Here is a 139050-nt window from a genome sequence, read left to right as displayed (position 1 = left end):
TGAGCAAGAACAGTCAGGGCTGGGGTAGTAGGAGACCATGGCAGATCCAGATGAAGAGAGGCCACTGATCCACTCATCTATCTTTCTACACAGTCCTTAGAGACTCCAACCTGCAGGCCCCAATGTCAGGGCAACACCTCTACCTTCAGAACTGATATCTCTCTCTGAGAAGGCATTCCCCCATGCTCTGAAGGAAACTTTCTTCTTGGGACATAGGGAAATGAGGTGACTGTGGGATGTGGGCTGGTGGGTGTGTGGAGCTGTGTCTGGCCAGGGCACTTGGGCAAGCAGAGAACAGAATTCAACAATATACATGGGCATGAGCAAGGCACAATGGCAAAAAGTTAGGGGAGCTAGAGACCTGCAAGGGAGACTACAGCACCTTTGACTTAAGAGCTCATGCCCTTGAATCCTCTCATTTCATCTCACCTTAACCTTCTTGGCTACAGCTGCTTGACCAGGCATCTCCAGCCCTCTCGGACCAGATGGGTGGAAGGAGCAACTGTGTTATTAAGGGATGCATGTGTGCGTTAGCACCTGGGGCTGTAACAGCCCCATGTTCAATGGGTTCCTCCTCAATGGAGCCCAAGGGAGAAATGCCAATAAACAAACCAGATCCTGTAGGAGGCAGAGGCCGGGGTAGGGGCTGGTGGGCAAAGGAGGGCTGTCTGATTGCTGTGTGTACCAGAGATGTCCAGAAAGTCATCAGTGAGGAAGAGAGAGTGGGAGAGGGTAAAAGGTGAGCAAGAAACTGCAAAACTGGCTGTGTGTCTTTGTTCATTCTCTTTATTGCTTTGTTAGAAACAAACTAATGACTTGGTGCCCCCTCTCCCTACCCACCCCACTGGCTGCCTAGTCCCCAGCTCGAGTGGGACAAAGCTACTGAGGGTGCCCAGGAAGGTGCCAGATGGGCTGCCCTGGCTGTATTGCCTTCTTTCACTCCTCCACCCTCCCTTTTTCACTCACCAATATGGCATCGATCTGTCTCGGTGAGAATTCCCATTTATATTTCAGCCTTGCCTGCGACACCGTCCCCAGGCCCCTGCAGCTCTGACGCGTGCTCGCCCGCTCTGCTTTGCTCAGCCCCTCCTTCCCCTCCTCCTCCTCCTCCTCAGCCCCTGCCTTGCCTCTCACACAGTCCTCCCCTTCTCCCCCGACTGTCTCTGCATGCCGCCGTCTGCCGTCTGCTCGCTCAGCCACTCCATCTTCCCCTGACGTGGCTCGGCCCCTCTCCCTCTGCTCCCAATTAGCAGGGCTGCCAGGTTTAGCGGGCCGCTGGCACTGGGGGCCTTTGAGTTTTGCAAGCCTCTTGCAGGAATAGCAGCTTGTGCAACCTCCTGTTGCAGTGGCTCACCCTCCGCACCCAAAACCATCCTCCAGTGGTGTCTGCCTGTCCTTCCACTCCGTCAGTGAGCTCCTGTTGCGACTGGGGAATGTTGCTCAGGGATTCAAATGAGGCTGGGAAGCAGGTGCTGCCCTCATTGGAAAAGAAAATATAGTAGAGAGAGAGAGGGAGGAGAAGATGAAAGGAGCAGGGAGATGGGAGCCAAATGTTCTTGCTACTGTCAGGGAAAACGATCTTGGTTCTGGAAAGGGCTGGGATCCTCCCATCCTGCCTCTCTCTTCACTGGGATCAGAGCAGTGAACGGAACAGGCAGGCAGAGCCCTGAGATAAAGGAGATAAAGGGGATGTGCCATCTGAGTGCAGGGCTGATGACACACGGCCAAAGGGGAAGGGGAGGCACTGACTGGGAAGGGCACAGAGATCCCCCAAGCCCCAGCACACGGGGAGCAAGGGAAGGCACCTCTGACACACACCGGCTGTCCCGGCTGTCCCTCCCTGGTAGCATTGCCACCCCACAGCACACAGAGAGACAGCAGCCCTGCCCTGTCCCTTCTCACACCGAGGCACTGCTCCCACCCCTCTCTGCACCGCAGGAGTGAGGAACCATCTGAGGAGCCCCTGGGCAAGGCAGATGATGCATCAGGAGACTGCAGGAGTCCCTTGCTGCCTGCAGAACAGATGGGGCTCTTGCTGGCATAAGGGAGGGTGACAACAGAGCAAAAGGGAGGACACTGGGGCCCAAAACCTTTGGACAGCCTGCAGGAACCATGCATGTCAGTGTCTTCTTTCTGGTTCTGCCCCTACCTGCTGTCCCATCCTCAAAGCAGCCACTGAAGCAGAGGAGATTGGAGGCTGCAGCATTTCTAAGTCACTCTCTCTTTCTCCTGTCCCAAAGCATGGTGCTCCCTCCCTCTCCCACTGCCAGGCTCAGCACGGCAGCCCTGCTCATCCGCACAGCCAGCATTTAGAAAATGCCACAGCTGAAATTATCCTGTCCTCGGGTCCCTCCGCGGGAGGGCTGATGTCATTGTGCCTGCCAGCAGCCAAGCAGAGAAGCCAAGCAGCCATCCTCCCCGGGCACTCCTTCCTCCTTCTTCCCTGCTCCAGCCCTCCTCCCTCTGCCATTCACATCTAGCACAGCTCCTTGCTCTATTCAGCCTTCCTGCTGCGAGCTCTCGAGGAGCCTTACAAGTCCCCCGTTGCTGCTATTCTCCCAGATCTCCCTTGAAGCACCTGCAGGACAATTTAACGTTTCCCTCCCTCTCCACCCCACATTAAGACACCCTCATGGCTGCACGCTGGGGGCTGTGCAGGGCAGCAGTTCTGGGAGCTACGTGTTAGAGAGGCTGAACTCTCTAACACAGATGCAGAGTTCACCCTGCATCCTCACCCCAACTCCCTGGCACTTCAGCAAGGAGCGTGTCTGAGAAATGCAGAGAGAATTAGTGAGATTAAAGTTGGAGAGTAGGTGACTGTCACACCTGGTGTCTCATACTGGGGCACTGGAGTGGGTGGGATTTCTCCAGCTCAGTCTTCAATTAAAGCTTGCTCTGGCTGCAATCCCTGTGTTCTTGCTGCCTGTCTGGGCTGGGACCCTTTGGGTGCCCCCAAAAGCCTGTATCCCTAACCACCATGAAGGAGGCATACTTAATGCTCTTGGTAATTAATGAGTCCTGCACCTGCAGGAACAGTGATGCAAAGAACTGAAGGGGTTTCCTTGAGGAACATCAAGAGAAGAAGTGCAGTGGGAGCAAACTGGGAAAAATGTAGCAGAGGGATCTGAAAGGGGTGAAAATGTAGGTAAAGAGGAAGGCAGACACTGAGGAGCAGTGGCACAGCAAGGTTCTGGGAGTGAAAGGAGCAGAGGATGAGGCAAGGGGTAAGAGTGGAAGAAAAAGGGCCAAAATAACAACACAAGTGAGGCAACTCCAAGGCCGTACACTTGGTGCTGTGCAGCCACAGGTGACAGAGCAGAGTCTGCATGCCAAAGTGTCTGATCCCAGAATGGAAGTTAAAAAAAATGGATTTTCATGGTATTGTGGGATGTTCTGCCATCATTTTGCATTTAGATAGATTTGGGGAAGGAAACACCACCAAGCCAGGCAGATACCTCCAGCAACTCTTCTCCCTTAGATCAGTGAACAAGACTGAGAAGAGATGAACACAGGGATTCAAAGAAAGCTTCTGAGAAAGTCTTAGCCTGCTCCCAGCAATTCAACCTCCAGCACTGGGTGGTCCTTTCCCTTCTCTTGTCCTCCCCTGCTTGAAGAGTTTCCAAGCCGAGCATTGCTGCTTCCAGGTCTCCCCGAGGAGCATCTCTGAATGTTGCAGGCAGTAACCCGGAGAGCAGTTACTTTCTGATTAAAGAGATGAGGCTCCATTAGTGGAGAGAGGGAGCAGAATGTGAACGAGAGAGGGAGCCTGCCATTGGCAGAGTCCCCAGCCAGTGCTTTAGGCTGTCCCCATTTTTGGTGCCATTCATCAATTTAACCCAATAATGTGCTGTGGTTTTAAGTGACTCCAGCACTAGAAACTCTGACAGGCATGAGATTTATGGGGTGATGTGCAACAAAGCTGCTCTCTCTGCCAAGTCACGCATTGTGCTCTTTTCCTGTCTTTCTTTCCCAGCCTTTGTGGAGCTGGCAAGCTGGGGCCTCACCAGCTCCTCCAACTGGAGGAGACAGGAGAAAAGACCAGCGTTCCTGCACTGAACTGAAGGAAAAGAAAGATCCTGCATGAAAAATGATCAATATGGGACATAAGGGGGTCAGAAAGACATGAAGCAGACTTAGGATGGTTTTCAGGAGAAATCCAGAGCATTTAGGCTTTCTATCCCTGCTCTCAAGCCCCCCTCCCTGTTACCTCTACCTATCCACAAGAATGGGCTTTACGCTGAGGTACTGTAGCCCCTTTGGATCTCTTCAGTAGGCTCAGATCTATTATTTTCTCCTCCTTTATTCATAATATGAGGCTCACCAGTGCTGTCAGGAGCCTATTGGGAAGAGACCAAGATTTTTTTTATTTTTTTTTTTTTGTGATAACTGGCAAACTGCCCAGCTCTGGGGCTCCCAGAGTGGCTAAGGCCAGGGGTGCTGAACAAAGTGCAGCAACAGCAGGGGAATTGCTGCAGTCCCCTCTCAGATTTCTCAGCCAAATGGCAACCCGAGGAGCACTCCAAGCCACGCCAGAGGCTCTCACTTTGACAGCATCCTGAGTGGGTGCTCAGTGGGGCCATGAGGCTTGGGAAAAGACAAGAGGGATGTGATGGAGGTGGGGAGGAAGAATAGAAGTAATGGAAGGGAAGAAGGGTCCTGGGAAAAGAAGCAAGCATGAGAGGAGTATTTTGTATCAGTAGGGCATGAACCAGAAAGTGTGCACTTCTTGAGTGCTTTGCTTCCCTGATGCTCTTCTACTCATGCACTTTGTGCTTATCCCCTTAGATCCCATTGCTGTTGGATTTAGCAGCGGCCCTATTAGCCTCATGCTAGGTAACCAGTTTGTGGTGAAGATAAGAAGAGAGAAGCCCTCAACCACCTCTGGCAGAGCAGCTGTCACAGTGCATTGGCTTCCAGCCCCTTGCCAGCTGCCCCCAGCACCGTCTGTCCGTGCGAGTTAAGGGCCTTCTCCTGAGCTGCTGAGAACTGCCACAGCTCGCCTGTATCATTCACAGCATCCATGAGCACAGAGCTGCTGTCCGGACATCATATGCCCTGCAGGTCCCTGGGCACTCAGCTGGTACGGAAGAAAAGCAGCGTGTATTTGCACGCACACACAAGTGTGCAATGGCAGCCTGGCCCAGTGCCTTGCAGGCACAAACCCAAGCTGCCAGCTGGTTTTCAAGACACTTGCACTGAGGAAATGGGTACACAGGGTGGGTAAACGTGTGCACACACACACACACACACGCTGTACACACACAGCCTGCACACGTGGGCGATGAGGTCTGTATGTGTAGGTGCACGTGGCACAAAGCAGTGTATGCACACACAGTGCACAAGCATGTGTAGGCACATCACAAAGTGTCTCCCTTACCCTTCTTATCCTCAGGCTGGAAATAGAATTTGTTCTCTGTTGTATGACCCTGCATCACCCCACTACCACATCATGGATTTTGTCCCCCATTCACTCAACTTTATGAAATGACTGAAACTGATTTGGTCTTCTCACACCAAAACCTCCTGTCACCTGCACATGGCTTCTCCATTTACCTTATGTTCTCCTCCAACCCTGTCCTCTCGCCCTCAGCTAGGTATAAATCCATGGATGCCAAGGCCCAGCTCCCCAGACCTGTAGTGGGATTGCTCACCCTGTGTCGAACAAGTCTTGCTCCTGAATTCCTCTAAAAGGGCCAGAAATCCTTGTATGCTCCACTCCTCCCCAACCAATCTCTCACATTTTTCATGGGGACTGGCTGCTTCTCTTTGCTTTGAAGGCATCATTAGCATTACAAGAAGGGCTGTCACTTCACACCAGCCAGGTGAAAAACAAAATCATTGCAATTAGGAATTTATTAGAAAAAGTACCCATAGAGTGATGGGGAAGCAGTGGGCTGCACTTACTGCCCTGCTTTCCTTCCCTTGCCTCTCTTCTCCTTCCCTCCTTCTTCCATTTGTCTCTCTGCTTTTTTCTCTTTTCCTTCCCAGTCTGTTTGCCTCCCTGTCATGGCACTACCTGCACATTACCTGGGTCCTGTACAGCTCTGTGGATGAATGCTGCTGTCAGATCCAGCCTCCCCCAGCTCCACACACGCAGGCTCCTGCTTCCTCCCCATCCCCTGCTAAACAGAGCTGTCAGGAGACCATTTATCCATAATGGCCCTCTGTGAGAAATAAGGAGAAGGAAACGAAAATGAAGATGGTCCTGATGAGGTAGAAATACCAGCTCTATACCACGGTGGGTGATGGCTGTTGGTTGTAGAGGCATGACAGTAAGAGTGGATGAAACACAGGGAAGGCCCAAGGGTTGATATGCTGTACTAATTCTTGACTTCCTTTGCCAGGGAATCCTTTTCCCACCCTGGGTTGGTCCAGATGCATTACAGCATGGGGAATCTGTTGCCCCACTGGGATTTCGCAGTTGTTCCTGCACAACAAGCAGTAGCACAACTGCTCACACGATTTCACAGTGGTGATAAAGCTGGCGCTCATGCCCTCCTCCCCTGGAAGGGCCCATGGGGACAAAGGAAACAATCTTTTAGGCTGAATTTGAGCTTTAGTGCTCCAGAACACTTCTGGCAGCAGCTGTGGCCGCTGCTCTGCAATGCAGCCTTGTCCTGTACTGAGCCCACGTGCACTGGGACCACATCATCTGCACCTACCTGATGTGGCAGGGCAGGAAGGCAGAGCCATGGCACACTACAGACAGGGCTCCCTGGCTTCACAAATACAGGAGGAGAATAGCAGGGTATGCTGCAACCTGTGTTTTATCCCAGTCTGGATGAAGCCTGTGCAGGAGCACAGCTGAGTCTCGCAGAGGAGGAAGCCTGGAGCCTGCAGCAAAGGCTGGTGATGCACGAAGAACATGTTTGCAGATGGAAGGGGTCCTATTCCTGCCTTCACACTAAACCTTTATGTCCTGTAAGCTGGACACACCACAAGTGACTTTATTTAGTGCAAGTGGGGCTGTGAGTATGATCCCCTAAGTATAACTATAACAAAGAGCTAGGCATGACCTAGCAAAATTACGTGGGAGCACAACTTCTCTCTAGGGTTAACAGACCCTCCTTTGTGTCCTTCACACTCCTCAGCCCCCCTTCATCTACCAGCAGGGACCAGCTCTCTTTTCAACATCTCCATCCCTTCCTTGCACGGCTCCCTGCCTTCTCACCCTCCCTGGCTGCCCAGACCATGTTTTTCACATGAAGCAAGCTGTGCTCTGGCACCCTCCCCTCCCTGCTGCCCTGCCCTGGATAGCCATTCATTACAGGCTGAGGACACCGGCCCCCAGAGCACAGGAGTGCTTCCTCCTCCTGAAATATTGACACAACCCTTTGCCTTTCCATGCCCATTAACTCCCCTCTCCCTGCATCTCCTCATGCTGGCTGTTTGTCAATCCTCTCTTCATCTGGCCTTCCTTTTCAGAAATTCTTTTTCATCTCTCGGAAGCTTTTTATTTTTCCTTTTCTTCCCGGGGAGGGGAGCTAGGCGAGATGGCGTGCAGGGAGGAGGGCACTGCCCCAGCCTCTGCTAGAAATACAAAGGCAGATTGTGCATTGCACGGCTCTTAATTGGCTGCATTCTGGCATTTCAGGGCCCGTCCTTGCTGACAAAACAGAGAAGAGCAGTTCCATTGCAGCAGAAAACATTGCAAGGAAAGAGATTCCTGTTCAGTGGGGGAGAGACAAGGTTGGACACAATTTGTCCAGAGTGACTCCAACCAAAGTGAGCCCCCCTCTCCTCCTGCTGCACTGGAGCCAGATGTTTGCCTTCCTGGGGCTTTCCCCTCCACCCCATGCATCTGATGAGGCTCCCAGCAGGCATCGTCATTAAATGTCAATGCGGGATGAAGATGAGAGCTGTTAATTGGCTTGCTTGTTGTATAAACAGCCTGGTGGGGCTGTTTGGGCAGTGCGTCTTGAGTGCCCAGCAGTAGATTTTGGGTGAAGGTTTTTGGGGAGCGGGTCTGCGAGGCCCTGTGTGAGATACATCACTAGAGGGAGTCAAAGACCTGCCTTGTGCTGCAGCTCGGTGCAACCCAGGAGCCTCCAGTGAGGGACAGGACTGCTCAGTTGCTGGTGTAGGGTGCATGGTACCCCCATGGTGGGCACAGAGCTGTGGTGATAAGGCTCCCCTCACTCACATGGATCCCGTTTGGTCTGCTATCCCAAATTCCAGCCAGGAATTCACTGTAGGAGAGAAGAGGTGAAATACCTTCAGTTTTTTGACCCTTCCCTTTCACCCTACCTGGTGGGTACTCTATCCATGACCTCAGACCTGGCAGCTCCTCCATCCACCACGCCGCTTCCCCAAACATTTGAGCAAACACGTTTCAAGGAGGTAGGAAACAAAACACTTCTTTTTGAGTCAGCTGAAACAGAAAAATGACCATCGTGAGGTGCGAGGAGTGCTTGCCAGCTAGGACAAGGAGGAGACACTCTGTGGGGTATGGTCTCCCGAGGAACGTGAAATACGCCAAGGTGGGAGGGGGATTTGTGGGGGTGGAAGGGGATGCCTCAGGAAGAGTTAGCAGTGATCTGTGGAAGAAAAGAAAAAAAAAAAAAAGGTTCAAAAAAGCAAGTGGGACTTCACGCCTCGTAGGACCGAGGCTGGGGTGTTTATATCAGCTCGACTCGCCTGGATTTTTATTCCGGCGGTGAACGTGTTCTGAAAACAAACAGAGCATCGAGGAGGAAACTTGTGGAGCGAATGTGACTGCTTTTTTGGTTGCTAAGCCATCTGTTCTGCTCCGGCAGCTCGCGGAGGGCCCTGCCACCCCTTCTGTGTCTGCACGCGCGTGTTTCTGCGTGGGCGCCTGGCGCTGGCTGGCGTGGCGAGAGGGAGTAGCGGGGCGGAGGGGGGGATGGATGGATGTACACTGGGGAAGCCGGTCGTTTGGAGCAAATTTGCTTGGGGAAGGGAGGAGGGAAGTTGGCTGTGGCAGTGTGTGCAAACAGAAGCGGCGGAGGGCAAGGCTGGGAGGGTGTCTGTGGGGCTGTGCTTTTCTGTGGGGTGTGTGCATGCGTGTTGGGAGCTAGGATTGCAGGATTGGGGTGTGGGTGTGATCAGTGCAAAGCACCACATCCCCACAGCTCTGCAGACGTCTGTCTGTGCACACCAAGGAGGAGTACTGCTGTGGACAGCTGTCCTCACACCCTTTCATGCCCCAGTCTCATCCGTCCTTGCCAGACGAGGCAGGTTTCCATAGCAGCTGACAACATCCCTGTCTCACCTCTCAGGGGAACAGGCCACAGCAGCTAAAAAAAAAGATAGGTTGTAGGGAAGAAACTACAGGGAACACAGCTGGAATTCGTGTGGTAGCCTTCTGAGGCTGGTGGTGGTCACCTCGGAGCTCAGAGCATCCAGGTACTGTTCAGAGGGAGAGCTGCCAGTGTCATTTTGCTGAACATCATTCCTGTCTACTCAAAGCAGCATAATTTAGGGAACAGACTTGAATGGTACCAGTAAGAGGGATAGTACTACTCTGTGCAACAGCTGGTGTACTCTGACAAAATGGTGGTCCGTTCTGGGGATAATATTACCCTTTTTTTAAGCATCCTTTTCTTAGGACAGGATTCTGGATGTTAGATCCACCCCTAAATAATCACAATCCCACCCCCCTTCAGATTTGTGCTACTGGAGGGAAAACACAAATATCTGTAGTGTCTAGTGATGATACATCAGTGCTCAAGTCTGGGCTACCATTCACCTCAGTGGTCAGAGATGGAAAAATGTGAGTGAAAACCTTCAGAAGCAAGGTGTTTGGCCAGGAGTCCATGCAGGACAGCAGGCAATTGGGCGCAATCAAAAGCAGCCAGGGTAACAACAGCATCAGGAGCATCTCCCACAACCCTTGTTGCAATGGTCCCTAAGTAAATAATTGGGGACACAAAGGAACTGACCCCAAAGTAAATAACTTGGGGACACAAAGGACTGACCACCAAGTCCTGCTTTCAGCTTGGAGATACCGTTGGACAGCTGCATCACAAACATCTGGGCAGGGAACTGCAGCCCACATGGCAAACAGAGCTGGCAGTGGGTCAGAGGCGACCCTCATTAGAAAGTTATCAGTGTTTTTCATTTTCATGTATCAGAACGGAGGAAGGAGACCCTTGAGAGAGCATTTGTACCAGCTGTGAGCTGCGTCAGTCTTGGGAATGCAGGCAGAAAAATAGGAGATTGCACAAATCAATACTGTTAATGGGGAGACTTATTGACTTCAGCACCTGAGATAGGGACGTAAAAATAGATTTAGGAGAAAGCAGTGGGAAAAGAAAATAAGTGGGTTCTGCCGAGAAAAAGAGAAGAGAGAAAAGCAAAAGAGGAAGAGTTTGGAAGAAGGAAAGCCATGAGAAATGGAGGGAGGCAAAGCATGTGTGTGTGATGGGTACTTTGTTTAAATGGAAATGTGTAATCTCCCCATGTATAGGCAGTGTTTGAGAGAACCTGATAGGGATTTATTAGAAAATAAAAATGGCCTAATTGAAAGTGAGTGGAGACAATTTGTATTTATAATAAGAGAAATCATCAAATAATAGAATTGTTTAAAATCTATTAGTTTGCTCCACACAGTGAGAAGAAAGTGTTGATTATCTTGCTATAGAACATATTAACAGGAGAGCCCAGCCTGCTGGTCCCCTATGCAGATTAAAGACATAATTTCTTGAAGCAATTTATTTTCCGGTGGGAAGAAGAGGGGAAAAAATGGAAAAATATGATAAAAGGTGCAATCAAGGCTTGGATTCTTAATTTGAAGACCTGCCTCTTATCTGCCTTCCTTCAGTCATTAGAAAAAATTATTCATTCCTTGGTTGGGTTTAAAGGTGCAGGAACAGACAGGGAGGCTGGGGAAAGAGAAGATATCGTAAGGAGTTCTGCTGCTCGTCTCTTGAGGTTTAAGTTATTGACAGCAGTTGCTTCAAATTCGAGGCAAATCAACAACAGGTTGTGAGGGGCAGCAGCAGAGAGATCTTGCAGCTCGGCGTGGAGGTGCAGTCTATCTAATCCTTCACGAGGACAAGAGGAACGTGTTGCTAAACTGGAGATTAATTTGGTGCTGAATAATTCATTCATTCATTCAGTTTATGTCTCTGTTAATCTGATCCTTATAAACCACAGCGAGGTGAGAAAGAAATGTCTCTAGTATTCACACTTAGAGTCCCTTACAATCAATGGGAATTTAGACGACTAAATAGAAACTTGGCAATTAACGATATGTTTGGATCTGGAGATGGCCGTTGGAATATGATTTCTCTGGCATGCCCACTGAAAAGGTCCTGCAGGTTGGTGTTTATTCCTGTTCTACATTTTTCTCAAAGAAAGGTCTAGATCCCGTCTTGCATATTTTCTGCTGACTTCATTGTGAACCACCTAAATCCATCCGCTATAGTCACAGGGATTTGACAGGGCTCCTCAACACTTCCAGCCTACTCCATCCTCGTGTCATCTGCTTCCACTCTTCTTATTTTTGTAACCAGACATCTCTCACCCCACAGACAAAACTTCGATCTCAAAACTGAACCAGAATTGAGAAACTGAATTAAGGTTACAGAGGAAAGAGAGAACAGAGTTGCAGTTGTGGTGGGACTGGCACTGGATGTCCAAAAGAGAGTTACAGCAGCCAAGAGATCCATGCTAAGAGCACTTCTGTGGTCTTGGCCACAGTAGAGGTTCTCCTTCTCAGCCTGTTTTCTGAAGTAGCTTTAGTTTTTGTCTTAAGAGACAGCCTAGATGTGCCATGGAATTGGTTCTGTAATGGGCCTGCCAAAGCGTTGTGTGCCTAATTGACACATCTTTGTGAGATAATGACTATTTTTGTATTTCCTTTGGATATATATTTACATAGTAATACCTTTCTAAGAGGCTTTTTCTGTTTGTGAATTTTTGTAAATCCTGATGTCCATAATTCAAGCTTTCAGTCAATTTTTTCCTTTTCTGCACCTATGATGTTTTCACTGTTTTTGGCATACCTTTTGTCACTAACACTTGTTGATTTATGTCCTTCCTTTCAGTTTCATTCTTTTACCTTTGCTCAGCATACAGACAATGTGATAAGGTCACTTTGCAGTGAAGAAACTTATTTTTCCTTTCATGATGCTTCAAGGGACATTTTCCTCAATATATCCTTTTATGATCTATCCCAGGCAGAGAGTGTGTCCCCACCTTCTAGAAAACACAAACAGTTCTTTTCCCACTTTATAGCTTAGCCAAAAACCTTCAAAAGTCATAAGTATCTTTCAAATATGGGTCACTCAAGCATATCCATGTGGATCCTACCTCTGATTCATCACCTTTAACTAAGTTTGTTAATGGGACTTGTTGCTATCACAAGCCCTGCTCATGTAGTATTTTATTGCACCCCAATCTGTGAGATTGCTCTTTTTTGGTTCCTGAAAAAATTGCTCTTTTTTTTTTTTTTTTTTTTTTTTGTGGAACAGTCCTGCTCTTGTTGGTTCCTGACAACTAGCATGCATCTCTTTCCAGCCATTACAAATGCATGTTTGCCACTTTTACCTGTCCAGTGAGGACAGAATCAACTGAAATTGCGAGCATACAAGAGGAAAGAAAACTGCATGACCAGAAACACATTGATACTTGGTTTACTGCAGATGGGTATTTATTAGAAAAACAAACATACATGAGTATGCAACACAGTACTCCCTCCAAATCCTTTTTCCATTATGAAGCACATGCCCACAGACATGTTCCCCAGCACTTCCCCAGCAAGGTGACGTGATGCCTGTAGTGTACTGTGCAGTGGGTGCAGTGCAGCGTACCCCTGACCAGCTCCCTCAAGTACCATCATGGCCCCTCTACCAACCCAGCAGCCCTCACCCCCTCACATCTCACCTCACCTTCCTTCCCTCAAGTGGCACCTGTAGTTTAATAGCCCTTCAACTCTTGTGACTGGGTGCTGCATTTCTTGGCCTTGTTTCCCAAGTTAGAAGTCCTCATGTTGATTAGTGTGACTGACCAGACTTGGTTCCCATCACTGCCTCACTTTCTTACCATCCCTTATTGCATTAGAAAAGGTCCTTGACCAGATACCTTTAAAGCAGCAAACACTCTACTTCTACATACCCTTACACTTCCCTTTTCTCTCAAGCTCTGCAGGTGGGAAGGGAAAAGAAGAGGGAACTTGATAGCAAAACCATATCAAAATGGCTGTGGGCAAAGGCACATGGGTCTGCAGCAGCTTGGCTCCCAGCCTATGTGATTTCTTGGTTATGTACATGCATTGGTGCTCATGGTTACCCAGACAAAAGGGGAACCCAGACATAATCTTCCTCCTGCCTCTGATGTTCAACATCATCTCCACAGAACAAATTGCACTGCTCCCAAAATCACTCCTTTTTTTTTTTTTTTAAACAGCCCTTTGGGGTTACATCTATTCTGTACACATCCAGGACAGTCTGGGCACTATTCTCAGACTGTCTACACTGCAATTGTTAGCCCACTCCCCTGCATGGCTCTGGCTTGTGCAAATCAGCAACTTGCTACATGAGGTTCACGCCTAGTTTGAGGGAAAGCCCATGCCAAGGGTCATTCATAAGGCACTTCAGTTCTGCTAGAGGGGAGGAGAGTTTAACCACATAATCATGAGCTGTTTCAGGGCACTTGGATTCAGCAATGAGCACAGTGAGCCTACAGCACTTTGACCAACACTTAGAGGATCAGCTCCATGTTCTGACCTGGTCACAAACATCCAGAACAAATCCTTCATGCTCTATCTCTGTTCACCCCTTGCAGAGGAGCCAACCAACCTGCTTTTGGGTGTTCAGTAGTGCAAGCTAGTGGAGAGATGGCAAGGATGGCTTTGACAACACCTCAAGACCAAATCTTGGCAGGGGATTCCACTGACCTCTGCAATGCAGCCAGGAGACAACACCAGAGTGTATTTCTTTTGTTCTTTGCTCCACTTCTTGCTTCACATATGTTTCTTGGAGGCAGAAGAAGGTAAGCCTTGCCCTCTGTCCTTTGCTAGGCACACGTGTGGGTGTGGGGCTGTGTGCGTGGTGTGGACAGACTTTCCTCAAGAGGCAAAAATGCTTGGAAAGGAGCTGAGAGAAAGATGTCAGCGACAGATTTGTTGAGGGGTGGGGGGCTGAAGAAAACCTGATATAACTGGGAACAGCAGCCAGGCTGGGCTGGGGAGACAGAAGAAGGGATGGTAGGGACTGGGGCTAGGGATCAGGCAGAGAGCAGTCCGTGTATCTCAGTTAATGCTCTCTGGCAGAGTAGCAATGCTAATGGATATTAAAAGTGTCAGCTTCAAGATTTAGCAAAATGGTACCTCTCCTGATGCATCTCATCCTGGCACACAGAGCCCAAAGCAGAGAGGGAATTAGGGCCAGCAGACTGTTTGTGCTGAGTACGGGGCTACTTTCCTCTTGTCAGGGAGCTTGTTCCCGTGACTCCACGTCTCACCGTGACAGTCCTGTGCAGTGCTGTGTGCTAACAACATGCCTGTTTCTAGCTGGGAAGCCATGTGCTAACGCTCACGCACATCTGTTCTCCTCCTCTGTGCCCAGTGGTTACCCTTGAGAGGGAAAAAATGGGAGACAGGTCCATCCCTCGAGGGGGAAGAGGAAAGTTGGGTATGGAGCCATCTTCCCATGCCCCATGGAGTGGAGTGAGGTGGAGATGTGGCAGGGGTGGTTGGTTGCTGGCTGGAGCCCTGTGGGTTGGATTTTTCCACCTCAATCTGATCTGCCCTTCCCTTGTGCCTGTGATGTTGTTTTTTTTTATTTTTATTTTTATTTTTTTTTTATTTTTATTTGTTTGTTTGTTTGTGGTTTTTTTTTGGCACAATAATGGTGACAACTGATTTCTGGTTTGGGTGCTGGGTGACACAACTTGGGTGCCATACCCAGACCTCATGTCAAAGTAAAACCCAACTGAGTTTTGTCCTACTGCTAAGCAGCCACAGCCTGGCTCAACAGAGCTGGACTCCATCTCCCTCTCCAGTTTTTCTTGGCCACGTTATGATTTGATCCATCTTTTCACCGAGTGGCTGGCTGCCTCACTGCCAGCCCTGCAGACGGATGGTCTTGTTACCCAGCCAGCTAGGGAGCACTGCCCCTGGGGCTCTGGCTGCTCAAGTTGTCAGTGACCCAAGACATGTGGTTTCCCTTGCAAACTCACTCACAACTGAAGATCAAACCTTTAAGCACCTCCCTGGCTTTCTCTGGGCTGGAAAGGAGCAGCGTACACAGAAATGCCTTATGCCTTCCTTGTGCTAATGCCCACTGTGCCGGAGGTGCCCACTTAAATTACACTCCAAATTACTAAATTACTGACACTGACAAATATTCCCTTACTTTAACCTGTCTCACTTCCAGTCAGTCTTATATTTTGGGTTGTGGGGTCTGGAGAGGCAGGGAGGCTGGCTCTGACTCTGTGTCAAGGTGAGGTTACGGGGACTTCTGGGGCATGCATCTTGATGTAGATAACCCAGATAATGTGGCAGGATGGTTCCCCAGTGGCAGCCAGCCAGTTCCTTCTCTCCTACGCTCCCTGCCTACCCCCTCATGGTAGTGAAGGGGAAGCAAGGCTGGCCAGGACACAGCCCACCCAGCACAATCCCCCTAGGTATGGAGTAGTCATGGAAAGAGGGAGTGGGCAAAACCTTAAAAGAATGAAAATGCAAGGAAGAAATGGAAAATGTTATTTCCAGTAGCCCCAACAAGAATAACATTGACATTGACATTGACATTGACATTGACATTGACATTGACATTGACATTGCATGCAAGCTCTGCGCTGCTACAGCAATTACTTCACCCCAAAAAGCTTCTGGTTCAGTAGATGAGGCAGCCCGTGAAGAACTGAAAGGGTTACTGCAGTATAATATCCCATTTTACAGAGGCAACATAATGAAAATGAAAAGATGAAATAGGTAATATCTGGCAACATTGGAGGCCTGAGGCTCAGCTTCCAGGGAGCAAATTCATCGCCTTAAAATTCAAGATGCAGTCTTGGCCTTCAGGTACTTAAGGGGTAAGGGTATGAAAAATCTTCCTTGTTTTCAAGTGTTTCTGAAGGAGTTCTTGTATGCTAGTTCCTCCTGGGAGTCAAAACCTCTCTTGAAGACAGCCTGGTGTCTTCTTGCCTCTAGTCTATGATCCGATGAGCGGACGATCACTGGTCAGGCTAAAATGATCAGGCAACGAGGGAGCCTACAGCAACATCTCTAAATAAACACGAACACAGACTGCCCTGGTGCATCTCCCTGTGGACCTGCCTGCTTTCTCCTCACTTATTCATTCATTTTTCATTCATTTATCCTCTTCTCCAGTCCTTATTTTGCCTGTGCTCCTTCCTCCTTCCTATCCTGGATTTCCATGTCTAAACAGGTTCCCCAGCCCTTGAACACCTCCCCAGAGGCCACGACAGTGCCTGAGGTGAAGAATCCCTGATCCCAAACACACCAGAGAGTAAGACAAGAACAGATTTACTAATCAGGCTTCTCCCCAGATGCTCAAGCCCTGCCACCACCTCTTGTCTCCCTGATGCATAGGGATGATATGTGCTGGACTTGCTCCTTGCTCAGACAGAAACCTCAGAACTGGTCACCACTGATGGGAGGCTGGCCTCCTGAATAAGGTGAGAGCAAACAGCTTTGCAATGTGAATTGAGGGTTCCTTCTCACATCCATCCCTGTATCTAATCTAGTTTTCTTCTCTCTAGGCATTATAGCCTGAAATGGGGGCGAGATAGGGGCTCTGCAACAGTAGAAAAACAGCTTTGCCAAGTGTCTATCCCCCAAAAGGCATTTGACCTCCTCACCTCCTCCAGGGCAAGAGATTTAGCAAATTGAAGTCTCTCAAATGGTTTGCAGAGGAAAAGCACATCCAGTAGAGCAAATCCCAGCTTTCTGATTACAAACTGGCTTTTTATTTATTTATTTTTTTAGATAACTCTTAATGCACTTGTCCCCTCCAAATGCACCTGCACAGCCCTGCACTGCTCTGACCACAAACTACAAACCCAGTTCAGACCCAGTGCCTGTCTTCTCACAGCCCCAGTCCCTCTGTACCCTCTCTCCCCATATCAGATGCCCATCCACACCCTCCTCATTCTGAACCCTTCCCTTTCCCAAGCCATTCGCAGCTCTTCCCCTCCAGCAACCCTGCTCCCAGTCTTCCTTCACAGCCTTCCTTCACGTTCATTTTCAAATTTTCAAAAAATCTCAAATTTGTCATTTGCCTTGTCTCTTCCCAAGCCTTCTACTCACATACTTCTGACCCACCTCCTCAGAAACCCACTTTCTTGCTTCTTCTTCCTCGGGAGCAATTCTGCCCTTTCTCCTCCACTACTGACGTATTCTCACTTATAAATAATGCTTATCACATCCTGAAAGGAGCAGAGGAAGAAGCCAACATATCTACGGGACTTGGTGGCCACAAGGGGAAAGCCCCCCTTTCTAATCTGCCGTAAAATATTTTACCAAAGCCTTATGAGTACCACTACAGGTAGGGGAAGAGCAACTGGAGCAAGAAGGACATACTGAAAGCATGTCTGATGAGGCGAGATGCTGAGCTGGTTTGAGCATTCTGGTCGCAGCAGCATGCAAAATCCCATTATGGCTTTAGTATGGTGAGTTTAATACACTGAACCCTTCATTGCTTCAGCTGCCCCTGCCAGGCATCTCTGAAATTCGTACCAACAGGTTTTCAATCTTTTAGCAATCCCCAGCTCACAGAAGCAGCCTGCCTGCACTGGGGAGGGGAGAGGATATATGCAGCAGCTCCCAAACCTGACTACAGGACAGAGGGTTTGCTAGGGGTTTTCTAACCAGGCTGGATGACTTAGAATCTCCTAGCAGCATTCTGAACTATTTCTAGCACATTCTGAGTTGTTGGTCTTTTTTTTTATTATTATTATTTCTTAATTAAAAAGAAAATAAAAGAAAAAATATTTTTCTGTATGTTATTACAAAGGATTGAGCAGAGCTGCAACTGGCACAGAGATATTTTGATCAGGTGCTGGGAACACAGGAGAGCAAGCATTTAAGGGAAGAAAAGTCTAAGAACACACTTTACAACAGGAGTTGAGGCATCTAATGGAAGGATTGCGTGGAAACAATGCAGATTCTCACTGTTTTGCTCTAAGCATCATGATACTTAACATAAAGCCCCATCACCTGGAGCTGGGGGAATCAAATGACATTTTCAATTCTCACATCAAATACAAAAAAAATAAAAATAAAGGAAGGAAAGAAGCAAGTTGCTTTCTCTTCTCCAGAGGGGCAAAATAGCCTCAAAATGTAAAACAAAGCAAGGGTCCCTTGGATATTCAAATGAGTTTTTTTTTTTTTTTTTTTTTTTCCAGCCCAGTTTTATGTTTGAAGAGCATGGTGATATTTTGGTCTAGTTTAGGGTAGAGAAGCCCTTTTCCACTGCCTCCCTTGAACTTCCTCCAGTCCCTTGGTATATGAAGCACACTATCCCCTGCTGAATGCCTTGTGGAGAGGAGGCCAAGCAGTACATTAGCTCCAGGATATTGAAATCACAGCTCCACAGCACAGTCCAGGGCTGCAGCAAGGAAAACAATAGCCAGATACTTGCAGAACAGAGCCCCCTTACAGGATGATAATGGCTTCAGGCTTGCAAGCCCTCCCTTCCGTTCCTCCCCTGATACCTTGCTGTTTATTCTGGGTCTATTATTGGCTCTCATTTTGTATTTTCCCAATCCTGTATAAGCTCAAGCACAATCACATGAAAGGAAAGGGATGTCTCTGGTGCAAATTCAGAGGGTTTTCTCCCACCCTGCTATCAAAATCACAGGATCTTATCCATGCAGAAAGTGCAAACGTGGCCCTCGCTGTGCAGCGCTGCCTCTGTCCTCTCTCTCCTGAGGGCCATTCCTGGGAACCCTGGGGGAATTTGGGATGTTTTTCCCAGTCAGAAGGCAGCAGGCAGCAGACAAATCACTGTTATCTGCGCCTCTTCCTTCTCAGGGAGGGCCGTGTGTCTTTTTCATTTAGGTAATAACAGGCTTTTGGCAGAGCCTCCAGCACAAACCCAAGCTGCAGGTGAGCAGCGGGAGCTGGAGAGCTTGGCTCAGGTTTTAGCAACTGTCTTTGCACGGATAATAGGGGGTTTTCCCCAGAGCTCTGCCAAGGCAGGCTCTGAGCTCCCAGAGCAGAGCCTGGCCAGGAAGCAGGGAGAGCAGGAGGAGCAGCACTGCTGGTCAGGAGAGAGGAAAGGGAGGTTGGTGAAGGTGGGAGAGCAGCGGCACCTTTATGGAGAGGACCCAGCTGAAGGAGGCACCATGGGGAGAAGTCAGAGGCAGAAGTGAGGTGGAAGGATCAGAGCAGGGAGAAAGTCATTCTGAGGGATGCTGGGAAAGAGCAAAACCGAGAAACATCAAAACTCTGGTGATGGCAGAAAGTCCAAAAAGTAGCATTTCCCAAGGACTCAAAATACTGGCTATCTGTATATTTTATGCCACGGTGGGTGAAGGGTCAAAGACAAGCTCCAGGAACATCCTGACTGTTACGTGACTTTTCAAACAGGTGCGAAAATTTATATTTTTCTCCTTTTTTTATTTTCGGTCCTGTGTTGCATTAGAAAATAAATGAGCCCATGTGCACACACCCACACCTACACAGGCAGAACAAGCTCAGGCTCAGTCATAGGTTAAGTTTGCTAATTTATCAGTGAATTTCAAGGTGCCTTTCCCCAGATAGACAATTTTTACAAAGATATATATATTTTTTCTTCTTAAAAAAGGTTTGAATAAAATTTTGAAGAGGTTCCTGTGCCTGCTACCCTTGGTTATACCTTTTGGACCTTTTGCATCTGTGAACCCCAAAGTAGGCTCTGATTTAGCTGTGAATGTGACTCTGGTCTGATGGGGTTTTGCTGTCAGTCAAGTCAGGAGCTTGCTGACTAGCAATAAATATTCATAGAACTGATTAGACATTAATTGCACAAATCACCACCTCTTCAGCCATCCCCAGGAACCTTGCTTCCACCCACCATGGTTAAAGGAGCAGCAGAAAATGTTTTCCTTGTGTAGGTGCCCTAAGGTCAGCCTAGGAGCTCAGAAGGAAGGACTGCTACATGTCTCACCTTGCAGTGTGGCTTAACACAGCCACCGCAGTCCTTCCCCAAATTCTGCTCCAGGTTGTGTTCCCACCCCCCCCATCCCACTGCACACAACCTCCCTGCAGTTAGCCCAACAGCATCAAGCACAAACTGATGTCTGTACACAGGCTCACACACACAGAAATATGATAACCTGGGACAGGCCACATTCATCTTCATCGCAGGGAGGCAGCGGGATTGGAAATGGCACGAAGAGATGAGAGCGCTGCGCACCCCTGTCTCAGGCACTTAGAGCAGAGCCGCTGCAGATGTGATAGCGGTGACAGTCCAAGAAATCTTGGACAGGTCTTGACCCTGATTTGCCTCCAGCCCCCCAGGCTGGCCCCCTGTCAGGAGGGAGGCAGAAATGAGGCAGAGTAAGGCCCAGCAGAAAGGTCGTGGTGCTGTCATCGAGAGCCATGCTGCCCTTTGTGCTCTGCACCTCCTGTGTGAAATGCATATTCAAGCAAAGTTTTAGGAGGGAGGAAGAACAGCAGTGTGTTACCTTATTCCTCAGGTAACCAGTGGCATTACCACCACCAATCGTAAGGGATGGGGGACGGGAAGAACTGCTCCTGTTGCCCTCCATAAATCTGACTGCATCATTCAAATACGGCAATGATGTGCCTCTTTCCATACAAATGACTGATCCCAGAGGGTATAAGTCTGGCTGCCATCCCCCTGATGCTCTTGTAAGAGCCTTTTCTTTCTCCAGGTTTGTGGTATGAGCTGGAAGACCTGTCAATCCGTCTTGGTTGCAACCTCTGCATTGCTGCAGCAGGATGAGGTGTGGGGCTCACACGGCGTATCACAGCCACAGAGGGAACTGAAAGGCTGCAGTTCTACTCCAAAACCCCTTTTTAGCTAGCAGAAAAGAGCCACTTGATTTTTCCCTTCATGTTAAAGGGTGTGTGACACACAGCTGAGCAGCTCCAGGCCAGCCAGGAGTGGTCAGTATGCCAGATGGATGCTCCAGCTCTGCCACTGCCCACCACCCCAGCCACCTCTCCTGCAGACCCTTGCTGTCCAACAGGCCTCCGTTTGCTCGTGAGCTCTTATCAGCAAGGGCAATCATCCCTTGGGAAAAGACAGGTTTGACCCATAAGCTTTGATGTGCTCTCAGTCCTGAATTCAGCCCGGTCTGCCTTCCACACTCCACCTCTGAAATGTTTTCTCTAGCCTTTGCTAGATATAAGCAGTGCTGAATGAGTCTGCTGGCTCCCTCACAGCTGCTCCATCTCTGCTGCTTGCAAGCAATTTCTAGAAAGCCTTTTTAAAATGTATTAGCCTTCCAAAAAGGAGCTGATAAACAGGGACGGGAGGAAGGGAAGAAGGGGGAGGAGGCAGGATGCAGTGATGTGGTCTAGTCCACACATCCATGATATTCTCTTCCCAGGCCTTTTGTGAAAACAGACGTTTATTATGAAAACAAATTGGTGTGCACAGGAGTCCTTGGGCACACAGAGAGTAAACACCAGTCTTTCTGCATGCATGTCTGTGTGACCCGCGTGTGCTGCCTATGAGCAGAAAAAGGAACACATCAACCAGATAGCAATCTGACAGGTTTAGTACCTGAAGGTCTGTGTGTGTGTGTGTTTGTGTGTACGCACTTGTGTGTAGTGCCCTCTGAGAAGGAAATCTGTGATGGTGACCAGCAGCAACTCATTGCCCGGTGGTGCTATTCCAGTTATACAAGTTGTTCCCATCACGGGTTTGCAACAGCTCCAAGCGTGGCTGCCAAGGCACACTGATACAAGTGGATTGCCAAATTTTATAGATCTGGCCTGAGGGACCCTGGCCAATTTTTGTCGTTTTGCTCGCTCCTCATGCAGACACATTGGTATTCAGCTGGCATGAGGTATGGGAGAGCACTCGGCGAGCGTACATGTTGCATTGCTGGTGGCCAACACCAAGTACCACTGTGTTCACTCAAACTTATGGCCTCTGTTTCTCTTCCTCAGCCTCTGAAGAGAGGAAACACGGTCCATTTTCACCTCACCCTTGTGGTTATTTTGATGGGTGGAAATGACACAACTGACCTCCTCCGTGTTCTGTTTTGCTTCTCACATGTTATCCTCCCTCACCCCATTAAAAATAATTACCCTTTGCAGTGTGGGCATCTGGGGGAAGGAGGGACAGGAAGGGGCACAGGCAACCTGAAGAGAATTGCAGGAATTTGGGAAAAGGAATTGCTTGGGAAGTTTCTGCTGTCAAAGGAATGATCCAGGTAAGCTCTCGGAAGAGCTTAGCCTGGATTCCCTCTCCCAAAACCAGACTGTGGGCAGAAGAGCTACATTTGGGTGCCTTTTGGCACACAGAGCACACAGAGAGCCTGAGAGGCACTAAAATAGACATTTCTCACCCAAATCCTAGGCTCTGGGGCATCCTGTACATTTCTTTTCTACGTGCTGGAGACGTTGCTAGCATGAGGGGCCAGATTCTGACTTCTCCGCCCACCTCTGGACGTGACCTTTCCTCCTGCACTGCACCCAGAGCAAGAGCGGATGTGTGTGTGCAGATGTTCTGCATGGCAGTGGGCAAAAAACTCACTCCGTATCACGTCAGTGACAAAGAGATTCAGCACAGGAGACATTTGCAGGCGCGAGCAGAAGAAAACCTTCACGTTCCTTCTCCAGGGTGCGCGCGTGCTTCAACTCCGAGACACACTCCCTGCCTCCCGAAATTAATTCAACGTTCCTGTGGCTCGGGCAAAAATAACTGGAATGAATAATCAGGCGGTGCAGGCCCTGCTGCGGATTTCCTGGTGGATAGAGCCCTCTGCAGGAAGAGAAAAGGCAGAGACCTGAGCCCCGGTATTTACCAGGAGAGCCCTAAAATATAAGGGATAAAATAGCAGTAGCTTATCGAGGCCTTTAACCCCGCAAGTGTAATTTCCCGTAGCAGCTTTCTAGCACTTGCATCCATGGCATTCCCAGCTCGCAGAGTGTTTCCATTCCCCTTTTTCACCTTTCCTCCTGTCCCATTTATTTCTCCCAAGAGCTGCCCGCCTGTGCCAGCGCTCAGCCCTCCTGCATCTTGGGTGCACTGCAGAGCTGCGGCGGTGCTCGGGCTGCTTTGCTGCACACAGGAACACGACATGTCTTATCTCACATCCTCTGCTTTTATCATGAAAACGATCGCGCTGCCCTGAGGTTTCGGCTTGTTTCAGACACTTTTATTTCTTCACACAAGAGACAAAAGCACCAGGCGCCAGGTGAAACCAGTCTGTGAAGGTGGGAATGCCTCTGTGCGTGCTTGCCTCTGTGTGTGTGGTGCGTACGCACCTCTGATTTGTCATGCCTGCTGGCTGCAGACCTTTCAGATGCACGGTCTGGGCGTCTGGGGTGGTGCCAGGAAGCAAAGTTTGCTGAGAAGCCATCAGCCAGGAGGAGAGCTAGTGTTTGGGGTTCTTCCCTAGGGGGACCCGTGGTGGTCCCTGAGTATTAAAATAGAGAGACAAAGACCCAGAGCTGCTTCCCTGGCCCAGCAGCCTCTGTGCACTCAGTGCACACCTTATCTCCCCATCTAACAACAATTACTTCCTAAAACCTGTGTTTCAGCTGCAGAGCAGGGGCTTTCCAGGATTACAGCCCTCATGGCTATAAAAAGAGGCAAGGAGGGCTCTCTTCTGAACAGAGGGTTTCTTATCTTCCCTTGTCCTCTGATTTCATCCTGGAGTTCCTAACTATCAGTGACACCTTCACTATAACCACTGCATTTCTGTTCAAGGAAGAGAAACCAATGGAGCTTTTCTACTCTGCAACTGGCTGGACCATGCTTTGCTGGCCTGAGAGCACCCACATGGTTCCTCAGAAAAATAACCAGGCCTCATTTGATAGCTGGAGGGGTTGCCTGTGGGCTGGAGACGTGCTGGAGACATTCTCTTCTCCCCTCAAATCCTGTCCTTCATGCCTGGAGCTATACGGAAGAACCCAAAGGCTAGACACTGTGGAGCCTTTGTGTTATGACATGGGAAATGCTCTGCCCACAGCTCTGACAGTCCTCAGCGGGTTGCACCCAGTGCCTCTGCCTTCAGGTTGGAAAAGGAAGAAGCAAATCTGCAACGTTGTCCTGTCAGTCATCTTCCTACCATGTGGGAGGCAGAGGGAGCCAGTACTTCTGAATTTCTTCACTGGAAGTGCCCCGCATGAGAGGGAGGCTGCCCAACAAATACATTTTCCTGCTGCCAGTGACCAGGTCAGGGCTCAGTTTTTGTTGGCAATCTTCTTCTTTCGGGCGGAGACCAGATCATAGAAAGGATCCTGTGTTATGCTGGTCCTGGAAATAGGAGGAAATGAGAGCAACAGCAAGAGATTTAATGCTGGAGGATAGCTCAGACAACCTATCTGAACCTGTCCAGAGAGCTCATCAAAAAGTAGGACCAGAAATTTGCAAGTAGGGAAAAATTTAGCTATGGTTAGGTATTCTCCATAAGGGGGCCTCAAAACCGCTCAACATCAAGCAGTTGTTAGGCTGCAAATGTTTCTCCCCACTCTCTTTTTTTAGGCTGAATTCCCTGGTAGCCAAATAAATTGTGTGGCTGTTTGTCCCAGGGCTGGACAAAGACAGGCTCGGGCTTCCACTTCTGGTCTCCTCACCTTATTGCCTCAATCCACTCATCACGTTCTGCTGGTGTGGCTGCTGAGATCTTGTAGGACTGGTGCTTGCCTTCAACCACCTTCCCATCTCCATCTGTTTTGCAGGCTTTGATCTTCTGGCCTTTGCAGTTGGGATTGAAGAGCTCGAAGCAGTTCTGTCAGAAAGGGAACAGAATTGCAGGAGAGGACAAGGGGAAGCAAGGAAGCCTTGCTGCTTTCAGCCATGGGTGACAGGGCCAGAGAGCTTTCAAAAGGGACGAGAGCATTCTGTCTTTGAAATGCAATAGTCTCACTTTCCCTGCCCCAAGAATCCCCTTATATTAGATCTCCAAACCATGCCTCTGAGGTAAACACATGCATCCTATGAAGGGCTGGACACTAAAACAGCTTTCATGGAGAGGTGGAGTATCAACAGAGAAAAAAAAAAAGCCCCTTCCTGGGCACGTCCCCTATCCCCACAGCACTACCCACCTCCCCAGAGCCAGAGCATGCCCCCAGCCACCTTGGCCATCACCAGTGCGTGCACCCTCTCTTCCCACTGACCACCCGAGGGCCTGCCTTGGCAGAGTACCAAGCAGTGGAGACTTACTGGCTTTTTGGGGTCATCCACCTTCCGGACTGATAGGTTCTCCAGGGGGATAATGCCCAGAGGCTCTTTGTCCTGCAGGCAAGGAAACATGAATTAACACCCAACACGTTCCCCACATCTCTGCCACTATACACAGCCTCTCTGATTCCCCAGACATGTGTGTCTTTGTGGAGGTGACAAGAGCACAGTGTGCCTAGGAAGACCCCAGGTATTTATGCTATGGGGAGCTTAGTTAACAACAGATCATGGCAATAGCTTCAGCGTCCAGCCTTTCCCATCATCCAGCCCAGAGCAAATGAAACAGGGTGGGAGAGAAGGGAGGTTTGAGCTCAGTCTGGGAGCATGGGGTTGAAGGGCAGAGTTGCCCCCTACACTCTGCTCTTCCCTGGCCCCTCGGGAGCTTGTAACCACCCAGGACACCGTTTCCCAACCCAGAGTTAAGCCTTTACCGTGGTGTATTCAAAGTAGTACAGGCAGTTATCGGTCAGAATGAACCAGCGGCGCTTCCAGGTTTTCACACGTCCTCCTAAAGGCAGTGAGGTTCAAAAGCCATTAGTCCCACGCTTTTCCATCCTCCTCCCAACCCTGCTCTATACACACACACACACACACAGAGGCAGCCTGTCCCAGCTCTCCCCGTAGATCAGCCCCAAGGGGGAAACCATGGTGCTCCCCACCGAGGTGATGCCATATGGAGGATACACATAACAAACAGGGAGCCAATTTTGCTGTGATGGGGCTGGGAAAGGGAAGGGATGAGGGATATCTTTCTGGGTCCACTTTTGGAGCAGAAAGACCCTGTAGGAGAGGGGCTGGGAGGAGAGAGCAGGCTCAGCAGCAGATTTCAACAGCAGGTGTCAGCCTCACCCTACCGCAGCAGTGGAAGGACAGTGGAGATGCTGGGTTTTGGGATGCTGAGTGGGCTCCCGAGGGAGATTTGTGATGGGAGGCACAAGGGCAGGGAACTCAGAGGAGCTACAGGAAGCCTGTCCCGTCCCTTACCTAGTTTCAGGAGCCATCCCTCGCGGCTAGGGTTGAAGAAAGTATGTGTCAGATCATTCCCATCATCTTCTGGTATGGAGAACGGCTCGTTCTTTATGCTCTCAAACAGATTCTGCCCCGGAGCATTGGAGGGAGGGAAAGAGAGAAAGAAAGAAAGACACACTTCTGACAAAGCTTGTACACAACCATCCCAGGCCCATCACTCTACACAGGGGCAGGTGGGTGAAGGGGGAGGAGAGTACTGGGGGACGGTGAGTAATGGGGATACAACAGCCCTCAATGTACACCTCAGAGGGCCTCAAAGGTGATTGCAAATTTTCTGCATCCTGTGTCAAAAAAAAAAAAAAAAAAAAAAAACAAACAAACAAACAAACAAAAAACATAGACCCATTTTGGAAACTAGAAAACCGCGTACCTGTATCAAAAACAGGCTGCAGTGACTGACCTCAGCATGTCATGCGAGGACTGCTGTCAGTGGCAACGAGGTAATACTGAGGAAGTGTAGGGGTGGGAGGTGGGTGACACAGACTGCAGCCCCATTTGGGCTCTGGGTTGGTGGTGCACCATCCAATGATCAAATGCTCTGCCGAGAGCTTATATGCAGAGACCAACACGCATATCTGTGTGACCGCAAGGAGACATATTTCGCAGAACCATGGCATTTGGCATTGATGATTACACAAAATGTGACTTTCATAACAGCAGAATGACAGAGAGGCAGGTTGCTAGCTTTCAAAGGGTACAAAGATGTTGCTCACATCGTTGGCATTTGTCATCACTTATTACCCAAGTCATGAAAAAAATTAAAACTACAGCTCCCCCAGATTGCATGAAATAAATGACATCCTGGAGAAAAACCTAAAGCCTTTATCCCAAGGGGATGCTACTCAACAAATCTGAAGATGGGGTGTAGGCAGCCTCCCTGATGCAAAGCACAAGTTATTCCGCCCAGGTTGGCTGAGTGAAACCAGACAAATGTCATAAGCCTGCTGAGTTCCACCTTGCCTCAAAGGGCAGGTCCTGTGCCTGCACAGTCCCTGGAAACTGGTAGCTCCAGCTTTTCTAATAGGTGCTTCTCCTGTCTCTGTCTCCCCTTCCGCATCTTCATGCTCTGTGATCAGAAATGCTGTGGACTTGCTAAGAGCTTTATAGATGCTGGAAGAGACCCCGACACTCAGCTGGGGCTTGTTGGTGCTACTTGCACGAAGATATACCCTGCTGTGAGAGAATTCAGGCCCCGACTGGTGGGAATACTGGAGAAAGCTGCAGGTATTCATTTAGGTATGAACAAGGGGAAGGGATACATACTCTGGGCTACTTTAACGTTGCCACACAAGCACACATCCTCAAGAAACAGACAATTCCTAGGAAGCTAGGGCTTTCTAAGCTGGCTAAAGCAGATGGGTGTCCAGCTAGCTCTCAAAAAGGCGGGTGCCCCGTTCAGACAGCCCCAGACCTACACAGCACACAGACACCCGCTGCTCTGCCCCCGACTTCCTCCCACAGAGGTGGTGTTGCACTCCCGGGGCTGCTCACAGATGTCTTTTATAGGTTGTCTTTGTCTCGCACTCCCTGAGCACTTGCCTGCACACCACATGCACTGGGTGTATATTTAGGCCATCTCTTACACACTTGCTCTGTCTTTGTGTGTGTTTCTCTCAGTATGTCCTCCTCTGGCTCACAGTTACAATATCTGTTCCTCTCACACAGACACACTTAAAAACACAAACTTGCTTAAACCCATACTGCTATTCACTGAATGTCTCCAGCCCTGTCTCTTTTGTTCCATGTCCTCGCGAACAAGCATGTGTACAGCCTCTCTCCAAAGATGTTTCCATGTTTTCCAGATTTGTTTTTGTACCTATTGCCCTTTTTCCTTGAGCAGCCCTCCCCCTTACAGTGCAGAAGGTCAATAGACCTGCATTACACTGAGACCTCTGGACCTTTGATTCTCAGTGTACCCCAAGCCAGAGAGAAAACAGGACTGATGGAATATGGGAGGCCAGAGCGTTTCTTACCTTTAAGAGATCTTCTGGCAGGTCTGCTCCATTGTCAATGCCTCGGTTGATGGATACAAATCTTTCAAAGGGAGGTTTATCTTTCACATTGGGATTGTGCAGACTAGTGTTAAGCATGATGATAGAGAAGGAGAGTATATAACAGGTATCTGTCAATGAGAAAGGAAAAAGAGGACTGATGGCTTTTATCTTAGATGGCAAATCAATCCCCCCTCTAACAGGTAGCCTGGTTTCCTGTTTCTGGTGAACAGCTTCATCCCCTCAGCTGTAGGAGGAATAGAGAGGTTTCTCCTATGCTAGGAGAAGGACAGAGAGGGCTAGTGGAGAGCTGATCTATGATGGCAAGCTGGATAGATCTGTTCAGGTAACAGCTCTGCTAGCTGGAAAGTTTCTATAGACACGTCTGTATGTGCTATCCTTGTTGTGATGAGGTGCACTTCACATGGGGCTGGGAGCACTCCCAAGCTGCGAGCACTTCTCAAGCCTAATCCCTGTTGGGATGGGATGGAGCACAGTAGCAAAATGAGGACTGAAGACCCTCAGCCTACCGAAAAGCTTCACAGGAACTGGTCTGCCTCCTTTAACTTAAGATAAGAGAATATGAAAGACGGCATCTACACTTCCAAGTGATGCTCTCTGTGCATTGTGAATGCACAGAATGAAGGCTCCTCTCTCTAGGAAACAGTGGATCTCAGCTTTACAAGCCTTCTTCTCCCCATACCTACCTGTGGACTGGAATACTCCTGGGTTACACTTGCAGTACCAGTTGGCAAAGGCCTCCATCATGCGATCAATCTTCTGTGCTTCCCCAGGCAGACGGAAGCTCCATAGGAACTGTCTGTCAGGAGTAGCATGTCAGAGGGTTAGATGGTCTGCAAGGGACTTTTATCCCTTCCCTCAGCCCATGAGACACCACAAAAATACAGGAAGGCATCCCATCACACCACAGAAACAACACAGCACAGGAAGAAGGAGATCTGTTTCTCTCTCTACATATTCCTTGGGTTCACCAGCCTTAAACTCCCTAAAAGGAGGAAGCTGAACTGAACATACTGTAAACATCCTTTTCCCTAGGGAGTGCTCTGCTAGCCTGTAAGAGAATGAGTTGCTCTAAGACAGAATTCCCTTTGTCACTGGCATAATGGACACTGTGGACTGATATATTTCCTGGTACAAAAAATAATAATCCCCCCATCCATTGAAGCTACATATGACCCACCTCGCTTTCCCCATCTTCTCTGTAAATGGCTAGAACCTTCTACAGGCCATGAAAGAGGTCTTCCAAGGAAAGTTATGTTAACACCTCACAGGGAAACAGGCTTAGAACCAACACACAAAGTAGGGCCTTGGGAAAGCCCCATCTCATCCCAGTGTGGCTTTCATCACCTTCCTGTGTGGTAAGACCCAGTGGGTGAGCAGGTTCCTGCTCCATCTGCTACGTCCTACATGTTCACTCACCTTAGCGCCTGCACCAGGTTGAGGTTGGCAAACTGGTGACATGCCACAAAAGCTTGGAGGATCTGAATGTTTGTGGGGTCCCTGGGAGAGGACAGAGGGAAAAGATTAGAAGAGAGCTTTGGCCTTGCTCAGTTTGGATGCCCCGTGGTGTGACGACATGCACCTGGCTCCCTCCCAGCTTCCCCATCCCCTCTACCCAACAAGGAGCCAAGATGCATGGGCACCAGTCTTGTCTGGGAAGACTGACTCCAGTACAGATGGAAGGACAGGTAGCCCATACAGCCAGCCTTAGCCACACTCCAAAGGACATCCTCCAAGGTGTCCTGCCCACCCAGCCCACTACGGTGTGAGATCACATTCAGTCTCAGCATCTGTCTGTGGTCTCCCAGGGGTCATCTAAAAGGATGGCTGAGAGGGGCCCAGGCAGGACATAGCCTCCAACGGGCCTCCTCATCTTGGCTGGGTAGCTCACCTCCCACCCAGGTAATCCCCAATGGCTGTCTTGTTCAGGCCTTCACCCTTGTGGAGGAATTTGGCAATCTCCTGCAGGTCTGAGGACAATAGCTGTTGCTCAATCAGGTACTGGATCCCCTGGGGGAGGAGAAGCAAGACAGCAAAGTCAAACAGATTTTTGGGCTGGCACAAAAGTAGGACTTCAATATCCTGATATCAGCCTTCACTAGTTTTGATGATTTTGTCTCCTCTGCTAGTCCCCAGCCCCTCCATGAGAGGCCATCTCCCCACCCTTATTCCATCCATCTTTGTCTACTGCAGTGGGTCAGTCTCACACCCAGCTCATCTATAGACTTGGAGAAATATTTCACTGAATGGGAAACTAAAGCAAACAAAAAAGGGCAGTGTAGGCCAAAAGTCCAAAGAGTCAGGTAGATTTAAGGCACTCAAAAGTGTTCATTTTAATATTTTCAATCAAAGTATCTTAGTGTTCTGTCCCTAATTGCCATTTTTTTTCCAAATTAACTTTAAAAAAAAAAAAAAAAGTTTGCTTGAAAATAAGAAGACCTAATCAAAAATTTTATTTAAAGAAAAATGTGGGCTTGAGACTTTTTTTTTCTCTCCATAGTTTTCTTGTAGGCCACAGAACAGAAGTCTGTAATCTCTTAAGCTCCATCTTTGCAAACCAGTAAGGATGGATTGTGTTTTTTTAAAAAAACATACAGAGTCTGAGCTGGGCTGTGCAAACCAGCCAACATTCTATTTTAGAGAGAATTTCATGATTTTCAAAGTTACAGAAAGTTGAGGTTTGGTTCAGATTCATAACAGTATCTAAGAACACTGCAATTCTCCAGACCACACTGCAGCTCTCCTCACAAAATGCAATAAAGGAATGAAAATTGTTTTAGATCCATCAAAATGTTCTACTTCAACAGAATCAATTCACTTTGCCTTGTAATATATAAAAAAAAAACTATTTCTATAATGCCCCAAAGAAAAAGCAGTTTCAAAAGAAGAAATTGAAATGTTTGGGAGATTTCTCCACACTATTTTCCTTTCTTTTTCCCCAGATGAAATTTCAGTTAGATCAATTTAATTTTGCAAATTATTGCAGTGACGGTGGAACTCCGTTTTCCAGAAGAAAATATTTCTCCCAGAAGATTTTGTTCAGCCATATTCCTGACGCTTACCTCCCCTAGACTCAGGAACTTGCCCTGAGTGCGTGGAGATAGGAACTCATTTCATCAGCATTGCCTGGATGAAATACAGCCTTGGCAGGAAGGGGCAAAGACAGTTCCCTGCATTGCAAGACTTATCAACCTAAAGTATGTAGAAAAGAGGGAGCAATAAACAGAGATCTGGGTGTGCTTATTCTAAATTAAAAACAATTTGGACACATAGTATAGGAGTTTGACCAGGCTGACCAGCATTGAACTAATAACACTAAAATGGTTTGGAGTCAGAATTAGTTTGGGCATTTCTGCACAGCATGGCACAGTGATATAGAGATGGACACCTCTGGGGCCTCAAACCAAGGTCAGACAGAAAGACAGAAAGGAAGCCTGCTCTCACGTGAGCTGGAAGTACCATTATCAGTCCTTTAAAACAGCTCCTGCTGGCAGAGGGGTGTCCAGGGATTGACATGCACTCCAGCTGCAGTGTGGGCTGGGGAAAGCATCTTGAGGGTCTCAGCAGAGAAGGAGGCATGTAAAGTTGACACTCAGACCAGCAGCTGTCCAAGCTGCTAGCTGTGGTTAGCTGCTGATGAGCGGTTGTTCAGTGCAGTTTGTGGTTTTCTTTACAGAGCTCAAAAACTGGCCCACCAGTGAGGTGGAAGGAAGACAAAACTGTCTTTCTCACATCTTCTCTACTTAGTAATGCTTTGTAGAGCTTTCTGCAGAGGGCTGAAGGCTGTGGGGTCTAGACCCCACTGGTGAGAGTCTCAGAAAGTGGAGGATTTAGACTCACTCAATGGTCCAACTAGCACTAATGAAACCAAAACTAATTCCAAACCAACAGAGGCAGGTTGGCCACTTCTGTTCTGAATGAAACAAGGAACCTGACACATTCTTAAAACTTCCCACCTTCTCCTTACCTCATCATCCTCCATCACATTACGGGCAATTCTTAGCCTTACACAAGGCAAGAAGAGCTGGGCTGAGGAATAGTTAGGTCTCTTGATACACTGACAATGTTAAACCATCCTCCCTTTATTTCTTTTAGCTTTGGTTTGCATCTGATAGGATGCCCTCTGTGGGCAGTGCCCTACATGATGTGGGGAGGCAACACAGCTTGATCTTATCAAAATACTTTATTCAGGGATAGGAAGGAAGGTGCTACTGACTGGAGCCTTAGCAAGGTAGGAAACCAGCCCCACACTCTCTGGACATAGTTCCTTTGATATGGGCAGCTGCAAATGGACCAGCAGCCATGAGGACCTCTTCCTCACAGCTTTCTCCTCATAGCTGGAATGAGCAAATCCTACCTTTTCAGGGTCCATGTTGAATTTCTTCCGACCCAGGGACAGAAGTTTATCCCTCTGTGACAGTTTGCTGCAAACACAAAGAAGAAGGGAAGTCAAACTTAGAATACAGGTGTTTCACTTAGGACACTCACAAGACAACTCAGATATCTCAAGGTAAGATGTCTAATTGTCCAGAAAGAAAGAGAAATCTCAGAGGAGAATAGAATTCCTGTTATCATTCCTGTCCTTGTTGTGATCCAGATCCCATTGGTGCTTTTGTTTTCTCAACATCAAGAGGGAGACTTTATAAACAAAGGAATACCCATCTTGTTCCACTTGCCTGGTCTGCTCGCCAGCGTTATGGTCTGTCTCTTGCCTCTCCTCATTTTGGAAGCATTCAATCTCTGCAAACACTTGGGCGATCTGTTCCTTCAACTTCTGCAAAAGAAATATCAGGAGAGTGAAGGTGACTGAGGGAAAAGCAACAGATGTAAGGAGCATGTCTTACTTCTTCCCTCAGTTATAGGAGTAGGCCAGGTCAGCTTGTCAGAACCAGGCAAGGATGTCTATGAAATATGCACAGCTTTGATGTGACCTTGCCCATCCAGAAGAGATTCCAGCTGAAAAAAAAATAATAATGGGATGGAGGGGCAGAGGGTATTCCCATGCCTGCTGTCATTCAGGGCTGGAAAATCAAGCTTAGCCAGCATGGATCAGTCTGAGAACTCACCCCAGTGCTGACTTCAATTCTTCAAACAATATTTGATGTGACTCCTTACATCATGCACATTTACTTCTAGTTTTTGCTTTGCATAGCCTAATGACACATCCAGGATAGGGGAAGTGGAACCAGTAACTGGGAGGCCAGTGTGGACCAGAAATGGCCACGTTGTGAAACAGACTTTTTAATGCTTCTATCACTCAATACCAGTGAGCTGATACCTGTCTTGAGATGGAGAAAGAAAAGTGGAGGACAAAAAGAAGAGGAACCACTGCCAGATTTTAAGAGTCAGGTTGCAGAATTCAGTTTCCTTTAGGTTTGTGACAGGCCATAGCCTTCTTGGCTGGATATTCTGTGTTACCAAGGAAACCACGATCACGGCATCTCCTTGTTTCCCTTCTGTAATTTGGGTCCCCCTCAGAGCCACAGTGCATCACAGCTCTCTTCCAGGAATCACTCAAACTATTCTTTTTGCAAAGCAGAATAGACAAGGAAAGAAGGGTTGTTATATGACAAATTTTGCCTCAACTAGGAGTGAGGAGACAGTGGTGGTGTGCACCCAGCAGAGAAACTGAAGTTCTCCAATATCCTACGATTCAAAAGATCTTCTGGACTTCAGTTTTGCTCTGACCCTTCATTTTGTTTTGCTTTGTCAGTCTGCCAGAGCTGGGCGTGTTCCTTAATAAGCGTTAGATATTGCACAACTGTCACAAATACGTGATCTTAGCTCATGAATTTCAAATGATTATCAGTGTTGTTATTTTCTTCTCTACTGTCTCTTGGCAGTGTAGCAGGCAAGATTACGCCCATCCTCTTTCCTCCTCTTTCTCCCCCGCCAGAAAACAAGCTCCCCTCCCCGGTCTTTTTGTTAAAGGGTATTGCTAAATAGATTCTGAAGAAATCCAGATGGGCAAAGATTTCTATTCCTAGGGACCTGTTCACCTGAGCTCATCTTTCTCCACTGGACAATGCACACTGGCTAATGGCTTCAGGACTTAGAATATGGGTCAGTGTAGCCTAGCATCTTTTCTCTGCCCACAGTGGGTAAAAAATGTAGTGTTCCTGCTCAAATATCATGCTTCCTACAGTGCCCATTGCCCATCCTGAAATCCAAAGAGATAAAAAACAAGCACAGGCAAACCACATGCACACATATTCATAGTCTGTTTTGCAAGAGGAGGCAAGACACCATTCTGATTTTGCAGCAGAAATGCTAAGTCTGGAAGCCTGAGAAGTGATAGGTAGTTTGGCTTAACCCTTTACTCTATTCAAAGAAATACTGCACTCATTCTCCAGGTATCCTGACATCTTCATGCTGTGCATGCAAACTCAGTGCAAGATGAGAGCACACATTCCATGGTGATGGAGGCAGAAGAGCAGCAGTTGCACAGCCCAATGCATGACTGTGATGTGGTATTACTGACTGATTTTGAATCTGTCACTTTCAGACTGTTTAGGAGTCAGTGGAGAAATGTTTAGGTCTGCTAAAAGAAAAGAAGAAAAGCAAATTCAACCATGGAAGTTTGTGTGGAAGGTTCTTCCATCACACCTGTCAAAAGAGACTGGGTCTTTCAAGGAAGACTTGTTAAAGGTCCATGAATGGAACAAAAGTTTGAAAAACACAGAGGGATACAGCAGGTAACTCAGACTATGTCATTATAAGGTAATCGATAATTTTAAATAATCATAAATGCTGAGCTAAATCTCTGCCAATATGACCTAGTAAAATCACACTAATTTCCTTAACCCTAAATATGCAATCCCAGTTCATCCCAAACATGTTAATGAACTGATCACTCTTTCTCAAAAAACTCATTATGGTAGCTGACAACAGTACCACAGGTTGGATGAATGCTGGTGATAAATATGTCAGGGCAGCCCGCAGCTCAGAATTCAGCTTGGATCATGCCAAAGCAAGTGCTCAGGAGCACTTCTTCATGACCTGAACTGTTATGTGTAGAGATTCCTTGGTGAAGAGTTTCGAGAAGGTTAGGCAGACAGGAGGAATAGGATGGTCCTTACCTTAATGTCCTCTAAGAGCTCCTCTCTGTGCTGCTTTATTGTCTCTATTTCAGCCTCTTCAGCCTCGTTCAGGTCAGATGACCCTGAAAGAGCAAACCGTTGCCTGTGAAAATAGTACTGAGGCCAACATAATCACAGGAAAAGCCATCTCAGTTTCTCAGTGCCTATCCTCTCCAAGGGTCATGTCACAGCAGCTCTGATTTCCATGCTCCAGCATCTATGTTCCCTGCTGTTGCAGCCACTGTGCCTGAGCTTTGCCTTGCAAAAGTTTCTCAGTCCAGAGCCAGCAGCACAGCCCCATACACCCCGCCTAGTAGCCAGCATCTCTGCTGGTAGACCTCTAACTCTCCAACAACCCACCCACGCAACCAGTTTTAGTCATTGCAAGCACAATGAAGAGGTCTTACCAAATGCTCTTTGGTGGTTTTTGTGTCAGTCACCCTTATGTACAAGGCCTTTTGGTTCAAGCAACCTGTGACCCAAATACTCCATCTAACTCCAAGCCTCCCATGAAGAGACACTTGCTTCATTGATTGATCCACCACAGCGAGAGACAAAAAATGGGTTGAGAAAGAGAATCAAGGTTTTTCAAGTCTGAGGGCAGGATCTGGGGAATGAAAGCCTTGCTGAAGAAGAAGCATCTGTGGGAGGCTGTTAATCTGCTTTCCTCCCCACTGTGGACTACAGACAATACAGAAATACGAACAGGCTTCCTTGCAATGTACAGGAAGTCAAACAGATAACAACAGAGCCCACAAAATGATTCATAAAAGACCTAGAAGAATTGGGGTGACAGTACTGCTGCTAAATATAATCCTGCTGAAGCACAGCCTCTCCAGCAAGGAGAAAGAGGAGGTGGCAGCGCAGAGAGGCAAAGCAGATGGTAAGCCCCAGGAAAATACAGGGGGCTCACACAAGGCTGAGGGCACTGGAGCTGCTGGGAGCTCACTGCAGAACTTGCAGCCAGAATCCTTGCTGCGTCTGAGCACTGAGAGTGAGAGATTCCCCAGCAAGTCAGGGCAACTTAATGGATGCCCTGCTCCACTGTTTCATAAGCCAAAATCCCCTGGGCCTCCTGTCTTCCTGGAAAAAGAGGAAGTGGAACCAGCTGCCTTGGAAATTCTCTTAGTGTGGCTCTCACATGCAAAACAACTGCTATAAATATGAGTAGGGAAAAAGGGGAAGGAACCAGCCAAGAGAGACAAAAGGAAAAGAGGACAAAGGCAGTCATCTTGGAGTCCATATCTTTCTTTCCTGCCGTGGACACAACAGCTCAGAATGACCTGCCTTGTGATCTTTCCCCCATCCTCCTGGCTGGTTGGGTTTCCATGAGCTAAATCACACAAAGGTGTGCTCTCACCTTTCTCAGGCTGCAGCCTCTCCCCATCCCTCCTGCAGCTGCTTTCAAGCATTGCATTCCCAGGGGAGAGGCTGCGGCACTGCTTGGGCAAGCAGACAGCATGAAACCAGGGGTGGCAAAGGCTCACGTCCCCTCCCAGCTCTGTGGGCAGCTCTCACGAAGAGCAGAAAGAAGCTGTCCGCTGCTGAGGATGGTCAAGAGAGGAGGAAAACCCGTGTCACTCGGTAGCTCGCAGCACAGCAGCGGCTTTGCTGCTCATCAGGCACGTCGCTGACTTCCCCTTGAACGCCAGTCCTGCCTGTGAGCAGTGCCTGGGTCTTTCAGTTTACTTTGGGTCTGGACTCTGCAGGAGATGAAGCCAGCCTCTCAGTCTCCTCAGCTTTATTTCCCTCACCCATGTAGGGTCCAGTAATTATGGAATTATTTGTCACATTCTTGCTCAGACACTTTGTCACGTATTTCTTTCCAATGAACCACTGCAGCAGGACTTACCTGAGGAACCTCTCCTTCCCCCACCACATGCACAAAGTCTGTGGTGTGGCTGGTTGCTTTGCTTCAGTTGTTCCCTGTCTGCTGAAGCAGCCCAAAGCATCTCAAAGAGACCTGAGGCTCCCAGAGGGCACTGTCTCACCCAAACGACCCCCACCGAGACCGTAAATAACTCTGTCCCCCTTCTTCCCGAACCCCTGAAAACCCCAAGGGATTTACCTGTCCGGTGTGTCAAAATGAGAGCCGTGTGGGAAAGGCTGTGCGTGGGGAGGGTGGATGAGAAGAAGCATGTGAGTCACGAAGAAGGGGAGGGAATCAAGAGAGAAGACGGGGTGAAATAGGAAGGAAAACGATGCCTGGAGCAAAATTTGAGAGTGATTTACACAGAGTTGCACAGAGGGTGCTTGTAAGGTTTCCTAAACAGCTTAAGTCTCTGATTTCCTCAGAAAATAATTATGAGGTCAGCTCCTGCACGTTACTGTGCTTCCCTAACAGAAGGCCTAATGCTCTGCTGAAGGCTATTTTGAGGCTGTTCATCAACTGTACCATATGCATTGGGGTCTACAATTAGGGGAAGTGAATGCAAAAGGCTCATTTGGGGAACTGTCCACAGAAAGGCACAGAAAGCAGCAGAGGCAGCTGGGCAAGCAGCAGATGAGTGACTAGGAGCAGACTGCCTTGCCTCTCCTTCCTTCTCCACTTTCAGAATGAGCCACATCAGCAGGAGAGGGAGGCTCTGAGTCAACCACTGCCTGGCTTACTCCAGCCCCTTGCAATGGCACAGGGAATTCAGCCCTGCACCTTGGGGGCTGGGGAACGGCTTTCAGAGCTGTCAAAGCCCTCACGACCACCAAGTTCCACTTCCCTCTAGGGCTAGATCAGGACACAGATGAAGCATAGCCCTTGTCAGGCTTCTCTGCACAAGGGAAATTTCACACTGATGAAGAACACCCACAAGTTTCAGGGGAATGCTGCCACCATGAAGTCTGTAAGTCCACGCACAACACGCAAACAATGTCGATGCTGGTTGGCATCCTCTCCAGAGAGGATTTGAAGTTGCTGCTTGGAATTTGTTTTCAGAGAGCGAATGTTGAAAGGAATGCACATGAGCACGGCACTTGTGGGACTTACACCTTGAGGCTGAGGTCTTGAAGACCTGCCAGTTCTTCACGAATTGTGCAGGCTTGTATTCTTGGTGCTGTTTCTCAAAAAAGAGCACAGACTTCAATTCCTGTTGTGGAGACTTATGGCCTCAGCCTCCCCATCTGGAGGGCAGGTTGAAGTTACCCAAAAGTCTGGGTGACCAGCAAAGAGAAGAACAAAGAATTAATTTCCCATAGCCATGGGCTGTGCAGAGCTGCCCACGTGCTAAGCCTCCAGTCCCAGGCAAAAGTATATGAATGGAGAATGTGGGATTTAGAGAATAGTAGTGGGAAGTGAGCACCCAGGAGAGCTGGAAGGATGGACTGCAGAAACAGCAGCAGATGGTTATCAAGAATGACTGTGTCTGTAGCACCGTTACAGATCATCCATGTGCTACCCACCCACAGCAGAGGTTCAGCTGGCCCATTTGCATGGTAAGGCCCATAAGCACACTCCAAGTGTGGCTGCTGAAGGGTTTGGGAACACCTACCCACAGCAACACACAAGCAGAGCATCCTGGTGGGCACCTCCCGCGTGGGTGAGGCTGTCTGGTGGAAGAATTTCACCTCAATTCTTTATTTATTCACGTATTTATTTTTATTAATACAGCTTCTGTGTCATCTCCTGTGCAGACCACCACCTACACTGGTGCCAGGTCAGTAGCAGGAAGCTCTCCAGCTCCTCAGTCTGCTCCCACCCAATCTGTCTCCCTCTTGCAGCTACTCCACAGTTCTCCACCAGCTGCTGCCAGAAGAAATTCAAAATGGACCTCACAGAGATAGAATTTGCACAGTCCAGGGGGGAGAGGTGTGAAGAAATGCAGAACCCCACTGCACTACTGCAGCATGCAAATTTAAGACAAATAGCTTGGTAATTCACACCTTGGGTGAATGACTGTGGCATCATCTGATCTGAGGGCCTCCGTTTCTGCAGAAAGCACACCCCAAAAGAAGAAGCAAAACATAAGGTATCCCACTTCTTCCTGCCTGGTTTGTCTTGCAGCAACTTTGTCCACCATGGCTTTCAGGTGGTGAGGGCCAGGTGATCCAAAGAGCCCTGCTTTCACCGACATGAATAGCCAGATGCTGACAAGAGCTCTGCCAGAAATTGGTCCTACCAATTTCCCTGCCAAGCAAGCCTGGTACACGGTTTGATCATGCTGGTTTTCTTTTGACTAAGGAGCTAAAAGGTGCAGAAGAGTTGTTCAAAGTGGGCACTGCTTTTTTTCCCCTTCATTCTCTGTTCCACTTCCTACACACAAGAGCTGGCTAGGACAGAAGGTCAGGCACATCAAAGCCATTCCGTGGTGATCCCTTTACTTCCTGGCCCTTGTTCAGCCTCTGTCCTTCCCACTCTCAGAATACGGATGCATAGAGCTTCAGGAGGAGGCTGAAAATGTTCAGTCCAGTAGTATCCCTTTCTCTGCTGAATCCCTACCACTTTATCCACCATCTGCCGAACTAGGAAATAAAACCCAAGATCTCTCTCAGTTCCTCAGATGTGGCTTACCTTCCCCACCCACGCCTGCTTTTTTAGATTATTTCAGGACAAGGCAAGCCCACCTGCAGGTCACTTTCAGGTGTTAGAACCCGAATATAGTCACTAACCTTTGACAAACATAAGCAAGAGAGGCTACCAGTGCCAAAAGACCAGCGAGCTTGTTGCACTGGGACACCCAACTGCATGAGACACTCTGCAAATGCAAGCCAGCCTCTGCAGGCTGTAGGGAAACACCACAAAGGAGCTTGCAAGCCATGCCAAAGTTGCATGGAGAGAAGCCAAAGCTTATAGGTGCTCATCCCAAGTGTTGCATGAACCCTTGATATCCCCGAGTCAGCTCAGCTTAGGATCACCAGCACAGTAGGCACTCTGAGCACAAGAGACATTCGGGTCAGTGGGAACATTTCTCCAGATCTGGAAGGAGTTTCCTCACAAAAGAACAAGAAAAAGCAAAACCTGCTGCTCCAGGCTGCCAAGCAAGTAACGGTACCACCAGGGATCTTCCACCATCTCTTTCCTCCTGCCACCAGCAGCAGCATTCACTTTCACTGCTGGGATTTCACGGTGTGCTCTGCCCCGTCAAACTGGGTGCACAGCCCTCACAGAAAACAAGACAAAAGGTGGTCAAGGCTTACCAGCAGGAGAAAAGTCCATCCTGAAGAGCCCAACGTGTTTTCCACAAAGCTGTTATTCCTCCTCGCCTTCTGCTTGCTCAGATGCTTCACAGAACTGAAACGACTTGGAGCCAGTGACCAAAATTGCAGCAGCTTTAGGGGGGGCGGGTTGCCCTCTGGCTCCTCCCTTCCCCTCCTCGTCCATCCGACCACATCTCATGAGCTTGTATCAGTGAAGGAAGCCGTGTGTGCACATTGCTCTGACCTAGCAGAGGCTCCTTGGCTACTTCTGCAATGCAAATCCACAAATATGCAATGCAAATCCACCCCAGCAGCTTTTGGGGAGAACATCTGAGCCCACATTTGTGTTTGAAGGGACTGAAATGAGCAGTGACGGTACCTTGGGATTTTGTCTGGGATCCTCCAGCGAGAAAGGGGGATAAAAGGAAGTTCCTGATTCAGAAAACCCATCTGATTCAGGAAGTGGTTTCATTTTAAAGGAAAGATTCTTCCTGCATTAATTCTGCAGCGGGTTGTGGGTGGGTGAATGCTCCAGAACTGGAGGGTTGTTGATGGAGGCTGGGGAGAAGAGCGTCTTTTTCTTCTTTTCCCTCCCTCACCCCCCACTATGTGATGTGTACTGTAGGTCTTGCTCCTTTCTTCCACTAACAAACTGAACTGAGAAGGAAAGTCCTCTCTCAGGTTTAGTGATAATCCTGCTGATGGAAAAGCTGGGTTAAAATGTTTTTAGAGGGAACCTGTGGTTCTCTTCCTCGGTGAGACAGGAGAGATGCTCCATCCCCCCAGTCCCTCCCACACATACACGTACACACAGTTCCAGAAAGCTGTGATCCCCTCACTTCCCCTTGAGTTAGTTGTATTTGGTTTCCATGTACACTGTCATTCTTGCTTTCTGTGGTAGATCTCTGACACTGGCAATGTGGGGAAAAAAAAAAAAAAAAAAAAAAAAAAAGGGGGAAGTGTGCAACAGAGCGCCGTGCCAGAGCCAGAAGAATTGATGAATAAATAGGTCAAGGTAAAAATCAAACCAGATGTAATGTCCAGGCAGGACTCTTGCTTCCTCTAGCAGGACTGAAGTTGTTGAGGGACAGCTCCTCTCCATGCATGAATATTTACCTCTGAAGGACTCACATCCTTAGCACCCACAGCTGTTGCTGTACTCACAGCAGGCCTTGAGCAGGACGGCAAAGGAAAAGTGCTCTAATGAACCTCCAAACAAAATAGGAGATATCCCAACCTTGAAGGCATTGTGTCAAGAGGTGGCAGAAATTCAGGATGGCTCCACACAGGCAGCTGGAGGCGAAGCTACAAATAACCTGTGAGTGTTAGGAAGGGTTAGTGGCAAGCATTCACCACTTACTTTCCATGTTCAGGGTGAGTAGTTTTAGAGAAGAATCTAGAAGCTAATTTGGGAGGGATAAAAGGAAGAAGAGAGAAAGCTTTATTATGCAAACTGATTTCAAATCATCATACCCACATCTGCCCTGACCATCAGCATGCACAACTTCTGGTCTTAATGTTTATCGGAAGCCTGCCTTTGGGTGACAGCTTGCCAAGAGCCCGCCCTTGAGATTTGTTATCTGTCTTGGGATTTTGGGCCACATCAAAAGAGAATTCACTAGCACACAGTTCGTGTAGTGGGGATGGATTCAGCATATCACCTCCAATATCATCATCATTGTTTTCCATTAAAAAAAAAAAAAAAAAAAAGATATTTCAGCAGATGTTTCAGCTGACATCAAGCAGACTTACCAGCTTAAGGCACTTCTTTGGAAGACCTGATTTGCCTGCCTGAAGGGTAGATTATATATAGAGAGACAGCTTGATCAGAGCTGTTCCTATACGTGTGGCAGGTCAAACCACAAACACCCTGCAAACACTAAAATGTATGTCTCTGTACACTGCAGAAATACTCCTAGCCACTCCAACAGAGACCAATGCAAAGCCTGTACCCGTGTCTCTAATCCATATGTGCTTCATCTCTTAACTCCTTCATGCTTCTTTCTTCCTACATCTTCACCTGTCTCCTGTTTGCAATCCCTGACTGCCCTATTTTGGGACCTTACTAAATAATTCTGGGCTCCACAATACAAAAAGGTTGTTAAAGTACCCAGAAGAGTCCAGAGGAGGGCAACAAAGCTTGTAAAAGGGCTGGAAGACATGTTCTGTGAGGAAATGCTGAGGGCACTTGGTTTGTCTGGTTTCGAGAAGAGGAGGCTGAGAGGTGACCTCATTACCCTCTGCAACTTCCTAAAGAGGGAAAATGGAGAGGGAGGTACCCATCTCTTCTGGTCACCAACAACAGAACACAACAGAATGACATAAAGCTGCAGTGGGAGAGGTTCAGACTAGATATTAGGAAAAAAATATTTACCTTGCAGGTGATCAAATGCTAGAACAGGCTTCCTAGCAAGGTGGTTGATGCCCCATGCCTGACAGCGTTCAAGAGGCTTTTGGATAATGCCCTTAATACTTTTGGTTAGCCCTGAAGTGGTCAGGCAGTTGGACTTGGTAATCTTTGAAGGTTCCTTCCAATGGAACTATCCTATCCTATCCTATCCTATCCTATCCTATCCTATCCTATCCTATCCTATCCTATCCTATCCTATCCTATCCTATCCTATCCTATCCTATCAATTTAGTTCAATGCTGACCTCCACTATTTGCATTTGGCTAATTCTGGTAGTTTTATTTTTAACAGTGGTTGTCTTTGATACACTTTCATTTATATCAGCTAGAGGAGTCTGAATAGAGCATATACCATTATAAAACTGCATAATTTTATTCCATGTACTAATGAAACACCTACAAGATATGTTCCTAATGAGGGAGCACAAGAAGTGAGACAGGATCATGTAACTAAACTAAGCCTAGAGCATCTCCCATTCTTCCCAAAGTACAGGGTAATTATATCTCCCCCTCCATGCCCTTATTCCCTCACCCATTCACATGGCACACAAACCGATATGGTTCCAGGCTTACCCTGCAGCAAACATGCGGCTCTTCTCTTTAGGAATCCTAGACCCAAATGATAAGTTAACAAGCTTGAGCACACCAGACAGACAATATAGATTTGTGGTGAACGCAGGTAGTTAGTAACACTATTGCAGCCAGCAATGCATCTGGAAATGCCCTTAAGTATGTAACACATCTTCTGTGCTCATGGCAAGAAAATACCATGAAAGAGCTACAACACAAGTCTTTCATTATTTCAAGTGAAAAAAGAGTGGGCAGACAAAGGAAAAAACAGAGAAAGAGCGAGAGAGATGAAGAAGGGAGGAAGGAAGCAAGTAAGTAAACAAACAAGCAAGCAAGCATGTGATAAAACTTAGTTTTACCCCAGGGTTATAGAAACATCAAATGGATCCTAGGGGAGATGAGAGTTAAATGTTTTACTGTGTGGTCAGAACTATGCCATAGCCAGTGGCTCAGAGCACATGGGTTCTCCCACTGGAGTTGTCAGTTAAGGTCAGCATAGATACAGCCTGGCTCACATACAGACTAAGCAAGGAAAATTTGACATGCAGCAAAAATCAGCTTATGCTGGAAAATACAGGGTATCCGCTCTTACATTGGGCACTGATTCTGGCATATTTCTCCTAGAGAAATCTAGAGTGTATGTGGCCTGTACATTCGAAGAAAACCACTACAATGACTACTGCCACATCTGCGAAAAGAGTAGCCCAGATCACATTGAGGGCATGTCTCATCAAGTAATGCACTTCCTGGAAAAACAGGAGACTAGAGGAAGAACCAACAAACATTTTCCAGGCAGCAGAGATTATTTTAATAAGGCAAAGAATAGAGATGGGACTGGTGAGTCCTTGCTCAAAGACAGGCCTGATCCAGAGGTACAAAGTTTTCTTAGCCAAGCAAGAAGAGGTGTCAGTGAGGGAACAAGAAGATTGGGAGGCAAGGGTGGTATTGTGGGGCCTAGTTAGTATCAAGGTAAGTTAAGGGGACTGGGACAGGTCAGATATTTCTTGGGTTGGGTTGGGATTTGGCCATTTTTTTCCTCTTTTCACACCTACCAGCCCACATGAGAAGCAGTTCTCCAGAGCTGCTGAGAACATGGAGAAGAAGAGACAAATCCCTGGAAATTAGCACTTTTGATAGCAGATTGGGGCTAGATCCAGTAATTGCTACTACCACTGCACATCCTTTCCAGCCGTGGTTATATCAGGCTGGGGCTGCGCAGGCAAGAGGGGAGAGAGTTTGTAATGGGGCATCCCAGCTTGACCAGCAGTTCTCATCTCATTAAGCCTGGTACATTAGGCAGACTATTGATGTAAACTTAAAATAATTATGTAATACAAATAATTCCTACTGCTTTCAAGGAGATAAAAAGAGTGACAATGCCAATGCTGAATATTTTTCTGTGCTGATGATGTCAACTATTACAACAACCATGCACAGATGGGCAAAATACAGGTTTGCACAACTTCAGTAGCCTCTTCAAGAGGTGATCCAAGGTAAAACAGCACTAGAGCAAAGACAAAAACACAGTTTTTCATATAACAAATAGAATAATTGCAAGAAGCAACACAGACTGACAGCCAAAGCAATAACTCAGGGTGGAAATGTGAAGGCAGAAAGTAAAGTTACTAGTGCAGAGTACCCGAAATAGGCTGTTCTCAAATGCTTTTACTAGTTCAACAAACTAGAATTAATTTATTTTTGAGTTAGAAAGATGGTGATTATAAAAGGCCATAGGGGGGGGAAAGAAAAGGGAAAAATATGTTATAAAGATTACAGGATGTTTGCTTGGTGTCTGATAAACTTGAGTGATGAGCCAGAAGTATTTTTTTTCTTGTATTCAGATATGCAGCAATATTAAGGCTTTATGCCTTTGCAGAAATGTAGAAATCAAGTGGAAGATTTTATTTTGGTAGTTCAGGAAATATTAGTCCTGTTAAAGAATAGCTATAGACCTCCTTAATACTCTGAACAGCTCTTTTCACTTCCCTCATGCAGCCTTCCTAGAAGATACTACAGCTTACCATGAAAAGACATATTAGATCTGGCTTTACAAAACAGTTTATCTAACAACTGATAAAGCATGAAGACTGCTAGCACGCAAGAGATCTAAGTTAAGCACTTGACACTAAATTAGAATTTACACCTCTACTCTAGTCCCTGTTACCTCCCCACAACAAAAGACAGGTGAAAAATTACGTTGAACCATGTGAGCAACTAGTGAGAAAAGATGCTCGGTCAGATATTGATTTATATTTATCAGCATTAAGTAACAGTGGTATCAGTGATATGGAGGCTGTCACCAGCTGAAAACAAAGTGTCTGTAAGAATGGAAACTGATATCAGAATCACCAGGGACATGCAAAAGTACAGAGAAGGAGATAAGGCCAAGCCATAAAAAATTCAGTGTGATTTAGGAGTCTGTGAACAACTTCTTAAGTGAGGGAAGTGCAAGTACAAATCAGCCCTCAGAAGGACTTTGATCCTCAAAGGTCTTCTGCTTACCCAAACACATAATGGAGAAGAGGTGAAGGAATTGAACCCCTCTCACTGCTCCAGACAAGAGGATGGCAGTGGACCAACTATGTTGCCCCAAACCAAAAAAGCTGAAAGTGATCACAGCCAGAAGACAGACCAGCCACCATGATTAAATGTTTGGACCAGTTGTTCCTCAGCTCCAGTAGGGCTGGTCTTCATGAAAGTCCACAAACATGACAGGTCCAAGACTAAATAAACACCATTTTCAAGTTGAGTTACTTCTGAGCTTGAGTTACTTTTGAGTTATGTCCTAAATGTAGGCAGTTTGTGTTCAGTGCAACTGGATTGGAAACTTCATTTTTTTATTAACTTTTGGTTGATGGGGTAAATTTAGGATAGAGGACCTCTGGTATGGCCATATTAGAAAGAGCATCATGGCCTGAGATGCATCGCCCTGTTCCACTTACAATCTCAGCACTGAATTCAGGGCAGGCTCTCAAAGAAGCATGGCAGTTAGTGGGAAACCGCAGCAGTGAGAGGAAAGGGGGGCAGCAAAAGGGAGGGGTGGGAGCTTTGGAGAAGAATAGAAGCAAAGAAAGAACTAAAAGCAGGAGACAGATGGTATGAAGCTGTGTGAATGGGGAAGTGGGAAGAGGCAAAAGGGGAATACAGTAAGAGGGACAGTTTGCAGCTCAGCCAGGCTGAATCAAGCTTATGTCTTCCTTGGTGGAGGCCTAGCACACAAAGAAAACATCTCTTGGCCACACAGAATTGCCTGAGCAATAGGTCAGATAAAATAATTATATCAGGGCCTAGGGTAATAAGGATACCTGCTGAGGCCATGGCACTTGTCTGCAAAGAAATGAGACCCATATTCCCCCCAGGAAACGATTTTCCTGCCACTCCTTTTGTGTTGAAGCACAAGCCTCCTGCTTGGCTTCTGTCCTCTTGTGCAGGGTTGTGAAGCTCAAACAGCTCTGAAAGAGGCCCCTGATCCTTGCCGTGTCCTCACCGAGAGAACAGAACACCACAGAAAAAGGGGGAGAGGTGGGGTGACCCAAATTCCTCTTTGCTTTGCATTTTTCTGGGGGTAAAGAGCTAATGTTATGCATCTCCCTTGCCCACCATCCCACATAGGTGCTGTGCAAACCCAGAGCCCTGGAAGTGTCTCAGAGCAGAACCATCCCACTGAGCAATTCTTTGCCATGATGCCTTCCTCAAACTCGGCAAAGGGAACAAGAAACCCCAGAGGGGTGCCTGCTTTCCCTCGGCCCCGCTGCACATGCAGAAGGAAACTCATGTCAAGAGCACCTCTTGGTGGTGTGAGAGCACATCAAAGCAGCAGCAGCAGCAGCTCTGTACGTGCTCACTTAAGGGTTACAAGGCTATTTCCTGCATATTCCTTCCCTCTCCTTCAGCATACACAATTGAGAGGCTTTAATGTAGCAGGTACTAGTTGTTCTCAGAGCTGTTAGAAGGCATATTATTTAAATGTAATAACCTAATTTTTAATAATTTAAAAATATGATAGGAAGAAAACCCTTAAAAACCTTTACATAAAACTCTATTGTTCCTCTATGCAGCTATTGGCAGAGGAGAAATGCATTTAGATTCAGAGCACAGATCTCTGACTTGGAAGAAAACTGACTATCCATAGCAGTAACAGGCAATTGTCTTTCAAAAACGATTTGCTCAGGAGGGGAATGGAGATACACCATTTTACCTGGACTTTCACTGCTCATTTTTGGCCACACAGAACTACAGTGGCCATGAAATGGGGCTCACCTGGATGTGAGTATCAGCAGTCCCTCCTCCTTGACTGCTTTCAACTCTTCTTCTTCTTACCCTCTCCATTCCATGCTGCCAGTCCCACAGGCCCCCGTGCAGGACAGCAAGGACAAAACCACACACTGGCAGTCAGCAGGTCATCATCACTCTGTCCCAGGAAGCACCCAATATATTCTCCAGCTCTTTCCATCTCTTTTCTTTTTAGCCCCCATCCTTCCCACCCCAGGTGTCCACTCCCTATTCTTCTTACCCTACATCTACCAAGGTACCTCGGGGTTATTTGAAACCTTCAGAGAAAAGCTCAGTTGTAAACAGAAATGTTCTTCTGGATAAGGTGATTCTAAATGCAGTTTCAAAAATACACAGAAAATAATTTGTTTTCTGTCCCAGGCTGTCTGCCCAACTTAGAGCTCCCTGAATACCTAGGGTCCCCAGCTCCCAGGACCCTCAGGATCCCAGAAACCTCAGTTTTCACCCAGACATCTGCCACAGAGAGCTCCCAGTGTGTCCAGTTGCCTGGGAAGCAAATTGCCATCAGATGTCCCAAAACTTTCTAACTGAGACGTGGCACAACTTTCCAAACCTTTTTGACAAATGGACTGATGTCAAGCTCAGAATTTCTCTTGGATAACTGTGCCCTTTGTGCCAACAAACTGCCCATGGGTTGTGCTTCACATTTTGCTGGTTTTGCAGGCTAACCACAGTCCTCTTCCTACAGCCTGCAGACTTACCTTGACACATGCTGGGCGAGGATCTGGGGTTAGGATGGGATACACTACTAGCTCTACCAGTCATACTTCATTTGAGAATTCCTGTCCTGATTCAAGCTCTAAATATTGGGTATTTTTTTTCATCCACCAGTATCATTCTTTATAACCAGGTGTACCTGCCTTCTAATCTGACAGAGTCCCTACCTCCTGGCCCACTATATTTCTTCACCTGCCTGCTCTTTCCAGCTCCTACTGTTAGTTTCCTGACAGCAACCTTTGTGACTCTCTTTTGTCCTTCTCTGACCTGTATTCCCCTCATTTCCACAGCCTGTTCTTGCTCTTGCAAAGGAGTCAGTGGGTTTCCTTTCCCCCCCCTTCCCTACCACCCACAGAGGGAACACCTAGTACAGCTGGTAGTTTTGTGCTTCTGAAATAGCCGCAAGACCTGGAAACTTGCCACGGTTGAATGTTTTTGGGTAGCAGCCAGCACTGTGTGACGGATGGGAGAGCTGTCCTCCTGAGCGGGTCAGTTCCAACAGCCTCCCGTGGCTGCTGCAGCACAGAGGTCACCAACCTTTGAAAAAGCACTTTCCCTCAGCATCCCTTCCTTCGGGAACATCCCAACTTAATGCCCCCTGTTCTTGGTCTAACTGACCTCCTGACAAAATTGGAAATTCTAATTAATTCTGTGTCACCACATCCCTTCTTCCCTAAAATGCATCTCCTGCCCATCCACTCATCAGTTTGCGGGGCACAGAGACATATAGACACGTGCTCTTTTCCAGGCTTAGCATTGCAAGGCAGAAGGAAGGAGAAGCTCACAGACCCTCATTTTGAGGGGCAAAAAGAAGGAGTAGAGCCTCCTAGAATGCTCAGAGCCACCTTTCTGCTCCATGTCTCTTCTTTCTTCAGGCTTTGCCTCTCCTTATTGCTTAGCTTTAAACTCTTTTATCTTCTGAGCACAAGATGAAGGAGGTCTAGCAGCAGTTTTCATTGGCTACTTTTGCACGGAGGTTGCAGGAAGGGTGGGTAGGGAGAAATTGGCTTGCATGAACTTCTCTGTTCCACCAGTCTTGGCTTTTATAGTAGCAGCAGAAGAGAGAATATTCAGTTCATCCTCTGATGTGTTTGCTCCACTTCATGGTAAACACGTAGACAGAGCCGATACTTCTTTGTACTAGCAATCTGGGGGCAGGTGGGGAGGTGCGACAGGACCTTATTGCCACCAGTGTGGTGGGACAGGGCAGCTGTGGGGTGGCTGCTGCTTCCTAGAGGCCACTTCAGTTCCTTGTTCAGCTTTTGCAGAAAATATTATTCCTTGTGACGTTTTGTTGTTGGCATGGATTCTGGGAAGACATGAAAAATCTTCATTGCTCCAGCTCTTCATTCCTCCCCAGGTCCTACTGAAGACATCCTTGCCTGTTTACACCTCCTCCAAAGTTTGGATGATGAAGGAGGGAGGGGGAAGTCCACCCTCCAGCCTCTCACCCCTCTCTAAGCTTTGTTCATCTCCCGTATAAAAGCAGTTTGGTGCCCCCAGCCGTCCGCTGGGATGGGGCAGGAAGGGAGTGGGTTGAGACACACGGGGTGAAAAAAAAGAAATAATCTCCCAAACCACAAAGTCAAGCACGCCCCGCCTTCAGCTAACGGCCTGGGCTCAGGGCGGCGGTGGGAGGGGAGGAGGGACCAGAGGGCGATTGAGTAAAGTTCCCTCTTCCATTTCCTCCCTCCCTGCAACCTGCCACTCGCCTCAGCTCAAGGTCTGATAACTCACATTTGCCCGCTGTTTGCCTTGGCCTGACTTTCCTTTGCCCCAGGCACTGTCCTCCGCCACGGGCCCAGGGACATGCAAGCCATCAAGTGTGTCGTGGTGGGAGATGGGTACGTACCCCCTTCTTTTTCTGTGGGTGCAGGGAGGGAGGGGTGGTGGCAAAGGGTGAGGAAGAAGGTCACTGCTTGGGGAGACTTCCCCAGGCTTGCTGCTGACCTCTGGCAGCCTCGCGTTGCCTTTCTCGCTCTCTGTGCCTTCACCAGGGTGAGGAACTTACCTCTGGGGAGGCTGGGGGAGGGTGGAGGAGAGGGCATTTTGAAGGGCATCTCCAAACGGGCATGGAAAGTGGGGCTGTCCTTCACTGGCTTGGCAGATCTGGCCCACACACAGGAGGTGGTGGCGTCGCTGCCAGGCTCAACCTGTAGGCAGGAGTCAGGTTGAAAACCCGAGAGGTGCAAGTGCCCTCCTGCAGGGAAATGGCTCCTTGAAAGCCATCTGCTCACTGGGGCTGAGAGAGGACAGGGCACTGCGGTCCTGATCCTGGTGTATGCGTGTTCAGACACCTTGTCTCTGCCTCAGGGTGTCGGGGAGAACATTTGCAAGGGGTTTCTGTGGGCACCAGGAGGAGGAGGTGCTCGCACTGAGGTGGGCACAGGTATGTACCCCTTTGGGAGGGGGAGGCAGCCTGGCCTGGCCTTCGCAGCACTTTGGCAGCTCTGCCCACATCCTGTGTGCTTTGGAAATGGCTCGATCTAGGGGGACGAAAAGGGAGGTGTGGGGGACCACGTCTACGGTCCCCCTGCCCTGTGGGATGAGGGGGTGAGGGGAGCAGAGCCCAGCAGGTGGGCAGGACGTTTGGCACGGAGTCGGTTAATTCATTTCCCAGCTAGGAGCTGGCCAGACTGTTATCTGGGGCAGCTATCAGGTAACAGATGAAAAGACATTTGCAGCAGCCCTGCTCCCCACAGTCACTTCCTCCTTCAAAACTACCCTGGGGAGGAAGAAGTCTTTAAACATAACAATAAATGTCAGACATATTTTCAGGGGCTGGGGGAAGGGAGAAGGAAGGAGACAGCCCCTCAGAAACATCATTACCTCTCAGCAAAGTCCCCTGAAAGCTGCAAGCTAGAGCTGGATGAATAACGCCACCAGGCATTTAACCATTGCCTTGTTAACCCCCAGCTTCCTCTTCACCCATTGCCACAACTCTTGTAACCACCCCTCAAGGCACCGTTCCCTCATAACAAGGCTAACCCCACTACGTGTCCTGCTCTCAGACCCTCTCACTTCAACCCCTCCTAAATCTGTCATCTGCCTCATCGTTTTGTTTATCTGCATGCTGCACCTCTCCACCCTCCATCTTGCGACACAGAAGTCCAGACATCCCCCTTCACTCTGAGGTCTCATTTCACCTCCCTTCACCTCCCTCCCAGCCACCTCCCTGTCACCCTGCCACAGACCAACCTTACTGACTACAGGACCTTAACTAAAACCCCTCATGTTCTCCCATGGGTGTTCTGGCCCCATAGGCCTCTCCATCACATACCATCGACCTCCTAGCGCTCCATGAATTCAGTCCCAGGAACCTGCAGGTGTCCAGATCTCTAACCCCACATCTCTCTTTGCTATAACCTTCACCCTTTCACTGACTTTGTATTCCTCTCGGTTCAATCAGATTAATTCAGAACTGTTCACCCTTCCATCACTAACTCACACCCCCCAACCCCATAGATCTCCTGAGCCATTCCCCACACAGTTTCAGGAAGCCTCCATGACACTCCTTCAATATCTCTATAACAAGAGGGAAGCAGGGGAGCTGGGGAAAGAGGGAACTCAGAGAGGAGGAGCTCAGAAAGGGAGGTGGCAGAGGGAGGAAAAAAGAGTCAGAGCATGTTGAAGAGCTCTGTTTCCTCCTCAGCTGCTCCACAGTGCAGCAACTGGGGCAGGTGCCTTGTGACCGGGGTGAAGATGCCAAGTGTGCATGTCAAGGGCACAGTAAAATGCAGGGCCACAGCTCTGCAATGGGAGACCTCATAGTTACAGCTAAGAAGGTTGGAGCATGGGTCCATGGCCAGCAGGAGTGCCTCCACCAGAAGGACTTGGGCTCTTCCCCCAGAAAAGGCATCTCCTTGATCCTGCAACTGTGGTTGTAGGCTGAGGACAGAGGTTGCTCTTCCCACTTCTACTTTGCACATGCTGAAACTGAAGCCTGGCCAGGCTTTCCCAGGCCACACAGACCTGAGAAATGACAGCTGAGCAGAAAAAGGATTCTCTGTCCCGTACCTGCCCTGGCTGCTTTATCTTCTTGGAATTTCTCTCTACTTTTTTTTTTTTTTTTTGCCTCACCACAGGCTTCGCCTCGCCCATGACACCTCCTCCCCTTGCCCGACTGCCCGTTTCCCTTCTCTGTCACATCAGTGCTCTCACCCAGCCTTGGGTTATGCTGCTACCCCATCTTATTTGCTCTCCACCCTGCTGCAGCATGTGGGTGGGGGAGGCTGAGGAGAGAGGAAGCACAAGCTACATGCGCAGAAACACCACAGGCAGCCTCAGGCAGCCACAAGGAGAGGCACCTTGCTGGCTGCTGGCGGCTTCTGGTGTCGGTGATGTTGCAGCTTGCAGCAGCCCACGGATGGTACAGATGGGCAAGGCTGCAGACAGACGGACAGCTTAGCTCTGACACTCCTGCACCAAGTCACTACGTGTATATCCTGGCTGTGAGTGTGCAGCACCGTGCACGCACCAGAAAATGGGCTCACCCCCAGCTCGGAGTGGATGCATTTTGGCTGAGTGATCTCTGTACCATACCATAAAAACAAGCCTTCGTGCTCAAAGACAACAAACAGCTCTGGGTGACATCCTGTCTTCCTTTCTACCAATTGTCTGTCCTATGGCTACACGTTGTCTGGTTCTGTGAATGTGTTTCTCCTTCCAGGGGTTTCCTAACAGGGCTAACTTTGAGGCATGGAAGGATTTCCCCATCCTCATCTCACCCTAGCAAGACTGATGGCACAACCATTATTCCCTGCTATGTTTTTTCTTTCTCTTCCAGAGCTGTGGGGAAAACCTGCCTCCTTATCAGCTACACCACCAATGCCTTCCCAGGAGAATACATCCCCACTGTGTGAGTGACACATCCACAGTCCTGGGGTGGGTGGGAGGTGGGAAAGTAGGGTACAGGAAGACCTGTTCTGCACTCTGAAGGCTGGGTTGCAATCTCCAGGCCAGCAGAGGAAGAGCTGCCAAACCAACGAAAGTGCCTCTGCACTTCTGGTCTGTCATTCACCTTTCAGCACAATGGCCTTATAAAACCCTAGTATAAATGGGATATTTGGGAAACATAAACCAACCCTACCTGCCTGCTAAGTTTACAAGTAACAGGTGGAGTCTTGCGAGGTGAATCAGTCAGGCAACAGGCTACAAAAATGGGACCAGACCCAGGAGAAGATGACTGTCTGGACAGGGGTCTACAAACCTTCCTTGTTTGAGGTAATGTCATTGGAGCAGGCCCTGATAACCCTGGTGGTAAGAGTGCAGGATTCAGATAAATGGCAGAGCAGAAGCACTATGCAATTCAGCTGCCTTTGGCTGAGTGGTCAGGTGCATTTTTCTCCCCCCATTACGTGGGGTATGTTTGGAGACACACACCGTGCATACTCGTACCATACCACTGGGCTGTGGAGTATGACTACATGCTCCCTGAGGAGGGAGAAAGAGTGTGTCACACTGCCAGTTCAGGTGCAGAAAAACCTCAGAGCCTCACTTTTTTTTCCCAGACCAATTTGCATCGGAAGCTGCAATAATAATTGTGGCAACAAGAACCCATCTCACCTCAATCTGGTTTTTGCAAGGACATCATCCCTTCCTGGCAGGTGGCCATGAAGCGTACGTGTGTTTTGTGGGCCACAGACCATTTATCTTTATGCCTGAGATTTGTGGCTGGAGATGGGGAACGGAGGCCATTTTATGCCCCTGGGCAGTATGGCTTATCTTACAAAGGCAGTGTGTGCCATGAGCACATTCAAAAGGTCTTTGCATTGGTTCCTTCCCATCTCTGTTTTTCTTTATGAAGCTTATGAAAAGATACACCAAAAAGAAAAGGAAAGAAAATTTTCCGAGAACCCAGGGCAGAACACCTCTATGGATGTAAAAGCCATTCTTGACAATATGTCTTTGTTCCCAAGCATGCAATCCTGACAGCTGTTCTCAAATATTTCATTTTATGCTTTCAAAGAGGAAGGGAGCACACCTGGGTATATTGACCTCTGCTCCAGCAGAGATGTTGAGGAGTGCAGGGCATTGGGACAGTTACAGAGACATGTGTTGTTCTTCCCCACTCTCAAGGATAAATCTGTGGTTTAGAGCACAAATGAAAAGCAAGGGGACTTGACTAGAGTAGGAATGGTTGTAGGAAGGACATTGAGGAGATAAGCAGGAGAATCACACGTTTATTGATCTGTGTGCAAGATGGAGAAGGTGAAGCTGCAGCCAGGCACCTGTTGAGGACAGCTGGGTGATGGGGAGGATGTTGATGTTGAGTGGAAATTCTGTCAGATAGAGGTTCACAGGAAACCAGCATCAGCCACGTGAGCTGAGAAGAGGAATCACTACGCTTTGCCCTGGGGTACACACAGTGAATTTTCTGCCCCACTGGAAGAGCTCCCTCTTCTATTTTTTTGAGCCATGGTTTATGCCTCTGCATTTCAGGTTCGATAACTATTCCGCCAATGTGATGGTTGACAGCAAGCCTGTAAATCTGGGGCTATGGGATACTGCTGGACAAGAGGATTATGACAGGCTGAGGCCTCTTTCTTACCCGCAGACGGTGGGTCACATTCCATGCTCCTCCTCCCTTGTTCCTCTTTCAGATATGTTTCCTTTCCCTGCTGAAAAATCAGCATTTGCCATACAGCAGTGACGGGATTGTTCCCTTCTCTCTTTGCCCTTTTCTGACAATATTTATGTTGATACACAGTGCCTGGATACCCTAAAGGTAAAAGGCATTTATAGGAGTTTTGAAGCCCTCATCTAAATGTCATTACTGGGATAACTCAGCAAGAAAACAGATCCTCAAAGATACTTTTGAGTCCACCTGACACCGATTTCAAGGTGGGGTTAGATGCCTTACACACCTCTGGTGAAAAAATGCCCTTCTGATGAAACCCAAGTGTCTCAGGGCATTTTGGAGCTGAGGCAGGAGCTTTCCACATTCCTATGAACCCCTATGCTGGCCTCTGACCTTTACAAGAAATCAGGTGTGTGGACACGTATTTGATCCACCGGAGCCTCAACTAAGCCCAAGCCTCTAACAGAACAAATGGATGGTTCTTATCAGATACCGTGTTCACCGGTTTTTCACCACATTGTCAGTGTGATTTTAGGATTTCAAGGTCACCTCCCCTGAAGGGTGTTGTTCCAAGCAGTCTCTTGGCAAGTGCAGAAAGACCCTCCTGCCTCAGGCATTGGTCTGAAGGTTGCCATTGCAACCAATAGGACTAGGAATTGAGGGCACAGTTTGTTTCAGCTAGGTTCAGCCACCTGAAAGTCAGATGCCTGATAGGAGCTGCTTGCCTAGGCTCCTTCTGCAGTCAGTGCATATTTCTCAACATGCATATTTCTCAACAACTTGCTTGCACCCACTATGGGACATGTGTCAAGCACAGGTAGGGTAAAGTCTTCTGAGCCCCTGGTGGCTATAGAAGTATGGCAATGTTGGGCCTGACACTCCTGTTTAAGATAGCTGAAGTTGGATAGAAAAAATATAACCCTGAAGGGTTTGCCTTTGGGGTTTGGCTTTGTTTTGTTTTTAATGGAAGTCTAACTTCTGCCATGCACAGGAAAAGTGCTTATGTGGATAACATCCTCTGCCTTATTTGCCTCCTGAATGTGCCCTTTTGGAGTTCAATGCAGTTTTTTTCTCAGCAGCAGGCAAAATTATTCTGTCCTGAAAACTATCTGACGTTCTATGAGAAATGAACAGGGCACTGTCAGACCGTTTCCCATGAGGATGAGTGTGCCTACCACAAAAACCCCATCCTTGTAGTTAACATTTTGGCTCTTCTGATAGTGGTGGCTATGGTTACCATGAGTCAGGGGAGCAAATATTCGTCTCTCCTCTAGAGACAATCAGCAGAAGCCTGGACTGTGTCAGATAGTGAGAGATAGCTTTCCCCAACATGACCCTTCTTGGTGCCCACTCAGTTTTGCTGTCCCTTCCCTGCCTTCTGTATAGCAATCCCGTGCGCTCATCCTAACTCTGCATCTTGGTTGTATGCCTACAGGACGTTTTCCTGATCTGCTTTTCCCTTGTCAGCCCAGCATCTTATGAAAACGTCCGTGCTAAGGTGAGATGGTGTATCCTGGTCCTTCAAGGGTTGTGGAGGGTGAGCTTGGTGTTGGTCTTGCAAAAAGAGTGACTGTGGGTGGAAACTGCTAATGAGATGTCTAGACCCAGAGAGGTAATGTCCTTTTTTTTGTGTCAGCCAGAAAGAATTAAAACATAGTATTTCCTTCCTACAACTTTCAAGTTTCTCCTTGGGTTTCAGGGAGCCATGATTGATGGCAAACAGCTTGTGCTTTTGCCTAGTAGACTATGCTCAGCACCGCCTCTCCTTTCACCCCTCACTATTCCCCTGCTCTGATGTTTCAGTGCCTGAGGGCCTCAATTCATGCTTTGAGCTCCGTGTGAAAGATTATGCCTATGGACCTGGAAACAGGCTGGTCTGGGCCAGGGTATAGTGCCTGGGTGGAAGGGCAGTGGGGAAGAACAGGGTATCAGCTATCTTGATGGATTTTTTTTTTCAAGCGTGCCTCTTTGTTTCTCCTTAGATATCTATATGTGTAGTTATCTCTCTCATCTTTGGCATTTTGCTCCCCCGCTAGTGGTTCCCCGAGGTGCGGCACCACTGCCCTAGCACGCCCATTATCCTTGTGGGCACAAAGCTGGATCTTCGTGATGACAAGGACACCATTGAGAAGCTGAAGGAGAAGAAGCTATCCCCCATTACGTATCCTCAGGGTCTTGCCCTGGCCAAGGAAATTGGTATGTGCTTGCAGGCAACATCTTGGGCCTACTGAAAGGAGAGGGGCAGAAGATAAAGGCTTCCCCTCAGCCTAATGTGGCTTCCTTAGAAGTATTTCTGAGGAACATAGGGTGACACATGAAGGGCAAAATGCACTTTGGGAGGCTCAGGAAGGAGATGGGTTCCTTGACAAAACCTCAACACCTCAAGCCTCTGTCTTCTGCCCCTGCCACCCTCCACACACATGCAGTACACATATGCAAGTGCCTAAATACACACTTGCATGCCCTGCTCTCCTTTTACTCTGCTGTTTCTATCTGGGCCAATACTTTTCTGTGAAAGCCGCAGCTGCTCTGTGGGCAGAGGCCTTCCGGAAATAGGCGGAAGACTGAGTTTTCTAACATCTCTCAGGAAGAGCTGCAACTGCAGCTTCCTGTTCCTGCCTCTGATAAGCGGGGTTTATGCATGCAACCCCACACACTACATGTATCTCACCCCATCTCTGGACACCAGCCCCCTTCTGTGTTCTGGGACACGCACCAATGCCTGTGCCTGGTAACCCCTCAGATGCAGCAGGCAGAGAGAGCAGAGAGGGGAAGAAACCCAGCTTAAGGGAGGAGTTTTCAACTGGGAGTTTAGAGGAGAGGGTGGCCAACCAGGATATCATAGCCAGACTCATGCAATGGCTCTGCTTCAACTACAGGAGTGGGGAAAAGGCAAGCCCTGGTCTTGTACAGCTGGAAAGCTTTGCCCTGAAGTCACTACTGCCTGAGTGAGTGAAGTGTGTCCTGCCAATGCTTAATGGATTTGGTCACACAAGTCCTGTCTACTCAGTTTGGGCAAGAGCCAAGTGCCTTGCACGAGATCTCTGACAATTCTGGAGCCTAGAGTCCCAAAAAGGAGGTGCTAGGTGGTTTAAGATGCCACTGAGGGTGCTTGATGCCAGGCAGACTGAGTGACACTTGAAGCCTGCGGATGCTTGAGGCCTCATCTCAGTGATCTGTGGTATTCCTCCTCCTCCTGCACGGGTTCTCTTCTGAGTCAGGACCCTTCACAGCAAGCTCCCAGATACCTCCAATCTTCTTTCTCCTCATGACAGCACCTGCTTTCCTCCCAACAGACTCCGTGAAATACCTCGAATGCTCGGCATTGACGCAGCGCGGCCTCAAGACGGTGTTTGACGAGGCCATCCGAGCAGTCCTCTGTCCACAGCCCACCCGGACAAAGAAACGAGCATGCAGCCTCCTCTAGGAGAGTAAGTGTGAGAGGGATCTTTGGGGAAGATACCAGTGGCCCTTTCCGTCTCCTGCACCCAGATGGTTAGGACCTGCTGCGTCTGGTGGGATGGGTCACCCTCAGAGAACAAGAGGGAGACAGAAGTCGTGCTTTGGGACAGGACAGGACGTGGTGGAATGGAGAACATGGGCCCTTTATCCACTTCTCCCTTTCTGCACATGTGCAGGTTTGCCACCATCTCTGGGTGCAGGGAGGCACAGGATTTCCTACCCCTGCCCTCACAGAAAAGGACGGTCTGTCACTTTCTGCCACTGAGGGAACAGCATCCAAACCGCCCTGGGCATGGCCAGCTGTGAGCTATGCAAAGCTACAGCCTTTGCCTATAAATAAGGCAAAAAAAAAAAAAAAAAAAAAAAAAAAAAAAGGCTGTTCCTTATTCATGGGAAATTGCCTAAATGGCCCTTCCTCTTACCAGAGCCTGCTCACCTCAGGGGATGTTCTGTGTGGCTGTGCATTAGCAAGCAGCAGCTGCACCCCCAGGACTCCTTTATTCCTCATATTGTCCCTTCCTGCCCTTCCCCTTCAACTCAAGGAGACAAAACTTTGGCCAGAGCCTGAGGAGAGAGAAGAGTGAGAGCTTTCCAACCAGGGCCTGGCCCCCTTCCTTCTCCTACCACCGCCGGGGCCAAGGGAGGGAGAGCAGGAGAACAGCCGAGAGGGTTTCACAAGGCCTGTCCTTATTTTGGCTGCAGATCCCGGCCCCGTCCTGATGCCAGGCTGTGCCCGACACGCAGGAAAGCGATGACTCCACCATCCCGGAGCTGAGTACCTTCCAGCAGTCACTGCGCTTCTCACTTCTGCTGGCTTGAAAGACTGTTGTGGGTCTGTAGCACTGGTTCGACCTTTTGCACAACTGCCCCACGCCCCGGCTGCCCCTTCCTTTCCTCATCCTGAAGTCACAACGTAGTGAGTAGGACCCAATAAAAAGACCGTACGTCCTTGCCATGCCTCTGGTGTGTCGCAGCTCAGGGGACAGCGGGACAGCAGTGAGCAACATTTGGAGGCACCCGTTAGCCATAACCCTCCTTTGGAAGGGGATACCCAGGTGGGACCACTCTGAGCTTGGTTCTGGGGAGCCCAGAAATTGCAAACACGGTGTCAGCAGGGTGATCACACCTTGGCTTTTGCCCTTCTCAGGCTCCGCATGTCCACTTGAAAAAGTTTCCTCCTCCCCTAGCAAAGCGTTGCCTCTTCTGCAAGCTTTGGGAGGGAACACCCTTACTCGGACTGCTCTCTGCAGTGGCTGTCCCTGCAGGGTGCTGGGGAAACCCTTCCACCAAAACATTTCTGCACGAACGCTCCTCAGCTGGCGTCATAGGCGGTCATATCGGTACCCGCACTTGCTCACGCCGTCAGGCACAGGCAGAGCGAGAACAGGAAGGGGGAGGGAAAAAAAAAAAAAAAGAAAAAGAGAGCGCGAGAGAGGAATGAGTCACCAGTCCAGACAAATTGCCTCCGAGTCACTAAAATTAAGCCGGAGAGAGTGGTCCCAGCGGTACGATGGATCTGGCAGCTGTGAGCACCTGCCTTTGCTGATGCATTGCAGGGACTCGAGAGTCAGAAGTGCTACAGGGTGGCTGCCACCACCACCGCTTGCAGGTGGGAGGAGGGCTCCGGGTGAAATGATTGGCACTGCAAAATCCTGCAGTCCTGGGAGGGCACGGGGAAGCCGTGGAGTGGAGCCAGCTCGCCTCTCCTCGCTGCAGCGCTGCCGCTGAGCTTCCCAGGCTGCGTCCTGCACCGAGGGGTGGCGTGGGTTGTGTCAGCATCAACCTGCCACAGCACAGCCCCCAAAGTACCCTGCTGCTGGGGAAACTTGTGCGAGTGCAATTCATGGCTGGATCTGCCTACAGCAGTTCAGTGATAGGAGACACTATCTGCTGGTACCTGCAAAGCCACCCTGGAGGACATCCTGCGGCAGCGAGTTCCACAAATGACTGCATTGCATGTGAGCTGACAGACGAATTGCCCAAGCCCCACACAGGGGTAATGCAGATTGTGCCAGCACCACTCCACAGGAGCACAAGTCTCAGGTGAGGGTACATACCTGTGGGTGGGCAAGGGACAGAAAGCCCTTGAGACTGGGACCCATCCTCCCTAAAACCTTGCAAACATCACCCAAACCACTGAATTCCCAGCAAGTTGTTACTCTGCCTCCAGTTTCAAAGCTTTTACCTCTTCAGTGTGTTCAATGCTCTGTCTTCTATCCCATGCATCAATGCAGAGGGAGGAGAGGCTTTCCATATGCATGAAGCAAAATTGGTTAATCTGTGGAGGGGCACGAGCTGAGCTCCCCTTCCAACACAGCTCGAGCAGCTTGCACAACCACCGGTGGAGCTGCCTGAGGCTGAGAACGGGGCAGGACTCCAGGCATTGAGGAAGCAAGCTGGAGAAATGGAAGTTGTGGTCCTGTGACTGTGCGTATGCTAACACGTCCTGCAAAGGTTAGCTGGCGTGGGCAGGCCTCTGCTGTTGCGTGGCTGTTTTGAGACACGAGCCCTTGGGCTCTCCGCGTGGTGCGTGGACACGGCCCTGCCATGACAAAGACAACCACTGGGTGCTGCCCATGCCATTTCTTCCCCAGTGAGAACTCATCTCTGCTGTGGCTCCATAGAGCATGTGGCCAAGACCCCAGCAGAGGTGTCCTGGCAGTTTTCTAACCTGCATTCACCTGTTCACCTTCGAGCTACACTGGCTGGACATAAAATCGCACCAGAGGTTATGGAAGCCCAGGTTTTAGCCCATGGCTATGTTCTTCTAACAGAGATACTCCCTGCTTGTGCTGAGGCTGGAATTGGCTCTAGGAGCTCAAATGCTCGTAAGAGCAGTGCCAAATGCCAAGAGCTGTGTGACTGCACAGTACAGGGAGTCATCGCTGTAGGCTGCAGGGCAGGGAGGGAGTGAGGAGTATAGGGAAGCACTCAGAGCAGGGAATGGGATGGGGAAATCCTAATTTCCTTCCTGGAGAAGTCCAGTTACAAATGAGCTGAATTTCTTGCCCTGCCCCATTTCTTCTGGGTCCACCCTTTGCAGCACAGATTAAAACAGATGGGAGAGTTTGGGGCTAATTAGTTTTGTGTGTGTGTTTTGTTGGTTTTTTTTTTCTTCCCCAAAGGAGGTGTAAAAGACGAGATTCTGCAGGGAGCCAGGGGAGGGAGAAAGCTGAGACAGACAGCCCCCTATTTGCCCATCTGCCCCCCGCCGGAGATGCTCGAGGGGCAGAGCAGAGGGCAGCAGGATCTGTGTGCTCAACACCACCCCTGCCTCTGAGCATCTTGCCAGCCACAGGGCTTTGCTGTCAGCCTGCAGCTCCGCACAGCACCGGTCCCTGCCTGCAAGATGCTGGCAGCAGGGAGCTCCCGGGGAGGGGGGCATTTCCACAGCGCTTTGCACCGCCATCACCCCTCACAGAGGAGGTCCTGGCGGAGCTGAATCCCCCCCGCCACGCCACTCTCCCACCACACAGCTGCTCTCTGCATCCCTTTCTTCCCTCATCTCCCCTCCACTCCCCCCGGCTCCCTCCTCCTTCCACCCCGCTCCTCCATCGCTGCCTCCCACCCCCTTCCCTGCGCTCTCCCCTCTCTCCTCTCTTTCCCCTGGTCTCTCTCTCCCCCTTTCCCCTCTCCATCCCGGTCGCTCCCCTCCCTTTCTCCCTCTTCCCATGCCCTATCGCTCATCCTTTCATTCCCATTCTCCTGCTGCTGCTCCTGCGCCTGGCGCCCATTGGTCGCCAGGATCCGTCCCCCAGCAGCTGCCACCCCTCTCCATCTGCCACCCCCAGCCTCTGAGCCCCCTTCTCCTGCAGATGGACAAGGGACCGGGGTCCGCTGAGCCACCAACGTGGGGATAAGGGGTCTGGCATCCCTTCACGGCCACGTCCCCCCCATGAGTGGGTCCTGGGGCTGAGGAGGCGAAGTCCAAGCAGCAGGCAGAGAGGGGCGATGGGCAGGCCCAGGGAGGAGGACGTGCCTCTCTGCTGATGGGACATTTTAGGACTCGCTCCCTCCTGGGACTGCTGTGCTCAGTTGCTTTTAAGAAAGCAAGGGGAAGGGGAAAACTATGACACGGATTCTCCCGGTGGAGCAGAGGAAAGCGTGCGTCCCAACGACACGTAAGTACCCGGCGGGCACCCGCTCTTCCCGGCTGTCTCCCGCGGGCATGAGTCCACGCAGAAGTTAACTCCGAGTCCCAAAGAAGCTTGCTGACCCCCCTGCTCTGCCAGCACAGCCTGGCCCACACCGTCTTGCTCAGCCCTGCAGGGAGGCAGCAGCCGTCCTGAGCCGGGATGGGACCACGGGAAACAAGGTGGGCAGGAGGGGAGGGTGGCAAGGGGCTTGCAAGTTGCTGGGCTCAGCGGTCTCTCCCAGCTTTTTGTCCTGTTTTGCAACCAGGTTTTAGCATCCCCTGCCTCCTCCCAAACAGTGCAGAAATATAGAAAAAAATATATTATTATTATTTTTTTTTTCCCTAAAAATAGCAGTGGCACTAATTCCCTGCCCCTCCTTACCTCTCTGCCCACCCCTGTTCTCCAGCTGTATGGGCCAGGAGCATTATAGCAGCAGCTGTTAGGAGATCCCAAGCCTCTTGCAACAGGTGCTGTTCACACCTCTAGGGACAGACCCCAAGCAGATGCACGCTTTCGGTCTGAAGCCAATTTTCCTCACCACTTTCTACCTACGTGGGTGCTGCCAAAGCAGCCAGCAGCGTGGATCCGACCCAAATGAGGCACTGATGTCCTGTGGTTGTTCTTTAAAACCAGCCAGAATATCTGCTGTGGAGCTTGAGTTGGTAGATGGTACTTGAAAAAGTTAGAGGGGCGCAGACAGACCACGCCTGCTAAAAGACAAAGTTTCTCTACCATAGCTGTTTGAGCAGGAGAATGAGTTTATAGCAAATCTGTGTTTTGTGATGTATGCTTTTGCATTTTTGGTAGGGCTTTTGGACTTCTGAAACTGGCTTTAATGTACTGCTAAACAGCCTGAGCCACCAGCTTTGAGGTCTAGACCCCAGACACTTCCCCACATGCTTTTCACCCCAGCATGAGCGTCCTTATCCATATCTGACATCCATGGGGATCTTCTCCAAATGTCTTTATGGAAATTCATGTGCATGAAGGAGGAACATCCACAGGAGTTCCTAATGATGTCCTCACATTTTAGAGGATCATCTTTTTTATGAACACATTGTTCTGGTTTCTGCCACCTTTCACAGGGATCTTTCTCCCTAGAGCAGCCACTGCCCTCCCCTTTCCAGCAAGAGCTAATGGGCACATGCGTCACTGGAACAGCAGTGGAAAAAACATCAGAGGAAAGATCCTGGAGCTTAGAAACTGAGTATCAAATCATTTCCTACTCTGCTTATTTATTGCATCCACTCATGATGTGTGGGTCAACCCAGTACTGCTGGACCCCAAGAGATGGTCTTCCATCAAGACAGTGCTTCACAGCCCAAGGCACATGAAAAAAAATCCTAAACAATTCCAGTCCTTCAAAGCCCATTGAAGTATAGCATAAAATGTTTATGCAATAGCCAATAAGAATGGGCTTAAGATAGAGTTGCCCAGTTGTCTTTTAGTAGGACATATCAGATGAGGTTATTTCAGCATAAGATTTGGTACATTTGTGGAGTCTGATGGGTTTGCCTATCTGATATTCAAGGGATCCATCCAAAACGCAGATCTCCCCTGAGGTACCCAGAAGCTGAATGACATCAACAAAAAAGACAAAAAGCTGTACTATCAAGACATGTGTGAATAATGTTGGGATGCTTTGTAAAATCCTGTCTTTGAGAAAAGTTTCTGGAGTGTTTCTGGCCACCTAAAGGTTGTTAATATTGGGAGTCCTTTCCTTTGAGATCCCCAGGTTTCCTTTCAAGAACAAAGGAGCTTCAGGGCCCTAAGAGATCTGTCGGGATGTGTAAAGGTGAGCCTCAGGGTCCCTGTACTCTTCCACCAAGTCATCATCATTCCCAAGGAGCTGGTGCATCAAGACGGTGACCCTGCCAGTCCAGAAAATTCTGCCAGAGCTGGAGTGATTGGGAAAGCATCACACGTCTCCCCTGCATAAGGTATGTCAGGGTGTCTCTGGTCTGGAGTATATGCTGGACACTGTTACTTGTCTGGAGCCCTGACTATAGACAAAAGGCATGTCCTTCCCTTATCTGTCTCTTCTCTCCCTGCAACTTCTCACCCAGTGTCAGCAGAGAGCTGGTGGAGAGCTGAGAGCTTGTTTGCTCAAAGCTCTCCCTGAGTGAGCTGAGAGTGCTGTTTCCATGCCAAACCCTGATGTGACGGGCAATTGGGCAACCCACATTAGGAGGGCTGGGACACGGCTTTGGTGTTGTGAACAGTTGGGGCAGGCAGAGCCCCTTCCATTAGCAGTGTGTTGCAGGGTGCAGAAGGAGAGAGAGAAAATGACAGAAAGACGAGAGAGAGAAATGGGTTGATCCCTCTTGGAGTACCCAAAATAATCTATCTCTTACTTTACTTTCAAACTAGCATGACACAAAAGAGCGACTCTCCCTGTACCAAACCTACTGCATGGTTCTTTCCCTGAGGATCTTCCCCTGGAGGAGAAGACCTACTGACCACACATCCCTGTTTATCCCTCCATGCCCACTGTGCCTCCCAGGTCTGGATGGGATCGTTTTTGTCCCACGTGTTCCCGTGGCTGCCAGCATCCACAAACCCACCTTGACTCCCCACACCCATTAACTGTTAATTGTTCAGCTGTCGTATCCCCAGTGTAAATACCCTTTCTTCTCCTCTTCTCACCTGCAGGTTGCTGACTGATCCTGCAGGGAGACCTCCCCTTGCCCTCTGCCCTGCCTCTGCTATGGACACTTCTACTTTCAGCCTCCCCACACCGGCAGTGTCAGAGGAGGGGAATGCCTCTGGTAGCTGGGCAGGCTTCACCACCGCCAACAGCTCCACCACCGCCAGCCCTGGTGTGGTTTTCAGCGGTGTCCTCATCCCCTTGGTCTACCTCATTGTCTGCGTGGTGGGGCTGGTCGGGAACTCCCTGGTCATTTACGTGGTCTTGCGGCACTCGGTGAGCGAGTCGGTGACCAACGTCTACATCCTCAACCTGGCCCTAGCCGATGAGCTCTTCATGCTGGGCCTGCCGTTCCTGGCCGCACAAAATGCCCTGTCCTACTGGCCGTTTGGGTCCTTCATGTGCCGCCTGGTGATGGCCGTGGATGCTATCAACCAGTTCACCAGCATCTTCTGCCTGACGGTGATGAGCGTGGACCGCTACCTGGCCGTGGTCCACCCGGGGAAGTCCTCCAAATGGCGGACAGCACGGGTAGCCAAGGCCGTGAGCGCGACCGTGTGGATGCTGTCATCCGTAGTGGTGCTACCCGTGGTGGTCTTCTCAGACGTCCCCTTAGGCATGAGCACATGCCACATCCAGTGGCCAGAACCTGCCTCGGTGTGGAGAGCTGGCTTCATCGTCTATACTGCCACCCTGGGCTTCTTCGGGCCGCTGCTGGTGATTTGTCTCTGCTATCTCCTCATCGTCGTGAAGGTCCGCTCCTCCGGCAGGCGGGTGAGGGCTCTGTCCTCCAAGCACAAGCTTTCAGAGCGCAGAGTGACTCGCATGGTGGTGGCCGTCGTGGCCGTCTTCGTCCTCTGCTGGCTGCCCTTCTACGTCCTCAACATAATCAATGTCGTTTGCCCACTGCCAGAGGAGCCATCCCTCTTCGGTGTCTACTTCCTCGTGGTGGTGCTGCCGTACGCCAACAGCTGTGCCAACCCTATCATCTACGGCTTCCTCTCCTACCGCTTCAAGCAGGGCTTCCGAAGGGCCATCTTCAGGCCATCCCGCCGAGTCCAGAGCCAAGAAGTACCGGCAGGTCCACCAGAGAAGATGGATGATGAAGGGGAAGAGGGGGAGATCAGCAAGATTGCCCAGAACGGCAATGACAGGCAGGAACGCCCGCTATGCAGCGGGGCAGGAGAGAGCAATGAGCAAAAACCACTCCCTGAGCAGCCTGTGGGCTCTGAGAAGAGCAACAAGCTGCACGTCAGTTATTTATGATGAAAGGGACGGTGCAGGGGAAAGAGACATTGAGAGGTGGGATCCCCTTCACCCTCTGTGCTGTTCCACCTCAAATGCAATGGGCAAGGTCAATACAAGGGAATATTAAAGATCAAGATTATGCTTAAGGATGAAGAGGACTCCATGAGCTTGTGGAAAAAGCTTATGAACATGAGAAGCAGTTTGCCCTGAAGGAAGAACAGCAAGGAAAACTCTCTGCAGCTAAGACCCGCCAGCCATTTGCATGAATGGCTGACCCTTCTCTAGCTCTCCAGCAAGTCTTAGGGACAGCTCCTGCACTGCTTCTGGCTGGAGACCACGCTGACTGCTCAAATCCTGCTCTTTCTTTCCAGAGTTCTCATGGACTCTGGGCAGGCTGATGAGAATTACCTGGGAGAGCAAATGGGATGTTTCTTTCCTGAACTCTGCAAACTTCAGGTTTTCCTGGTGACTCTGCACCCTGGTGGATGATGTAAGAAGGGTAGAAAAGAACTTGGCAAGGCATGGGTTGGAAGCAAGGTTTATTACAAACTGAAACACCCTTTCCCTTTTCCTCTTCCTCCGCCTGACTGTAAATAAACAAAAAATCCTTTGGACTTAAAGGCCAACTGAGCAAAGCCACTCTGTGTGTTAAGAGGAGGGGGGATGCTATAGATTTGGCTCTCCTGGGAATACACAGTGCTTCTGATCTCTGTACGGAGCAATGTTTGACTGGTACAGGAGATCAAAGCATGTATCAGCAGAAAAAGGGAGCAGAGGGGGCTTGGGAGATCTCCAGTGTGTGAGATTTATGGATGCAGAAGTCTGGGAAATACTACAAAGTGATGGTTCTTGTGGGAAATGAGAGCGTATTTGGCTCTGGATGGGGAAGAAATGATGTGTCTGCATGTGCACGAAGGTGGCTGTGTGTGAAAGTATGCAAGTACATATGGCAATGTGAGTGTGTGTGAGTGTGTGACTAGTTGTGTAAGAGTGTGAGAGGACGTGTGTCACTGTGAGTGCTGGGGGAGAGCTTGCTTCTGTGTGTGATGTTGGAGGAAAGCTGTTGGTGGCTCTGAGTGCGCAGGCTGGAGGAGCAGCAACGTACAAAGGCAGGTGGGATGAAGGTCTCTCCATTCACTTTGGCTTCACTCCTGCAGGCTCTGCTAAGTGTCTGTCCCAGCACCTTGAACTTCTCCATGAATGTTGTTGCTAAGCTACATTCTCATACCAGTGCCCTTGGTCATGGGCACATCCCTCCACAAATAATTTAGAGGAATGGAAGGGAGGGACCCATCAGGAGGATACATGCCTCCCTTAGCTCAGGAGATGCTGGAGGAGGCAGTCTGTGGAGGGTCAGTGACAAGAGCTGGCTGGGTGATCAAAAAAGTCTCACAGGTCACTTGAGAGAAGTCATGAGGTGTGAAGGGATGGCTTGGGGCATGGGTGCTGGCTCAGAGGACAAAGCTCTGAACTGGGAAGCAGAACAAGCTGCAGTAGCTGAGGATGGAGTGAACAGAATGACTTTGTGAGGAAGCACGAGACAAGGTCACCCAAAGATTGCATGGGGAGAAGCGAAGGTCTGGCAGAGGTCAGGGGAACAGAGTGCAGGACACCTGAGTTTGGGAAAGGACTGTAGCAGGGCTTCAGGTGAGGAGGCAGGCCTCAGCCAGGCCAGAGAGCAGAGGAAGGGTGGGAAGGGATGGCAAAAATAACCAAGATGAAGACATTTAGCTAATCCCTCCACCACCAGTACAGCCACCACCTCCCTGACCGACAACACTTGTCCCTGTGACTCCTCCACCCTCTTGTTTCCTCTCTGAGCCCGGGACCCTGGTGCCAAGCCATCCACGCCTGCAGGCTCAGCCTCAGAAGCCAACGCTGAGCCACCAGTGACACCACCCACCTTCTGCTTAGCTCCTCTGGCAAAGTGTGCTTGCTCCCCTAAGCGTGGGCAGTCATATGCTGAGGAGTGTGGCTCAGCTCCTGGGGAAAAAAAAAATAATAATAAAATAAAAGTGCTTGGTAGCCATTTTCTATCCTCTGCTGCATCTTCACATCTCCTCCTCCTTCCATCCATGCACCAGCTCCCCACGCTGTGGGCCCCGGTGAGAAAAGCAGCCAAATTATTCATGGCCGTGGGATACACAATCTGTTGCACTAAAAAGGCCTCGTTTTATTTTTTATTGTTTGGCTTGGGAAGCTCCTGCAGCATCCACTGGATGAAGAGCAATAAATCCTAGCAGAATGAAGACGAGCTGCAGAAGCTCCTGCCTCTATAAGAGGCAAGAAAGAGTAGAAAGTCAGAAATGTCTGGCTACCAGGTGGCCAGATAAAAGGACAACACAGCACTTTAAGTGGGGGCCTGTGCTCTGCCTTTTGCAGAGAGGAGTAGGGCAAAGGGAACGAGGGGCACAACCAGCACAGAAATACCTGTAGGATAGAAGAGAAATGCTGTCAGCTGGGGAGCACGGCGGTGGTTGATGAGCAGGCACCGAGGAAGGTGTGAAACACGGGATGAGGACCTCACAGGAGGCAGCTGAGCGGGATGGGGGGCAGATATGGGAAGGGTTTCTTTCTTTGGAGCGGCTGCACAGCTGCCTGGGGAGGTGGGGGGAGCTCCCCGGCTGCCAACACTTAGCAGAGACGCTCTCCTTCCCCACCAAACCGAGCTGGGGCTTCGTTTCGCACGCCTTTGCAGGTCCATCTGCTGCAAGTCACCAGTCGAGAAACTCCGCCGACTGCTTGGCTTCTTAAAACACCTACATCTCCAGAGAGCTCAAGCACTGCAATGCCTGCACTGATGGGGTATGCCACTGGGACCCCTTTTTGGCACAGGGGATGTGAGCCCACCAGAAAGGCAGCTCTGCAGGGGAGCCAGCTGAGGAAGGGAAAATTGGGGGTCTTTAGTTTGAACAGGAGTTCAAATGAAAAAAAAAGATCACAGGTATCATATCATTCTGTCTTTGGTTTCCTTCTCCCCCCTACACCACAGCTTGTATTTCAGTGACAAACCAGGGGGGTGGGAAGAGGTAAAATGAGGTAAACCAAAAATAAGATTAGGGGGCAAAAAAAAAAAAAAAAAAAAGGTATTTTTGCCTGAAATTCATGAGGAGAAAATGAGTGCTACAAAACTCTGCAAAATATCGCCATCGATTAAAAGGCATTTGGGAATGATGAAGGTTACCTCCCTGTCTCCCCACACTGCCCTCTCTCCTCGGCTCTTTCTCTCTCCTGGCGTGTCCCCGGCTCTCCCTGTGACAATGGCACTAAGCCGGGTGCCCTTGTGGTTCTCCTGAGGACAGCACGGCTGGCTCTGGGCAACCCAAAGGCCACAGGGACCGTGCACAGCGGCTCAGTGAAATTCTGGCCGTGTGTCGGGGGGGGATTTGTTCCAGTCAGATGTGGAAATGGATTTTTCTATTCTGGGTGCGGAGGCACGGAGATAAGGGCTCCGGCCCTGCGCCGCACAAAGGGTTTTATTCTCATCACGTAGAGATGGGAGCTGCAAGACTAGAAAAGGCCGCAGTGATTTCAGCAGTGTTGTGCAATGTCTCTTCCCAGCGAGTGTTTGATCGCAGGCAGGGTGTGAGAGATGCGGGGAGCCCATCCTGCTGGCTGCCGAGAGCTCGTACGCACATGTCAGAGTGCAGAGGAGCAGATACAGAGAGGCGTATGCACGCGATGCATATGCATAGATGTAAATGAGTGTTTACGTGACGGCGTGGATATGTGCGACCATGTGAATGTGTGTGTGTATATATATATATCCACGTCTGTGGGTGCTTTTAATTCACGCATATCTGCGAGTGCAGGAGAGCATACGTGGCCACCACGAGGATGCACGCACGCCTAGACATGCGTGTAACTCCTGCACGCCTCAGCCCAAGCGTGTACGCGAGAAGACAGCACATCCACACCCCCACAGCCCAGGCAGAGCCTAAAACTGGGCGCTGACAACGTGATGGTGCAAATGAACCCCCCTCACACACACACACACACACCCAAGCACATTTCTGCCATCCCAATATCTGCACAGGGCAGCTTCGGACCCCCTCTGTTTGACCCTGTCTTCTGGAGAGAAGCTGGAAGGGCAGGGAACAGCGGTAGGGGAGGGGGTCCTGCAGCGAGGGGATGTTTCCAGGCTGTTCGTAACGCAGCCCACACTTTAATGTCATTTGAAGCTGTTGTTAGGGAGCCGGTGTATTTGTAATCAGCAGGGTAATGCAGTTGCTCAGCACAGACAAATGCAAAACTGTCCTGGCTGCTTTCTGCGTCACTTGCTGCACAGGACTTGGAAAAACGGGTTGTGGGGAGGGGGATGAAGCAGTTAACCCGTTGTCGAAATAGGAGAGCTAGTAGTTAAAAGAGGCAGGGAGATCAAAAAAGGGAAGCCCCCCCCCCCCCCCGAAAAGAAGATGCTCCTGGCTCTCCTGAGGATGCAACAGAGAACTGAAATGCTTTATCTGCTCGAACGAGTGGAAAATATGCAAATATTTGCTCATGAAAACTTGGTGTTCTTTGCCTTCCCAAGCATAAAATATGCAAACGCCACGCAGCGCACAGCCGGCTCGCTCAGATCTCACACTCAGCACGTCATGCACACACACACACACACATGGCATGTCCATGCAGCCAGCTGTGGCACGTCCCTCTGCACACCACAGACAGGGACATGTGGGAAGGAGATCTCTGTGCCCCGACTCACTTGCAGCACTGCTGTTTCATCTCTTCCCTGCAGTGGTCTTTAAGCTAAGCTGGCAGAGGGGACAGGGGGATGTGTGCCAGCACCCAGCCTGCTGCCACCCACCGGGATGCCATCCCCAACCACCTCCTGCTGCACAAAGCACGGTGCTTTGCTGCACAGGTATCCAAAAACACCTGGCGTGGTGGACCAAATGCCTGCAGAATGTGGCAAGAATCTGTTTGACCAGGTTTAGGACCCGCTTCAGGATGGTGGGACCTCTTTGTTTCAGCCCCCCTGGTGCCAGGATGGTTGCAGCTGGAAATACCACAAACCCAGGAGTTTCTGTGAGCTCTTAAACAGCAGCTTCCCACCTCTTGACACACAGTGCTTGTTTCTCTGGTGAGAAAGCTCATGGGCACCTCTGGAGAAAATCTTCTTGACCTAACCACTGTTCACCTTCCAAAGCACTCCTTGTGAGAGATGAGATGCCCCCAGGAGCTAGCTACTGTTAATAGCTGCTCGCTGTCCCCAGGAGAGGGCTAGGAGTGTGTGTAGGACGATGGTTCAACACAAGAGTAGAAGCTCCTGGGTCTAGATCAGAGTGGATGGGGAAAAGAGGAGCCATTGAGGTGGCAAGAGGGGCTCTAAGAAAGGGTCACCTGTGGGGAGAGGGCAGCCTGGATGACATGCATTGAGCTGCAGCACATCTCCAGCTGATGCAGGGTGCCAGCAGGTCCCAGATATCCCGTTCAGATGTGCCTGGCAGGCGCGGCACTGAGATGAGCTGTGGAGGACGAGCACAAGCATCCATCGTTCATGCTCAGTGCTGGAGACAGCCAGCTCCAGCAAGGGTTTTGCTCTAGCTGCAAGCACAGGTGAATGGCTCTTCCAGCTGCTCCACGTGGCGTTTAAGCAATGCACAGTAAAAAGAAAAAAAAAAAAAAAAAAGAAAAAAAAAAAAAGTAGTAGGTTTGCCAGGCTTTGTTCCATGTGAGAAAAGCCAGGCTGCCACGCTGACAGAGCAGGCCACAGAAGAAATCGCTGCTGGCAGAAGTGCCCTCAAACGCTGCCTCAGGAGGCTGCGTAAAGCCAAGGAACGTGTCATTCCTCGCTGATCCAGGCCCCGCTCGGGCAGCAGCTATGAGTGAAATGCAGCCACGCAGCTGACTCGTAGCAAGCCTGCACATCCTCAGCTGTCCCTCCGCCAGCGGCTTCACGCAGCGTTGGTGCTCCTGGGTAGCAGGGACTGGCTGCTGCACAAGTCCGCTGGCCGGGAAAGATTTCCCTTCCCACCCCTCTCTGCAATCCAGCCTGGGACGATCAGCCATCCCCAAAAAACAGAGCTGGGATGTGCCAGAGGGCCTGCTGCTGTTACGGGGTGACTTGGGGCACCCCAAAAGTCACCGCCACCTTTCCATACCCTGCGTGTCCTCCTCCCCATTTGCAGGCGCTGAGGAAGAGCGAGGCCACGAGTGAGGCCAGGGCTGAGCAGTGATGAAGAGGAGAGCCCCAGCCCCGGCTCCTTGGGGCACGTGTGACCTCCCTCCCCGAGGGTGGCGGAGGCAGCAGCCAGGAGCGTGAGCTCTGCTTCCAGAAGGAATCAGCTGAGCAAAGCACGGGGCGGGTGGAAGGAAGGAGGCAGGGAGCGCGAGCCAAGCCTGACACGGGGCAGCGCGGAGGGGGGGGGAGGCACTCACCAAGGCCTCCGAGGCGGGATGGAGAGGACGGTAATTACATAAGAGCACTTGGCGAGCATCTGGCTGGAGTCAGCTGGGCCCCGCCAGCCCTCCCTCCCCTCTCCTTCCCTCCCTCCCTCCCTTCATCCCTCCCTCCCTCCCTCCCCAGCGCTGCTAACCAGGAGCAGCTGAGGATAACACCAAACCCAGCACGGGACCCCTCCGGAGGGGTGCGGAGGTAAGAGCTCCTCTGCTTCCCCTTCCTGCTTTGCGCTGCTCTAGGAGAGTGTGGGGAGAGGGCTGGGGAAGGGGAAAAGCGCCCTGGTCCAGGAGAAGCAGCCAGGAAGGGGAAGGGAAGGGGCTGCTCCTCTGCCTCGTGGTGTGGACGGACGGACGGTGCCTTCGCAGCAGAGGGAAAGCTTGGGTTTTGCCACACGGGTGGGTTTGTGGTGGATTCCTGCCCGGGTAGCAGGGCAGGGGGTCCACGTGTGCGGGAGGAGCTGAGCTGCACACAGGGGGGTGGGAAGATTGGGGAGACACCAAAGGATTTCCTTCCTTCTGTACCTGGCAGACAGGGTTAATAGGATGCAGGGAGTCGCTGGGGGAGAGCCAGGCTTTATCCTCCGCTCTCCTTTGAGGGGAGGGCTTCAGGAGAAGGAAGGAAACGCAGGAGGAGGAAGCAGCTGCTTTTCAGCAGGGATTGCTGTTGTCCAATCTGGCCAGAGCTTCCCTGGGCTGCCTCCAAGGCAGTGTGCAACAAGGGAGAGGGAGGCTGGTTGAGCACGCAGGGTGCCTCCAGGCTTGGGTTACACTTGGAAGTGTGGCTGGCACGGGGACAGTGGATAGAGCTCTCGAAACCCGTCATATGAGCACGCAGCCATGCGAGCCAAGACCTCCTGTAAAAGTGGCTGCACTGGCAAAACGCTGCTGGTACAGCCCGTTCCCTTCAGGGATCGGGGTGATATTTCTCTGGCGATGGTGTCTTGGCTGGCACAAGTTGCTGCCCAGCAGGGCAATGCCACCAGAGCAAGTCTTTGTCTGCTCCCGGCTCCCCGAGTGCCCTTGTTTGGCTTGGACAAGACGTGGGGTGCAAGGTCCTGCTCACCACCCACTGCTGCTCTTCCAGAGAGATGAGAAAAAGGCAAAAGCCCAGCCAGCAAGGTCCTCCACGGAGAATATTTGCTCGGTTGTGAGCAGCACCTAACGTGTGTGGATGGAGAGGCAGGAGGGAAATGAGGGCAACCGCTTTCGTGCTGCCTGTTCCCCTAAAAAGGTGGAGGAGGTCAGATACAAGGCAGAGAGCTGCAAAAACAGGTAATGTCATGCTTGGGAATAAGACCTGGGAGAGTGAGGCACTGCAAGCTTTGATGAACAAGGAGGAAGGCTGCCTTCAGTGTCAGAGTCTCCAAGTTTTCTTGCACCCGAGAAAATGTGTTGGCTAGCAGCAGTAGTACTGCCAGCTGCAGAAATCCCCAGCAGCAGCGGGCAGAAAATACAACTCATCACACAGCGAGCTGCTCCCGTAAGCTGGCGAGGCTCTATCAGCGAGCAGCATCCCTCTGCCCCTTCCCCTCTCCCCAACTCTCATTTTCCAGAGGGGGAAACCGAGGCACAGGCAGAGGTGGGAGGCTCGGTGCTTGGAGCTTGCAAGCATGGCAGTGAATTTCTCAGGCCTCCTCCGGCCGCGGCTGGAGGCATGCTGGCTCCGTGTTCATTGAGCTGCAGGCTGACAGGCAGCCCGAGAATATCTCCAGCCCTCCCAGCCCCCTCCCTCCCTTCCCCCCGGCTTGCAGCACATATTTTCCCAGACTTTTCCGCTTGCTTCTCCAGTGGTGCTGGGGTCCTGCCAAGCGCCAGCCACTCTCTGGGAAGCAGGGCCTCCCGTTCCCGAACCGAACAACTGGGAGAAGGAAAACAAAAACATGAAAAAAAAATAAAAATAAAAATAAAAATCCAAGCATGCTTAGGCATGCACAAAACCCTTTTCCACTCAGAAGCCTAGAAGTCTTCTCCAGCTTCCCTTGGAAACTGTGCAGTGCTGACTTGGCACTTCTGGCCCTATTGCTCACCCTCCCTTCTGCCTTCCAAGGATGCACATGTGCACCCGCACGGGGTGTAGGTTACCAAATCCAGTTTTGCCACAGAATCCCTAAAATATCCTTCCTCCCCCCAAAACGGCCCTCACCCCAGCTCCCAGCGCAGCCACATGGTGCTCACCCCAAGGGCACAAGAGGATCAGCTCGACACCAGGCTGGGGGCAAAGACCCTCACCAGGGTTTGCTGCAGAGCCTCAGGTTTGGCTGGTGGCAGCGGGGCTGAGCTTTGGGCCAGCACAGCCCTCCTGTGTGAACTTCTCTGCCCGGGACATGACCGGGGCTTGACACACACCCGAGCGCAAGGCTTGGGGCTCTGCCCAGGGAAGGAGGATGACCAGAGAGGGAAAAAGCCAGTGCCTCTCCCATTTGGCAGATAAACCTGCTGGAAATAGCGTGAGAGGCCATGGTGACACCCAGAAAGAAACAGTACAGGAGATAATGGAAGATGAAAGAGAAGTCTGGGGATGATGAGTGGGAGAGAGCATGGGCAGCCAGGTGAAGGGCTGGTTCATAGGGCAAGGGGCTAACCCAGGGGGCCGGCAGAAGGGGGAATCCTGCACCATCCCACCACAAGATGCTCAGGATGACACAGTGCCCTGCTGCCTTCTCACCCTTTCCATAAGGCGCAACCCATTCATTCTGCCTGCAACTCACCGATCAGGCTCGGCTCTTCGGAAGAAAAAAAAAAAAAAAAAAGCAAAGAGAATTAAAAGCGAAAAGAAACCACCTAGGAAAGAGTTAAGAAGCACTGAAACCTAAGCTGGTTTGCAATGGAGGGCGCCCAGAGCCAGGGAGGAGAAGGGAGGGAGAGGAGAGGGGGGGGAGCAGGTCCAAGCCTGGGCTGTGCACCCTGCCAGTGCTGAGCAGAGCCGCTGCCAAGCCGGCTCCTGGAGCCATGAGCACTGGGGCCAGCGCTGTGTGCGGAGAAAAGGCAGCGAGCAAGGGGCTGGGGAGCACAGTGGGGAGCCCTCAGCCTCCAGGGTGAGCTGTGCTGGGGGGCAGAGGCTGGGAGAGGGGGTTTCTGAGCATGTTTGCATGTCTGTCTTTTGCACACTCGCTTCTCTGCGGGCTGCCTGCTCTGCTTTCTGCTGTCTTCCTCCTCTGCAGGGGAGCAGCAGCTCCTCTCTGGACCTGCTGCGAAGGCCTGCGGCTCCGAGGAGTTGGCCAGCCCTTTGGGCAAGGCGCTGGGCTTCGGCTCTCCTCCTGTGATGGAAAGGAAGCGGGGAGCTTGGTGGAAGGCCCTAGGAACACAAAGGGATGGGATTTGGTGGGGATGCAGTTTTGGTGGGGAAGGGAGGGGGCTGGTGTTTAGTTCCCAGCCCACCAGTGAAGGGGTCTCACTGCAGGGACACGTGGGTCTGGCTCCAGCTGGGGCACTGGGTTATAACTCCTGTGAACGGCTGATACCTGGCGGCTGGAGGTCTGGAGAACTTCTTCACAGCCTTCCCCACAGATTCAGCACCCTACTAAGCCTTTTGCTGAAGGAGCTACGTGGTTTGCCATGTCTCCTTCCTCTATCCCTGCCTGCCTATTGAGTCTTTGAGTGGCTCCAGTGGTTTGCCTTGAGACAGGCTTTGAGGGTGAAACCTTCTTCCACTCTCCATCGGTCTGGGTTGAAGGGTGTGGGGCATCCTCTTGGGCCATGTGGTTGCGACCCAGATTGGAGCCTTGAACCTCCAGGGACATCAAGCATGTAACACCTTCCACGAGACAGTGCCTGTTTGTCCTTCCACTGGCCCCAGCCACCAATATCACCTTCCTGGTGATATCTGCTCCATCCCCTCTGTCCTCCCTTTCTTATGCCTCACTCCAGCCCTTCCTCATGTCTTCCCAGGTCACCATGGACATAATTTACCTGCGCACACCCCTGGCCTTCCTTCTCCTCCCTCTTGTTGTCCTTGGGGCACCTACTGATGAACCCAGCCTCACAGAACCTGCCCCTGGTGCTTGCAGGCGCTGCTGTGACCCCCTGGACTCTTCCACGGATGCCTCCCCTCACCCTCACAGCCACCGCCACCTGCCCTACCCAATGCCAGAGGTGCGTCCCTATATCAACATCACCATACTGAAGGGTAAGTGCCCATCTTGGTCCCCGGGGTGCCAAGGCCTGCGTGGGGCCAGCTTGTTCCACCCTGCTGTGGCTGGCTTGGCTAGGGGTAAAAGATTTAGAAAAGATTTAGATGTTTCAGATCAGCTCCTCCCTCCAGAGCCTTTGCTGTGGGCAAAAGCCTGTTCCCAGCTGGATCCTGCTCTGGTCATTGTTGCTCTGCGGTTCCCCTGGATAGGCTGGGCAGATGTTCTCCCTTCCCTGCCCAGCCTGGAAATAGCTGCAGCCCATCAAAGCTCACAAGAGTGTCCAGGGGGCAGATAAAGGCCTGGATTAGAGTGGCGTGTTGCAGCAAAATCTGTGCACCAGCAATTTTGCAAAACCGCATGGAGGAGGGACAGGAGAAAGGGAACAAGGAACAAATTTGGCATGCTGGCACTTTTGGTGGAGGCTGCTCTGACCTCTGTCTTCTCTCTACACACAAAGTAAGTTCTGGTGTCGTTCTCTCTACATATTAATGCCTGCCCAAGCTTGTAACAGGCCGTGCATGAACCCCATTACACAGGATGCCCAGATGTTGCTAGTATCCTCAAAGTACCAGTCCTCTAAACTTTACTGTGCCACCCACCAAGATCAGCTTGGATCTTTTCCTTCTAGTCCCACTTCTTGCCCCTCTCTAGTCATACTCTCTGACACATCAATTTCTTCTCTTTGTCCAGCCTGCAGCAAGAAAAGTGTTCACAATACACGGATAACTGGGTCCTGGGAGATGTGTGTAGGAAGGGCAGGGACTGTGGTGTGGGTAAAAGAGTATGGAGGATGAAGATGAGGTGAAGAGCCCCAGCAGTACTTTGAGCTGTTGTGCTCCATCTTGGGCTGGAGACTCCTAGGGACAGATCCTAATGCCTCCAGCAAGGCCGTATCAGGTGGTTAGTAAGAAAAGAGACCCCAGTCACACCCACAGCTCTGCTTTTTTATTTTTTTTTCCATAAAGCACAATGATATGGTGACCCTCAGGAGCATTCCTTCTTCTGGCATTGCCCCATCCTTCAGCAGTCGTGTTTCCTCATTGTTTTTTCTCACCGCCACTTCCACCTCTCCCTCTGGTATCACACAGGGGTTGTGTTCTCTGCTTCCTCTTGTAGGAGAGAAAGGAGACCGGGGAGAGCCTGGGATGCCAGGGAAATGGGGCAAAGAAGGGCCCCGAGGAGAGCGAGGTGCCCAGGGCCAGAAAGGCAGCAAAGGACAGATGGGCACAGCAGGGGACTCCTGCAAGCACCAGTACGCTGCGTTCTCCGTTGGTCGCAAGAAAGCCCTGCACAGCAGCGAGGGCTTCCAGGTCTTGATCTTCGACACTGTCTTCGTCAACCTCTACAGCCACTTTGACATGTTCAACGGCAAGTTCTACTGCTCTGTAGCTGGCCTGTACTATTTCAGCCTCAACGTCCACACCTGGAACTTCAAGGAGACCTACATGCACATCATGCACAATGAAGAAGAGGCGGTCATCTTGTATGCCCAACCCAGTGACCGCAGCATCATGCAGAGCCAGAGCCTCATGCTGGAGCTTCAGGAAAACGATGAGGTCTGGGTGAGGCTCTACAAGCGGGAGCGGGAGAATGCCATTTACAGTGACGATGTTGATGTCTACATCACCTTCAATGGGTACCTGGTCAAGCCCAGCCTTGACTAATTGCCTCTCCTCCTTCCCAAGGCCTCTCCGGCCTTCTTCTTCTTCCTCTCTCTCTCTTTACTGCCCGCAACCACTGCAAATCACTTGGAAATGGGCCTGTCAAGTCTCAGGCATCGAGTGTGAAACTTGCCACACCATCTCCCACCTCACGCTCTCTCGCAGCCAGGCCTGTATCTGTGCGTTTAGAGCGTGACACTACCATCTCTCACCCCTCACCTTATGACCCCAGCTTAAGTTATTGGCTTGTTCTAAATCTGCCAGTGGGATGTGGCTGGCATTTAGGGTCCTAGAGTTAAAGCTAAGATGGTGCTCCTGGGAACGTGTCCCTCCTTGGGGCTTCCTACCCAAAAAAACTCCTGTAGAAAGGGCTATAAAGTTCCCGCTGCCCAGGTGCATCCTGGCTTCTCTCTGTCCTGACTAGACATGCCAGTTCTGCAGCCTGAAACATGGCCCTAATGTCAGCGCTCACACCTGTAGTGTATTGAGTAGATTGGGGTCTGCTGGTCTCCCGTAGCACAAGGAAGATAATAGGAGTGGTGAGAGAAGATACTGTCTTTCCAAAAAGAAGTCTGTTGGCCTTCCAAAGTATGTCATTGACTTTCTGTAGACGCGGTTTTGGGTCACAGAGCCCTCAGGTTATGGCCCTAGCTTCAGGGCCCTGTGGCCCTTCCCCCATGTAGGCTGGCTGTAAGATGGCGGCCTGGTGGGACAGTCCTCTGCTGTGTCAGCCTAGCTCTTTGAAGAGACAGGGGCCAGACACATCCAGATGCTTCAGAGTCATCTGCCATTGAATCAGGAGAGCCCACAACTCTGTTCCCACTGGGGATCACAAGCACAGAACGAGAGAGAGAGAGAGCCCTCCCAAAACTCCCTCTCAAACCCCTGCTTGGTCTCAGTTCTCCAGCTCTGGGAAGCCAAGCCCAGTCCAGACGGGGTTTTCCCTTCCCCAGGTGCAGACTGAGCCCGATTCTGCTCACTTCTGCAGCAGGGGTGCTCCCTTGGCCCTGGCTCCTGCATGTCATTATGTCAGTCCTCCTGAAGGTGGTTCTCTCACATTAGGCGTTGAGGGACTGCTGTTTCAGGGCCTGAGCTGCAGGCTGCAAGACCAACTGCAGTTAAACCATGGTTCCAAACCTGGGTGGGTTGGGACCTCTTTGCCTCTCTGTTGGAAAAGAACTAGAGGCAAAGCAGCGGCGTGAAAGGAGGCGAGACTTCAGCAGCTCGTCCCAGTATTAAAAGCCTCCCTGCCACATGTTCTGTGCCCTTTTCTGGCAATCTCATTAGAGCAACTGAGAAAAACATGTGGCTAAAACAAACCCTCGCTTGTCAGGTTGGAGCTGTTGCAGTGGGAAAGGATGCCAGCAGTAGGATTTTCTCCTACCATTTGTTCTGGCCTCACTCACATCCCGCTGGGGGTGTGATGTTTTTTTTTGGGGGGGGGAGATTGGGTGAGGCTGACTCAGCACTTTGGGAAAATCACTTCCATGAGTTTTGATGCTGCCACAAATAGCAGTGCCAAGAGTTGTCTTTTTATTATTATTATTATTTTTTTAGTCTCAGGACAGGACAAGCAGGAGGAATTGTATTTCTCCTCTGCCCATTGCTGATAATGAAGTCTTCTGACTTACGCTTCCATGGCCTTATGGTTAGCCATGGTCTCAGCCTATGGCACCTGTGACTACCAGAGCTCTCCGTTAGGAGATACAAAACAAATTATTATATTAGGACTTGGTCAGGTACACTCAGCCCAGGATGGCAAAGGTACAGGGTCACAGGCTAAATATTAAAAATTAACTTGAGAGAATTGCAGGACATTTTCTCTCTTGCCCTGCTTACTCTACCCTCCCTGCTTTGCTAGGGAAGCTGTGCAGACTGGAATGAGTTTTAGGCACTTTCTGCCCCTGATCCTCCCCACTGCTGTCACTGAGGCAATGTGTATAAAAATGTGGTTTCGCTGAGGCAAAGCCAGGTCTTTCCCAGGGAACCACGTGATGACAGGATCATGGGAACGGAAGGAAACCGAGTTTCTTCCTTTCCCTTAGCAGGTCAGTGTGTGAAACTGCTCAGAGACAGGATTCCAGGCAGTGGCGAGGAAGCAACATGCTGGAGGTGATGCTCAGGACTGAATCCCTTTCTCTCTTCCTAAGCCACAGGCTGCAAGCCCAGATATTGTGTATTTAGTGTCCCATGTCTCCCTGAAGAGAAGCCTCTCTAACACTGAATATCTCCAGAAACAAGCTTCTTTCTTCCTCCTTTTCTGTATTTTTTTGTTTGTTTTTGTTTTTTATTTACAGCGATAGGTCTCACGTGCTACCCATGAGCATCCAGATGGTGCCTATAATGCATGTGGTAGAGGAGGGCAGGGGGACCAAAGGGTATGTTTTAACAGGCTTCTTGGTGCTAAACAAGATGGCAATCCCTTGGTGCTAAATCAGATTTCAGGAGTCTTGGGTGCTTTCTGGAAGGTGTAGTAGGCTGAGTTGTAATGTACTGTGGAATTAATGGTGCTTTATGTTACAAAAACAAACTCCAAGAACTTTTTTTTTTTGTGCGTGTATATATATATATATAAATATATATATAAATTCTGTGGTATTAAACTTTTTTCCCTGGTTGTTTTGCACTTAGACCTATTTTTCCTTCCCAGCCTGTTCCTTCTAGCTCTGTGTACGGCTGAATAGTGCAATGAAAAAGATAATAACCTGTAACAAACAGGTACAACCACTAACTCAGCTCTGAAACTTCCCTTGGAAATCCACAGCAATCCCTATCTGTTTACTTAAAGACTTTTGCTACATTGATACTTTCAATTATGACACCTCTCTTCCCTCTCCTGGTAAACTTTTAAGCAAATTCAGGGAAGAATGCTTTGGAAGTTACCAAAAAAAAAAGAAGGCAGCACAAAGTCAGATTGATCTTCAAGTACTTAACTAATTCTGTCGAGGAAGGCTGGGCTAAGGCCAGACTTCTCCTTAGGGGGATCAGGTCCTTTAGATTGTGAAATTTTTGGCAAATCCTTCTATCAAGTACTTAGTAAGCATAAGTGAGTTTTCCCTGTGGTGTTTCTGTTTTCTATGCCAAGAGGTAAAAGCCAGGAAGTGCAGACACGAGGGACATTAAATTGTTGCCTAGGCACTTGTGCTTGCTAAAAACAGGGCAGAGGTAGTTCCAGATTCAAGCTGGGTACACGTTTTGGAAGACCTGGGTGTGATGGCAAGGGCTTGAGGCTCACGTCAGAAATGCAAAGACAAGTGACAATTACACATAAACTTGGGGAAGATGGTAAGCATTGAGGGTCGGTGGGAGTGAAGACTTCAAGGCCTGAGTGGAAGATCTGGGAGGGTTAGAGTCCCAAGAGCAGGGAGGATGCTTATTGGAGGTCTCCATGCAGGTGGAGGAGGTAAGTGGGGTTTTGTTCAGGGTCTTTGGGGTTTGGACTAAGGGGATGAGCACTCGTAATGAGGTGGAGGAATGGACAAGAAAACAAAAGCAGATGCCCATATAGGACCTTTTGTTTTGAGTCTCATTCATCTTCGAATAGCTTCTCCTGTGGTTTGACATGTACCAGACGGTTCATTTGGCAAGGGGTGGAAAACATAACCATGTGCATCCTTACAGGCCTCTTTAGCCCTCTGTCAGGCCCAGAGCTAGGGCTATATATATCTTAGTAAATGCGGTGATCTGTTCTATCTGAGACCAGCCCTCTTCAGGTTTTTTATTTGCTTCTGAGGAAGCAGTTAGAAATATGTCCTCAGGAAGTTCCGGGGCTGTATTTGTGCATGTTTCTGGCCCCTTGAGGTGAGATGCTGGTAGATTGGAGGTGCCTCTGTCACACTTACGAAAGCTGAGGAGTGAAGGAGGAGGGAGGAGCGGAAATGTGTAGCCGTACCTTCTAGAAACGTTTTCTATGGTTCAATCCTTCAGCCTGTCCACTTGGAGAGGAACGTGCTACCTGATGCCTAGTCTGTTCGGCCCACTCCCTTGGGGCTAAGATGCATGCATCACTGGCAGGGACTTCAGCCAGTGCCACCCATAGCACCATAGATGTCTGGCTGGGGAGCTGCCATGGGTGAGGCTCAGCTCAGGCAACGTGGACCCTGCAGTGCTGTTGAAGGAAGAGCCCTAGAGCTGGAGACAGCTCTGCTGCCCGGTCAATGTGTACAGCTCACCGTGGAGACCTCCAGTCACCTCATTCACCCCATCACGTGTTTTCTCAAGTTCCTTCAAGGTACGGAATTGAATGATACACTCTCAGAATTGCTTGGGTTGGAAGGGACCTCTAAAAATCATGTAGTTCCAGCTCCCTTGCCGTGGGCAGGGAAACTTTCCCTGATCAGGTTCGACCAGGTTGCTCCAAGTCCCGTACATCCTGGCCTTGAACACTTCCAGGAAGGAGCCATGCACGGCTTCTCTGGACAGCCTGCTCCAGTGCCTCACCACCCTCATGGTAAAGAGCGTCTTCCATATATCAAACTTGAGGTGAGGGCTCATGTGAACCTCATGAAGGTATCTGCCAAGGGGTTGGCCCTTTAAACTGGTTTCCTGCGGGTTTGTGGTCTTGCAGGTATGAAGGGGGAGGGAGGGAGAGAAGGTAAAGTGCAGGAGATAGTGCTATCTCTGGGAGAGAAAGTGTGTGTCAGCGCCAGCTTAGGAGAAACTGGAGGCCCTGTGAGAGTTCCTTGCCCTGTGATAGCTGTGGGAAAGGAGAAGCAGGGCAAGAAAAGGGGTATGAAAGGCTGGGAGGGTGGAATAGGGTTTGTACCGGGGTGGGAGGACAAGAAGGAGACCTTCAGCTTTGCAGCAGGTGCTCACACGGACACAAGTGTGCGTGCCTGCACCCAAAGCACCATGGAGCAGCCATGGAGGAGGTCTCAGGCAGCCCCTCGAGCTTCACCTCAGCTTCCAACCACATGCAGGACCTGCCCCACGTCAGGGCTTTCTCCTCCATTCAGAAGGCTGGGTAACGTGGCAGGTTTCCCCTCCGCTCCAGCCTCCCAAAGCCCCCAGACAACCTGCTTCGTTTGCACCTCAGCCGTGTGGGTGGATTTTCCATGGTGGTAAAATAGGCATCTGTTCGGCCTGGCTAGGCTTCAGAGGCCATCTCGGCGCTGCGCTCTGCTGTCACACCCACACACGTCTACACGCGCACACACCAGCCCCACATGGACATCTCTCGCCTTCCTGCCAGCGGAAACCGTTGCCCTTTGCACGCCTGGCTCGCTCTGAAGATGTTATCAGGAGGTGGGTACGGGGGGCCGAGGTGCCAGGCCTCTTCTGTACAAGCGCAGCTCCTTCGCTTGATGACTTGCCTTCCCCCGCTCTCCCTCTGTGATCTCTCTCCCACAGTTATACCACGGTGAGTGGCAGGCAGAAGGTCCCAGTCAAAGGCTTCTGACAGCTTCTCAACCCACAAACCAGTCCCGTCTCTTGAGCTTGCATTAGTTAACTCACAAATGGCCAGGGAATTATTGCAGAAGAAGCTCATACTTTTCCAAGCCTGTTGGCAATGGCTAAGAATGGCCCTTGGGTCTGAGAAGTTAAGGAGCAGAGGGCTCCCCATCTGCCCTGCAAGGCTGGAAATCCAGCCCTGGGTGAGCAGGAGGTAGGGCTTGATTCGCGCTAACCTACTTGTACCCATGCCTTCGAGCAGTGATGCTTATCTGCATCAACCTCAAATCTGTTAATGTGCCTCAACCACCGGGGAGCCCAAAACAATGCAAATTGCAGCTACCTCTGAGGTGTTAGAAGTGACCAAGCCCCACTGGTTGCCACTGGGGACAGCTGCAGTGCTTCAAAGAACACAAGGGAAGGGAGTGCCCAGCAAAAGGAGGGAGGACAACGGGTCTCCTGACCCACTGCCACCCATCCTGCAGGCATCATTTTCACTGACCTGGTCCCCTGCTCTGAAGTTCTGGCCACACACCAGGTGTTTAACAGAGCAGTGTCCTACTGCAAGACTTGGGCAAAGCATCCCAGAAGGAACAGGATGAGAACTTTCTGTTGCTCTGCCCTTTTCCACCTTCCTTTACACATGATCTAACACGGTGATGGGAGGACAAAGAGAAAGAAAATGAGTCATTGGACATACATAGAAAAATGGGTGCGTGCTTCGTGGGGTGCCTGATGCTCACTGCATTCTCCTGCTGGCCCCACACATGCTTTTATGGGCTCACGGCATTCTCCCATACACACATTTTGTTTTCCACGTGTCCTTGATCCTTCCCCTGAAGTAATGGAATGGAGCAGATCACTAGAAAGGGCTCCCAGGTAACACAGCTCTGTTCCTCCAGCAATTCAGCACATCCTTTGAGACAAGGACCCACAAGATTGCCATTCCACACACAGTCCAAAACTCGTCCCAAACCCTTGCTTTACCCCGACTCCCACTTCTCTCCATCTGCTGTGTCGGAGGTGTTGTTTGACTCTTTAGAACACTTATGCAGACTTTGCAGTTGCACCAAGCTTTCAAGGTTATTCCTTTTTTTTTTTTTTTCTTCTTTCTTTTCTTTCTTTTTTTTTTTTTTTTTCCCCAGAATTTCCATTTGTTCATACTTCAGTCTGAAGCACTCCCCTGACCCCAGGACAGGCTTACTCCTCCCCCCCCTATCCGTAAGGTTGCCAGCTGCAGAGGCAGAACTGCTGTGCCTTCATTGCAAAGGCTGCACCAGGCAGGGACAGCGGTGTGCTGGGTCAGCACACAGTCTTGACCTGGAGAGTGGCAACATGAACTCTGTGGAAATGCAGAGATGATCACTGCAAAGCCCTCTGTTTGCTGCAGTGTTTGTTGTTTGTTTTTTTTTTTTCCACTTTCCTCCCCTCTTTAAGCTCCTGTGCCTGCTCTAATCACCACTGCAAAGAGCTGTGCAGAGAGATTTCTGAGCGCAAAGTGCAGGGGAAGCGGTGGGAGGGTCAGGTGAGGACTGAGAAGGGCAAGAGGAAAAGGTCAGTGACGCAAGCCCAGAGCGATGGCTGTCCCTCAGCTGAGCTGCTCTGCTGTTTGTCCGTGGTGCGCTATTTCTTCTCGGCAACAATTCACACATCTGGGGACCACAGCTCCTTCCACCGCCCACGCTCTTCCTCCCCCCTCACGGGGGCCGAGCAGGGGAGGGGGGGAAGGAGGGAGAGAGCTGCTGCACCAGGCTGCCGGCTTCGTTTCCAAGACGGAAGGGGGAATAAAAAACCTCAGAGCGGTCCTTTTTGACCACCAGCTTCCCTCTGGGCATAGAGGATGTCTGATAAAGGAACCTGCAGCTTGCAAAGGGGAGCAAGAGAAAGAAAGAGGGGATCCTTTCTGTTGGGGTGCAAGGGAGGGAGGTCAGCAGTGAGGAAATGCACTGACACCCTTCTCCTTCAAACACAGAAGCAATGGTGTAAGTTTCCCTTGGAATTAAGGTGTCAACCATGGACACATGACTAAGGGATGAGACCCTGGTGCCTGTGGACACACGTTGTCCTTGGGCTGTTTCCAGGGTAAGCATTCGAGTGGAGCCAAGAGCTTGGCCCTCTCCGTGTTTCCCACCTTAGCTGCAGCTGTGTACGTGCATTTGTGTGTGTGAATGTGTGCACAGGTGCAGACAGAGGGCATTCCCCCCGAGACCTTCTCCACAGCCTGCTCCCAACTGTGTGGCTCAGCACCCTGACAAAAACAGCCCTCCTAGCCCAGTGCGGGCTGCGAGGGCTGTAATTGCTGTCTCGAGCTGCAGGGAGAGGAAGAATGAAACTACAAACTGCTGCAGTGCTCTGGGCCCTTTTCTGCTTCTTTTGCACGAGGTGCTGGAGCAATGCTCAAAAAGGCCTTTTCCAGAAGAGGAGGAAAGTGACATTCTGGTCTTGCCTTTCTTTCAAGGGACCAAGCCCCAGTTCCCCCGAGGCCTCTATATCCCATTTCCAAATACAGGTGCAGTCAGTGGGATTAATGTGATGACAAGTGGCTTGGGCTTCATGTTTATAGCACCGAATCTGAAGTTTCACACAGAAAGTGCTCTGTGTCACATCTCTCAAGGAACAATTCCAGGCTCCTCAGAAGCCCCAGTGGAAAAAAAAATAGCCATTTCCACACTGCTTGGCTTTTCTCCAAGTGGTGGTCCCGAAGTGTTCACCAGGATTAGGTTAGCAGTTTTAGTAACCAGACCTTCCTACTCCAGGTCCTTGAGCTAGAAAATGGCCTCCATACCCTAAATGTGTGCCTCCATACCCTAAAGCCTTGTCTAGCTGCAGAGTTGCTCTGTTACACATAGTCCATCCCAGAGGAGGAATCCCTGGGAGGAAAAGTCTTCAGAGAACCAGGGCCAGAGCTAAAACCATGACAGAGGTGGGGTCTCATGAGGGACGAGGAGCTCTTTGTGTTGACCTATTCCACAAAGCAGAACATCCCTAGGGGGAGTGAAGTGCCCTCAAGTCCTTGGGTCAGGTCATGGACGTGGATTTCACCTTCCCATTTTATTCCTTCCATCCAGGGACACTGGCTGTGGCAATTGCCTTTCTTATCACATCTTTTGCCTCCTGAGGTAGAGAATAATGAGGACAGTGCTCAGGAGCAAAGAAGGTGGAGGAGCAAAATAGGGGTCTGAACTTGGTAAGCCACAGAGCAGGGGGAAAAATGTCTCTCCTGATAAAGCCCAGGGGAGAGACAGGAATGCAATTCAATGTGCAGAACAGTAAGGAGACAAGAAGCTGCTGACAAACAAGTAATTTCTGTTCAGGTGTTTTAATAACATGAAAAATAGCAATTGCCATAGTCACAAGTCAGCAACCTCCAGAAGAGCTTAAGGAGGGGGGGCGAGAGTGTTGGCCTTCAGATGAGTATGACATCATCAAGCATATTTTAAAACAAAATTCAACAATCTAATAAATCCCTTTCCAACAACTGCTCAGATAGAGATGAAGAAAACAAAGAAGCAAGGAGAGCTCTGAGCAGAATGAAGCAGAATGGAGGTGGTTATTGTAATGAATTTTACTATGGAGGAGGAAGTGGAATGTGATTAAATTGAGAGGAGGCCTTGCTAATCAGAGCACCTGAGGGTTTATTCCCTAGAATCTCCTTGCAGTGTCATGTCTTAACTTCAAACAATTTTGACTGTACAATAAATTTCTGAATTCTTCTCAGTGTATTAGGTCTGGAAGATATCATTGCTTAAATAGAGAGAGGTATAACAGCTTGACAAGCTGCAAAATAAAGCAGGGCTTTACATTTCCAAGACTGCCCAGGTAACAAGGTAATAATCTTCCCCAAGGACAAGAGCAGTCCCTAGTGCTGAATAGTAAACTGGCTAAGGTAGTACTTGTTGATAATCTTGCTTGGGTACAGATTTGGTATTAGGCTGGTTTCTGAATCCAGTGCTACCTTCATAGATCATATAACTTGCACAGATATCCCCTCTTCAATACTGGTCTGTGAGCAAGTTCACAAGGTGCTCTGGCCATGTGTTCTCCGCTTTCAATGCAAGGGGAACCTTCAAGGACTCACACAGGCACATTTTACTACTAGAAGCTAACAATGTCCCTGCAAACCTGGTCAGTGGACACCTGTTTGTGATGCAGGACCTTGTCCTTGCTCTGAGACTCTCAGTTCTTGAAGAAGATGGGAAAATGTCCCTCACATTTCTTTTTCTGATGTGGAAATTGAGACTCAGACAGGATGTGAGAACCGTGTAAATATGTCGGTAATCCCACGGGTATGTCACCTTCCTTCCAGCTTGCGCTGATGAGCTTTCTATCACAGATGTGTCAGTCTAAGAGCATCTGCACATGCAGATACCACAGTTCAGCTACCACTTGTCACACCGCTCTGCTCCAAACACGTGCTCTATTTCCCACACTAAGTCCTTATGCTCAGAAAAGGGCGTAGATACAGGCGTTCTTTCAGGTTCCTCAGCCCAAGAGTACTGAGAGACATGGAGTGCCAGGCCCAGGGTGAGAACCCAGGTCTTAAGTGTGTGTCTCTCTAGGGAGTGACTGTGTGTCCAAGTTGCCTTTGTGGCACCACGGGCAATGGCTCTGCAAATGTGACAGCTAAGCCTGCTCCACGCGCACCCATCAGGGAGGCAGGCACACACACCTAAAAGCTCTCTTTGGTCTGCTGCTTGGGTTCCAACCCTTCAGACCAAGGTCCTGACACTGCCTAGCTCCACACCAACATAGCAAGGAGTCAGGGCTCAGCTCCTGACTGAGAGCATCTCATGATTGCCCTATGTTCACGTTCATGAGTTTAAAGACGTGTGTTGACAGCCAGGCAAGCTAGGAGTGAAAGTGCTTGAAAGTAACATGCTTCCCCTCCCACCCTTGTTTCTCCACCTCTCTGGGCCTGTGACCATCACTGACAGGGAGGGAAAGTGAACACCTCCTCCATCCTCTCCCACCTACAGCCCCAGACTTGTCATGGGTCAGCACTCCTGCAAATATCTCGTCTTCCTACTACTTTTATCTATGTTCTTACACAGCCTTCAGGGCACGAAAATCCCTGCTCCTGAACATTTTGTTCATCTCTGTATATATTTGATGTCTTCTGCTTTTATCAGGCAGATTTATCAGGTTACTCTCTGTGGGACAGAAGTTGGAAGGGGAAGAAACACTGGAATATTGTCTGCTGTGTAGGTGGCCTTAACACTTTCTGGCCAGCACGGTGACCCCGTTGTAGACTGTGATCCCAAAACTTAAATTCTGTTGCTTAAGTGCCTCTCCTCTTTAACACAGTTACAGAGATTAACCTGAGGGCAGCATTTAGCCTATAGCAACAGCATCCCTAGGGATGCTGGAGAAGGAGGAACAAAAAGAGCTCAATGCTTTAATGTCAGCCCAAAGTTGCCATTTTGATACAAAGCAAAGCCTCTTATAGACTGGTAATGTGAAAAAATTCAATAAAGAGATCGCTGATACAATAAACAGCAGTTCCCCGCAGAGCCATTTTAACAGACGTTTTTCGGAGTAGAACCACAATTTAAGGGGAAGATAACGGCAGATGTAATACAATGTTGTAGTTTTGAGAAGCACATGTATATGTATGGCAGGAAATTCAAAGTAAAGGTTATAGTTAAAAGAACATTATTTGGAAAGTACCAAAAATAACCTTAAAAGCGTCTAGAGATGTTCATAATGTATCCTGGCAGAAAGCAAACTTTGGCAGCCATCAGGGCCATCTCTGCCCTCATCCCCTCACCTCCTGCTGGCTCTCAACCCTTCCCACTGCTCAACTCCAGAGGGCCACGGGGACAGGACACTGAGATGGGTCTCCTGAGCCCTCCACTGAGCTCATCCCTGGTGAGTCGGATGGTTTGTAAACCACAGGCAAGGCATCCCAGTTAGCCTGGGACTCCAGCCCCAGCAGAGATTTGGCAAAGGGAAGGGATTTGTTTAACCTGAACGCAACTAATGAGTTGATAAATCATGGGATAATTCAATGCCACAACATACTTTTGCCCTTCACAGTTCTTCACTCTGTCTGTACTTAGTGAAAGTGTTCCCCTGTTCACCTTTGCCATCCTGAAGAGACTCTCAGTGGACATGCAACTGAAAATGAGAAGTTTCAGCAGCACCACTCTGCTCTAATGAAAGCAAGAGGGGAGGAAAAAGATCAGCCTGCCCCAGCCTTGAGGGCTAAAAAAAAAAAATTACCTTACTTCTGACACACTGATCTAACCCAAACAACACCTTTAACCAAACCTCCAACTCCGCACTTTTACCTGCCACTTTAACACTGCGCAGCAGAGTTCACGGGTGAGTTTGCATGCCTCAGTCACCATTATGAGGACAGGAAGGTAATCACAAGAACACCTCGCATGTGTCGCTGATAATGTGGTTTTGCTTGGCTTTTTAACTTAAAAATGGTACCATTCCTGACAATGTCGATGTAAAGGAGATAAAAAGTGCCAAGTTCTCAGTTGCACAATGTCCTGGGCAGTCAAGTCTAAAAAACAGTGTTTTAAAAGCAAGTGTTTTTATGTTTATTAGATGGGGTCTGGATACATATGTGTTACCTTACCCATATGCGAAACCCTGTCTTACTCTACGTAGTTGTTGCTTTAGTATATTCTCAGTGTGTTTCTGACAGAAATTGAACATACTAAAGGCAGTCTGTGTGTTTATGCATGGGTGTTTGACTGTCTGTTAGCTGATCTGTCAGACCATTCCTCCTTCCCCCACAATTTTGAAAAAAATCAATCAATTCCAGTTGCACTTGTCAAAGAGGTATATCCCCTACTGCCGTTAAGAAAAGCTGGCTGGATAGAGGAGAGCTGGCTCTCTTGTATATTGCTCATTGAGAAAGTCTTCAGTGTGTCATTAGTCCTTACTAGATACCCCAAAAATCTGCCTAAGAATTGATTGCAGAGACCCAGATTTAGAAAAACATAGCCTTCAATGAATTGGCTGACCAGATCCATACTTGTTTTCACATGTAGCATCTGCCCATCTTCACTAGTGACCTGGCACAAGTTAAATTTTACTATTCCACTATTTCAGGTACCATAGTACACAAACAGCCTCATCTGATTCTTAAACATTAAAATGGGGGAGGAAGAGGCGGGAGGTAGGCTGGGGGGAAGATCAGTGGGATTTTTTTTCCTAGATTAGCTGAGCAATAAAGGGGTGCTTTGTGCTTTCTTTCCCAGAGAGATCACTCATCTGAAGGAAGGTGCAGATTTCTCCATCTGAAGGACAAACGGGAAAAATGATGGTTAATACAAATACTGCATTGCAGCTGCAGAGCTGGCGATACCAAGAAGTTACTCACAGAGCACTTCATTGCTTCATTGGATGATTTCTGCACCAGAGGAAGTTGTGCTCATTTTAAGAGTTCCTGGGAACTGCAGCCTGTGGCCTGGTGATACACCCCAAGAGCTTCTTGCACCAGGATTTGGTGTAGAAAAGCCCTCGAAGCCAGGAAACAGTTTCAGGTTAAGCCAAGAGCAGGTGCCACACACAAAGTTATAATGCAGTGCTCCTATCAGTGCTCCTACTACTACTATCAACAGAGCCTGTCCTGTCTCCCACTTTCAGCCCAAGCCCCACACACAGACCTCTGCAACAAGTCCCCTTCACCCAACCTTCACAGCTCCCACCAAGAATATATCCATGCCCACAGGGCCCAACAGCTGTCTCCAACACCCTGAGGACATGCAGGGCCATAGGCCATTTCTCTGGGACTGGCAAATATGATCTAAACAGGTGCTGGCAGAAATGCTAAGAGAAGCTCAAGGCCTCAAGACCTCGAGACCCATTTCTTGGCCCTTCTTCAACTCATGGGCCATTACAGCTCCACCCTGGTGGGAACTTCCAAGGTGCAACTGGTACATTGTGATGACCAGGGCAGGTGAACGTACAGCTCATCTTCACCCTTGCTCCTGTTCGACAGGGGCTGGCTGGTCAGATTCCCCATGTTTCCCTCACAGAGGGTGGCCATAACTTGCCGGCCTTCAGATAGCTAGCAAGAACATCCATACAATGCCTCTGAGACTCCTAAACCATGCCAAGCATGGTGAGGAGAAAGGTGTTGTGCTCCAGGCCTCTGCCTTTCTAAGTGAGTGCTTGATGCTGGGCTGGAACCTGAACTGCAAGGCTCTGCAAGGAATGGCCTTGACCAGCATTGCACCCTCCTTCAGAGTGGCTCCACACATGGTTTCAAATCACTGTTTTTCTTCGACACCCTCTCTTTTTGAGGTCTGATATCTTCTGAAATCCACTTTCTGGTTTGGACTGCCTGTGACTAAAAGCTCATCCTCCTCCCACACCCTTTTTCCACCACATGAAACCAAGATCCCCTAGCTGTTACAGGAGGCCCCATCCTCTTGCTCTTACAGTCCTCAAAAAGAAACAGCCTGGGGGCTGACATTAGCCCCTTGCAGCTTTTGGTCAACAAGACCTGCTACTGGACCTGAACTTTGGCCTTGAGCTGCTTGCTGTAGGAGAGAAAGGTGAGTAGTACAGAGCATGGTGACCACAATATATAAAAAAGGAGATTCGCCTCTTCCTGCCCCACACCAGTGGCCATCTTTGTACAGCCCAGACCAAACAGGAAATGCAATGTGCTGCTTTTCAGAGCTTTTTGTGTGTATGGAAAAAGAGAGGTGTGTGGGGAGATATGTGTGTGTGCACGCCTGCTTGTGAAATAGGCAACCAGCAGGCTGGGGACTTGAATTTGTGTGGGGGGGTTGCCTGGGGAGGGGAGGGCAAAGGGTGTGGGGGAAGATGCTTGTTGTGAAAGGATCTTCTAATATCAAATGTTACATGGAGAACTGTGAGGAATTGTGTCTGTGAAGGTGAGGGCACACTGACCCTCAGAAGAAGGTGGACATATTTTTTGCACCTTTTCTGGCCTGCTGAACAGACAAACCACGTAAAGCAGGTACCGTAGCTGCTGCAGGGCCGCGCTGCCTGGCCAAACTAGCCGAGATGGTCAGGTCAGAGGGAAGGCTTCTTTCTTCTGTGGGGTGAGCAGGGTGTTTGGCCGGGTAAGCACGCTGCGGGACAGCTGTCCCTGTGGTGTCACACCATCTGCAAGTGTGAGGGCTGTGCCTCCAGCTTGCTCAGCCGCAGCGCTGGCCTCTTTCCACTCAAGCTCTGACCCAGGATGGATCCTCTGAAACTGGGGCACCGGTGGGGAGGCTGGTTTCATTCTGGTGTTGCTTAGGTCAATGACTCGAGCTGTTTTTCACAAAGTGGTCCACAGCGTTTCTACTGCGGAGTGACTCCTACTCCAGTTTCAAATTGGTCTGTGCACGTGTGCAGCCCCTGAGAGTGAGCCTGGCTGTCTGAGTATCTGAAAGAGGAAGCTATGGGTCTCTCGACAGTGTCTGGAGAGGACAGGTCCTTCTCTCTCTCTCTCCTTTGCTTCCCAGCAATAGTTACAGACTGGTCCCTAGTATATCTGAGCACTGCAAGCTAACACCTGATCCCTCCACCCTTGTTTCTGCACCTATTGCTTTACCAGCAGGAAGTAGGACGTGGTTTGGGGCTTTTTATTCTCGGCCTTGCTAGCCTTTTCGATACTTCAGGGCTTCGTCTCAGTCTGACAAGGCAAGCAAGCAGCAGCTTCCTGTGCAAAGGTGAGAGGGAGAAGACAGAGAGGTCGAGCACAGACAGGAGGAACAGCTCCACAGCAGACCTGCCCCTCTCCTCTCCTCTCCTGCCAGAACTGCTGGCTGGCGGCTGGACATGCACTGAGAGAAGATCCCCCCCAGCCGCTCTCCCTTATTCCCATTCCCCTCCCGGTTTGGCAGCCAGCACCTTCATCCATCATCGATCCCATTGCCCTGTCCCCGTGGACCCCTTCGCCTGGAGCGCCGGGTGCCTGGAGCTAGAAGGTAAAGGGGGTGATGCCAGCCCTGTCCCGCACGGGGGTGGCTGATCTGAGAAGCGTCTTGGAAGGAGTTTCGGTCTGACAAACTGATTCTTGCCGTTGGGGAGGGCTGAGCATATATTTATCTCTCTGTCTTTCCACAGTCCTCTCAAATCAAACCCCACATCTCACAACCACGTTGGCGCTTTCTCTCTCTTTCTCTCCCCTTTTCTCTATGAATGCGCTGTCGTCCTGTTTTTCTTCCTCTGAACCTAATCTTTTATCACAACGGGAATCAATATCATGCCTCATGCCAGCCCTTTAAAAACCCTCCACTCTCGCTCCCCCGGCAGTCCTCAGCGGGGTTCAGCGGCTCTCTACCTTGGTCTCCCCAGCTCTGCCTGTGCTGCAGGCTCCCTGAGAGGTGAGGATGGTCCCTTCTCCTGCGGGCAGAGGCAGACCTCGAGGTACAGGTGTCCAGGTGGATGGGGAGAGGGGGAGGCTCGCTTGAGAAGCCCATAAGCCCTGTGTGTGTAGTACAGCACACAGCTGTATGGGCTTTGTAAGACAAGGGGTTTCTCTGGGTGCCAGAGGGGAATGAGGGATGCTGTAGCTACCTAACTGCAAAGCCTGAGTTTTCTGCTATACCTGAAAGCACATGTCCATCCAAGGCAGTGCGGGGTCTACTTGGCAAGGATGGTGTGTGATTTGTGCATTATTTTAATGTTTCATGATATGGGAAAGCTTTGCCTTTCCAGAACTTGGTAAACTTCCCCCTAATTTAATTTTTTTTCCCCAGTCCCAAACAAGCCATTGAAAATCTACCTCCTAAACTGACTTTTCTGATAGTTGAAGCCAGAAAGCCCTCTTACACAGCAAGCACCTAGTGATTTCAGCCCTAGGGCTTACCAAAAAAAGCAGCTCTTCGCAACGCCAGCCTCGTGCAGCCACGATAGCACTCTCTACCTGAGTCAGCAAGCAGCCTGAAACAATACACGCGGAGGGCTGTGCACTCACACACATTTCCAGAAGACATTACCTCTGCAAACAGCCTGTCTGTTGCACCGTGGATGGTTTCAGTGCTGAGCAAAGCACCCCAAGGCAGGAGAGCAATGAGGTGCTGAGGGAAAGGCAGAGGAGAAGGAATATGAGTTTCTGAGCCTGGAAGACTGACACCAGTTTTGAGCCCTGGGACACTGGATACCTCGTATGGGATGACAACTTCTTAACTTTCATTGCTGAGCTGTGTTGCGGGGGGGTCTTCTCTCTTTCAGTGTGTCCTCAGTACAGATGAATCCCTACTTGCTGCTCCTGTGCCACCTCTGGCTGCTCAGCCTCACACCTCTCTTGCTGGCATCGGTCTCTACGCAAGGTAAGAAGTGATGCTCTTCACCTGGACGAGCAGAGGGGTAGCAGATGGAGTGCCTGGGCTGTGGCGTGTTGTTGTGCAATGTCTGTGTTGTAACATACAACTGGAGGAGGCTGCAATAATTAAAGATGTTTTACAAGCACACCAACCTCCAAGGACATGGAGCAGTTGAAGAAGTGAGCGGTTCTGCCTTTCTTACTTGGAGACAGCTATCCAGATGAGGACTCTGTCTGTAGTTTGGGATGTGGCAGAATTGTCTGGGGTGATTGTTAATGCCAAAAGTCATTGCTAATTCAGCCACTTTGCTGTCCATCTCTTCTCTGCTGGCAGGTACCTCCAGTCTTGCTTGTTGGTATGACTCGCGGGCAGCAATCTTTTGCGACTGGACCCCAGGCAGGGACCTTGCCGATGCACCATGCCAGCTGGAGATTTTATCGAAGCTACCATTTTTTGAAAGGTGGGTGACCAGAAAGGTTGAGGAAAGATGATACTTTGAATTAAAAGTGTCCTGGAAAATTTAGCGCTTCACATCAGTGTAGGCTCTCCCTCCCCAGGCCCAGTGTGGTGGAATCACACAGATGAGGGCTTTCCATTTGAAGTCTGTCTGACCCCAGGTGTATGCAGATGCTGGCCACCGCTCAGTGTTTGCCATCTGAGGGTCCCAAACTGCCTAGCACTGCTCATCTTCCAGCTCTGTAGCATTGTCTGTGCTTCTTTTTCCAAAAATTCTTCTTCCCTGGTAGCTACCCTCTGGACTGGAGGGTATTTTCATCTGAAAAGGAGGGTGTGTAGAGACAGGGGCAGAGGGAGGTGGGATTGAAATCATATAGAGGCCATCTGCCCATTGCCAGGGTGGACTGGACGTTTCAGGAAAGTCACACACTGAGCAACAGTACGTGAAGGAATATATCGTTCCCTTTACCGTAGCCCACCCTGGCCCTTCCACCTCTCCCACTCTGTGATGTTTTCCCCTCCCAAGTACCTCCCAGAGGAGCGGTAGGTGTGTGGCCAGAACCACAGTGGATGCTGGCTGATTCTCTGTGGTCTCCATGTGTGACATCTTGAGTCAAGAGTTACTGGCCTACCCAGGGCGTCCCCGGGTACCTGGTGTAAGAAGAGGCCCAGAGTGGTTCTAGCAGTGGGTGGGTTGCTCCTGACCATCAGCAGAGACATCTCCAATGGGGTGAGATTGGCAGATGTGCTCTGGGGTCTGCTACACGGACCTTGACAGCCAAATATTTCTCTGCCCTATGGGATTGAGTCAAAAAGTTTGGATCTGGAATTTAGGCCGGCTCTGGAACTGTGCCGTTGGTTGACCAGGGCTCTAGGACATCTAGGGTTTATGTGACCAGTTTATTTTGCTTCCCATTGAAGTAAACCACTCAATGGGAGAATGAATTTTCTTGGTTCCCCCAGAACTCTTTCAACTGTCCCCTAAAGAGGGTAGGGTTACAGCCGTCTTCTCTAGGAACGCTTGAGGCAAAGACACCAGCAAGTCTGGCCTGACCCCGTGGCTGGAGCAGCCAGCTCAATCTGCTGTCCCCTCAGTTCCAACCACATGGACGCTCTCCCACCTTTCAGCTTAGCCTGTCCAGCCACACTTGTCAGAGCAGAAGAGGGGTCATGGCACAGCACTGCCAAGTGTGGGGTACAGTCCTGGCCGGCTGGGATGTGACCTGGTTCAAGAGATACAACTCATTTGGCATCTGCGATGCTACAGGGCTGTCAGTGGCTTGAAAGAGATGTGTAAAACCCTAGAAACAGGCATCTGTCTCCCATATCAACAGGAAGCAGAGGAGGTAGCCAGAGGTTTGGAAACCTCCTATCATCTCTGGCATTGAAAAGCTGGGATGCATTAACTCTCCATGTGCTGGCACATAAAACTTGTCTGAGTAATGTAGTAGGGAGGGAAAGTGGGATTACATCCTAGCTGTAACCTGCTCAGCAAGTAAGGTAGGATGCAGTGTTCTTTGAAAGGCCTTTAGAGTTAGATAAAATCTGACTACATATAAAACAGACTTCCCAACTCACTGGTGTTCTCCTGCTTAAAATCCAGGTCAGTTTTCTTACCAGAAAAATTCAAGGAACATTGTGAATTACTTAAGGCAGAACACACAACAGAACTGAGGAGATGCATCAAGACCTTCAGCAAAAACAGTAACGTGAGTAATTCATCTATTCATCTAGGATGTCCTGGCTAATGACAAGGTTGGTTTCTCAGTTTGAGGCATATAAAGAATGTGACACCCAAGAGTATTATAAAAAGCCTAGACCTGATCCTTGACTCCAGTTCTGGGCTTGGATTTATTGCATGTTGTCCTGCACTGGGGACTGGCTTCATTGTGAGTGGGGCCGTGTTGTCCTGACACATGCAGAAGAAGTGCAGGACGGACAGATGCGGTGTCCCCCATCACCGTTATCTGAGTTTGGCCATAATCCCTTCCTCTGTGGAAGGATGGCCACGATCATCATCTCTGAGGTCACCTCTGGACCTCATTTTTCCTTGAAGAGGTCATTACCATTTTCCAAATTATTAATTACTGAGGAACCCTGTTAATCGCATCAAACACAAGACGCAAAACAGCACACCAATGAAGCCAATGGTGTTGCAAATCCCCTACTTTTTATTCTTTATTTAAATCAAACTTTTTTTTTTTTCCAGGCTTATTGGGTACGTCCCTCAGTCATATTCAGGAATTACTGTAGTTCCTGTATTTTCAGGGGGAAAAAAAGAAAAAGAAAAAGAAAAAAGCTAATTCTCCTTATTGGGATAGTCATACCCAGTTCTAACAACAGCCAGGTTTTCTTAGTTTTGTATATTATGTGCAAAGACAAATTGCAGGATTCATAAACAGATTCAAAAACTACGCTGTCAAACTCCTTTCTTTCCAATCAAGCTAATTGACCTATTTCTTATTTAATACTTTGTGATGTACATGGCCCTTTAGAATCATTGTGGAACCATGTTATATCGACTCATCGTAACTCCACTGCATTTCATGAGTAATATTTATATTAATATAATATATATATATATTGATAATATAATATATATAGATATTGAGTAATATATCAATATTATCACAACCTTACAAATGAACATGAAATATTTTAGTCAAAATATTTTGTCTCAATAGATGTCACTTACTGAAAGTACCGTCTTTCCTGCTTAATCAGCACATGCAGGAATCCTATTAAAATAGCATACCAAAATATTTTGTGCCCTGCTTTCCAGTGAACAACAACAAAAAAAAAAAACTCCAACCACATCAAGCATAAATCTTTGGTTCCTCTACTCACCACTGAGGCTTATGCCTTTCAACCACAAGTGTCATCCATATTTATTGTCAAGTATTCCTAAACCACTTATGTGCAGGCAATACTTAGAAATATGAACGGTGATTGATGAGGCTTCAGTGTCACTAATGCTAAATTTTCCTTGCAGTCTCAATCCTTCACTACTGCAGACCGTCTTAACATGTCTGTACATTGCCGGCTTGGAGAGAATGGGTCTACACCTGCACGACTGGAAGACTTCAGTCCACTTGCAAACAGTGAGTTATCTTCTGTCTTGAAGTCCCTGAAGCTCCCCCACAAAGTGACACCCAGTTTCTTCTCCCCATCCACAACCATGCAACACCCGTAGCAGATTTCAGTCTTACCTCTTTTTGTTGTCCCCTGCTATAATTAGCACGGACGGACCACATTGACTTCTGCGCCATGCACCTCTAATGTGCAGTGTCATGCCAGCCACTTCCTATGCCATCCTGTATCTGGGACACAGCTGAGTGACAGTGCTTTGTCCTAGGAGTTCAGGCTTCAAGCAGGCTACGTCAACTCAGCTGACCTTCTGAAAACTATGTGCTGCAGGAGGAAGGGAAAGTCTTGCTGCTCCATCCCTCCTATGAACTACATGGTTCCTCCCTCCTTTAAGCCAGCTTTGGCAAGCAGTAATCTGCTGAATTGATTCAACTCACTAATCCAATGGAAAAAAAAAATATATATATATATATATATATATCTGCTTGGGTTATTCTTCTGCTGGATGTTTACCTGGCTTAAGGAGAAATCCAAGGAGCTGCTGGAATGTGAGGCATAAGAAGGCCTGTCTGGAGTCAAGGGTTGAGAAGGTTCACCCCAGACAGTCTATGTAACTCCAGCCCTTGTGGCTGTAGCTTTCTGAAAGTGCAGCTGGGAAGAAGTTGTCACCCAAACCGTGATCCTTTCCTGTCCATACACTTGCCTTGTGGATCACCCCTACAAGATAAGATAAGATGTATGGCCAGGTGGGATTGCACTGACTGCTCTGGCCACTCTCACTGGAAGCTCACCGGCCAAGCTGCCTTTAATGCAGTCCCAGGCCTTTTGTCACCAGTGACAGTGGGTAGGAAGGAGGAACGGAGAGGGGGAACTCTCTAAGCATCTCACTTGGCCATGGATGGCTGGAGTCTGTGAGCTCAGCCAAGGCCCCAACCCTACCGACACGGGTTTTTCCAGTGGAGCCTTGTTACAGGCAGTGCACTGGTGTCATTCCTGCTCTCTTTCTCTTTCCAGTAAAACTGAGACCTCCAGGAAATCTTCAACTGGTTAACAAAGCTAAAAACAGCTACAACTTATCATGGAGCCTGAATATTTCCTCTCACTACTTGAATGGGGAGCGGCAATACCAAGTGCGGTACCGAACCACAAGTCAGTCCTGGGAGGTGAGTACAGAGTGAGGGCACTGGGACGTGTCACCATTTGAATCCTGGTCTTCCTTATAGAAATCTCCCCTCAGAATTAAAAAAGTTTTAGTGAATCTGGAGAGGGGATTACTTCCTCACCCCTTTTTGTCTGCAGAACCTGCTGCCAGCATTTGGTGATGACATGGAGGCAAACAGGAACCCTGTTTTATTTAGTGCTGTCACAAAAGAAATCTAGACAGCTCCAGGGTAGACCTGAAAGGGATGAGAAGTACAAAATTAAGAAGATTTATCCCTCAGTGTGACAAAACAATGCACAAAATGGAGGGATCTGAGACAGGTCCACTCGGAGAGCTTGGGAAAGATTGATACATGATTCTGTGAGCCACGGCAGGATGTTGATAATGCTCTATTTTTGCCCTTCTTCCAGAAAGCCAAGACCCTCTGCATTAAGCAGGACCAGATGTGGGTGGTATTTGAGGGACTGTCCCCCAACCTGAAATATGAGGCAGCTGTCCGTGCAAAGCCAAGTAACTCAAGTGCCTACAAAGGCGTGTGGAGTGACTGGAGCAAGACAATACTGTGGAAGACAGACGCTGATGGTAAGGATCAGAGTCAGGCAGTCTGACATAGAGGGAAAAGAGGGAACTCAGAGAAAACAAAGCAGAAGGACCAAAGCAGGCTGGGAAGCTGGAGGAAGATGGGTAGGGAGGATTGTGTTAACCGAAGAGCAATAAAAAATAAAAATAAAAATGAAGTCCCTCCTAATCTGTTCGCTCAGGCTGGCTCAACAGGGCTTAAGGACGAAGACCCCCTGACTCCAACGAAGTAAAGGGCAGCAGCCCCTCTGACTTCCAGAGGCCAGGCAAAATCCACAAGGTGTAAATCATGGCCAGTTCAGTGCGGTCATTGATCAGTGAAATGCAATGAAACCAGAGCCTAGGAAGGAAAGCCTCGGGGAGAATGAAAGAGACTTATATGTGTGTAAGTCACTTCCAAAAAGGACTGATGATATATGCACCAGTCGTTACCATGAGCCAGAGCATGGAGGGTACCTGCATCCTTGAAATAATAGTGACCTGAGCGAGTCACTTCTGTGAATTACGGGCTGTGTGCTCCGTCACATCTTTTCCAGAAAATAAGCAGCTAGAGGTTATTCCCCTTGCATCACCCCCACTCTGCCCCTGCCTGGTCCCTCCCTGTTGTGCCTAGCACTGGTATAAACAGAGGAGCTATGTTTAGAAAGGGTACTGTGTTGCTGTGGCGATCAAATTCTGACAGTGCGTGATGTCAATGAACAGGATACAGCCGCAGCCGGTTGTCACAGCAACCAAGACCCAAAGATAACCAGGGTACCAGAGCCAGAGGAGACAAAGTGATCTTAGTAGCATCCCAAGGACAGGCAAAGACAGGACTCTCTACAACTGTCTCCTTTATCTCTTTCTGCTCCCTTACCCTGCAGGCCCAGACCAAGGGGCACTAGGGATGAAGGGAAATGGGGGTGGCACGCAGAGATGGGCACCAGAACAGCAAGACTAAGCAAAGGTGCCCTGGGGAGATGTGTGAAAGAGACGGATTAACAAAAGTTTAAGATGATTCCAGAAAAGCTTGAGGAGTGCCAGCAGAGCTTTCAGTGAGGAAATTCAGTCTCTTTCTCCTAACTCTACAACCCAAGTACCAAAATCAGCATATGGCGGAAAGCTGTAAACCTCCCTAGCCTCCTAAAACTTTCCTCCACCCGTCCTAATAAAGAGGCTAGTCCCTTGACCCCTAAACTTCTCCATCCTTGGCCCTGCTGCCCTCTAACCCATCCCATGAACCCCATGACTCTACCTCCCCACTGACTTACAATGCTACTCCAATTCCCCAAGCCCAATTAAGCTGATTTTAGGACTCTCTTTCTTGGCATCCTACACAACAGAGATGAACTCCTTTATCTGTCCTGTGTATTATATTATATTAATTATATTATTATAATTAACAGCATATTATAATAACATGATCAGTTTGAACAGACATGGAAAAGTTGCAGATCCTACCTCCAAAATCCCGGCTAATTTTTCATAGCAACTCCCTCTCTCTCTCATCTTGCAGAAACATCCCGTCCAGTTCTGCCAGCTCTTATAGTGAGCACATGTATCTTCGTGATCATTGGGACTGCCTTCCTTATTAACTTACGGACCCTGAAATGGTAAATGAGTGTCAAGTTTTCCTCTTTGTTGCTCTCCTGTATATTGTGCATCTTCTCATAACCTGGTTTATTTTTTATTTGGCATTACTCAGCATACAGAGGGACTCAAATATACAGTTCATAACCCAAGCTTTCAAAGCTGACATTTGTCTGAGTAGATACATCACCACCCAAGATGATGTTAACACTATCATCATATTGTGCCATACTCCTGAGATCCAGTGCCATGGTCTGGCTGGCTTCAAAATAGATGCCTCTGTACTTCTATTGCCCATGGGTTACAGTGGTTTTCCCTGGCAGGGATGCACCAAAATCACCTCTCAAAAAATAGGTTACTGAGCTGGGCACTCTCTCAGAGAGGAGGACAAAGCAAGCCTAGGTACCATGACATTCTTAAATACTCCAGCAAGAGCTCCGTGAGGATGGGTAGTATTTGGTGAGGATGGGTAGTATTTGATCTACAGGAAAACTCCTGAGTGAGGAGTGCACTTCTTCTCCTAAAGTGTCTCATCACATGCTGGTAAACATCTATGTGATGCTTTAAAGATCTCTTCTTTTTGACAGCAAACACAACTTCTAGTCAGGACTGAAAGTATCTCACAAGGTTACCCACTGCAGTAATACAGAGAGTGACCTGTCAGCATGGTGAGGTTAGAAATGGCTTCAGGTTTTCTCATCTCAGGACAGGGACAGAGAAGCAGGTCACTGGTGTTGGTGGCAGAAGTGTTCTCAGGGAAGAAGGCAGCAGAGGCTGGGATGGCTTCTTTGGAAGGAAAGAAGGAGAAGCATATTAACAGGAGATGGATACTGAGAAAGTCACTGTTTTACTTTAAGTCATAACACAAAGGTGAGGAAGTGCTAGCTACATGGCAAACAGAGAGAGAAAAAGGCCTCCTTTCTCCACAGAGGGTAGTTAACCTGTGAGATTGGATGGAAGATAATGCTGAGGTAAGACCCAAGGAAGGATTAGATGTGCACGAATAAAAATAGCATCTGCAGCGATGTAAAATAGTTTATATGCAAGAACTAGCAAATTCTTATGCTTCAGGGAGTACACTGATTGCCTCCAGAGGTCAGGAGGGTCTCTCCTCAGAGCATCCCACAGCAAAGCTTCAGCAAAGAGCTGACGGGATCAGCCGACCTCTCTGAGGGACTGAGGAGCAGATGAGATCACTTCATGCTGCCTCAGGATGACAACACACTGGTTCCAGTAAAGCGGAGGTCACTGGGCTGGTACGTAACGTGCTCAGATAGGTTTGCATGTCCAGTAAGTACTAGCTGTACTGCAGAGTATCCTGCTAACAGGAGAGACAGTGGTGACACAGCTTTGCCAGTGGTGGTCCTGCTCACACCACGGGGTCCTCCGAGTCTTTGTGGGGGCAGCAAAACCAAAAGGTTTTTTGCTGCCCTCACAGCAGCTGGACCTGGGAAACGAGGGAGAGCTGCCCAGATCTATCATGGAGCAGGGGGAAATGGAGAAGCTAAGGTGACCACCAAGGCAGGGAAGGCTGTGAACTGTTGGTTGTGCTTCCCCAGAAAAAAGGCTGATAGGAGTGTATTTTCCAAAATCAGGTTCATCTGGCTTGTCTCTATCGCTCGTCTCTTAGCCACTGCATTTCAGGCCACTCAAGAGCAAGGAGGGTCCTCAGGCTTGTTTTTACTTTACTTTTCTCCGGCTCCCATGAGCTGCGATGCTCTCTCTTATCTCCATCACAATCCCAGAGAGGTCAGGATCAGGCCCTGCTTCATTTCTCAATCTCCTCTCTTCTCAAGGTTTAAGAAGATTCTGAGGATCCACATCCCAGACCCCAAGAAATTCTTTCCCCCACTCGTCTCTGTTCATGGAGGTGACATTCAGGTATGGGACTGGGGATGGATCCAAGTGGTTATTAGGGAGAAACGAGGGAAAGGAGGGTGCAGCTGTACATGCCTGGGGCAGACACCAGGTCCTCAGACCTACGTGTGCGCATGCAACTCATGTGCCTGTAGCACCAGCTGCTGGGTTCTCTGCTCAAGTTTTATTTTTTGACCTAAAACCTGACACTCGGCTGATACATCTCTAATTTCAGAACCGAGAAACGGCAAACCACGCAAACCTCAGCAAACTGCTCCCCTGACAGGAGAACTTGAGCGAATATAAAGGACCTGTGGGAGGGAGCTTGGCCTCTCAGATCCCCTTCCACCCTGTTTCTGTCCCTCCCCACCTGCCCTAGGCTGCCCAGATTTCCTGCTGTGGTCCCCTTCTTCTGGCTGTGAGCCCTACCTCCTCTCCTATTGCTAATTACCATCACTTTGGGTGGCACTTAGCTATTTTCTGTGTTCTTCTTTCTTTTTGCCTTCCTTCTCCACCCCCTCTTTCTCCCTTCCCCAATCTCTCTTTGAGTATGGGCAGCTGCAAGAAGACAATTACCATTCTGTGCAGTATTAAAGGGAGCATCAGATGCAAGACGTGGGAGGTGATCCCAAGGGATATTTTGCTTCGAGAAGGGTGGAGACAAGCTGCAGAGAGTCCAGAGGACAGCAAAGCTTTGGAAAAGCCTTAGTGCAAAAAGCCTTTGAAAGCTAAACCTACAGAGGAAGAGTGTGGGGGAGGAAGGTGCAGCGGGCACCGGAGACACTTTCCTAGTGTAGAAAGAACTACAAAAAAAAAATGCTTTACTGGCCATAAATGAAAATAAGTAGGATATTATCAAAATCAGTGTATTTTTAAGGATAATGATATGCTGCAGGCTGTAACTTGTGTGGAAATCCAGGCACGAGGGGCTTAGAAGAGCAGTTCAGACAAGAAAGCTGCATGCAGTCATGTAAGTGTATTAGACACTGCTTCAGCACGTAGGAATAGATTGCACAAGACCTACCTTTTTCCTTTTCCTTTTCTCTTTTTATTTCTTTTTCCTTTTCCTTTTCTTTTTCTCTTTTTATTTCTTTTTCCTTTTCCTTTTTCTTTTCCTTTTCCTCGTTTTCTTATTTTCTCTTTCTTTTTCTTTCTTCCCCTTCCCCTTCCGCTTCCTCTTCCCCTTCCCCTTTCTTTTCCTTTTCCATTTCCTTTTCCCTTTCCTTTTCTCTTTCATTTCCTTTTCATTTCCTTTTTTTCTTTCTTTTTTTTCCTTTTCCTTTTTCTTTTCCTTTTCCTTTTCCTTCCTTTCAATTTAATCTTCCATCCTCCATTCCCCACCCAGAAGTCTCATAACATAGTTTTGCAATATCTTCTCTTGATTTTAAAGTGACAGAAGGATATACTCCCTCCGAAACCCTGCAGATGAGATATCATGGATGTGAATCTCCCTCCCACACCTCCTGCAACTCTTGCTTGACCAAAGAAATGGCCACTTAATTGGTGTGGGTGCTCAAGGGGGAGGCCTTTTGTTCCTCACTGTATTATACTTTGGGCATAACAGTCTCTCTCCTATGTTTTTTCCCCATCAGAAATGGCTCTCCTCCCCATTCTCCTCATCTTCGTACTGCGTGAACAGCATAACCCCAGAAATTTCTGTGCTGGAGGTGATGCAGAAGAATGACCAGGAAGCCCAGCTTTTGCTTTCCAAGGGACCCCTGACTCCTGATCCTCCCGCAGAAACCAGTGGGCACTCTGTGTCCAGCTGCTTCACCAACCAAGGCTACTTCTTCTTCCACCTCCCCAACTCCTTTGAGATTGAGCCCTGTCAGGTCTACTTCACGTACGAGCCTTTCACCCAGGAGGGCAGTGGCAGCGAGGACAGCGAGTCTTACCACGCTCTCCCCTCCCCAGACCTCTGCACGCTGGCAGAGGACATGCCCATGTTGTCCCACAACTTCCTTCACTGCTTCAAGGGGATCCAGGGCTTCCAAAACAGTTCCTTTGTGACAGAGACACAAGGTGAAGCCCAGCGGCCCGTGGCTATTTCAGCAGCTTTCCCGTCAAGTGAAAGCACCCCACCGAAACCAGTTCTGAGGCAGGATGAGAAGGTGGTTGACAAAGTTCCTTTACAACCTGCTGAGGCCCTGTGCCAGCTGGACAAAGACTTTCCTGACCCACCAGGCCAGCATGACAGCAATACCGCCAGCGTGATGGAGGGGAGTGGGAAGGCAGGCCTTCCAACTGATCCCGCTGCTCCAGCAGCACATGTTACCCCTGCCCTTCCTCAGCCTACATCTCTAAGGCAAGCACAGGATGAGAATCCCTGCAGAACTGCCTTCCCCAACCAGATCCCAAACACCGGTGCCTATCTTTCTCTGAGGGACCTCCAAAGCCAATACAACCATTGCTCTGTCTAGGATCTGCCTGGGGGAAATCTACAGATGGGAAAGGCCTTCTCGGCATGGAAGGCTAAATGGACATTTTTCCATTCAGAGCATGAATGTAGCTTTCAGTATCAAAGACATTACGACTGTTCTTTGATGAGGCTGAAGAAAAGGATACTGAAGAGGGATGCAAAACCAGAAAAGGAATAGGCCAGACAAGGCATAAATTCATGGATGACTACCATGGTATCACTCGTCCCAAGGATAAAACATCAGTGAAACAGACCACTGCAAATGAGAGGACATTTTGCATGGAAAACTGGGCTAGTGATTAGTAAAGCAATGCATGGAGAATAATAAAGACACCTTAAAGTTGTTAAGTGGCTACCACCTAACAGAGACAAAGAAATGGGATTCTTAGGCATACAGAACAACAAGGACTCACCTTCACCACTGAATCTGTTTCTCTGCTATTACTGGATCTGGTAGCATAGAAGCCCTTTCCCACACTGCTTAGGTGCCATCCCAAATCTCAGTAGCTTTTTTTTTTTTTTTTTTTTTTTTTTTTCTCCCCAGCTCCCTGTAAGAGGCTGTGCTGGCACTTCCATGCTCTGCATCTTGGTGTGATAACAGCACCCAACTTTGAAGCTGAGCGGCCACATATTCCATTTCCCTTGTTCCAGCCTACAAAAGTCTCATGGGCGGGAGAAATGCTCAAAGAGGTGGATATGGGATTTCGTTCAGGCCAGTGAGTGCTGGGGCTGATGACAAAATGAAGACATCTCCTCCTGCCTGACCAAAGGTGTCTTTTTTTTTTTTTTTTTTTTTTTTCTCTATGTCCCCATTTGGGGTTTTAATCAGAGTACATTCTGAACCGCTTGGACCAGCTTTAGACTCAGATCTCTAAGGTTAGCTCAGAGCCAGAACTGTGTCAGCTGTCTAAGCAGTGCAGTGTAAAAAGAAATCCCCATTATTGGGTTAAAAATACTGGGGAAATCCCCTTCCCCCTCCCCTCCCCCCCACTTTTCCCCCTAGGTCTGATGATGGCAGTAAAAAGAATGCACACAATTTCCCATTCTTGCTGCAATATTTTTCATGAAATCGAAAGCCTCTCTGCCCTGCTGGCAAAATACAGTTATTTGACTGTGATAAGCTGATCGCAGAAGAGTTCATCCCACATCCTGTATTAGTGGAAAACATTGCAATGGTGCTGCCCATTCCTTCCATTGCTCAAGGGAAACCATTGCCTATTTAGCGGCAAAGATGTGGTAAATGAGCCTAGAAAAGTAACTCACAAATCAGCACCTTTGCTGAAAAGAAAACTTCAATCCACTCACAAAAAAATAAGGATTGCAAAGACTACTTTTTGTTTTTTTTTCTTCTGCATTTGCTGATCTGGGTTCAGAAACAGCAAAACACCACAGAAGAAAAGTAGTAAGACAAAGCAAGGCATGCTGTTCTGCTTCCATCCATTCCTGCATTCAATGTCTGCACTGTCCGTCTGTTCTCTTGCTATATTTCTGGACTATTCAGAAGTGGGAAAATACCAATCCTGTGCTAAACATCTTTCTTCTAAGAGTTTTTACATCAAAAAAAAAAATCAAGGATATCAAACTTGTTGGTACTTTTGTCATTTCTTTGAGTATCACCCGGAGCTAATTCTTCCTTACCTCTGCCTGTAGAAATGTGGATCTTCTGCTTTCTCCCAGTCCCACTCTGTTACCTGACCTTGCATTGTGCAGCTTGAATGTCATTAGAAATCTCAGCTACGGGGGCACCCACTGCCTTGGATTTCACCTCAAAAGAGTTGCTCAAAGGACTTGAGCTTGCCTGCAGCTGAGAGGGCTGGGGCAGCTATAACCCTCTTCTCATCAGCTTCTTCACCTGCCTCAAGACGTCAGCTGCTCCGTTGTCTTCAGAAGACAGCAGGCAAAGAAAGCCTCACAGTGTCCCAAATAAGCAAGCACAAGGCTTGCCCAGCTATTTGCTGTGCTTTGAGACTCTTTGCAGATGAACTTCAAAAAGAGACAATGAATCCCTTGCCCTGATGGGCAAATTGCTATCTTACATAGGCCATGGATCCTAGTTGCACTGATGGCTCTCCTGTCCCTATGTAGATCTCCATAAGCTTCTTAATTATTCTTGCTGCTAAGATGAATATGAATAAAAATAAAACCACCCCTTTTTCCTCTTGGAAAATAAAAGAAATACTACGGAATCTGTGGTGTTTTATTGCCCTTTGGGGTGGGGGGAAAGGATCAACAGCTCTTCTAAACAGAGGACTAGGCAAAGCTTTGTTGGGACCAATATACCTTTAGTCCCACTCCGACTCCCTTCCCCAAGGCACTCAGGCACCTAAAAGAGGGGGTAGCTCACTTCCAAGGCTGTCAAGTGCCAGGAAGCAGCCCAGAACAGATGGAGCACCGTGTAGGCAGGTAATATTGAGGCCAGGGCGCAGAAAGGGGTTGTTTGTAAAAAGATTTACCTGGAGAACTCAAGAGTGAGTATACCACCAGGAGCCTTTTGTAGTGAACGACACATATCCCACTAACTTCAGCAGGTTTGGGGGGCAGCTCCAAAATTCAGGCAAGGAGGACTAAGCTCAAACTGAGGTTTCAGGGGGAGATGGTGGATAGATCCACTGCACAGATGGCTGGGCACTTACACAGCCACGTCCATGTTTAAGAAAGGAGGAAAGATGTGTTAGCTACATAATAAGCACAGCAGGCTTGGGGAAGGGGGGGAGCAGATGGTCTAAAGAGGTGAATCCTTCAGCTGCTGCCATGAGAAGAAGAGAGTTTTGCAGAGATGTGCCGCAGAAATGTCTTTATCATGTTCCGCTCTGCCTGATCCCCAGGAAACAGAATTGGAAGTGATCCTGCTGCAAGCCCCTGAGGACCATCCTGCTGGCTGGGTATTTTTTTTCCCCCCCCTGTGAAAAATGCTGACAGCTTTCGAAGTGGCAAGCTGTTAGCACTGCATTAGCAGCCCCGGAGGGTGTGAATGTGTGACACAGAGCGGCAGGAAGCGCTCAACATAAGATGTGGTGATAACCGGACCATTCTTCCAGGAAGACAAGGTCATGTGGTCTCATACGTGAGTAACCCAGGTTATGAATACCCAAGGCATAACACTCAGCGATATGGGGCCCTTTCTCTGCTGGGCACCCCAGGGCTCTTCAGAAATGTCACAGAGGGGAGCGTTCCCCTCCACGGCTGATGTGAACACGGTGCTGAGATAAACCACAGAGAGATGACAGTGTCCAGCAGTACCAGAGTCATACCGAAGCTAAACTCGAGTGCTGTGTGGAAGATATTCGAGCTAACCGCCCCATACATGAATCCTCTCCTTATCTTAAGCTGTATACAGCAAATATAGCGGTCACGTATCTCATCTGCCTCTTTCCAAGATGCCTCGTTTACAAATAGGCAACATCATTCTCACCTTCCTTCTTTTCACTATGGGAGGTAAAAAGGGTATTTGCAGCAAAGGAATTCCTCTGAAGTGAGATCTGATCAAGATTTTGGGTCCTTGGTTGATTCAAAAGGCTGCGGTGATAGATGTGGTATGCTTGCTGAGATAGATCAGATTGAAATACTATATATTTTGTTCTGCTGAAAACACCAGGGAAGGAACTTGCCGCTTTCCAGTAAGGATGGATACAAAAAGGTAAAATCTCTGGGAAATACCCTCCGCTGGGTACTGACCCACTGTGGCAAGCCCTCGTAGTGTAAGTCCAGGAAAGCCATATAAGTATACACATATGCCTAAAGATGAAGCTAGTCCTCGGTTATCTAGGGAAATTCTGGCTCAAAGCCATTTCTGAAAATGAAATCTAGTCCCTTCCGTCTCTTAGGCAGTTCTGAAAGCATTTCTTATTGTCACTGCATGCCTCAGTTTCTTACATGTACAGCAGTGAGTTAGTCAGTATAACCACATCGACACGTTCCCAGTCAAACGCTGAAGCTTTTCATCTACATTTAACATTTTTCTACTAGAATCCTACTCAAGGTAACTGCAGCAATAACTTTTGGTCTTCTTAGAGTCCCAGATTAAACCTGAAATGGTGACGGAGCTGGGAGCAGCTACCCCCTGCCCAGCTGCCAAAATGAGCCCAAATGAGCTTGTCCCCAGACCAACCCCACTGGCTGGAGCTCAGCCCCAGGTCAAAAGTAGTCCGTGTGTCCTCTCCCCCTGCTTTATTGACAGGATAGCTCTATTTACTTTGTCCTGGCTGGAGCACGGCTGCTTTCTGTGAAAACCAAGGGGCAGTGAGCAGAAGGCAGTGCAGCAAGGCAGGTGGGGAGGACCCGGGGACAGAAGACAGCAGACGCTGCAGGAAGGTGGCACAACCGAGTGTGGGGAGCCCCATGCCAGGAGGGTGAGCAGTGAGGAGCCCAAGAAGACCAGAGGGAGCGTTGCAGGTCAGGACTGACAGACACCGTGCTTTGCTTTCATCTGCGTCACCGCTGCTGGATCTGGACCCGCTGTCTAGCTCCATCTTCCCTCCTTCAGGACATCTATGCCTGTCAGCCAGGGGCTGCTCCATCCCTGTGCTGAGGATCTCTGCCTGCTGACACCCAATGGGACCAAGGAGGGTGGCTAAGACATACAACAGTCGCTCAGCAACTCCTCGTCCCCTGGGGAGGACAACATAAGCTGCCTGCGCCAGCCTCCTGGGTTGTTCTCACTACAGCTGGAGGTGCTCCTAGCCTGACTTTTTCCAGGCTTCCGCCTTGCAGATCTTCTCCCCCTGCAAGCCTTCAAAATCTCCATTTCAGGAAAATAAAAAAAAAAAAGCCAGCCATTGTACGGGGTGTGCTGACCCACCACGGCAGACCGGTGTGGGACAAAGGCCAAGCTGAAGAGACATGGCATCAAATTATTGATCGCTGAGGAGACCTTGAGCTTGGGTAAATAGATATCCTCCTCTCTCTCTCTCTCTCTCCCCATGCATGTGTAAGCGGGCTTGCGTGGGGGGTGTGGGCCCGGCCTCACAGGCGGCAGCAGGTTTCAAAGGTAGGTCTGCAGCTCTGGGGGAAACCCCAGTGCCTACAATTAAATCTTCAAAAAAAAAAAGAGGTTCTTCTATTGTTGTTTCCTGCCCTCCTTCCCCCCGCCCCTCGGTTTGCGGTTCTTTGCTTACGCCTGCTGTTTCTGAAAGGATCCTATGGTAGTGGAGAGGTGCTCCTGCCTCTCTGGAAGGGTGCACCAGAGGAAGCAGATGTGACGCCGTTTGTAGGAGTGTTGATGTTCACCGAGCTGTGTTTGATTTTCTGGAGCGAGTCGCTTGGTGCTTATGTTCCGTGAGCACATTGCGGTGCCGCAAGCCAGCCTGGAAGGTTTGGGGCTCAGTAAAAGGTGGGAGAGTAAGGAGGCTGAACAACCCCTGTCCTGTGAATGTCCCAGGGCACCCACGCAGGCTAAAAGGGGTGTGAGGCCAAGCATCTCCTCCTACCTCTGCAGCACGTCCCCCAGGCACCGCAGGCATGTAGGCAGGGCGCAGGCATTCCCCAGGAGCTCCATGCCCTCCCACGTGGATGTGCTCACATCCCGTTCCCTCTCCAGTCACACACACAAAGCTTTTGAGGACAGTGGGTGAGATAAGATGGCTCTTTGGGTGATGGCACTTCTTCCTTATCTTCAGCATCTGGGGCTGGCAGGAGGGGCGCAGCCAGAAGAAAGCAAAACAGGCAGCCTGAGGGAGAAGAAAGGTGAGGGAAAACAGAAGATATCCCCTGGAACAGAGGTGGGTGGAGGGCTGGTTGTTGTTTGCGAGCTCCCCCTGCACTTGCACAGCTGCTGAGTCAGGGTCAGTGTGGGCTTCGTCCTGGGACAGGCAATCTGGTGGGAACAGCAGGAGTTTGTTTGCTTTGAGGGGCCGATAGCAAAGTGGCACAGCAGGCAAAGTACAACTGCAGGCTCCCAGGCCGGGGCTGCTGCATGCAACTTCTGTGTGCATTTGAGGGCACTGATTTTATTTTGCATTGATCTCCAGGTCAATAAAATACCAGTTTTAAAAAACATTCCCCAACTGAGAAAACAACAGCATTATCTATGGAGAATTTTCTTATTGTACTCACTTGTGTTTTGGGCAGAAGCGAACGAAACCTGGGGATTGTCTTTGAAAATCTGGAGATGCCCTGGAGGCATAGACAGATAGGACAGCGTCCTGGAAGCCTGTTTTCTACTGAAATAGGATTTTAACTCGCATTTCTACTGAGCAAAGTCTTTGATGGTTAGCCCACAGACCTCTTAGGGCTATAGATCTGGGGAGAGGATCACAGAGCTGACAGCACGCCTCCAGAGATGGATGTAAAAGGCTGCATGAAACCCAGCCTGACCGTGGTGTGCTGTGTCACTAGATGCCCCAGATGGAGGCCGAGGAACAGGAGGAAGATGCCAACTCCCTCTCAAAAGATGGATCAGAGACTAACTCAACTACCTCACGTGACTGCCGCCGCTATGTGCCTCTTGGAATAGTCTTTGTTTTGCTGGCTGGAACTGCTGCAGCAACATGGTATTTCCTAGGTAAAAAATCAACACATTTTTCCCTGTGTAGGAGGTGGATGGGGTAAAGTAAAGGCAATGTCCAGCCCAATGGGTATTTGTGTCTTTGGGCAACATTTACAGATCAAATCTGGGCAAATCTGGGCAAATCCCTCTCTCCTACGTATCAGCAAGGTAATCCATTAGTGTCTTCTGTTGGCAGACTACAGACCATGGCACCTGGAACCATCTGTCCTGCAGTTTTACTCCGGCAGCCTCCAGGTCCTCAATCGCCAATACTTCCCAGACCTTGGGGAAGTGGAGTCCAGAGCCTTCTGGTTGGAGTCAGCTAAACTCCAGAATATGGTGAGGGCAATTCCACGACCAGAGCTGGCCCTGAGGCAGTTCAGTGAGTAGCAGAGCAAGGGGTCAGGTACCCTCATCCAAATGACAGACGTGGTGGGTCTGTACAGCAGGAGGGATGAAGGGTAGGGCTGGCTGTAGGTTCTTTGTCACTGTAACGTTGCACGATAGTTACCAGACAACACTCTCGTTGCAGCTGAAGGATCTCATTCGTGCCACAGAGCTGGGTCGATATTACAACTCGAGCACAGTTTATGCCTTCGGGTGAGTAGCACCCACAGCATTTCTGCTTGTCTGTACGTGAAAGTTTCCAGTCCACGGTACTTTCGTTTCACTGAAATTTGGTCACAACAAACAGCTGCACACCCAACCATGAGCTCTAGGCTAGGCTGGGCAATACGCTTCCAGAACGGCTCCGGTATGACAAAGCTGTGGATATTTTCACATTCAAATTCATCTGAGGTCAACACAAAACCCCCAAACTGAGATTTTTTTCACAGAGACAAAAGTTCAAGCAAGGAAAGAAAAACGATTGGGAAGAACTGAAAAAAAAAAAAAAAAATCTGGCCTTGGCATTCTCAGTAGAAACTAAGCAGCTGGAAATTAATTTCTCTAATTCAAGGAAGTCATTTGTATGGCCTGATTCTAGGCACCAGAAGGCAGAGGCCAGAATGCACCATGCATAAGGTATTTCAGCCAAGAAGCGTGGTCCACCTGGGAACAGGATGAGAGTGGAGTGGGACAGATATGGGACTACAGCTTTGCAGGTCATCACAGTAGTTTGAGAAATCAGGAATAACTTCCAAACTGATGTATACATTTGTTTATTTTTTTTTTCCATGAAAAACTACACCCCTAAATTTGACCTTTCACTAAGGAAAATTCCATTTTTGCTGTAACTCCATTTTCTACCCGGGAAAGAAAAGTTTCACTTGCAATTCTTCCTCTATTTTTTTACCGAGCAAAGTTTTGCTTCAACACCTCTTCCCCCTCCCCCAGCCATTTTTCTCTGCCAGCTGGTTGAACAGAGCTTTCCCAGCCACAGCCCCCCGCCACTTGAGCCTGCCCAGCATTAATGGCTTGTGGTAAGGTACTGAGTCATAAATCAACCCCTTGTCACCACTGGGAGGTGATACAAAAAAAGTCTTGAGAGTTTCATCTCAGCCTCTGGTCAGTAGTAACCAAAGGTCACTTCTACCTGAAATGAGACTACTCATTAGGCCAGTCTTGATTAATTATCACACTAATTTGACCACGTATAATCATCACTGGAGAGTCCACACAGATGTACCTGACTTGTGGCTAAACAATGATTAATCTGTGGGGTTTGACACTCCTTGTAGAGGAAGACAGAGGATATTTAATGTGCTATTTCTCTGCTAGGGAGGGGGCTCTGACCTTCTTCTTCTGGTTTACCCTCCAAATCCCTGAGAGTAAGCAGAAGGAGATGACGGCTGAGAGGGTGAACACAATGCTCCGCCAAGAGCTCTCCGCCAGCTTCAACATCTCGGGCAGCCTGTCCTACCAGGCAGAGTACAGGGTCAACCCAGACTCGCTGGTTCTGCTGGGTAAGTACCCTCTGCTCAGCTGTGGCCTGAGCCATCAGACGTGGCCCCAGGTTTACAGGGTGCCAAACAAAGGTTATGAGAAGTGGCTAGAAGTCATTGCTGAAAGGGATGGGAGAAATCTGAAGAGGACAGGGAAGAAATGAGGATCAAGACAGGCAATTACATGTGTTGCTTCCTCACAGAGAACAGAAGTTTCAAAAATAGCATCATTCCTTTGAAGGATTAAAGATTCTCGGAGATACAGCTGACTATGACCAACTAGTTAACAACTTCCTATTTCTTCTCCTTCTCCCCTCAGCCTTGGCTTGTGTTAATAACTTACACAGGTCATGGCTTTGACCAGCTCAGCTCAAAATCAGCAAGCAGTTAGGCTTCTTGCTTTCCTTTGGGAGCTTATTCCAGTCTACTCAATTCAGAGAAGAACAAAGTCAACATACTTAAGTCACTGCTAGCCTTACTCCAAAACAAAGCATTGTTGCCACTTCAGTTTTCCTAACATATGATTTTAAGCATTATTTATCAGTTCCCAAAGTAGAGATCACAGCCTGTTTAAAAAGAAGCCCCCATAGAACTGCTCTAAAATCGGTGTTAGATAAAGGACGTGGGGATGTGTCTACATTCAGTGCATCAAAATCCAATGGAATTTGCATTTAGTCCTTATAATGAAACTTAGCTTCTCAGCCTGATCTGATCCCTCCTTCAGAGCCGCAAACCACAGAGGTTTTCATAGAATCATAGAATCATAGAATATCCTGAGTTGGAAGGGTTTTAAACTACATTGCCTTTACTCTCTCCTGCTAGGACTCACATTTCCAAGTTTCTTCTTCCCATGAAATGCCACATCTCCAAGTTTTTTCCCCAGACATTATCTTGCATTTTTCAAAGATGAATCTTATTTTAACATATCCCACCCATATTTTCTTTAACCTTTCCTTGCATGTCACAACTGTTTCAATTTGGAGGTAATTTTTTTGGTGTCTCCAAACAAAATCTGATTTCCTTAAAATGATTTCACAGATCATTTTGTGGATATGATCCAGATCTTTGTGTTAAGATCCAGTATGAACCTGCATTAGCACCCCATGAAGAGCTCTCCTCCTGCATTTACCATTAGTCACTTACTTCTGCTTATAATTTGTTTCCAGTGTACTAGACCTTATGTTCAGCCAAATTAAATCAACTTTCTTAAGAAAAATGTCATAACACTACATGTTAAATGCTTCAAAGTCAGCCCATCTTGCATTTCCCATTTATTTATTCACTTCCTAATGTGATCCATAAAAAAAAGTAAAAAATGATGTTACCATTCTTTTAGCTGTTCCCAGTTCCCTCTTATTCCCTTTGCATCTGTTTCACTGTTTTATTCATTTCAGGTAGATTTGCATGAGCAGAACATGCTTCTTTCTATTTCGGAGTTAACACACCAGTTGTAGTTTCTCTGGCTCCTTCTGCTTTCTCTCATCCTTCCTGCCTCCTTCTCCAACCAGAAGCAGTCTAGCAGCTGTGGCATAAAAAAAAAATTTAAAAATTTAAAAAAAAAAATCTATACTTCTGGGCCAGGATGAGCTCACGCCAGTGGCTTAACCTCTGGCTTCATTTGCTCTGTAATAGTGGAGTGAAAAAAATTGCCAGCTAATAGCAAGTCATTAGCACTTCATTGCCTTCTGACAGACTCACTGGCTGACCCGCTGAGCTCTAAATATGAATTATCTCTCTGCAGTCTTCTGTAATGCATGGAGCTGCAGACCACTGGCTAATTCAGGAAGATTTTTCCACCCCCTGGTGCTTTATTTTTACTAACAGGTACACTCACCCCAGGGTACTAGATTCCCATTTTCCCCTGAAGACTTTTAGGATTTCCTTCCTTCTTATTGAAGGAACTCAGTTTTGTTACCTTCACACAAAAGAGAAGTAACCTCAGTTCAGCATACCCCATGTCCTTCCCTACAGCAGAGGAGCTTCTCCAGCTTTGTTCTGGCAGGATCCTCCTTTCCACAACATCTGTTTTTACCATGACAAAGCTGCAGAGCTCTCCCTGCAGAATTGCACGCTCTGCTTCGGGGCCACAACAGAGCAAAGGCCTGCCCTAGGCAAGCCCCCAGCAGCAGCTCTCACACCCAGCTGACCTCACGGTGCCTTTAGTTTTGGCAATTATTCCCAGTAGCACATCATCTTTGGCTGCTCCCAGTTTAGCTGGGAGGCTGGAGCAAGGCCCAGCTCCTAAAAGCACTGCCCATGGGCTTTGGTGTGTGCAGATTTGTAGCCCTTGCTGGTGGCTCTCTCTGCATCTGCCTTACCCAAAGGTGGACTCTGTAGGCTATTTATGATATCTAGTAGCTATCATCCAATTGTCATCAAAGGAGACCTCCTTTCCCACCTTGATAAGCTCCCATGCTTTTCAGTGAAGGGTTATTTGAACTCAGAGAGCAGGGTGAAGGCTCTGGGTTAGGGCTGTGCCCTGTGGTGTGGCTGCCAGGGAAGGGGAATGGCGTCCTGAGGCAATGTCCAGCCCTGGTGGGAAGGGGAAGGTGCCCTTGAGGAGCATTGGGTAATGGGCAAAGGAGAAGATGAAGAGAAGCCTGTGTTGGTCTGGAAGGAATGAATTGGGGCTGTTGGATTTGGAACTGAGGCCAGAGAGGTTTCCCTGTGGGATGGGATGAGGAAAGCATGACTGAAACAGGTCTCTGAGACCAGACAGATAAGTGCCTGGAGAGTGCCCCACACCAAGATTTTAAGGGGGTCACCTACGTAGGAAGGGCGTCGTCATGCCATGCTAGCAGTCAGTTACCACCACTTTTTGTTTATCTTCCTTTATATATTTCCTTTCTAACAGAATCCAGTGTGAAAGACATAGTAGTGCTGAAATCCACTCTGGGTAGGCCATCTTTTCTTTTCCTTTTGAGTTTATTACTTTGTGGGAGGGATTTTCACCGGGCACAGGTTTTGTTTGGCTTCCTGGAGCTGCAAATCCTGGGAAGGGGAGAAGAAAGCCATAGCAAGGGAGCAACAACACCACTGCTTAGCAAAAATGCCCATGGCCACATCCAAACTGCGTGAAGCTACTACATGGTGGAGTGCTCTGAGCAGCTCTGGTAGCATACAACTATGCAGAAATACCAGCTCCCAAGAGCAATGCAGCCACCTTTGTGAAGTCTTGGTGTAGTGATGCCACAGTGCCAATTCTGGGCCCCAGAAAACCTATTGAGGGAGGCTGAGGGTTTCCCTCCATTGCTCTGCACTGGATGTGGTATAAGCCATTGTAAGTATATTATCCTAGTGATGTTTGAAGGTGTTTTTAATAATTTTGGTCAGTGCTGCAAGTGCTGTGGCAATAGATATGCTATTAGAAAGTCACCTTTAAGTTGATTTTTACTCAAAAACCGTGGGCTAGACAGCTGCTGAAGGCTGGAAACCATACAAGGGGGATATAAGGCTGGGAAGAATATGGTGGTGAGAGGAGAAAGAAATTAAAAAGAAAATGAAGCCAATGGAATATAACTGTGTTGTGCTGATGTTTAACTCCTGAGACAGTATGGGCTTAACCAAGAGAGAGAGACCAGTTATTACAGAGATATGGAGGGGGTTTCTTCCACGTGCACCATGTACTTTCACATGAATCTCAGTGACACCAGTAAGACATGACTGGTATCACTGAGATGCGTGTGAAAGTAGACTGAGATCACTGGGATGATTCAGCCTAACCCTGAAATAGGGCTTACACTGGTATCCCAACTGGCAATCCCATATCTTAATTTCCCTTACAGCCACCCCTAAGCCCCATTTTCCCTCACTTTACATCACCCTGAGGTTTAAATCCTCCTATCTTTCCCCTGCGTTCAGGTTGCTACAGATACAGCTACGTCCAGGAGGACGACATCCTAACGCTGGAGGGCCCTGACTACCTGGCCTCCAGTTGTCTTTGGCACCTCCACGGCCTCAAGGGCTACATGATCAAGCTACACTTGGAGTGGACTCTCCCGGACTGCAGGGACCGCCTGGCTATGTATGATGCAGCTGGGCCCCTGGAGAAACACCTCATCACCTCGTAGGTAGCTCCTGAGCAGGGCGATCACAGTGGGGAACCCAGGCAGGATGGCACACCACCACAGCAGGGGAAGGTGTTAGACTACATCAGAGGAAATTCTCTTTGATGCAAAACCTGCCTCTCACTGATGAGCTGAAGTCACTGATGTGGGATATCACACAGCCAGCCCTGCAGTCTGATAGATTACAGCAGCACGAGCTGTGTCTCTGGTGGCTCTTTATTTGGTTCAGTTGGTGTCTCACAACAGGAATGTTCTTTGGATAACGCAGTCCTCCACTGCTTTTTTTATTATTATTATTTTTTTTTTCTCTTTTTTCATTTCTCTCTTTCATTTGTTTGTGGCTTGCTTCACTCCCACTCCTTTGTTCTCTCTTTCCCCTCAGGATCTACGGCTGCAGCCGGCAGGAGCCTGTGGTGGAAGTCCTTTCATCAGGCCCCGTCATGTCCATCGTGTGGAAGAAAGCCATGTACAGCTACTATGACCCCTTCATCCTCACAGCACAGGCGGTGCCCCTCAAAGGTGAGGAAGGCTGGAGGGGGGCAGCCATAAGTACAGGATGGACACAGGTTATCTCCTACCACATCACTGCTAGAAGTCAATTCGGTATAAGATAAAGCAGCAAAATGCATTACCATCATCCTTCTGTGGACAAGAAGAGGAAGCTAAAAGTCTTGCCAGGTAGAAATGGTCCCTTGAAGGGGGATGGTGGAACATCCCAGTGACCATTAGTGTTAGGTCTTAGAGCCCCTTTTATCCCCTGCTACAACGGGATAAGTACACGGTATCCCCAGGCTGAGGTTGAGCTGAAAGGTATCATGGCTTTGAATGTCTGTATTTACAGCCTGCGAAGTGAACATAACCCTGCGGGAAGGCCTGGAGCTGCAGGGGAAGATCAGCACCCCACACTACCCCAGTTACTACTCACCCAACACGCAGTGCACCTGGCACATGACGGTAAGAGCCAGCTCCCACCGAAGCATCCACCTCCTCCCTGAAGCCCACGTGGCACTCCCCGCATTAACGTGGGGCACAGCGCTCGGCCAGCACTCTCAATCAGATCATCATGAGAAGCAAAGAGAGGGTAGAAGCCTGCCTAGCCTCCATTTAATGGGTCTTTCTAAAGCCAAAGCAGCCTAACACTACATGCCAGAGCAGAGATGCCATAACTGAGGCAGAATCTGAAGTCTTGGCTCCAGAGGAGTTCTTCAAGGCAGAACCAGTTTACTTGAAATTACCGTGTTTTGAGACAAGTGGCAGAGCCACCCTGTTTTAAAGCATGGGCCCAGTTTAGATAGTCCTTCCTTCTGGCCTGAAATATGTGAATTAGTACCTCTCCCCTTCACATCTACCCTGTTCATTTCTGTTGCATGGGGTGAGCTGCAGCACTCACCCACTCTGTGGATGCCATCTCCACTCTGCTCTGAACCCCCTCTCCTGCAGGTCCCCTCCCTTGGCTATGGGGTCACCCTGTGGTTCGATGCCTACGCGCTCAGCAGACAGAAGCAGGACCTGCCCTGTACCCAAGGCCAGTGGATAATTCAGAACAGAAGGTGGGTATTGCTGGGGTCCTGGTTTCTGTCTCTCAATTCCCATTCCTGAACTGGGATGAAACCTCTGCATGTCCCCAGCTCTGTTTAGCCACCAGGTCTGAAGAAGGAAATCCCACTGCCCTACTTAGTGGTCACTGTCAGGGCTGGCACCTCTTGCTTGTCTACTTCTTTCTTAGCCTCTCTCATTCACAGGCTCCCTAGGGAGCACATTTCTTATAAATTTGCTCCGAGATACCAGCCTGCCTTCTCTGTCTTGCTGTTTGCATCAGGCTTCCTAATTTTCTCCTGTGTGTGTAACCTTGGTGTCCTCCCACGTCTCTTGTGTTTGCAAATCTGCCTGTCACCACCTCTGCAATAATATCTGCGTGTGCCGTTGCCTCGCATCCACCTCCGTACAGATCCTCCGCCAAGCTCCAGATCCTCCTGCTTTGACTAGAGCCACTTCCCCCTGCGGGACTTCCCAAAATCAGCCTCCATACATTGCTGGGGCTGCTGCCCACCACCGTCTAGGTGCAGAGGAGACACAGCTGCCACACTTTTATCTCCTCAAAGCAGGCTCTGAGTTAAGATGGACCCTTTTTTTTCCTCAGAGTTACTGCAAACTTGCTCCCTTCTCTCCAAAACCTCCCCCAGCACATCTCATTAACTTCCTATCCACTGCTCCTGCAGTGGTAATTTATTTTCTTCTGAAAGATCTGAACGAGAAGCTACTGAAAATTATCTTCCCCTGGCTTAGGATTTTCACCTTTTCTCTCCTTACCTTCCTCTCTTGAACTGTCAGAGCCACAGTTTCTACAACATGATTTCTTATGAAAGATAAGAACTGAGTTGTTTTGCATGGCCTGAATTCAGCATTTGCCCTAAAATGGGAAATGTCCAAAGATAGTAGGGTCGCTCTGGAGTAATGAGGGCAGAAATGGGTGAAAATATGTATAGACTGTTTCCATCTCATTCGTAAAGCCTAATTATGCCCTGTTGTCCCCAGTTATTTGGTTTCCCCTCTCTCTGTATCAATTCCCATCACAGCATTCATGTAGACTGGACATGGGTTAAAATCACAGCTTTTTCCCATTGCTCCTGTGTAATCTTATGCCACACTGAAGGCATTTTGCTGTACTGGCTACCCCCTCAACACCCCTCCATACCCAGTCTTTGTGGTCTCTTTCCCACCTTCTCCAGCCCCACAGAATCCCCCTGCCCCACTTTGCTGTCTTCTTCTCCCTCGCCGCCCAGGACATCCCACCTCTGTTTGCTCCTCAGGTTGTGTGGCCTGCGGACCCTGCAAGCCTACGCCGAGAGGATCCCAGTCACGTCCTCTGCCGATATCACCATCACCTTCACCTCGCAGATCTCCTTAACGGGCCCTGGCGTGCAGGCAGCTTACAGCCTGTACAACCTATCTGACCGTACGTCCAGGCCTCCTCCCTGCTCCTTGGTGGGGTGTGGGGGGGTCCCAGATGCCTACCTGCAGCCTCTTGTGTGCTAGGATTGTGTTAGGAGAAACACCAGGCACATCCCATGAGCCTGAGGTGCCAACTGCCCTTCAGACACATGTTTGGACACAATACCACACACACCACTCATATCCCCAAAAGAAGAGGTATTTACATCCAAAGCTGCTTCTGCACAAGTGTTCCTGCCTCCTAGAGCACCCTTGTGCCAAGGCCCAGCTTCAGAAAACTGCCTACAGGCTCACCCCTCAGCACGGACTGGCCTTGGGATTTCAATGGGAGACTATTTCTGACTTGAAGTGACTCTTGTTTCAATCACAAAAGCTCACAGAGAGAGCTGTTTCCTGCTCACCTTGGAACCTGTGCAAGTGAGAGACAAAACCACACACAAATACGCGTATGCACATATGTAAATACGGAGAAACCTTCCCAAGGTTTCTCCAGCTCCCTCCTGTGTGGGTGCTGTAACCCACACTTGTCCCTGAATACGTGCACCTGGCAACACGTTACAACAGCCCCTCCACGGCCCTGACCACGTTTTAATCCCCAAGAACCTACTTCTGTTTCGCTGCAGCGCTCAGGAGTCACAAAACAGAGCTAGGGCAGAGGCAGAGCGTGCCAGGCAGGTGGGTGATCTGGCAAACTTTGGGGACTTTACTGAGTGCCTCCTGCGAACTGCTGCGGCTCGTGTGCGGTCAGGAAGGTGTGCAGCTCCATGCTCCACTTTCAAGCTGCGGTGCTGTGCTGCAAGGAGGTTTCCAGTCACCGGGGACTAACTACGATCTGGTGGTTTCACAGCCTGTCCCGGCGAGTTCCTGTGTTCGGTGAATGGCTTGTGCGTCCCGGCCTGTGATGGGATCAAAGATTGCCCCAATGGGCTGGATGAGAGAAATTGCGGTGAGTGATCTGTTCTCCCTGCCGGTCGCTGGTCCCGGCAGGACGCGGCTCCTTGCTCTTCCAAAGGTAGGGAGAGATTGGGGAGGATCCACGTGGCCCCTGCCTCCCCCTCAGGGAGATTAAATCTCTGAATCACAAACGCCTCTTCTCTCTGCCAAGTGGCTTCAGCCTGCTCTGGAAGAGGAGCAGCACTTCTTCCTCTTGTGCACAGTGCAGTCTTCCCTCAAGAACCCCCAAATATCCCTGCACCAAGAGCTCCGGACAGCCTGAAAGAACCCCCTGCCCCAAGAGCTCCGGACAGCCTGAAAGAATCCCCTGCCCATGCTGTCCAAAACGTTGCTTTCCCACCACCCTGCCCTGCCAACCAACCTCAGCCCTGGCCTACAGCCCCCTCTGCTGTCAGAGCACTGTGTCCCCCTCCCTGCCTCCCAGAGCTCCTACAAAACCCCATTCTCGTCGGAAGACCTATCCAGGCTCAGACAAGACATCTGATTCATTGGCTCCTCTTGTTCAACATCCATCCCCCAGCACCTCCAGCCCTTTTTCTGTAAAGCTGCCTCCCAGCTGGGCAGCCCCCAGCCTGTTCTTGTGCATGGGGTTGTTCCTTCTCAGGTGCAGGGCTCAGCACTTCCCTTTGCTGAACTTCAGAAAGTTTCAGTCAGCCCATTTCCCCTGCCTGTCCTGCTCACATTGCCTCAGACTTTCATGTGGCTTTAATCATCTGGATGCCTCGCACTAATTACCGAAGCAATTATAGTCATTGCAGTAAGAAAATGCCTGGTCCATCATGTTTGGTGCTGTACAGAGATATACACAAACACAGAGCAAGGGGACAATTCCTGCTATGAAAATGTATAAGCAGAAGTCAAACCTTAGGCCTATCTCTATCTTGGGCAGCTACCAGCGATCGTAGACATCAAGGAATCCATCAGGGTTCAGGACTCAGCTATCAGAGCAAGAGAAGCTGCTCTGTAGGGGAAGGTGACCACAGAGCTGAGGGTGAGAGCAAGGCAGGAGGAACTCTAGCCAGGATGCAATCCTGTAGGATGTAAGCAGGGTAAGCAGAATAGGGTTTGGTGAGGGTAAGCAGGGTCAGCACGGAGTCCAGGGAGCACAAGGCAAGTCCATAGTGCTGAGGCAGATCTGAGGTGAAGCTGGCAATTCAAGGCAAGGCAAGGCAGTCACGGCATCCTGTGCATCTAATTGCTGGCTGCTTCCCCCGCCTTGCAGTGTGCCCTGCAAAGTTCCAGTGCCAAGAGGACAGCACCTGCATCGAGTTCAGCCGGGTCTGCAACCAGCAGCGGGACTGTGCCAACGGGACCGATGAGGAGCAGTGCAGTGAAGGTAGGGAGGGTCTGGGGGGGAGCTGACAAATGCCTTGCTCTGCTCTCAAACCACGGCTGCTGGTAGCATGCCTCCCTCCGGTGAGATAAGGGCACCAGCTGGGAGCTGGCCTTCCGGGCCTGCCCACAGCATTTGTTCATTTTGTGCCTTATTCAGGAAATTCTGTCGTGTTTTATGTAGTTCCCCCAAGCTCTGCGTTGCTTTCTTCCCTCTCTCAAAAGACTTCAGGCCGTACCTACAACCTGGCGCCTTTCCTCAGCCCCAGCTTCCCTTCGTCTTCACAGGGGTCCCCTGTGGTCCTTTCACCCACCGCTGTGACGACGGGACCTGCGTGAAGAAACCCAACCCCCGGTGTGACACCACGGCGGACTGCAGGGACCTGTCCGACGAGGAGCACTGCGGTGAGGAAATGCTCACCCACCCCTCAGCCAGGCAGGTTCAGGGTGCCACCTAGCTCCAGGTTGTTCTCACCCCTGCCACCCCAATATAAGCATCCTCCCTCCCTCGGCCCACCTTGTCCTGCTCCCCCCAGTGCCATTGCTCCGTCCTGCTCTCCTGGCTGAGCTGTGAGGAGGAGCTGCCTGCTCCCTGACCAGATGCTCCCCGTCTCCTTCAGGCAGAGGCATCAGGCCAGGCAGACACGTCTCACAGGCCAGGTCCTACTCACAGGCTGCCCTTTGGACCGCTGTGCTGGCTTACGTGAAGCGATGCCATCCTACAAAGCTCCAGCCAGGGAAACCACCCGTGGTACTAGCAGGGAAACCACCCGTGGTACTGGCAGGGAGACAATTTGTGTTTTGATTGCCCTGCTTGATGTTTCTGGAGTTTCCACAGGCAGCAAAAGGCTGAGGAGGTTTCCCCTGACCGGATGGTAGCTAGCACAGACAGGGCACTGCCCCGAAGGCATCCCCAGGAGGAAGGGCATGGCTGTGCAGGCATCAGTGGGGGAATTTGTGCTTGGAGAGGTGCTCCCTAGACCTGTCCTGGAAAAGACGTACAGCATCTGGGGAGGGCAAGGGTTTGAGGGAGTAGAGGTCAAACTCTTCAGACAGTGAAGCAGGAAAGGAAGGGCAGGCACAACGTGTTCCCTTCCTGCACTGAAGCACCTGCTGTGTCTCCTCCTCCTCCTCCTCAGACTGCGGGCTGCAAGCCCCTCTCAGCAGGATCGTGGGTGGTGCTAACTCAGTGGAAGGGGAATGGCCCTGGCAGGCCAGCCTGCAGGTTCGGGGGCGCCACATCTGCGGGGGAACGCTCATTGCGGACCGCTGGGTGGTCTCAGCCGCGCACTGCTTCCAGGATGAGAGGTAAGTGGAGAGCGGAGGGGGATGGACAGGAGTAAGGAAACTAAACCAGGGAGCTTTTTGCAGCCAGAGAGGCAGTCACAGGGAAAACAACATGTGTAATGTATGAGGTGGTCAGGACTCTCAGCCTAAAAACATCCTTCTTCTTGCTTCCTCCTCCTCTGGTCCAGGCGGAGGCCCTTTGCCCCTTCCCTTCTGGAGAAAGGGTCTACGCTGGCTGTTCTTTTCTCCTGTGTCACCTCACTAGGCTGTCTCCAGCTTTAAATCCTGATTCTGTAAAAGGCTGTCATGCTCTCTTAGTTTCTCAGATCTAGGTACCCTTCCCCAAGTCTCCTTGCAGCTCTGCTTCTCCAGTTCAGTCCTTGCTCTCTGCTCTGTCGTAGTCATTTGCACATGTCCAGCTCCACTTATATGTCTAAACTACGTATACCTTTTAGCTTTTCTAAGGAAAATAAAGATAGAAGATCAAGTTGCCTATGTGTATGAGTGCCTGCCCAAAGCTGATCCCCCTGTAAAGGCATGTCAAGGCATCAAAGAAATATCCCAACCAACTTCTTGAAATTAGTAACCAAACAAAAAAAAAACCTTCAAAGGGAGATGATTGTCCATCATGACACCCCTTAAAAGAGCATGACAAAAGCAGCAAGGCTCTTCCCATCCTTCCCTGTTCATGTGATGAGTTATCTTCTCTGCTGCATCCTACAGACTGGCTTCCCCCTCCATCTGGACTGTTTACTTGGGCAAATATTTCCAGAACACCAGCAGCCACACAGAGGTGTCCTTCAAGGTGATCCGTCTCTTCCTCCACCCCTACTACGAGGAGGACAGCCACGATTATGATGTGGCCCTGCTCCAGCTGGACCATCCCGTCATCACCTCGCCCTTCATCCAGCCCATCTGCTTGCCTGCCCCTTCCCACCTCTTTGAGCCCGGCCTTCACTGCTGGATCACTGGCTGGGGAGCCCTTAAGGAAGGAGGTAGGTGCAACATCTTTGCTGGTGTCCCACTGGAGCAGGGCCAAGGTGGAAATAGAGATTCTGGTGTGGGGTAGGTAGAATAGGGTTTTGCTGACTGCAAAGGATCATGTCTCCTTCACCTCCTTTGTTTTTTGGGCATAGTGTCCAAACCCTGGACACTCCAGGGTTTGCATAGTTTGCCAGATGAGCTTAACCTCTATTTTGACGAGATGCAAATCCAAATGCTGACATTCCAGAAGCTGGAGAATCCTCCTCTTCCCAAAGGCTGAAGTGCCTACCACACGTCCTGAAAGGGAAAGGGACTGCAGGGTAACATTGCTCCTGTCATGCAGGTGAAGCACTTTGATGAAAGTCAGACTGTGATGCCAGCAGACAGCAGAATAGGGATTCAGGTGGCAGCTTTCAGCGTGCAGTGAGATGGGCATGGGCTGGGGGATCAGGGTAAACACTGGGAAGTTCCACCATTGCTCACCGGCGCTGCTTTTGGTGCTCTACCCCCCAGGGCACATCAGCAATGTCCTGCAGAAGGTGGACGTGCAGATCATCCAGCAGGACATCTGCAGCGAGGCCTACCACTACATGATTTCTCCGAGGATGCTCTGTGCTGGGTACCACAAGGGCAAGAAAGACGCCTGCCAGGTGACAGAGGGGTTGTGGGAGCAGGGTGGGCTACCACGGGTGTCCCAGGCCTCCCGAATGCACTCCGTAGCCTGAAATAAGGGTGAAAAGACCATAAAATGCCTGACTCCTCGATCCTTCCTCTGATCTAAATGTAAAAACAGCTCCCAGGGCAAATTCTTCACGGCATCTTTGCCTCAGACGGGGTACAAATACACATAAACTTCTCATTCCAGCCCATTCTCCACTCCTTACCTCCCACTCTCAAGTCACATGCCTACATCAGTCTCTTCCCCCCTCGTTCTCATTAGCATCTGTCAAGCACAGTAACCACTCTGTTCCTTCATTACAGTCAATCAATCTCCAGCAATTCCTCTATCTCCCATCCCTCAGGATATCCACTTAAATTCCACCAGCTTCCTTGCTCTCCATGTATCTGCAAATGCCTCCTGGAGCAGAAGGAGGCAATAGAGCTGCCAGCTTCCTGAGAGTTGCTAAAGGAGAGGAATTGGCATGATGAAAGAATGCAGCAATGGGTCAGATGTTTGCACAGGAGACAGTTTTTGACATCTGCCTAAGGTTTAAGTGCAGACGTCCCAGACATGAGTTGAGGGGATACATGAATCTGTGTACTCCAGAAGCCAGTGAAAACACCCAGCAGGGTACGCTGGTGGATCACCATCACCCCATTTTTCCTTCCCTTTCTCTAGGGTGATTCTGGAGGTCCATTGGCCTGCGAGGAGCCCAGCGGCAGGTGGTTCCTGGCTGGTTTGGTCAGCTGGGGAATGGGGTGCGCACGTCCAAATTCCTACGGAGTGTACACCAGGATCACCCAAGTGCTGGGCTGGATGAACCAAACCATGAGCTGAGAAAAGTGCATCTCTGCCCTCTCCCCATCAGACCTACGCGCACAACGGCACTCGTTCCTGACCTTGCTCGCTTGCCTCGCAGAGAAAAGAGTTTCTGTGTGGGATGTTGTCAGACCCAGGATGCTCTTCTGAGCAGGGTAAAAAAATAAAAAATTTGACGGTGGGAACTGTAGAGGAAAGCAGGCAGACCCTCTTCCCCCTTCAGCGCTTCCCGAGGGAACATCCCAAGGTGGTTTTGGGCCATCTATCCAAAATTCTTGGGGGGAGGGTCCCAAGCTGATGGTTTCTAAGTGCAGGAATGAGGGGAGCTGAACTTTCCATGAACCATGTGACTCAGCCACAGTCTTATGCTGGAACAAAAATGTGACTGATGTAGTTAGAGATTCCAGTAACTGTGAAATCAATCAGCCTCCCTCTTCCTTCTTACTGCTCATCCTCCTTCCCCCCTTCCCCTCCCATCACTCCTCCTCTTCCATCTCCCTAATTGCTTCTTTTCTTAGCCGGCATGTGCTGCTCAGCTCAGCCAGGCAACTCTTCACGTCTCACTGCCTCCCAGGCACGAGCCCAGCATCACGCCCCGAGGCGCTGCTGGAGCAGCACCCAAGTTCTGCTGCTGCTCCTGGACCCCTCAGAAGACCCCGGCCCCTCAGTAAAAAACATTAAAGCAGCCTCCTGACCCCTTCCCTCAGCCCTTCTGAATGCCTGTAATGTGAGGGATTGTTCAACTGCTTCCATCTCCTGAAGTAATAAGCCATGAGATGAAGGAGAAGGCGTAAGGGCACAGTGCTTTAGATAGTAACTGCTAGGGGTTTTGGTTTTTTTGTTTGTTTGTTTTTGTTTTTTTTTACCAAAGATATGCATATATATGTGTGTGTGTGCATAAGTATGTATACATATGTGCATATATATAAAAGGTCACTTGGAATTAGAAATACAATTATTTTTGATTTTTTTTTTTTATTTTTTTTTTTGCTCTAGTTTGCCTTATTCTGTTACAAATTCTTCTGGGGTTTGGATCTTTTTGACCAAACATCAATCCTGGCACTGGCAACTGGTAAAAGTTCCCACAGCCCTGCTCTCCTTCTCAGCTGTGTCCCAGGTACAGGAGGGTCAACCTGCCAGCTAGATAAGTCATCCTCACTTATTGTTGAGATTTAGGGGTGCAGATACCAATAAGTAAACCTACTCTACAGCCCCATCTGCACACAGTGGGGATGCAGCACAGATGCAGCAGGAGATATCTCCGACGCCCAGAAGGCAGGCCCAGCACAAGAAGCTTCTGGTGGCTCCGGTTGACGAATCCAAGCTCCTCTTCTCCATTCCCTACCCCCCTTTCTACCAGCATCAAATTTCTACCACTTGAAATGAGAGGCGGCAAGGAGGAAGAAAGTGTGAGTTTTATTTAGGAGCTACAACCCAGCGTCCTCAGAGACAGCGGTGAAACGAGCACCCTGCTCCTTGAGGCAGGGATGTCCTCATCCTAGAAGACCCTACATCAGGTGCCAGCACGTTCCCCACGGGTACCCGGACACTATGCCTGTCTCCTCTCACCCCTGTGGCACAGGGCTGCTTTGGGGGACAGGGAGCAAGGCACCAGCGAGGTGACACCCAGCACAGGGACAACCCCACGAGCAGTGCAGGTGGCCCAGAAAAAGGCAGTGGCTCCGTATTCACCCTCTGGGCACAAGCCCAGACCAGCTGCCCGCAGCAGGGAATGGGCAAGGAGCGGTCCTGCTGCAGATGCCACCACATCTGGGCCCCAGCCCCAGCCAGGTGTTGTTTGGGAAGGGGAGCAAAGTTCTGCAGTGGCTGATCACTGCTGTCCCCAGCAGGGGCCACTGTGACATTAAGGAAAGACAGTCTGCCAGGCGTGCGAGGGGGCTCCAGCCCCTGCAGCAGCCCAGGCTCTCCTTGGAGCATCTGCCCTACTACAAGGCAGAGGTGAGTTTGTAAAAATCGATGGCTGCATGTGGAGAGTGCAGGGGGGCTGAGGGTGCAAGGGGCTGTCGTACAGTACCGTACAAAAATAAAAATATAAACCAGAAATTAAAAGGCTGGAGTGGAGTGTCGGGATCACATCCTCAGGCCTCTGGCTTGTAACAGCTAGGGAATGAGAAAGAGAAAAAACAGATCAAAGGCAGAAAAAAGAAACTGAGCATGGAGGGGAGAGCAAGAATGAGGAAAATAGAAAGGGCACATGACAGAGGAAATGAAAACAGAGGGGAAAAAAGAAATGAAAGAGGAGTGAAGGTGAGGGAAAAAAGAAGAAGGAAGGAAATTCTCTGTGATTAACATAGACTGACTTTTAAGAGAGTAACACTCAGATCCCACAGCCATGGACAAGGAGGCTCTTGAGCAGAGGGAGTGAGAAATGGCACCCAGCTAACCAGTGCCCTCCATCAGGATGGAAAACGGCACCGAGCACCAGCAGTTCAACAAGAGAGCCAAGTTTATCAGCTAGAGAGAGGACTCCTTTGAAAAGCTCTCTGTGCCCAGGCTCACACACTGCTGGGGAAGCCTGCCTCAGCAGGAGGCAGAGCACAGAGGTGCCTCTCACACACAGCTGCAGGAACATCTGGAGGGGGGACCCACAGCACCCGCTCTGCTTTCACCACCCTCTGTCACTGCACTGTCACCCTGGCAGTGGGAGTGGGGGAAAAGCCCAGGGAAGTGCCAGGAGGGGAATATCACAGCCTGCCTCCTGCAAACCGCTCTCTCTCTGGCAAAGGAGCTGCGGGACGGCAGGCAGGAGAAGCGATCTGGCATGCGTGGCAGGCAGCCACATGGCAGGCATCCCCCTGTGGCACCCCTGCCTGCTTTGCATTCGTTCCCAGCCCTCTTCGCTTCTCCCAGCTGCATCCTCCCTCCCTCATGCTGCCAGAGCCTCCAGTCCAGAGCTGTACGGTCTGCTCGGCCGGTGACGACACGTGAGAATCGGAAAAGCCACCTTAGGAATGATTCAACCTCCCCCTGCTTCTCCTCCTTCCCAAGCTCTACAACCTGGGGCTGTACCCACACGAGGGGAGGGTGTGAGTCACTCATGCAGAGCTCAGACGGGCAGGGTGTGAGAATGCAGATAGGTTTAACGTACCTGCAGAGGAGGAAAAGTGAGGAGTGGAGAAAGACAGGCCCTGAGCGGGGAGCACACAGGCCCTCAGGTTTGGGAGGGGAGGCGGGGAACCTGGGCTGCTGGGGAGAGGCTGTGAGGGGTGAAGAGAGCAGAGGGAGGGATGCTGGAGGCTGGGGAGTGTGGTATGGTGTCCCAGGCAGGTGACAGTGCAGAGATGGGCACGGAGGGGAGTAGGAGGGAGGATCCGGAGGAAGAAAGAGTTTAGTGGACTCCCGAATACATGGACGGTCTGCAAATAAAAATATAACCATGAATAAACCAAACAGTTACAAACACAAAGCAGCAGCCAAGGGAACGGCTCTCCCCTGTGGGCTTTATCTCCAGAGAGACTCCTGCTCCCCGGGAGGACTTCCCCTCCACCCCACACCTGCCCTAGTCCTTCCCTGCTGCTAGCTGCGAGTTCTCACCAGACAGGTGGACGAGTCTATGCTTGGGGGGGTTATTTCTATCATTGTCCTCAAGGATTTGCTGCACCTTTCTCCTCTGCTTCTCCTTCTGCCTCTGCCTCCTCCTCCACCTCCTGCTCTTCCTCCTCCAGGTCCTCCTCTGTGCTCTGCGGCCCAGCATGCAGGACAAAGGGAAGAAAGAGTGGAGACACTTGCAAGATGAGCCGTGGCAGTTCTGACACACAAGGGCATAGAGCTATGGTCACAGTTCTGGGATAAAAAGGGACCATTCCCCACAGACAGGATAGCTCTGGGTCAGGAAGAAAAAAAAAAGACTTGTCTTCTTCTGGAGCATTATGTCAGGGCTATCTAACACCCTTATAAATGCTACAGTCCCACTGCCCAGCAGCTGCCACCAGCCACTAGCACTCCTTCCCACATCCTAGGTGTCTGCAGGATGCCATGCACTGCCACACATTCCTGTCCTTCCCTCAAAAGCAGAGCAGGCGAACTCCTCAGGCCCTTAGGCTGGGACTCAGCAAAAAAAAATAATAAATAAATAAATAAATAAATAAATAAATAAATAAATAAATAAATAAAAGAGAATGCTGTGAAACCTTTCAGGAAATCACAGCCTAATGGCAGCGACACGCAGAGCATGGGCATGAGGAAGCATGAGGGGGATGTCAAAGTAGCATGAGAAATGCCAGGGTCATTTGGTAAAGCCATTTGCCACACGCATCCAGGCGCCACCACTCACAGCACACACATTCCTTCTTTTGGGCCACACGTGTAATCCCGTGGTGCTGAACACCGGGAGAAGCCCCTGCACTTCACCACTGAGGTGCCCCACGCTCATGGTGGAGAGAGGAAGGAAGAGGGAGTGAACCAGGGCAAATGGTCTCATAGGGAACAGGAGCAAGGCCCCAGCGAATGGTCTCACCTTGGCTTTGTGGCTAGGCTCGGAGCTCAGGCCGTTGGGGGAGTTGTACAGCTCCTTGGAGACCACACACAGGAACTCGGACTGATCCTCATTGCCATAGCTGTAGGATGAGCCAATGTTCACAAGCTAGAGAAGACGAGAGCAATGATAACAAGCACATGTTGCTGCAAGCTTCCACTTCAGCTGGGGAGCAAGGGAGAAAGCCCACCACGCAGCACGGACTCCATGCCCCCAGTAGAAAGGCCTCATAACTGAGGCAGCACAGAGAATAAGGAGGGGAGTCAGACAGGACGCAAAACAGCTTAACCTCACACAGCATCCCCTAAGCTTCTACAGAAGAGGTGAGACAGCAATTGTGACAGCACCATCAGCAACTGACCCAATATTTTCAGACAGAGAAGTCTGCAGACTGCATGGTATCTGTGGTCCTTACTTCAGAAGATAACTGCTTGCCCCTCTCCTCTGCCCTCTCCATACCTGTTCAAAGCGCCATCCATCCGACATAGTGGAAACCATCTGAGTGAGCTCCTCTTCCTGGCACTGCAGCACACGGTAGACATGTTTAGGAGGCACCTGACAGCAAAATCACAGACAAGCATGTTGAGAGAGGACAAATGCTAAAGGCTGCTGCCCACCTGCAGAAGGAAGTGGTAGCAACCCTCTTTTACAGAGCTGTCCTCCTCCTCACATCCCAGGTTAAAGAGGGAGCTGGAAACCACCGCGATGTGCTATGCTGTACTACACTGTTTTGGGAAGCAAGAATAATGGTATCACTTTTGGAGAAGAGGGACTGAGCTGAGAGTTTCCTGCAGTGTCCTCAGAAGATACTGGGCTCGTTCTGACAGGGAGGTTGCATTTGTCATTACACATGCCACAAATGCCGATGGGGCTTTGCGAGCACAAAGCGATTGCGTTGCTGGAGGCTCACAACCTGAGGCGGACACGATGAATAGTGAGACATCAGTCAACACTCCCAGAAGACAGTTTTAAAAAGGCTATTGGCCAAGACCGGGTATGATTGCGCCACAGGATTGATTCCTTCTGCCTCGTTTTCTGTGTTTTAACTCTTCCACAGACATCCCTCCACCTGCTCCCTCAGATTTTGTAAGTATCCTCACACTCTTCACTGCGATTACACTCTCAGGACTCCCTGCAACTAGCTGGCTTCTTCCAGGAGCTAGAGGAGCTAATTTAGTTTCAGGGACCACACCCAGCTTTACCTCTGGAGCTGTAAAACAAGCCTGTAACTTGTTTATTGCGACTAAATTGGTGTTAGCCAGTCCCCAAGCAAGGTTTTGCTATGCAGAGATTAGCACATAAACTCTTAATTAGTTGCTTCTTTCCTTGCTGCCTCTCCCAAGCCTGCTCTCCCGTTTAACTTCTTTTCCCTTTCAGCATCTCCCCCTTCACCTACTATCCATTCACCCACTACTTGCCAATTCCTGCTGTACCTGAGTCACTGTGTAGTCCTTCTCCTCCAGTCGATCCTTAATTATTCGGATTAAAGGGCCAATGTTATAGAACTCTGCTTCTTCGAGCACCCCTAAGAAAGAGCGATAGAGAAACAATTGAGAAATCTAACAGCCAGTCTTTTTGGCTGGCTAAAGATCAACTCTTGGGACGCTTCCCAAGGTCATGTCCCTTGAAAGAATTGACACTCCAGCCTCACTCAGGAGTTCAACAAGTTCCTGTTGATTGAAACCTTTACTGCAGAGAATTGAGCACTGGCTCTCTGCATCGTGCTCCTGCTGCTCACCCCAATTTCTTTGCACTGTCTGCTACGACAGAAACAGGCATTGCCAATGAGGGTTGGTGCCAAGGCCTGGTAATACATTTCCAGGAAAGGAAAGGCTTTCCCTGGGAGTCTGAGATTACTGGCCAAGAATAACTGTAGACTCCAACTTCTTTCAATGACCACTAGTTATCACCTTGTTTAGGCCCTCTTTGGAAGGCAGAGAAACACAGAGACCTTATCAGCAAAAGATCCTAGAAAATCCCATCTTTCCACCCCCCCGACCAGTTAGAGTTGCACCCACCTTGCAGCTCCATAAGACTTCAGACAATCTTTGGCTCTCTCACCTGTGCTTCATCTTAAAGCAGGTAAACAGAGAATTGTTTTGTTTTGTTTTCTGCACAGTGCCTGCAGCCATCAGCTCTCCCGAGACTCTCCTGTTTGCTAACAAGCCGTCAGAGAAAGGGAGGTGGGGTCCCAGTGGGTCAGTGAGGAGAAGGAGGCTAGGAACCAACATTTACATGACTCCAAACCAATATGCAAACAATGCAGGTGGAGGGATTGATCCTTCTCTGAGCACTCAGACCCCTTCAGAGTTACCTCATTCAGCCATGAACCCTCTAATGGGTTAGTTTTATACCAGCCTGTCTGAGCAGGAACAAAAGGCAACGTTAAGCTGTGAACAAGACTCCTGTTAACACTTCAGATCTGGTGCTAAAAGCTGTGGCTGAACTCTGTCTGACCTGAGGATTACAAGCAGGAAACATCTCTGAATCACGTTGATTACAATTCTGTACCATTGCTTATAAATATTTTCTTTTTGAATTATAACTCATGAAATGATTCTGAAGAAAACATTCCTTGGTAAAAATATGTAAGAGAGAGGGACAAGAAGGCTAATGAACCTGCAGAAACTGTGGTTGGCAAGGGATGGACAGCACAGCCTGCCTTTGAAATTGGCTGCTTGTTAGACCCAAACATCCAAAAAAATAACGAGGCATTGGGGATCATTGGCTCGTAACACCATGACGATGTTACTGAGTTATCCTATTGGACTCCCTGTCAACATTACATGAGGGATTGGTTTGTCTGGCTTGCTCCGCTGGAGCTGCTGCAGTCCACAACCCAACAGAGCACTAGCAGCATGCATCACATATCGCTGATGAATGATGGTTTTTATTAGTCAGTAGAAGACACAAGCTTGGTCTGTTTGGTCTTCTGGGTTTTCGATCCAAATTAGAAACAGGCATTAACAGAAAGCTCAGTCACAAAGCCTGATCAGGAAAGTCTACAAGGAATAGGCAATAAAACAGTTTATTGATGCTGGTAAACCTTGCCTACTTCTGTCTCAGTGACACCTCTCCTGAACTAACAGTCACAAAGCTGCAACACGTGCAGGATGCTCCAAACCCCTTTAGTCAAGGAATTACTGGTATGTTTTCCAAGAGCTGCAGTGAAGGCCTGCTCAAGTGCCCCACACCAACCTTCAGAAGGACAACGAGAGAGAAGAAGGCCAAGTCCAGTGCTCTGGCTGCCTCCGCCACGTTAAGTGGGAAGTTTCTGAGCTCCAAGACTCACCCTCTTCTGCCATATCTTTATCCAGGACCAGCTTCCCATGACGGAGGAAATTCAGGATGGGTCCAAAGTAAGTGGGGTCCCGGTCTATTAGGTATGCACCCGTCTCATCCTAGCAACAGAGATAGACCATGCGGTGATAAAATGGATGGTAAATGTGAAAAATGTAAAAAAAAATGTAAAAAAATGTAAAACCAACCCTCTAATGCTCCAGACTAGAATTAAATACACAGCCAAGTAAAAATGTTAACTTTTCTAAAACTCCTTGGAAACCATGGGCCCTCGGTGTAGCTCCTCTCTGGTATGATCAGTTAGAGAGTGCACATAGCAAAGTTCTCCAGCTGAAGCAGATACCACCCCCTTGTGAGATGATCCAAAGCATAAGGATCCCAAAGCACATGCACACAGAAGCATTTGCATAGGACAACAGCCAGGCACCGTGCAAAGCCACAGCTGGGCAGGGGGACATCCTGTCCTGCACCCACAGGTGAGGTGGAGAGCAAGTTCACCACAGCACCACAGGGTTTGGGGTAATGAGCCACAGATTTTTAAGTTTTGGTGGATCTCTGACTTTCTAAAGGTTTTATCCCCGTGGAATGAACACCTGCAATTCACTCTCCTGAGATATACAATGGAGAGACTATAGTCACGTCAGCCCTGCTTGGACCTTAACTCCTGCATTATGCTGCCCAGCATATTTATTTCAACATGGACCAATCCAGCTGAGAATGCCAAAAAAACAGACCTCAGGCTCCTCCCGTAGCTGTGTGTGAGGCCTGGCGTGAGGGAGCAGAAAGGCCCCTTACAGGGCACAAGGCTGAGTCAGGCGGGTGCAGCTGGGAGGTAAACCCAGAGGATTGGGGTGATAGAGCAGCAGGGGAGCAGGGCTGGAGCAGAGATGGCCTCGCTTTTCGCCAGGCAGGGAAATGGGGTGCTGTGCTACGGGTAAGGCATTTGGAAAGGGTTACTCCTGCTGCTGTCGGGGTCTGGCTCCATCCCTGCATCCATCCAGCCAGCCCTCCTGCCCTCCCCGTGCTCGGTGCAGGGGCACGGTGCAGGAGGCGACCCAGCTGCCTTACCCGGTCCGACTGCAGCTCCTCGCCCTGGCACAAGCGACAGAGGAAAGATTTCTGCTCCCGGCACAGGGTCTGCCTGGTGGTGAGGAAGACGGTGCCCCCCACATTGAGCCTCACCCACTTGGCCTGGGCGCCAGCTGGGGCTGGGATGTCCCAGCTGCAGCGCAGCCCCACGGCGCCCTGCATTTCTTCCCCGCCTTCCATCCTCATCCTCAACCCCCTCCAGGCACGCAGGGACTGCTGCAGGTACTGCCTGCCGGGGGATGCTGGGATCTGTAGTTTGGCTGCCTCTCCTTCCACTGCAGCCGTGGTTCCCTAGGGGCCAGGATCCTCCCTGGGACCACCAAAGAGGGTCCAGAAGGGAGGAAGGATCCTCCGTGCAGGAGGATTTGGCTGCAGCTACTAGAGGTGAGCAAAAGCACAGCCCCGACGCTCCCTGGTTTCCCCCTCTTCCTGGTTTCACCGAGAGGCACGGAGCATTATGCAAAATTCCTCGGCATGTATTTCCATGTCCACCCTCTCCAGCTCGTGAAAAAGGTTCTGGGACCTGTAGTTCACAAGGATGTGCACAAAAGGGTGCTGGGAACTGTAGTTTTCCCAGCCCACCCTCCCTGCACGAGAGGATGTTGGAAGGAAGGGGCCTGCCATACGTGGCCCCCGCCTTGCAGCCAGCAGTTTGCCTGCCTCCAGCCCTGGGTCTTGCAGGGGAGCTTCCCTGGAGTCGGAGAGAAGAACCTGCCCTCTGGCAGGCAGCAGATTAAGCCCGTCAGCACTGTACTCCACGGCTTTCCCTCCAGGAGATATATTACCCCAGGCTCGCAGCTCGGCGCTGCATCAGTCGCCACACTATTCTTGCTGCAAAATGTGCAGACAGCTGCCTGCTTGCTAACATATGTAGCGACACTTCTGGGAACTCTGTCTTGGATCTGCATGAAGTGCTGGCAGGGGGCAGGAATAATTTTTCTTCTGGCTCGGAGGAGCCGCTGATTCAGCAGATGTCCCCCCACGCTGTCCTAGCAGCACAAACCACGCCAGGCAGAGCCCCCTGTCTCCTTCCCCTGCGCTCCTGTCACCCAAAATGCTGTTTGGGCAGCAGAGAGCTCCGGTTTTTACTCAGTTCTGCACAGTTTTACCTCTGCCCCAGGCACGTGTCGCCTGCTGAGGCCAGTCCCTCCTCGAGGAGTCCATTCTTGCCTCAGTCACCCCTCCTGCCAGACCGAGCCTGGAGCTCGGCAGCTCATACCCACGGGACTCTGTTCAAATGCAGTCCTTGGCATGGACACAACCTGAGCGAGAGCTCTCTCCAGCAGCTCCGCTTTTCCCACTCCCACCTAAAGACCGCCGGGCTTGCCAGCAGCTCAAGCAAATTGGGGATGGAAAGGAAAGGCTGATGTTTCGCCTGAACGTGGCCCAAAGTCTTCCTTCACCTAAAGCTGCTCTGTGGCTCTTCTTTGCCAGGGCAATGCAGCACTGCAGAGAGACTGTGGTGCCTTATTGACACGTTCTTGCACCTAGATCCTGGGTCTTTTGAGGTGGGACTTTACTAGGGAAGAGAAAGATGACATTTTACTCACATTCCTTCCTTGTCTTTTCTTCCTTCCCTCTTTCCTTTTGCTTAAAAATCACTCACATTTATCCTCATGGCACAGGAAAGCAGTGTTACCCTTCCCCCAAACCACGCAGGACCTTCCTGACAAAGACAGTATAACTGTGTGTGTACTTTGCTCCTTGCATGGAGGAGTGCAAAGGGGAGGAAGGGAAGAGAGGGCAACACGGAAAAGGTTTTGAGATTGCTGACCTCCAGCTAATTTAAGCACGGGAACAATTTAGCTGCTGCAGGGTGTAAATTCAAATAACTCTGGATCTCCTTTAATTTATATCAGAAGCTTGGCAGCACTGTAGTGACCATTAATAGGGAAGAGGATGAAAAACTATTTTTTCTCCTACCTGTATGAAGTGTTAAATTAGTCCTGCATTATTAAATTAGTCCCCAGCCCTGAGACCACTCTCCACTGAGCAGAGGACATCAAGGATGCTCAGACTAACACTGGCCTGAGCTGAAGCATCACACAGAGCAGCACACTGTGGGACTGCTGCCTTTCTACTTCTGGCTCTGAGTCAACCCATGGCACATTCGAGAGCTCTGCCCTGCACCCTAGTGTGTAAGGGATGCAGGACCCTGCCACTGCTGGCTACAG

The 139050-nt window shown here is 49.6% G+C and overlaps 7 protein-coding genes across 15 annotated transcripts; 5 read left to right on the top strand and 2 right to left on the bottom strand.

The window, feature by feature from the left end:
* Positions 1 to 20760: 20760 nt before the first annotated feature.
* Positions 20761 to 40668, bottom strand: CYTH4 (cytohesin 4). Its single transcript, XM_082751643.1, has 13 exons — positions 40546 to 40668; positions 35419 to 35501; positions 33016 to 33113; positions 32697 to 32763; positions 30231 to 30349; positions 29759 to 29839; positions 29026 to 29138; positions 28301 to 28449; positions 26283 to 26394; positions 25730 to 25806; positions 25281 to 25352; positions 24692 to 24846; positions 20761 to 24371 (listed from the first exon to the last, which is right to left on the bottom strand). The coding sequence occupies exons 1-13, from the start codon at positions 40562 to 40564 to the stop codon at positions 24299 to 24301; spliced, it is 1218 nt and encodes a 405-aa protein (XP_082607769.1). The 5' UTR covers positions 40565 to 40668; the 3' UTR covers positions 20761 to 24298.
* Positions 40669 to 50198: 9530 nt separating this feature from the next.
* On the top strand, positions 50199 to 59527 carry RAC2 (Rac family small GTPase 2). Its single transcript, XM_082775667.1, has 7 exons — positions 50199 to 50378; positions 53321 to 53392; positions 54976 to 55093; positions 56550 to 56612; positions 57151 to 57310; positions 58411 to 58545; positions 59279 to 59527. Exons 1-6 carry the CDS (start codon positions 50344 to 50346, stop codon positions 58539 to 58541), a joined length of 579 nt encoding a protein of 192 aa, XP_082631793.1. The 5' UTR covers positions 50199 to 50343; the 3' UTR covers positions 58542 to 58545; positions 59279 to 59527.
* A 3147-nt stretch (positions 59528 to 62674) lies between these two features.
* On the top strand, positions 62675 to 67057 carry SSTR3 (somatostatin receptor 3). The gene is made up of 3 exons (XM_082751979.1): positions 62675 to 62697; positions 64448 to 64652; positions 65365 to 67057. Exon 3 carries the CDS (start codon positions 65420 to 65422, stop codon positions 66623 to 66625), a length of 1206 nt encoding a protein of 401 aa, XP_082608105.1. The 5' UTR covers positions 62675 to 62697; positions 64448 to 64652; positions 65365 to 65419; the 3' UTR covers positions 66626 to 67057.
* A 6071-nt stretch (positions 67058 to 73128) lies between these two features.
* Positions 73129 to 81288, top strand: C1QTNF6 (C1q and TNF related 6). Its single transcript, XM_082784517.1, has 3 exons — positions 73129 to 73205; positions 76898 to 77135; positions 78256 to 81288. The coding sequence occupies exons 2-3, from the start codon at positions 76904 to 76906 to the stop codon at positions 78801 to 78803; spliced, it is 780 nt and encodes a 259-aa protein (XP_082640643.1). The 5' UTR covers positions 73129 to 73205; positions 76898 to 76903; the 3' UTR covers positions 78804 to 81288.
* Positions 81289 to 93653: 12365 nt separating this feature from the next.
* IL2RB (interleukin 2 receptor subunit beta) lies at positions 93654 to 108696 on the top strand. Its single transcript, XM_082751975.1, has 10 exons — positions 93654 to 94099; positions 95349 to 95446; positions 95774 to 95900; positions 97500 to 97605; positions 98889 to 98997; positions 99998 to 100146; positions 100556 to 100727; positions 102220 to 102316; positions 104090 to 104174; positions 105743 to 108696. Exons 2-10 carry the CDS (start codon positions 95365 to 95367, stop codon positions 106568 to 106570), a joined length of 1755 nt encoding a protein of 584 aa, XP_082608101.1. The 5' UTR covers positions 93654 to 94099; positions 95349 to 95364; the 3' UTR covers positions 106571 to 108696.
* Positions 108697 to 110804: 2108 nt separating this feature from the next.
* TMPRSS6 (transmembrane serine protease 6) lies at positions 110805 to 129856 on the top strand. 6 transcript variants are annotated; one of them, XR_014319210.1, is made up of 20 exons: positions 110805 to 111450; positions 112903 to 113068; positions 113250 to 113392; positions 113586 to 113653; positions 114773 to 114957; positions 117791 to 117832; positions 118798 to 119002; positions 119386 to 119522; positions 119845 to 119957; positions 120444 to 120553; positions 121814 to 121959; positions 122803 to 122901; positions 124132 to 124245; positions 124530 to 124646; positions 125381 to 125549; positions 126252 to 126523; positions 127026 to 127162; positions 127852 to 128147; positions 128989 to 129109; positions 129204 to 129856. XR_014319210.1 is itself a non-coding variant. In XM_082782035.1 (19 exons), exons 3-19 carry the CDS (start codon positions 112903 to 112905, stop codon positions 128008 to 128010), a joined length of 2382 nt encoding a protein of 793 aa, XP_082638161.1. In that variant the 5' UTR covers positions 110805 to 110961; positions 111053 to 111450; the 3' UTR covers positions 128011 to 128961. The 6 variants fall into 6 exon arrangements, 4 of the variants coding, with proteins under 4 accessions (XP_082638161.1, XP_082638160.1, XP_082638163.1 ...); XR_014319211.1 differs by having other exon boundaries at positions 128989 to 129856; XM_082782035.1 differs by lacking the exons at positions 128989 to 129109; positions 129204 to 129856 and having other exon boundaries at positions 110805 to 110961; positions 111053 to 111450; positions 127852 to 128961.
* A 94-nt stretch (positions 129857 to 129950) lies between these two features.
* KCTD17 (potassium channel tetramerization domain containing 17) lies at positions 129951 to 137275 on the bottom strand. Of its 4 annotated transcripts, none has more exons than XM_082782075.1 (7): positions 136856 to 137275; positions 135780 to 135888; positions 133921 to 134012; positions 132947 to 133042; positions 132470 to 132595; positions 131548 to 131693; positions 129998 to 130113 (listed from the first exon to the last, which is right to left on the bottom strand). In XM_082782075.1, exons 1-6 carry the CDS (start codon positions 137060 to 137062, stop codon positions 131598 to 131600), a joined length of 726 nt encoding a protein of 241 aa, XP_082638201.1. In that variant the 5' UTR covers positions 137063 to 137275; the 3' UTR covers positions 129998 to 130113; positions 131548 to 131597. The 4 variants fall into 4 exon arrangements, with proteins under 4 accessions (XP_082638202.1, XP_082638201.1, XP_082638199.1 ...); XM_082782074.1 differs by lacking the exon at positions 129998 to 130113 and adding an exon at positions 131233 to 131369; XM_082782076.1 differs by lacking the exon at positions 131548 to 131693 and having other exon boundaries at positions 129951 to 130113.
* Positions 137276 to 139050: the final 1775 nt, after the last annotated feature.

This window comes from Aythya marila, assembly GCF_965140915.1.
Source record: "Aythya marila genome assembly, chromosome: 1".
Taxonomy (NCBI): Eukaryota; Metazoa; Chordata; class Aves; order Anseriformes; family Anatidae; genus Aythya; species Aythya marila.
This window is presented reverse-complemented; position numbering and strand designations above follow the sequence as displayed.

Bases quoted from the DNA above. Each gene is read 5' to 3' on its own strand.
- SSTR3 (XM_082751979.1), top strand. From the start codon at position 65,420: ATGGACACTTCTACTTTCAGCCTCCCCACACCGGCAGTGTCAGAGGAG.
- RAC2 (XM_082775667.1), top strand. From the start codon at position 50,344: ATGCAAGCCATCAAGTGTGTCGTGGTGGGAGATGG. The intron at 50,379-53,320 runs GTACGTACCCCC...TTTCTCTTCCAG, and splicing joins TGTGTCGTGGTGGGAGATGG to AGCTGTGGGGAAAACCTGCC. The intron at 57,311-58,410 runs GTATGTGCTTGC...TCCTCCCAACAG, and splicing joins TGCCCTGGCCAAGGAAATTG to ACTCCGTGAAATACCTCGAA.
- C1QTNF6 (XM_082784517.1), top strand. From the start codon at position 76,904: ATGGACATAATTTACCTGCGCACACCCCTGGCCTTCCTTCTCCTCCCT. The intron at 77,136-78,255 runs GTAAGTGCCCAT...TTCCTCTTGTAG, and splicing joins CAACATCACCATACTGAAGG to GAGAGAAAGGAGACCGGGGA.
- CYTH4 (XM_082751643.1), bottom strand. The intron at 29,840-30,230 runs GTGAGCTACCCA...GTCCTCTCCCAG, and splicing joins GGGGATTACCTGGGTGGGAG to GGACCCCACAAACATTCAGA. The intron at 24,372-24,691 runs GTGAGGAGACCA...TCCTATTTCCAG, and splicing joins GAGTGGATTGAGGCAATAAG to GACCAGCATAACACAGGATC.
- TMPRSS6 (XM_082782035.1), top strand. From the start codon at position 112,903: ATGCCCCAGATGGAGGCCGAGGAACAGGAGGAAGATGCCAACTCCCTC. The intron at 119,003-119,385 runs GTAGGTAGCTCC...CTTTCCCCTCAG, and splicing joins GAGAAACACCTCATCACCTC to GATCTACGGCTGCAGCCGGC. The intron at 127,163-127,851 runs GTGACAGAGGGG...CCCTTTCTCTAG, and splicing joins GCAAGAAAGACGCCTGCCAG to GGTGATTCTGGAGGTCCATT.
- KCTD17 (XM_082782073.1), bottom strand. From the start codon at position 137,062: ATGAGGATGGAAGGCGGGGAAGAAATGCAGGGCGCCGTGGGGCTGCGC. The intron at 135,889-136,855 runs GTAAGGCAGCTG...CTCTGTTGCTAG, and splicing joins AGGAGCTGCAGTCGGACCGG to GATGAGACGGGTGCATACCT. The intron at 134,013-135,779 runs GTGAGTCTTGGA...GCTCTTTCTTAG, and splicing joins TAAAGATATGGCAGAAGAGG to GGGTGCTCGAAGAAGCAGAG.
- IL2RB (XM_082751975.1), top strand. From the start codon at position 95,365: ATGAATCCCTACTTGCTGCTCCTGTGCCACCTCTGGCTGCTCAGCCTC. The intron at 95,901-97,499 runs GTGGGTGACCAG...CTTAAAATCCAG, and splicing joins AAGCTACCATTTTTTGAAAG to GTCAGTTTTCTTACCAGAAA. The intron at 102,317-104,089 runs GTAAATGAGTGT...TCTCTTCTCAAG, and splicing joins AACTTACGGACCCTGAAATG to GTTTAAGAAGATTCTGAGGA.